Source organism: Podarcis vaucheri, assembly GCF_965113315.1.
Source record: "Podarcis vaucheri genome assembly, chromosome: 11".
Classification (NCBI taxonomy): domain Eukaryota; kingdom Metazoa; phylum Chordata; class Lepidosauria; order Squamata; family Lacertidae; genus Podarcis; species Podarcis vaucheri.
In genome coordinates this window covers 53074-168269 of record NC_138749.1, presented here as the reverse complement: position 1 = coordinate 168269, position 115196 = coordinate 53074, and the positions used below count along the sequence as shown (strand labels likewise).

The 115196-nt window shown below is 53.0% G+C and overlaps 5 protein-coding genes, 1 long non-coding RNA gene and 1 pseudogene across 24 annotated transcripts; 5 read left to right on the top strand and 2 right to left on the bottom strand.

Annotated features, from left to right (window-relative positions):
• The first annotated feature begins 11169 nt into the window (after positions 1 to 11169).
• Positions 11170 to 36656, top strand: TPM2 (tropomyosin 2). Of its 8 annotated transcripts, none has more exons than XM_082242229.1 (9): positions 11170 to 11405; positions 11779 to 11904; positions 28641 to 28774; positions 29732 to 29849; positions 29946 to 30016; positions 30743 to 30818; positions 32950 to 33012; positions 34171 to 34240; positions 36388 to 36656. In XM_082242229.1, exons 1-9 carry the CDS (start codon positions 11292 to 11294, stop codon positions 36468 to 36470), a joined length of 855 nt encoding a protein of 284 aa, XP_082098355.1. In that variant the 5' UTR covers positions 11170 to 11291; the 3' UTR covers positions 36471 to 36656. The 8 variants fall into 8 exon arrangements, with proteins under 8 accessions (XP_082098355.1, XP_082098354.1, XP_082098353.1 ...); XM_082242228.1 differs by lacking the exon at positions 36388 to 36656 and adding an exon at positions 34524 to 35035 and having other exon boundaries at positions 11173 to 11405; XM_082242227.1 differs by lacking the exon at positions 30743 to 30818 and adding an exon at positions 32742 to 32817 and having other exon boundaries at positions 11176 to 11405.
• Positions 36657 to 39694: 3038 nt separating this feature from the next.
• On the top strand, positions 39695 to 48429 carry LOC309543050 (gamma-secretase subunit Aph-1b-like). The gene is made up of 7 exons (XM_082242268.1): positions 39695 to 39872; positions 40242 to 40412; positions 42068 to 42141; positions 42442 to 42564; positions 42645 to 42772; positions 47794 to 47917; positions 48084 to 48429. Exons 1-7 carry the CDS (start codon positions 39760 to 39762, stop codon positions 48119 to 48121), a joined length of 771 nt encoding a protein of 256 aa, XP_082098394.1. The 5' UTR covers positions 39695 to 39759; the 3' UTR covers positions 48122 to 48429.
• A 3565-nt stretch (positions 48430 to 51994) lies between these two features.
• On the bottom strand, positions 51995 to 79198 carry CA9 (carbonic anhydrase 9). Of its 2 annotated transcripts, XM_082242089.1 has the most exons (14): positions 79038 to 79198; positions 72200 to 72241; positions 71261 to 71431; positions 59491 to 59636; positions 58115 to 58207; positions 57872 to 57938; positions 57237 to 57394; positions 56811 to 56952; positions 54825 to 54905; positions 54511 to 54576; positions 53639 to 53662; positions 53502 to 53519; positions 53104 to 53215; positions 51995 to 52752 (listed from the first exon to the last, which is right to left on the bottom strand). In XM_082242089.1, exons 1-14 carry the CDS (start codon positions 79156 to 79158, stop codon positions 52683 to 52685), a joined length of 1311 nt encoding a protein of 436 aa, XP_082098215.1. In that variant the 5' UTR covers positions 79159 to 79198; the 3' UTR covers positions 51995 to 52682. The 2 variants fall into 2 exon arrangements, with proteins under 2 accessions (XP_082098215.1, XP_082098216.1); XM_082242090.1 differs by lacking the exon at positions 53639 to 53662.
• Positions 65359 to 74574, top strand: LOC309514286. Of its 4 annotated transcripts, XR_014211884.1 has the most exons (4): positions 70198 to 70876; positions 70921 to 71247; positions 72233 to 72330; positions 74449 to 74574. It is a non-coding gene; the product is annotated as an uncharacterized lncRNA (long non-coding RNA). The 4 variants fall into 4 exon arrangements; XR_014211882.1 differs by lacking the exons at positions 70198 to 70876; positions 70921 to 71247 and adding an exon at positions 65359 to 65524; XR_014211883.1 differs by lacking the exons at positions 70198 to 70876; positions 70921 to 71247 and adding an exon at positions 69703 to 70173.
• Positions 79199 to 82482: 3284 nt separating the features above from the next.
• On the top strand, positions 82483 to 95294 carry ARHGEF39 (Rho guanine nucleotide exchange factor 39). Of its 7 annotated transcripts, none has more exons than XM_082242145.1 (11): positions 82490 to 82549; positions 84477 to 84568; positions 84860 to 85008; positions 86602 to 86696; positions 90233 to 90353; positions 90637 to 90755; positions 90952 to 91022; positions 91187 to 91315; positions 93225 to 93454; positions 93908 to 93996; positions 94093 to 95294. In XM_082242145.1, exons 3-11 carry the CDS (start codon positions 84871 to 84873, stop codon positions 94124 to 94126), a joined length of 1026 nt encoding a protein of 341 aa, XP_082098271.1. In that variant the 5' UTR covers positions 82490 to 82549; positions 84477 to 84568; positions 84860 to 84870; the 3' UTR covers positions 94127 to 95294. The 7 variants fall into 7 exon arrangements, with proteins under 7 accessions (XP_082098274.1, XP_082098271.1, XP_082098273.1 ...); XM_082242147.1 differs by lacking the exon at positions 82490 to 82549 and adding an exon at positions 82620 to 82892; XM_082242146.1 differs by lacking the exon at positions 82490 to 82549 and adding an exon at positions 82984 to 83288.
• A 280-nt stretch (positions 95295 to 95574) lies between these two features.
• Positions 95575 to 97573, bottom strand: MRPL17 (mitochondrial ribosomal protein L17). Its single transcript, XM_082242302.1, has 3 exons — positions 97366 to 97573; positions 96629 to 96697; positions 95575 to 96544 (listed from the first exon to the last, which is right to left on the bottom strand). The coding sequence occupies exons 1-3, from the start codon at positions 97537 to 97539 to the stop codon at positions 96260 to 96262; spliced, it is 528 nt and encodes a 175-aa protein (XP_082098428.1). The 5' UTR covers positions 97540 to 97573; the 3' UTR covers positions 95575 to 96259.
• Positions 97574 to 111852: 14279 nt separating this feature from the next.
• Positions 111853 to 112829, top strand: LOC309543075 (FANCD2 opposite strand protein pseudogene; annotated as a pseudogene). Its single transcript has one exon. The product of its transcript is annotated as an FANCD2 opposite strand protein pseudogene (transcript).
• The last annotated feature ends 2367 nt before the right edge of the window (positions 112830 to 115196 follow it).

The window sequence follows — 115196 nt, the reverse complement described above, 5'->3', positions numbered from 1 at the left end:
GGGGGGGGCTGGTTCTCTTTGCAGAACATGCACAATTGCTGGACACCCAATCTCAACTGGTCCTCCCTTGACCCTTGGCACATGTCCTTGAACCCCCAATAAGTGTGTGGGTTTACTTCGTATTACAGATCTCCCTATCTCCCCTCAATATGCACACGCATGTTCTCTGGGGGCAAAGTTGCGTGCCCACCCCAATCACAGGCAGTATATACAGAAGAAGGACATAGAAGAACAAGCCTTGCTGAAGCAGAGCCAGCCTGGCTTCTGCAGGTCAAGGTCTGTCTCATGAACCTCTCGAGAGTGTCAAGAGAGGTGATCCAGTTGACATTGTGTGCTTGAGCCTTTCAAAAAGCTTTTGACAAAGTACCTCGCTAAAGACTCTTGAGTAAGCTTAGTAGTTGAGGAATAAGAAGAGAAGTTCTCTCAGGGATCAGGAACTGGTTAAGTAGCAGGAAGCAGCGAGCAGGAATAAATGGATAGTTCTTTCAAGGACCGGGGCTGGGACCTGTGCTTGTAAACTTCATAAGCAATAGAGTTAGGAGGGAGCGGTGAGGCAGCCATTCTCCATCGTTCTTGGAAAGTTGTGGGCCTGTGCCTGAGAGGAAGAGACTGAATGCTTATTATGGCTAAACAGCCTGCAAGGAGGAGACGGCCAGGCTTTGCACTTGGGCAGGAAGAACCAGTTGCACATAGATATGGGGGGGGGCACCTGGCTTGACAGCAGTACATGAGGACTCGGGGGTCTTAGTAGGCCATAAGCTTGGCATGAGTCAGTAGCAAGATGCAACAGCAAACAATGTTAATGCTCTTCTAGGCTGCACCAACATAAATCTTGTGTCCAGATGGAAGTCCTAGCCCTGCCCTCTTCTGCCTTGGTCAGAGCACACTTTGAGTCCTGGGTCCAGTTCTGGGCACCCCAGTTTAAGAAAGATATTGACATACCATAATAGCAAAGACATTGCAACACACACAGTTTAAAAGGCCTGAGAGGAGAAGGCAGCAGGAGTCCCTTGGTTCCCACTGGCAATAATTGAGTCTCTCCTACCTCCTCGGAGGAAGCGCTGCGCAGGGAGGCCAGCCAAGCTCCCCCAAGAAGCGAGAGGAGGAAGGCGTCCCCAGAGCCTCTCTGCCCAGGACTCTCAGTGCAGCGCAGCCTCTATCTGCTGCTGCAGGAAGGAAGGAAGACACGAGTCTGTGTGGCTTTGCTTCCTCTCTGCAGGTGGTGCGGAGCGACCTTAGGGGACCAGACACAGGTCTGGCATGGGGGGGGAGTCCCCATTTGGGAAATTGGGCTGAGGGGGTGGAGATGCCCCTTGGCCGCCCTTCTCTTGCACAGCCCAGAGTTGCCTCTAAGGGCACCTAAGTGGTGGAGGGGGTGCCTTCCTGCAGACGAGGGGAGGGTTCATCCCCCTTGGCTGCCACTGTGCCAGCCAGGCCTCCAGGGAGCTTTGCCCCAAGGGAGGGCATCCAGCAGTCCTTCCTCCGGCCCCAGCAGCAAAGCTCCCACCGGGGGGGGGGAGTGGAGACGTCCAGGGTGCTGGGTCAGTGGTGGTTGTCATCATCTTTTCTAGCGCAGTGCGTCATGCAAAGTACAATTCTTTCCGTTTCAAATTGTCAGAACAAATCTGTCAAGAAAGGCGGGCTGGGAGGGAGGCCCTGGAGGGCCATGAGAAGTTGGGCTTGCATGGCCCAAAGTCTCTACTGATAAGATCCAGGCATAGTTATCCCTTGGAACTCCCTCCCACAGGAGGCAGGGATGGCCACCAACTTGGATGGCTTTAAAAGAGGATTAGACAAATTCATGGAGGAGGAGAGGCTCTCGTGGCTCTGCTCTGCCTTCTGAATGCCAGTGGCTGGAAGCCACAGGAGAGGCCTCTTGGGCTCAGATCCAGCCTGTCTGCTAGTTTCCCATGGGGAAACTCTCTGTCCGCTGTGAGAGCAGGATGTTGGGCTAGAAGGCCCATTGGCCTCATCCAGCAGGCTCTTGTTGTGTTCTTAATGTAAAGGACCCCTGGACGGTGAAGTCCAGTCAAAGGCAACTGGGGTTGCGGCGCTCATCTTGCTTTCAGGCCGAGGGAGCTGGTGTTTGTCCACAGACAGCTTTCCAGGTCGTGAGGCCAGCAGGACTAAGCCACTTCTGGCGTAGCAGAACACGGTGACGGAAGTCAGAACGCACAGAAATGTTGTTTACCTTCTCTCCGCAGTGGTACCTATTTATCGACTTGCTTTCTAGCTGCTAGGTGGGCAGGAGCTGGGACCGAGCAACGGGAGCTCACCCTGTTGCAGGGATTCGAACCGCCAACCTTCTGATTGGCAAGCCCAAGAGGCTCAGTGGTTTAGACCAGAACGCCACCTTCATCCCTGTTCTTTATGTGCCCCCTGCCCAGCTGGCGACCCCACTGGCTTGGCACCTCCCTGCCTCTCTTGCAAGGAAGGCCTTCTGGCCCCACAAGACCTCGCCCACTGCACTTCCTGAGCCCCACACGCAGGGCTCTCCCTCTTCTCCCTCATCTGCTGCAGTCCTGAGGCATTTATTATGGGAGCGTCTCCTTAGCAGTTGCAGACTCCTGTAGCCTGGAAAGAATGCCAGGTATGGCATGGCGCTGCAAACACGGGCAGCAGGAGCAGCCAGGGCCAAATCCGGCCTCCTCCCAGAGGGGGAGGGGAGCCCCGCTGTCTGTTGGGCACCTCAGTGCTGGCTCTTCTCCAGGGGTGCTGCCAGGCTTGTCTTGGCAGTGAAACAGCCTGGCCAACCACAGCTGGCAAAGGCTCCTCTCACCTGACTGGGCTGCCTAGTTTGGGAGGCTGAAAGGGTATTTTCTAGGCTTCCAATGGGAACCAAACTGAGGGGCTCTTGGCCACCCACCCCCATCCCCACTTTGGATGCAGAAGTAACAGAGATCCCCATGGATGGCAGTTCATGCCTCTTCCACTGGGAAGTGCAGCTTCTTACAAGCCAGGGAAGCCGCCCCAGCCTCTGCTGAGCCATGCAGAAGATTCCTGGGGGCTTGGCCCCCAACCAGGGTCTGTGTCTCTTCCTGCTTCTCGCCACCACAGCAGCCCACAGAGTCCTGCCCACTCCTTCCCAGCACAAAAAGGACAGATTTTCCTGTGACATCACATCCCCATGCCCTTGGCAACCTGCCAGTTCTCCTGTCTGTCCACTCCTGGGGGGCACAGTTCTTTTGCATTGCCAAGGCCCCCAATGACTCCATACTGGTCCCCCACTGTTGCTCAGTGGCTCTACAAGAAGAACCCATGGATTCTGGCGCAGTTCTGCAGCTTGTCTTTTCCCTTCATATCCCAAATATTATCTAAATACTACCGTTTATTACTTTCTAATATTCACTCACAGACTCTGGTCCCTCAGCCATAACACTACATATTTTACAGTACTTTCATATTGTGAGTCATCTCATATAAATTAAAGTCGTCTTCATTGCAGTTCCTGAGGCCCACTGAGGCTGAGGGGTCTTGTGTCTTTTGCAGAGCCCTTCCTGGGTCTCCTTGGCTGCTGCACTCAATCCTCCATGCAAGGAAGCCACAGCCTGGCCCTCCCTTTGCTGTATGGGCTTTGAGCAAGCAAGGAGGGAGGTGGTGTCCTTTCTCACGCTTCTCTCTGTCATCCAGCCCTCCCAGGTTTGGGGCCTGGGTGTGAACCTCAGGCTGCTTGGGCAGTTGAACCCTCCCTCCCTCCTCTGCCAAGGCTGTTGCTCTATCGCCCCCGCCCTAACGTCCTAACATCCCCTCTCCAGGATCAAGCACAGACCAGCCTGCCTGTGCCCCAGGAACAGCCAGTATATTTGTAGGCGGCCACTGAGCTGCCAGCAGCTTCTTTTGAGCTCCCCACAGGTGTGCAGAAACAGCAGCGGAGACTGTGGAGGGAAAGGGCCATAGGGGCTCGGGGGCAGAGCCCCACCTTCCCATGAGGAAGCCCCCACGGCATTTCCAGCCTTTGCCTTAAAGCCTAAGGCTCCTCCGCAGCAGAGACAACCCTGAGTGTGATGCCTGCCTCAAGGCCTGCGAGGCTAACAGGCTGATATCTGCTAAGTGCTCTAACTTAATGGGACCAGTACCCAGACTGGTTTCCCTTGCCCCCACCCCCAGTCCGCTTCTGGGTGGTCCTCTCTGTAATCCCAGCAGCAATAGCATCCTGGGGCAGAGGATGCAAGGGAGCTCTCCTCCCCCCACATCTGAGCGGGCCCTGTTCTTCTTCCTTCCTCTGAAACCCCCATCTCTTGGGGGGCTTTTGCTGCTCCTGCCACCAGGTCCCCAGAGAGCTGTCCCCAGGAGATGGGGAGAAGCCCCCAGAGCAGGCCCTGCTCCCAAGGCAGCCGGAGCTGTGCCAGAGGTGACGTTATTGGCATGGGGAGGTGGTCCTAATCCTCAGCTGCCTGCGCTGAGCCCAGAGCCAGAAATAGCCCCCTGGGGCTGATCTGACAGACAGGTGGGCCGGTGGACAGGCAAGCAAGCGGGTGCCCCAGGAGGAAGGCACCCCTTCCTCAGCCCCACACCTGTTCCTGGCTCATCACTCCGAGGGGAATTAGGGAGAGCAGGAGGCAGAGGAGCACCTTTGCTGCCCACGTCGTCCTGGAGCTGCCAGCAGTCATTGTGGGACACACTCTGCCCTCGGTCGCTGAACACACATGCAGCACCTGCTGTAATTAGACATTCATTAGCAGAGAAGATGGAACAGTTTGGAGGCGATGACAGAGTTTATGCCATTTAAACAGGGAGCTGCAAATGGAGATGCTCCCATGGTAGGAAAGGGGTTTCCAGTAGACTTTGGAAGGAGTTTGCACAGCCTACAGAAAGGGAGGTTTCATAGAGGGCAGAATAAATATTCGCAAGCAGCTCTTAGCAGAGGGAGCTGGGCAGGAAAGGGCCCTGCAGCCCCACCCGGCAGGCAGCAAAAGGCACTGCATGCAGGACCATGTAGGAAGGGGCTGGGCTTGTCTTCGCCCTTGTGGGCCAGAAGGCCCCATAAGGGGTGGAGGGGCAGGAGCTGCAGCAAGGTGTTCCCTGGGGGTCCAGATTGCCAGCAGGCACACACACCAGCAGTGGGACTGTTGAGGACATGAGAAGAGTCTGCTGGGAGCCCACCTAGGACAGCATCCTGTCCTCACAGTGGTCAACCAGGTGCCCGTTATGGAAGCCCACAAGCAAGACCTGAGCACAAGAGAACTATCTGGACTCCCCCCCACCCCCACCCCTGGTGGCTTCCAGCAACTGGGACTCTGAAGGCTCCTGCCTCTGACAGTGAAGGGAGAAGATGTCTCAGAGCATGGGGGGTGTGGCTTTTCCATGCTTAGCAAGGAGATGCTGCCACTCCTGGGCCCAGCTGGGCCTTCCTCCTTGTCTGAGCTCAGATGGAGAGGGTGGGGGCCCAGCAGGCCACAGAGCTGCCTCTCTCCCTGCATTGTGGAAGGGAGCCACTGTGTTCTGCTCCATAGAGATTTCGACAGAGGTGGCAGACTGCGTGTGTCAATCGGCTGCCTTTTGTTCTTCTTGCTGCCTGGTGTCATATAAAAAGTGTAGAGTTGGAAGGGACACCCGAGGGTCATCTAATCCAACCACTTGTGATCCAGGAATCACAACTACAGCATCCTTCGGCTTCTGGTTCCTGTCTGCCTTAATGGAGGCAGCTCCTACAATAGCGGGAGATTGTTAGCAAAGAAAAAACAAGGGCGATTGAGGGTAATTATCCTTGCAAGTTCTCCCCAGGGATAGGGGGGGGGTAGGGGCAGAACAGCCTTCACTCACAGTTGGTCTCGATTCCTGGCTCTCACTCCGGCATGGAATATGGGTTTCTTCCCTTCCCACAAGAATTTGGAAATCTCTTTTTGCCATATCTTGAGGCAGCCCACTTCACCCAGTATTGGAATCATTTGAAATAAAAAGATTAATTTTGGAAGCACGTTAATCTTTATAATGGAAATCCTGCCCAGAAATGTTAACTTTAGTTTACTCCAGGTTTCAAGGTTTTTTCTAATCTCTAACCAAATTTTTGTGTAGTTATCCTGAAATAAATTTATATTTTTGGGGGTGATCCAAAAATACTTCGCTTTTTGAGAAATTTTCAGGCCAGATGTTTTTTCTATATCATCCTTTTCCTTTGTTGTTTTTAAGAAGCAATTTTGTTTTTGTTATATTCTGCTTAAAGCCTGCCACTTCTCCAAAATGTTTAATCTGTTCCAGCATTCTTTTCAAACTTTCTTTAGGGTTTTCAGTCATAACAAGTAGATTGTCAGTGGGAGGGGTCCAGATTGAGGATCTTGAAGAAGTGTAAGTGTGTGTGTGTGTTTTCTAGGCTAAGGAGGATTTGGGATGAGCCGCAAGGAGCCATAAGGCCCCTTCTTCTCCCGTCCACAGAAGCCTGGTTGTGGCTGTCAAACGGGATGATTCACTGGCTTCTTGGTGCATGACTCTGCTTCTAAAAAGCTCTGCTATTGCCTGCAGAAGATGGTGCTGATGAGGGCCAGCCAGGGAGCAGCTCCTCCATCTGTTACCAGAGAAACTCCTCAGGCCACAAAACCATCACACACACACACACACACACACAGAGAGAGAGAGAGAGAGAGAGAGAGAGAGAGAGAGAGAGAGCGCACTGGGGGCCACTTGTCTCCTGCCTCCTGCAGCAAGGCAGCCAAAGGGACAAATCACAGCATAGGAAAAAGCAGTACTAGGGAGTGAGGAGAAATTAAATTCAGTTCACATTTAAAGGAGGATCAATCAAATTTGCACTTTCCAAAACAATAGGAGAAAGGAAAAAACATAACTTTTTTCTTTTTAATAGCTACAGGCTTGGTGGATCAGGGGAATGCTTTGGACGAAGTTTATCTTGATTTCAATAAGACTTTCAACAAAGTCCCGTATGCTATTCCTGTGGTTAAGCTGGTAAAATGTGGGCTACATCCTTTGTGGATTTGTAGCTGGTTGACTGAACCCAGAGATTCTTTGTCTCAGCATCCATTGGTTTGGAGAAGTCCCCTTGGAGCTTTTCACAACAGTCTGGTTCCATCCCAGTCCAACCCTAACCCTTTTGTACAGTCCCAACCTGCCTAGTCCAAACCCCTCTTCCTGACACCATAATCTCATCCATGCATTGAGACCCCCAAGCTGTGCCTGTCCTTCTGGCCTGCGCATGGAGCAGGTAGCATTTCAGAGAATGCTACCTTGAAGATCTTGGCTTTCAGCATCCTACGTTGGGCTTCCAGGACCTCATGTCTTTGGTGCCAGCAGGCCACCAACTCTTCCCCAGCCCTAGGCTACCTATGCAAGAGACAAGGGCTGCTGAAGACGTCCAGCTGGATCCGTTTGTCTTGCGATGTTCTTTCAGGCCAGGCCGTGATAATCCCACAGCCCCTCTGCCACCAAGCCAAATGCCAGACTGGCAGGGCCTTTCATCAGGGAAGCAAGGACTCTCCTCATCTCCCCTCACCCACCCCTTGGCCACAGTGCTGGGTCAGCCCCCAAGGGGGCAGTCAGAAACTCTGGCAGAGGCCCAGGAGCCCAGCCCTCCCCCTCCTCTCCAGCTGTCCTCTGAGCATCTGACATGGGGTCTCATCCAGGTAGTGATGATTACTCAGAAGGCCAAACTCAGTACAGGAACTAGTTCTCTGCATGCCTTGACACTTGGGAGTGGGTGTTTGGCTCCTTGTCTCTGGCTGTGCCCCCACCCCACAGCCCCTTGCCCTTCAGGCAGAGGGCTTGGAGGAGCAAAGGACACCCAGCACAAAATCAGGGGCAGAAAAGAATCGGGACTCTCTCCCACGGGGTTCCTCCTCCAGGTACCCCTCAAGCCTCTTGTGCAGCAAACCAGCAAGGCCAGGTGGGGAGGGGTCTTTGCTCTATGGAGGCGATCCTCTTGTGATCCACCAGCCAAGATGCCCCACAGCCACACTGCCCAGAGCCAAGGGCCCACCGGGGCCCCATTCAGGCAGCAGAGCTGGGGCTGAGCACCGTCACACTGAGGGCCCATCAGTGGAAGGTGTGGGATGGGTGATTGATGGCTAGGAGGGGATATATTAATTACAATTTATCCCTCCAGTCTCCCATGTATGGCAGCAAAACATAGATGCTTGAAACTAGGCTGCCAAGCCTTATATTTTCTGAGCAATCCCAGCTAATGAAGGTTAGCTGGATTCCCCCTCCTAACAAAGAACCAGGCAGATCACAGTAAAACTATGCAGGTAAAACACTTCTAGGCTACAAAATACATCGTTGATTACAAACCTGGAGTCTGTGCTCAGGGAGGCCACCAACAGACACCTGTCTGCCTCGAAGACACGGGGAAGCAGAGAAGTGTGAGAGTGACCAGAAGCAGAAGGGCTCTCTTGTTTCTTCCCGCTGCTGCAAACAAGGGAGATGGCAGAGCTCTCTCCCCAGCAACCACATTCCTGTGGCCTGAGTCTGTCTCGCAAGGCGGCTCTGTGATCCTTTGCCCCTCAACTTACTGTTGAGAATATGCGTTTGTCTCCCACAGAAGGAACCCCCATTGCCTGCTGGGATGGGGGGTCCCAGTACTGCCTCCACAGCCGCTTTCTCTTGGGCTGGCAGGTAATTCACCCCACAGTGCCTGGGCTTTATACCCCCTTAGAAGAGTTTCCATAACGCCAGGCTCAGCCCCTGACAAGACCCCCTTTCTGGCCTCCCACATTGTCAGCCTCCCTCTGTAAGCTGCCCAGGCAGACCTTTGCACACTGTCTTCCTGGCCCTTCTGCTCCTCTTGCCTCAGCACTGTGCCCCCCCTTTCTGTGGGGCATTTGTCAGTCCTGGCACCTGTTTGCTCCCCTCCTCTTACAGGGAATGGGTTGGGTGGCAGGAGGCTGGCATTACACACAACCTCAGCACCTGGCGAGGAAGAGCTGAGCACCAAGGCCCAGCCGCCTTTGCAGCTCACAGGATGTGTTGGCACAGGCAGGGTTTTGAGTGTAGGGGGCAGCTGCTGCTGCTGCTGCTGCTGCTGCTGCTTCCAGGGTCCAGTCTTGCATCATCCGGCTCCTGTCCTGGCCACCCCATTGGGCCACCTGCAAGAGGTGTCTCAGGATTGCTGCTGATCCTAAGGATGAGCCGCCTTCCAGCCTCATGCATGGTGCTTCTGGCTCGACTGCTTGGTGCCAGTCCTGTCCCATTGCGTGGCTTCTGGTGCTCAGCTAGGACTGTGCTGTTGTGACACAGAAGTAATGGCAAAGCATGATTCATCTGTAGAAAACCCACAACTACAGGAGAAGGCTAGCAGGAGCTACTAGCCCCAATGGCAATGCTTCTGAATGCCAGTTACTCAGGGTGGGGAGAGGGCTACTCTTGTGCTCAGGCCCTGCTTGGGGACTCCCACAGGCAACTGGCTGGCCGCTGTGAGAACAGGAGGCTGGACTGGATGGGCCTTTGACCTGGTCTAGCAGGTTCTTTCCCCCCCAATTCCCAACCCTCACAGTACCTGGCACTTGGGAAGATGCTTTCACCCTTAGATAACAGGACTAGGAGACCTGGGAGGAAGCAACACTGATGTTTTGGATGCACACACATCCTAATGAAAATGAGGGCTAATTTGGAGCAGCAGAACCTCAGAAGCAAGATGATTTGGAGAGGTGGTGGTGACACAGACTGGAAATCTCTAGCTTAGAGAAAGATCCCGAGCGATTCAAATATATAAAAGGATGTCACATAGAGGAGGGAGAAAGGTTGTTTTCTGCTGCTCCAGAGAAGCGGACACGGAGCAATGGGTCCAAACTACAAGAAAGAAGATTCCACCTAAACATTAGGAAGAACCTCCTGACAGTAAGAGCTGTTCGACAGTGGAATTTGCTGCCCAGGAGTGTGGTGGAGTCTCCTACTTTGGAGGTCTTTAAGCAGAGGCTTGACAACCATATGTCAGGAGTGCTCTGATGGTGTTTCCTGCTTGGCAGGGGGTTGGACTCGATGGCCCTTGTGGTCTCTTCCAACTCTATGATTCTATGATTCTATGATGCACGTCCCTGCCCAGTGCCTCGTGACCAAGTTGGGGGATGAGGAGCAAAGCAAGAGGCTTCGTGTCCGGGCGGGGGTGGGGCAAGTGTGCTGCAGATCCAGCCGGAGCAGGAGGACTTGCCTCACCTGGTGCGAGGAGCGCCTTTGCATCTCGACTCCTGCACAGCGCAAGCCCGGGAAGGCCCGGCTGAAGCCCCGCCAAGAGGCCCACCTGCTCCTGTCTGCTAGGGGCCGGCCAGTGTCTGCTGCTGGAGGTCACCGCTGCTCAGAAGGGAAGACACGGAGTGGGGCAGGAATGGGGAGATTTCAAGAGGCAGCGGCCATTCCAGGCCCGCTGGGCGCTTGCAGAGCCTCCTGCCTTGGAGACTGCAAGGCTCCGGCCACAGGGAGGCTTGCGGCTGACTTGGGACTCCAGCGCAGCCCAAGCAAAAGCCCCACAGCTTCGGACCCTCGCCCGCCCTATAGCCCTCCAGCATCTGCCTGACTCTGGGGAGCGCTGCGCAAAGGGAACACCCTCTGTTCCCAGAGCAAGTCTGTGAGAGAGAAAGCCCAAAATAGTCCCTGAAAGGGAGGAAATATGTGGCGCCGCTTCCCAACTTGGGAGCGTCCTCCAGCTCCCCTTGTCCCGCGGCCTCCTGGGAGACTCCGGGGTGGGGGAAGCGGCTGGCCGGGCGGCAGCTGTCTTTGGCCTGGCGACCCCCGCCTCGCCTGCCCAAGCGGAAGGGGGGCCACTCGGGGCCTGCCTTCGCCTGGGGGGCCTCCTGGCCGTGGGGCGACCCTGCAGAAGGGTCGAAGGCCCTGCCCGGTGCCTCAGTGGCCCTGGCGGGGCGCGGGCGGGCTAGGCGGGCAGCCTCCGGGATGGGGCGGTTACTATAGCAACAGATCCAAGGCTGGAGGGATGGATAGCTGGACGGAGCGAGCTGAAAGGGGTAGCGGGGAGGCTCCTGCTCGAGGGGGGGGGGAGAGGTGCCGGGGCGCGTGCCGTCAGGCTGGCTGGCTGGCTAGCGGCGATGGGCTGGGGGCGTCCCGTCTCCGCGCCTGCCTGCCTGCCTGCTTGGCCGGCTGCCCGCGTCCCCGCCTCCCGCTCCCCGCTCCCGCCCGTCGAGGCTCGTCGGCCGGTCCCGTCCCTGCCAGCTTGTCCCTAAAAGGTGCTGCTCGGCCTGTGGGGGAGGGCCCGGCCCCTCCCCGGCTTTTAGGCAGTGCGAGCCGCTCGGGGCGCGCAGCCAGTATCCACCGCTCGCGGCTCCGCTCGCCTTTCCTTCTCGCTCTCGCGCCTCCGACCGTCCTTCCCGTCGGGTCCCGACGCCTCTCCAGCCGCAGCCATGGAAGCCATCAAGAAGAAGATGCAGATGCTCAAGCTCGACAAGGAGAACGCCATCGACCGAGCGGAGCAAGCGGAGGCCGACAAGAAGCAGGCCGAGGACCGCTGCAAACAGGTGCCCGCCCGCCCGCCCGCCCCACAGGCCTCTTGGCGCCCACTCCCCAGAAGGGCAGACCCCCCAGGAGGAACCACACCTCGCTAGCCCCCTCCATCCCCGACAGTTGATCTGGGGGGACACTTTGCCAGGCAAGACCCCCACCCACTAGCTGTGAATCCGCTTCCAGCTGGCAGATGCCCTCCCAACTCCCACCGCTGGGCTCCCATCTCTGGAGGCTCCCCACCCCAGATAATCCTGAGTGCAGGAATGCCCTCCTGCCCCCCCGCTCCTTCCTTACCCCGGGCACCCCCTTTCCCGCCGGGTAGGAGCGAGCAGCAGCGCATCGGCCTCCCGCTGACGCTCCCCCCTCTCTCTCCCCGACCCCCCGCAGCTGGAGGAGGAGCAGCAGGGGCTGCAGAAGAAGCTGAAGGGGACGGAGGATGAAGTGGACAAGTACTCGGAGGCCGTCAAGGAGGCCCAGGAGAAGCTGGAGCTGGCCGAGAAGAAGGCCGGCGACGTAAGTCCGGCTCGCGGGGCGGAGGGGCGGCAAGGGAAGGCGCAGGCATGCCCTCGGAGGGCCAATCCTGCCCGGGCCAGGGTGGGTGGCGCCGAGGAGCAAGGACATAGGGGACGGGGCCCCTCCAGGTATTCCGGGCTCGTTAAGCCCCGAGCAGCTGCCCGCCAGTGGGGCCTCCCCCCTCCCCCCCCTCCCCGAGGATGAATTGAGCCGTCACTGGGCCATTAAGACGGGGCGGGCGGGCAGAGGAGGCTCCGGGCGCGGGCCTTGGCACCCGCGCCGCCCATCAAGTTGTCAAGGCATTCCTGGGCGCTCGTTAGCTGAGGGTCTCCCCGGGGCCAGGAAGGGGCTCTTGGCGCGGGAGGTGGTGACACGGCGTGCTCCTCCGGCCCGGCCGAGCTCCAGGGAGCGACAGCTGCGAGGGCTTTAAAGAGGAGCCCGCTCGGGGGACCCGCCACTGGCTCGGCCTCCTTCGAGGGCATTTGACACCCTATAAATAAATGCTCCTTGCCCGAGCCAGGCTCGAGGCCCGGGTGAAAGGCGATCAGGGGGTCTTAAGGAGCGCCTAAAAGGGACCCGCCGCCTGGAGCGCCGCCAGCCCGGACCCGCCGCCAACAGCGGGCGGGAGAGGAGGCGGCGCAACCTGCGCGGCTGGAGCGAAGCGGGGAGCGCGGGGCGGGGTCTCTAGTGCTCGGACCCGGCTTCTCCCGGCGGTCTACTGGCTGCTTGCTCGGCTTGGTCCGCGCACAGCTCGGGCACTGTGCCAGCACCTGCCCGGTGTTTCCGGAAAAGCCCCTTCTTGGCCGGGACTGAGCGGGTCCACACGCGCAGCCTGCCTGGCGGTTGTCTTTGCGCCCATCATGCCGGGCAGTCCAGGAGCAGAGGCCGCCCTGGCTGCTCCTCGAGTGCCAGTGGGCACTGCCAGCAGATATGACCCCTCCAGGCAGAGCCCGTCTGCAGACTCCGCCTCGCGGAGGGCTCGAGCCAGACAGATGCCAGGCGAGGCGGTGCTAATCGGGGTGCTAATAGGCTCTCGCCTGCTCCTTCCTCCAGAGGCTTAACCCAGAGGCGGGAGGCTGGCGACGCAGCCTGGTCCAGAGCCTTGCTACTCTTAGCCCCGGGAGGCCTTGGGGGGGGGACATGGTCTACCTGTTACCCGCCCCCCCCCAGGCCACAGTGCACAGGGGCCCATGGCTGGATGATGCCCCTTAGTTCCCGCAGGCTGGCACGAGGGCCGCTCTCCTAGCTTGCTGCAGGGCGCAGATGAGCCTCGAAGCCAGTCCCTTGGGCGCAGGACCGGGAGGCTGCGGGCGACTCCCCCAAGGGGCACCCCGCCTCCACCAGGGATCCTCCTTGGCCGCGATTCCTGCATTGCAGGGGGATGGACTAGATGGCCCTTTGGGTGCCTTCCAGCTTCTCCATCCTTTGAACCTACGATTCCTCAGCCTCCGCCCTCGGTCTTGCGCAGCATCCCGCCCGTCCCAGCCTCCGCCGCCTTTGCTCATATTTGGCCATTCCCCGAGCCAGAGGAGGAGACTGGCTAGAGGGCGGGGCGGGGGGGCTGACTGGCGCAGAGCAACTGCCGGGATGTAGGAGCGCAGCCGCCCTGGCTCTGCCCCACTCGGAGGCAGGTCCCCCTTTTCCTCTTGCGGCCCGTCCAGAACAAGGCAGATGCAGGTTTTCTCCCCAGTGCAGCTGGGCTCTGGCAGGCAGGCCGGGGCTGCCCCAGGTTTCGTCTGTTCTGCCAATGGAGGACATTTTTCGCAACCCTGTGTGGGAAATAAATGCCTCCCCCCATCCCGGAAGCGTGTGTGGCTTCTTATGAGTCCTTACGTAAAGGTGACTTTGCCTTGAGAAGTCTCTCCCCCCCCCTTTCCTGCGCTTGGAAGGGAACCCCGGACTGCTTTGCAATGGCTCCAGGCCCCTTGGGGGGCACCAAGACCAAGGCAGAAATTCTGGCTTGGAAACCGGCTAGCTGGCCTGGCACCATTCCTCAGCCTCGCCTTTCAGGTCCCCCCATTTCCAGGAGTCCAGCACACAGTCCATGCTGACTGATGCCACTTCAAAGGGCTGGTCATGGGGGGGGGCAGAGCCCAGGTGGTCATCTGGCCTCCCCCAGGCCAGCCGCTGGGGAAGCCGCCACTGGATGCAGGGGGAGGCCAGGCTGAGCAAGAGGGGAGGCAGCTCAGGCCCTGGGGAAGGAGAAAGGGGGGGCACCACAGGTGGCTGCTCAGGGGCCTGAGTGGGCTGGAGGAGACAAGGCAAGTGCCTGAGAGGTGGAGGTCCTTGAATGGAAGCATGTAGGTGCGCATGTGTAGCATCAGAGCAGGAAATGATGGGAATGGGGACAAACCATGGGTGTTCTTTCCTCCTGAATGGAAAGAGAGGAACTGAAGCCTGGGAATGTACCAGGGTGAAAGCACAGTGCAGACGTGATCAGAGGAGGCAAAAGGGGAGGTGGCCCCAAATTCACTGGTCCAGGGGGCTCAACTTGCCCCATTCAGAAGGGACTATGATCATAAATGTCACAGGCCAGTTGCATCTTTCCCTGGCCCTGTGAGACAGATACTTTTGGCCTCACAGCCTCCCCAGGAGGAAACTTGGCAAGCGTGGTTGCGTGGGGAGGGACATCCTAGACCTAGAGGGACAGGAAGAAAGCCTGACCTCTGAGTTCCGGCCTCAGAGCGGGTGGCGGTGCCTAGCCAAAGAAGAGCCACGCGGTGTCCCTGGGAGAGGATGTGGACCTGAGGGTGTTTCCAAGTGTCAGCAAAGGCTGGGCTTCAGGTTTGCTCTCCTGAGAGCAGGATTGGCTCAGCCCACCCCTGGACCCCAAGACTCTTCCCAACATGCATTTCTGCCTTAGGGGACTGGTGTTTCTCTTTGTGCACCAGGAGGCTGCCATGTCACACAATGGCTATAGCACAGGCACAGCCTGAAGGGAGTTGCTTCTGGCACCCTCACAGCTGAAGGCAGGAGAGGGGCTCCCTAGGCTGGCCGGGGGGGGGGGGTGGCAGTGCTTCTGCAACTCTGCCAGGCACCAGCCCTGGACTAGGGAGTCTTTCAGGTGCAAGCCTCCTTGGTCCTCCGGAAGAGAAAGTAAACCAGTGGCCACAGATGGCTACTGGCACCCTGGAGCCCTGCAATGAAGGAATCTCAACATAATTAATTCAATTAAAACATTAGACATTCAAGAACTATCAGACTCTGGGAGCTGTGCAAGGAAATAGCAAAAGAAGGTAAAACCTGAAAACCCAACACTATTCAAGCAGCTTTGATGATATAAAACAGAGACAGACAGGACACAGCGGAGTGGTGGAGCACCTGCCTTGCACACAGAGGTCCCACGTTCAGCTCCAGGCAGGGCTGGGAGACATTCTGTTTCTGAAATCTGGAACAGCCGCTGCCTGCCTGTGCAGACACTACTGACCTAGATGGCCCCAGTGGTCTGACTCAGCAGAAGGCAGAGAGAAGGAATTGTGCTCCAATGCAGCAAGCAGCAACCTAGTATTTCAAGAGACCAGGAAGTGGAAACACATGGGAGATGTATGAGCACATCCAGCTTGCCATAGAGTGTTGTGACACCCCCTCCCCAGCACGCACGCACTCACACGCTGGGACTTGCTTTGGAGGAGCCCTATCTTGCCGAAAGGTGGCAGGTGCTTAGCTACCAGCCACAATGGCTGTGCTCTCCCTTCTCCGCCAGCTGTTTCACCCAAGAAGGGGCTGGAAGGAGTCTCGGTGGCCATCTAGTCCAGCCCCCTGCTCAGTGGAGGAAACCCAGAGCTAGAGCCCCTACCTCAAAAAGAAAACAGATGGATGTCTGGGTCCTGCTTGAAGACGACTACGTGGGACGGAGAGGCTCACCCTCCAAGGAGCAGGAAGTGCTCCCACCACCCTCAAACTGCTCCTACCATCAATAAAGAGGCCTTCCTGTAATGTAAGCCAGGTGGATCTCATCCTGCCACCTGGGACAGCAGCAGAAAAGAACTCCCTGCCTTTTTCTGTCTAATGACAGCCCTTCAGCAAAGACGATGAGGAAGAGGAAGAAGGCTCTCAGGTCTCCTCTTCTCCAGGGAAAGCAGGCTCAGTTCCTCCAGCCTGGCCTCGCAGGACTAGTTTTCCACACTCCTTGAGCATCTTTCCCACCTTCCTCTGAAACCATTCCAGTTTATCTATGGCAAAGCGGAGGAGCCCAGAACTGGGCAAAGGACTTCAGATCTGTTCTGAAAAGGACAACTGAAATGATCGTGGGGATGGAGGAAAGTGGCAGCGTTTGGGCCTTTTAGTATCCAAAAAAGGCAAAGAAGAGGCGACATGATAGAAGTCATTGAGAAAGTGGCAAGAGAAAAACTTGTCTCCCTCTCCACACTAGACCACCTGGACATCCAATGATACTTAATGTTGGCAGATTCAGGCTAGATCAAAGAAAGGACTTTTTCACACAGTGCACAGTTAACCTATGGAACTCACTCCCGCAAGACGTCAGAGGCGGATTTAGGGAAGTGCAACCAGTTGGGCGTGGAGCCTTGGGATGGAAAGAGGCAAGGACACCAAATTTCGGTGTTGCACAGGATGCTGCTGAAATGTGAGACCCCAAAGTCGGCCACTGCAAGTAGTAGTGATGGTCACCAACTTGGATGGTTTTAGATGGGGCTTGGACAAATTCATGGAGGGCAAGGCTATAAAGGGCTCCAGGCCAAGATGGCTCTGCTCTGCGTCTACAGCAATGTTTCTGAATGTGAATCGCTGGAAACCAGAAGAGGGGAAAGTGCTACTGGGCTTCCCATTAGGGCATCTGGTTGGCTACTGTGAGAAGAGGATGCTGGACTAGACAGGCCACTGGCCTGATCCAGTAAGCCCTTCTCAGGTTCTTAAGCAGAATTTTATTCCCCCTTGCTGTGCAGTGCTGTCATCTAAACACTCTGTGGTTAATGGGATAAAGGCAGCTTAAAAAGGAGCAGAGAAATCCCAGTGGCCCTGACTGGGGACGCTCTTCTTCCATCAGCCCTCTGCCCATTTGTGAGTCACAGGTCTGGTCCACGGGCTTCTGAGCATACACAGGGTGCCAGGTATGCCCAGGAGGCAACCACCTTACTGAAGCCAAGGAGGCCTGGCCAGCGCCTGGACTGGTGAGTCCCTGGAGCAGCCACGTGGGGGCTGCTTCCGCTGCTTTGAGTGCCATGTTGCAAGAAAGTAAGACCAGAACCGAATATTCTGCAGCTCCAAGGACGAAATGCCCCAAAGCATATGCAGAGTGTCCCTCGAAGAATCTCTTTTAACACAGATCCCTACTGATGGCTCAGCCTTGGAGCAGCAGAGGTGGCCTTCATTCTTGTGCCTTTGCAGCAACCAGCAGCTGACCAAATCTGATGAGGAGACTCCGTTCAGTTCGGCGGAGTCACAGCAGCAGGGAGATCCTAAAGTCCCCGCTTGGCTGGGTGCTCTTCTCAGTCCTCCAGCCAAGTAGCCACCGGATCAGCCCTGTGGGGCAAAGCGAGCCCAGAAGGGGGCGCAGCGGAGTCTTCCCCGAGGCCACCGCATGAAGCCGCCGGGCGGGCGAGCGAGCGAGGCTCTTCCCGGGGCCCCGACACCTGGCACGCTGCCCCGGAGGAAGCGTCGGGGAGTCCGGGGCCCCCGCTTGCCAGGAGGCTGCAATGGCCGGGCCTGCGCGTGGCCGCCTTTTGCGCCTGAGTCCGGCCCGCCTAGCGCGCGCTGCCTCGCTTTGGCCGGCGCCGCGACCCCCGACGGACCGCGCCAGCCCCCTCTCTCCCTGCCTCCCTCCCTGCCTCCGCGGCGGGCTCTTTAAGAGCGAGGCCGGGCCAGCGCGCTGGAGGAGGCGCGCGAGGGGCAGAGCCAGCGGCAGCAGCAGGAGGAGGCGGCGGCGGCGGAGGCGGGGCGCGGAAGGCCGCCTCGCCCCGCATCCTGAGCGCTTCTTCCTGCTGGGCGGGTAGGCGAGCAGACGGAGCGACCGAGCGCCAGCCAGAGCCCGGGCCAGGAGCCCCGCCAGCCCGCCGCCGCCCCCGATCCAGCCCCCCGACGGGCTCCAGCCTCCGCCCGGGAAGATGGCCGGGAGCAGCTCCATCGAGGCGGTCAAGAAGAAGATCCAGACGCTGCAGCAAGTGGCCGACGAGGCCGAGGAGCGCGCCGAGCACCTCCAGCGGGAAGTGGACGCCGAGCGCCAGGCCCGCGAGCGGGTGAGAGAGCGGCGGCGGCGGCGGCCGGGAGGGTCCGCTTCGCCCCCCGGAAGGGCTCGGCCGGAGCGCCGACGGCCTCGCCAGCCCCGGGGCGACCTTTTCCCTGAAGGCTTGTGGTGGGCTGGCGGGGCACCCGGCGCTGGGCTCTCCCCGGGGCGACCCAAGGAAGCGGCGCCTCGGAAGGGCGGGGTTGCCGAGCATGTGCAGAGGGCCGGCTCCACCGGGCGGGGCTTCCCGTCGGGGGACTCGCCAGGCATCCGCCTGCATCCTGCCTGCCTCGCTCGCTCGCTCGCGCTCCGCCCAGCGCAGAGCCGCCCGGCCCACCTGGATCCGGGGAGGCGCCGCTTCCTCCGCGCTCCTTTCCCGGCCGAAGGCGGCAGGGGCGTGGCCTCGTCGCCCGCGGGCCACATGGGTACCCTCGGGAGAGGGGTCCTTCTGGAGGGTGCTGGGGGTCCCAGAGGACGGGGTCTCCGCCAAGGGCTCTGCTCTCTAGCGAAGCAGCATGTGCGAGGCGCGCGAAGCTCTTCCAGCTCCCCTCTCGGGCACTCCTGGCAGGGGACGCCCTTGTGCCCGTTTCCCAGATGGGGGAGCGGAGGGTGCGAGGCTGGCACGCTGCCCACGGACCTCTTTGCAGCGCCTCCTCCTCCAGGGGTTCCTGCCCCTGAATCCTCACTCTGGTACTCGCGCCCCTTCCCAGGAGCATCTCTCTAGTAGTGGAAAGAGGGCAAGGTGGGATCCTGGTGCCATTTCAGCTGTGCGTGAGAAGGCGGTTCCTGCTGAGCCAGGTGCGGACCTACCTGAGAGAAGAGAGTGCGCTGCGCATTGCAGGGAGAGCTCTGGCTGTGCAAGAGCTGGGGGTGGGGAGCTGCTAGGCAGCCAGGATGGGTTGGGGGACAGGATTTGGGTCAGCTTGACACCCCCCTTTGGCCAGGGCCTGCTACTGCCTGTGACATCATTCCATGGGGGGCTCCGACGGTTGGGGTGTGGGACATGCCTGGCCTGGCGGGGAGGGGGGGGCTTGAAAGTGGTCTTGCCTCCAAGAGGAAGACAATCATGAGGGTGCGGTACTGAGGCGGTGTGTGTCTGTCCCTGTATTCCTGACCCCTCCTCTTTGCAGGCTCTTGGAACTGAAGCAGCCCGGTAAATAATTGACAGGAGGCTGGCAGGAGTCCTGCGGGTGGCTTCCTGGCCAGCCCCAGCTGGTGGCCCCCTCCAGTCCCTTGGCTGTTCCCTGAGCCCAGGTGGAATCAGATTATCGACTGCACCGTACACCTGGGGGAAGGGCACAAATATGAGGAGGGGACCGTCTGGTTTTTGCAGAGCTGTGAGAGCGTTTCTGCAGTGCAGGGAATGAGCAGGCGCCTCCTTCCCTGTGGCTGGGACTCCCAAGCCAGAGAGGTCCTTCTGGAGGGCTTCCTTCCCTCCAGTTTCTGGCCCCAGGGGGGGAGTGAGAGGGCCTTCCTTGGGCACCCCTCCCCCAAGGATCTTGAGTAATCCCACCGGTGGGCTGTTCCCAAGGCAAAGCTGGTTGTGTGGCGGGAAGAGAAGTGGGCTGCTGGTTGGGGTGGGGGACTTAGCCCCAGGGCCAGGCTTCCCCCCCCCCGTGTCTCCATTGGGCGAGGCGTGGAGTGGGAAGGCTGCCTGGCTTAGTTGGGCTGCAAAGGCCCAACAGCCTTGACCCCGCAAACAGCTTTGGGTCCCCATAGGAAGCTCACCTGGCTCGCCTGGTTTGGGGGTGTCTGCACTGAGCAACAGCAGCTGGCCAGAGTTTCAGGCTGGAATCTTGGTCAGCTATCAGAGACGGGGCCCTTAGCTCTACCAACAGCCAAACAATTTGTTCTAATTTAAATTCTGTTTAGTTTATGAAATTTATATACGACTTGACTGTAACAAAACATCTAATTGGTTTGTAAGACGTATTGTTCTCATTTGTCGTGTCCGCCTCTTTGTGACCCCCTGGACCAGAGCACGCCAGGCCCTCCTCTCTTCCACTGCCTCCTGCAGTTTGGTCAAACTCATGTTGTAGCTTTGAGAACACTGTCCAACCATAAGACATATTAAGACTATCAACAAAAACCAGCAATTAAACATTGAAAAATGGTTAGAATCAGCAGTGAATGAATAGGACTAGGCTAGCAAAAATATTTTAAGAAGGCATCAAAAATAATACGGGGAAGGTGCGTGCCGGATGTCACTAGGCAGGGAGTTCCACAGTGCTGGGGCACTTTATGGGGCACCTGTAAAAGGGCCAGTTCTGCAGGTCGAAGCAGCCAACAAGTTGTTCAGGAAAGTGCAGGTCTTGCCTTGCGGCTGTTCTGGTACTCGGAAGCCTCCTGCTGCTTCTTGTGTGCAGCCTCCTGTCTTAAGAGCCCTGTGGTTAGTGCCAGGGCCGGCCCTCCCTTGAGGCAAGGTGAGGTGACCATCTCAGGCAGCGGATCGTTCTCCCCCTCCCCTTGTTTCTAATGTAGATCTTCATGCCACCTCCTTCCCGACACCACAATGTTTTGGTTAGTGCAGAAGGTCCTGGCTTGAATTCCCAGCAGCATCTCCAGGTAGGGCTGAAAATGTCCCCTGCCTGAAACCCTGGAGAGCTGCTGCCAGTCAGTGTAGACAATACAGAGGCAGATGGACCAGTGGCCATAGAAGGCAGCTTCCTATGCTCCTTTCAATCTGGCCGTTCCTGGCTCCATTCGTTGCCTAATTCCTTTGTGGCTGGTGGTGTGTCTTGTGGCAGTGAGTTCTGCAGCTAACTGTGCACTGCTGTGTGGACTCTGGGCGGCAGGTGGAGGGGCAAGCCTGTCTCTGCTGGAACCTTTAGTCTGGCCCATAAAGACAATCATTGCAGATTCAGGATGGCTGACCCTGCTAGCTCAGACTAGAGCCTCCCTATCCAGAGGCAGTATACCTTGCCCTACCAGTACAAGAATGCAATCACAGAACTGGAGAGTTGAAAGGGACCACAAGGGTCATCTAGTCCAACCACCTGATGCAGAGCATTAGCCAGGCATTTTTATATTGCCATGGGGGGGGGGCGTGGAGACTTCCTTTTCTGATCTCAGGAGTCCTCCTCCAGATGAGCATCCCAGAAGCTGGGCTTCCCCCTCCTCCTTGGTCCTGTGCCCCCCAAAGCCCTTCCGGCCTCCTCTGCTGCCGGCTGCCTCTTTGCCTCTTCCTTCCCTGGGCCCAGCTCTCCAAGGGTCTTGGGGGAAGGCTGCTTCCTGGCCCTCTGCCGCTCTGTGGTCCTCCGCCTTCCCTGGGCCTGAACCAGCAGCAGAAAGCACCTCCCTTGGCTGGAATGTGGGGGGAGGGAGGGGCTGAGGGAGTGGGGGGGAGGTGGGGGAGGAGCCCTGCCTCTGCTGGCTCCTCCCTTCCCTTCAGCCAGAGCATGGATGGGGAGTGAGGGGGAATCCCACCCCCATGCTTTGCAGCTGCAATAAACAGGAAATCCACCCCCCACCCCTGAGCAGCTCCCGTCCATCTCCTTTTTGGGAGCGAATCTGCTCTGGAGGCATTCCTGCCGCTTTAGTCACTCCAGCGCAGGCAGGCAAAGCACCCATCCTGCTCCTGCTCCTCCCCCCTCCCTGCTGGGCTGCCTCCCTTTCCCACCACCCCACATGCTGCTCCTGCTGCTGCTGCCCTGGACCCCCAGCTGGGCTCCTGCGGCCCAACAGCCATCCTGTCTGGGTGGGGCAGCTTCCCAGGAGCTGCCTGCGCTGCTCTTTGCCCTGTGCTGGGCGGCACAGAGGTGGCACCAGCCCCTGGGCCAAAGGCTTTCACCACACAAAAGTTGGGCTGTGACATCACCTTGCAGGTGGCCTGGCACTCCTCTTGTGTAGGCTGGGGACCTGGGCGGGGTGTGTGTCTCAGGAGCGTCACCTAGGCAGAGCCGGCTGAATCAGGCCAAGGCCTCATGCAGACCCTCTTCTCACAGAGGCCAAATAGCTGCCCATTATGGGAAGCTCTCCAGCAGGATTTGGGGGCAAGAGCCCTCTCCCCTCCTGGGGGGTCCAGCAACGGGGATTCGGGGACATTGCTGCCCCTGACCGTGCAGGCAGAGCAGAGCCATCCTGGCTAGGAGACGCTGAGAGCGGCTTCCTCCTCCTCCATGGATTGGTCTAATTCTCTCTTCAAACCATCCAAGTTGGGGTGGGGAGTTCCACAGTTTGCAGAAGGAGGTTGTTCTTTTCTCTTTTCTGTGCTGCTGAGAGGGAGAGCGCCCCCCCTGCCCTGCCCACCCCCAGTCGTGCTTAAAGTGCCCAATGCATGATGAAGTTAAAAGCCTACAAGTCTCGGCCTGCAGATGTTCAGTCTTAAGTGCAGGAGATGGAAGGAGGGGGGAGTTGGGGAAGGGAGGGGGCGATGTTGCACCAGTTGCGCCAGCGCTAGGGAGAGGAAGCAGAAGGGAAAGCGCCTGGGCAGCGGGGAGCCTGGGGGAGCTGCTGCCGGCCAGAGCTGGGAAGGAACCTTCTTGGGAAGTGACAGGAGACCTTCTGCAGGCAGAGCCCCTGTCTTGCCCCTTGAACAGCCCAAGCAGGAAGGGACTAAAGAGCACAAACAGGATCACCAGGGAGAATCATGGAATCAGAGAGATAGAAGGGACCCCAAGGGTCATCTAGTCCAACCCCTGCCATGCAGGAAACTCAGCTCAAGAATCCATGTCAGATGGCCGTCTAACTTCCCGAGGGAGACCGTTCTACAGTCTTACTGTCGGAATGTTATTCCTGGTGTTTAGTTGGAATCTCCTTTCTTGTAACTTGAAGCCATGGGTTTGAGTCCTACCTCTTGGAGCAGAAGAAAACAAACCTGCTCCATCTTTCATGTGTCAGCTCTTCAGATATTGGAAGATGGCTCTCTGTCTCCTCTCAGTCTCCTCTTTCCAGGCTAAGCACAACCAGTTCCTTCAACGGTTCCCCACAAGGTTTCCAGACCCCTGATCATCTTAGTCACCCTCCTCTGCACATGTTCCAGCTCATCAATATCCTTCTTACATTATGATGCCCAGAACTGGACACAGTATTCCAGGTGTGGTCTGACCAAGGCAGAATGGAATGGGACTTCTCCCACCCTTGATTGGGATGCTATGCTTCTGTTGATGCAGCCTGGAACAGTATTAGTCATTTTGCTGCTGCATCACACTGTTGACTCATGTTAAGCTTGTGGTCCTAAGACCCCTAGATCTTTTTCTCATGTCCTACTAATAAGCCAGATGCTCCTCATCTTATATGTGTGCATCTGGTTCTTCCTGCTTAAGTGCAGAACCTTACACTTGTCCCTGTTGAAATTCACTTTCTTAGCTTGTGCCAAATTCTCCAAGCTGTTGTGCTCATTTTGAATCTTGCTTCTGTCTTCTGTGGCATTGGCCACCCCTCCGTTTGGTGTCATCTGCAAATTGGATGAGCATCCCTCAACCCCTTCATCTAAGTCATTTATAGATGGTGGACGCCAGCGGGCCCAGGACAGAACCCTGTGACACCCCCCTTGTCACTTTTTTCCAGGATGACGAAGATCCATTCAGGAGTCCTCTTTGGGCTCAGTCAGTCAACCAGCTACAAATCCACCTAACAGTTACCTTGTTCAACCCATATTTTACAAGCTTCCTTTCAAAAATATCATCCGAGACTTTGTTGAAAGCCTTACTGAAATCAAGATACACTAAGTCTACAGCCTTCCCCTGATCCACCAAGCTTGCAACTCCATTAAAAAAAGAAAAGAAATGGGATTCATCAGGCATTACTTACTTTTGAGAAACCCATGCTGGGTCTTAGAAAAGAATGTGTAATTGCTAAGTGCTCACAGACCGACTATTGAATTATCTGTTCTCGGAATTTCCCTGGTCTTGATGTCAAATTCACCAGTCGGTAGTTACCTGGTTCTTATCTTTCACCATTTTTGAAGATGGGGACAACATTTGCCCAGATCAAGTCTGCAGGGACCTCACCTGTCCTCTAAGAATTCTCAAAGATCATAGACATAGTCTCTGAGATTACGCCCGCAAGCTCCTTATCAGGCCCTGGAGATTTGAATTCATTTAAAGTAGCTAGGTGTTCCCTTACTTACTACCTCATTTCCTATCTTGGGCTGCAGCTCCCTCCTTACATCATTTATTCTGTTATCGCCAGGTTGGGCATCAGTTTCCTTTTGGGTGAAGACAGTGGCAAAATAGGTGTTAGAATCATAGAATCATAGAGTTGGAAGAGACCACAAGGGCCATCGAGTCCAACCCCCTGTTGAGTAGCTCCGCCTTTTCTCTGTCACCCAATAGCGTTTCTCCATCTTCTCCACACAGAGGACATACCACTTGCTTGTTCTTCCTCTTGCTTCAAACATAGCTGAATAAATCTTTTTAATATTTTTAACCTCTCTTGTAAGCATGAGCTCATTCTGAGCTTTAGCCTGCCTGACCTTCACCCTGCAACTGTTGGCTACTCATGTATACTCTTCCTTTGTGATTTCCTCTTTCTTCCATTTCTTATACATGTCCTTAAATCTCAGCTCATCTGTGAGCTCCTTATGCAGCCACACCGGTTTCCTTAAATGCCTCCCAGTTTTCTTTCTTGCTGGAATCGTCTGCATTTTTGTCTTCAGTGTTTCACTTTTAAGAAACTCCCACCCATCTTGGACTCTTTGGGATCTCACCCAGTAGCTCTTCAAGCTTTTTGAAAGTGGCCTTCTTAAAGTGTCAGGAGTGCTCTGATGGGGCTTCCTGCTTGGCAGGGGGTTGGACTCGGTGGCCCTTGTGGTCTCTTCCAACTCTAGGATTCTATGATTCTAAGATTCTAAGTCCAGAGTGCATGTCTGACTACAGGCAGCTTTCCCTTGTATCACGAAACCCAGGTGGACACGATCACTTCCTCCCAAGTTTCCAAGTACTTCCACTTCATTGCTCAGTTCCTCCCTAGTGGTGAGGACCAGGTCCAAGATAGATGATCCCCTTTTTGCTTCTTCCACCTTCTGAGAAATGAAATTGTCATTGAGACAATGGAGGAATTTGTTGGACCTTACATTTTTGGCAGAGTCTGAGTTCCAACAGATATGGGGAAGTTGAAGTCCCCCATGTTTATATCTCTCCTTTTTGAATGGTTGGTAATCTGCTCTAGTAAGGCATCACCCAAGTCTTCAGTGTGGCTTGGCGGTCTATAGCAGACCCCCACAGTAAGGTCCCTCTTGCGTTTCTCTCCTACAATTTTTATCCATATACTCTCAATCTGCTTTCCATGCTCCAGGTCATGGTTTTCTTCACAAGTGTACACATTCTTTACATATGATGGTCCTCCTCCTCCCTTCCTGTTTAGTCTATTCCTTTTGAACAGGTTATACCCCTCAATTCCTACAGTCTAGTATGAGTCGTATCCCACCCGGTTTCAGTAATGCCTACCAGGTCATATTTGCCATCCTGTATAAAAGGTCCAATTCGTCTTGCTTGTTTCCCATACTCTGTGCGTTTGTGTAGAGACAACTGAAACCACCAGTCGTTCCTCCAGCTGCTTCTTTCTTGTGATTTCTTGCCCTTTAGCCACTCTGAGCCCGGCTTCGGCTGGGGAGGGCGGGATATAAATAAAAATTATTATTATTATTATTATTATTATTATTATTTAGCGAGTTTCTGGAGTACCACCTCAGTTTTCTGTGCATCACTGAAGCTATTATCTCCAGTACCATGTGTTCTTCTGTTGTCTGTCATGTTGTCTCCCTCCTGCTCAAGATCTAGTTTAAAGCTCTCCTGATCAGGTTCACGAGACTCATAGCAAAGGCATTCTTGCCAACCGCTGTGAGGTGCAGCCCATCTCTCGCCAGAAGTCATTCCTCAATGAAGTGAAGATCATGATCCAAGAAGCCAAACCCTTCCTGACGACACCACCTGTGCAGCCAGTGGTTTATCTCCAGTATTTTCCTCTCTTCCTGGGCAGTGGCCTTCAACTCCTGTTGAAGGAGTGATGAAAAGACCACCTGTGCTCCAAGGTTCTTCAGCTTCCTGCCCAGAGTCTCATAGTCCCTTGCTATATGTCGCAGGCTGTGTGTGGCAGTATTATTTGTACCCACATGAATCAGAAGGAAGGGGTAGCGGTCGGTGGGCTTCATAAGACTTGGCAACTTCTCTGTCGCAACATGAATCTTTTCATCTGGAAGACGGCACACCTCCTGGGACATCCTGTTTCCACTGCATAATTCTGCCTCTGTCCCCCTCAGTAGGGAGTCCTCTATTACCACCACTCATCTCTTTCTCTTCTTGGGAGGGGCAGCAATTGTTCTATGCACTCTGCCTTCCAAAGCCTCCTTGAAGTGTTCTAAGGTCTCCCACTGCTGCTCTTGAGTCTCACCCTCTTGTCTATTGGAGCTTATCTGGATATTATTGGGATAGATTACAAAGGCAGGAACCTTATGGTTTGAGTATTTCCTACTCCTTCCTCTCAACTTGCCTTCTCCAGACAGCAGTTCCCTTTGTCTGAGATCATTTCCTTGGAAGGTAGCAAGTGGGTTATCAGCATACTCATCCACAATTCGCAGCCTTGGATCTGGAGGGGTTAGGGCTGGATCCAGACACATCAAAGAAGCGTTTCAGTTAAATGTGTTGTAAACTCATCCAAGGAAATCCGGTTGGGAAAGACTTGACTCCACAGCGCCATCTGGTGTCACATTGCTATATCACATATAAAACACATTTCTTTACCAATCTAGCTGAGTCCCAGGTCAAGAACGGAAAATGTTTTCTCCAAACCCATCTCCTCCTATCTCTTCCTCCTTTGGGGGGTAGCAGGAATCATTCTTTGTTCTGTACCTTTCACAGTCATCTTGGTGTATTCTGAGGTCAGCCGTTGCTGTCCCAGCTCTTCTGGCCCAGAATTGGTGTCTGGGCTGAAAGCGATTTTGCAGCCCCAATGACCCAGCACGGCTCCTGACAGTCCCACTTCTGTGTGCCACATTCCTCCAGGGGTTCATCTCTTGCAATGGGCGATCTGCCTCCTCTGTAGGGGCATCCCACCAGTCTTGTTGTTCTATCACATCCGCTCAGCTCTGTCGAGAAACCTGCGTGTGTTCCTGTACCTCGAAGTGTGCTTAGCCAGGCCTCAAGTTGCTGGACCTTCTCATCCAGTAAGGCAACCAGTTTGCACTTTTGCACGTTCTCCGGTAGGAAGACCGACATGGCGCAGGCGTTGCAGGTCATGGCAGGAGCTCCCTCACCCTCCATGCCCCTTGGTCCTATGCACACCGTGAGACAGGACTTGGGGCCTCCCCCACTCAGTGTCCTGGCCAGGGATTCTGTGCAAAAACTCCCAGAAGTGGCAACCAGTGAAACTGTGATTGCTGCTGGCTGCTATCTCCTTCCCAACTCACTTCCTCCTTCAGCCCAGCTTCCTCTCAGCAGTAGCGCCTCCCACTCAGGATCATGTGCTCAGCAGAGCACTCTGCCGCACCCTCAAGCCAGCAAGCAGCTCAGACAAGCAAGCAGCCTTCATGCCAAAGACACAAGATCACTCTCACAGAAGATCACTCTCTTCCATCACCTCCTGCAATCCTTGCAAACACCCCACTTGCAAGCTCCCAGAACCTGCAATCAGCTAAATTTAAGACAGTGGAAACTTTTCCTGATTCCTGGAAGTGAGGCCAAGCAAGAGGAGACCAGTGGGAGTTTCAAAAGGGAAACTGCGCCCCATGCCTCGGGTGGGGGGGACACATGTGCAAGAGCAGGGCGAGGAGAAGTGAGGCATGGGGGCTGAGTTGAGGGGCATTGGGCTTGGTGAGCCGGGGGGGGGGAGAGCAGAGGAGCTGAGATTTGGGGAAAGATGCTGGGGCTCCCCAAAGGGCCAGCAATGGGGAAGGGGGTGAGGCTCTTGCATGCCCAAGACTGGGATGGGAAAGGGGTCTAAGGCTGTGTGTGTGATCTGTGGGGCCAGGTGGGGGGCTGGTGGCGGCTCAAGGCCCCTTTTGGCTTCTGAGTTGGCTGGGCCTTGACTGGGGTCAAGCAGGGAGAGGGGAGGGGCTGGAGCTCAGGGGCAGAGTGTCACCCCCAGGGACAGACTCCTGCCTGGCACCGACCCTGCCTGGCACCCTGCGAGTCATGGCTGCCCACCAGTGACTGGCTAGATCCACCAAATGGGCACAGCTTCTCATGTGCCTGGAATGGCCTTGGCTTTCCTGGGGTCGTGTTTTGGCATCTGTGGGGTGGGAAGCATAGCTGTCAACCTTCCCTTTTTTTGCGGGAAATTCCCTTATTCCAGTGCCATTTCCCGCTGCTTCCCGCTGCTATCCCGGATTGTTAGATATCCTGTAGACTGTCCCTGGGACAGGTGAGGCTGATCCCTTATTTTTGAGGCTGCTGTTCCCTTCTTTTCAAATCTGAAAGCTGACAGCTATGGTGGGAAGGGCTGTGAGGTGGGAGTGGGCAGCCCTATGGGGCTGTGGTTGGGCGGCATGGTGAGGGCAGCGCTTGCCTGGAAGGGGGGCGGCTGGGCTGTGGAGCAGGGCTAAGCCTGTGCTTGACCTCTGCACCCTCTTCTTTCCTTCCTTCCTTCCTTCCTTCCTTCCTTCCTTCCTTCCTTCCAGGCTGAGTCCGATGTGGCCTCTCTCAACCGCCGCATCCAGCTGGTGGAGGAGGAGTTGGACCGAGCCCAAGAGCGCCTGGCCACCGCCCTGCAAAAGCTGGAGGAGACGGAGAAGATGGCTGACGAGAGCGAGAGGTGGGTGAGGGGCCTGCTTGAGCTCTCCATAGCTGCCTTGGGGCCACTTTGGGTGGGCTTGAAAGGCCCCGGGGCAAAGAAGGTCCTCTGATGAAGATCTGAATATGGGAATGTGAAATGAGACAGAGAACAGCCAAAGTGTCGAGTCGGGAGGCACCTCAGAGGTCATCCAGACCTACCTCCTTCTGATGCAGGAAGTGCTGTTCTCGACTCATCCCTTATCTGGTTTCAAAGGCAGGAAGGCCTCAAGTGCTTCATGCTCCTCCTCTCAACTCTCCTGCTGCCATTCTGGATCTGTCAGGAGGAGATCCACTGGGAGACCCTCCCATTGGCAGGGGGGTCTCTGTGTCAGAGTCCACAGGAGAGAGGTTCCGTCAGCTCTGGCCAGAGGGAGAGGGGAGCCAGGCTGCTGAGGGGCTGCAGTCTTTTTGGCCTCTTGGCCCTGGCTTTGGGTTTTCCAAGGCAGGGAGGGCAGCCGGGAGAGAAGCCCATTCCCAGCTCCCTTTCCAAGGGAGATGCTGCCTTGTGCCACGATGGAGACCCTTGAGGTGCCTTTGTGTGGCCTGGCCCCCCCTGCGAGGTTGGCCACTGCTCTGGGCAGGGAGGGCTGCCCCTCAGAGCCTTTAAGAGGAGCCTTCAGTGGGGTCACTCAGAGGACCCTTCCCATGCAGGCTGCCCCTTTGCTTACCTCTGTGTGGGGGGTGTTGGGCAGGGAGGGTGAGGCGAGAGCCTATCTTGGATGAGCTTCTGGGGTAGTTTCTGCCTTGGGTGTGCAAGCGAAGCCAGCAGGGCCAAGAGGAGCCAGGATGTGGCCTTCCTGGGGCTGCTCTAGATGACCCTTGGGGTCCCTTCCGACTCTAGGGCTTCTCTTTGGGGCTCCTGAGGCTCTCTGGGACTCTGGGGGGGGGGCAGTCCTGGGCCCTGTGGCTGACGGGGCTTGTGGCTTCTCCCCACCAGAGGCATGAAGGTCATTGAGAACAGAGCCATGAAGGACGAGGAGAAGATGGAGCTCCAGGAGATGCAGCTGAAGGAGGCCAAGCACATTGCAGAGGATGCCGACCGCAAATACGAGGAGGTGAGGGGGCCCCAGGGGGGGAGGGGGCCTGGGGAGGGAAGCAGCTGCCCCCCTCTCCCGGACTGCCCTCCTGACGTCCCTCTGCTTGGCTCCTAGGTGGCCCGTAAGCTGGTGATTCTGGAGGGGGACCTGGAGCGCTCAGAGGAGAGGGCCGAGGTGGCCGAGAGGTGAGTGTGGCCACAGGCAGACGGGGGGCTCCCTCGCTGGCCTCCCTTGAGGGGGGCACCAGGGCTGGACACCAGAGGGCCGGAGGCTGTGCTGCGTTGGGACTGGAGCTCCCAGCATGGTCCTTCTCTCCCCCCACCCCTATGGGGGTGGGAGTCGGGGAGGAAGGGAACCTACCTTGGCTTTGTTGCAGGCCCAGTGCTGGAGAGGGGGTCCCTGGCCTTCGGGGGGGGCTTCATCCTCTGCCCCCCGTCCTTGAGCCACGTGGCCTGAGGCAGAGGACCTGCGGCAGAGGGGCTTCCAAGGCCCAAATAGGGCTAGAAAGGCCAGCCGTCCCTCCCCTCCCTTGGCTCTTGCGAGGAGGGGTCTGCTGATGCTGCACAGCCCCCCGTGTGTGGTTGGTGTTCCTTTGTAAAGGGGGGGGTGTTTCATCCAACCCCTCTTTGTTGTGGAGCTGACCCCCTTGGCTCCTTCCCATCATTTTTTACTCCCTCCCCACCGCAAGAGCCTCTCAGGGTGACGTAAGGAAAAGAGTGCAGGCAGGATTGAACCCCAGGCAGAGCCAGCTCCCTTTTGCCTTCCAAGGTTAACATACGTCAGACTGCCTTGAGTGGGGCCCCCCTTGCAGGGCACCTGTCCTGCTCTCTGGGGGCAGCCAGGCCCAGGGCGCTGCAGGGGGGCTGCATCCTCCCCGCTGCTAAACCTTGCTTGCCCCCTTGCCCCCCCAGCCGCATGAGGCAGCTCGAAGAGGAGCTCCGTACCATGGATCAGGCCCTCAAATCCCTGATGGCTGCAGAGGAAGAGGTACTGAGCAGGGGACCCCCTCCTCCGTCTCTCTCTCTCTCCTTCTCTGAGCTGTGCACACTTCCTGCTCCTGCTTCCTCTGGTCATTGTCCTTCTGAGCACTTCTTCCTCTCCTCTCCCATCCAGCCTCTCCGCTCTGTGCTCAGATGCCACCCCCATGCAGGACCCTCAAGGGGAGGCGTGAAAGGCGGCCAAATGCCGGACAGAGAGGTGGCTTTGGCCCCACTCTGCGTCTGGCCATCTTGCAGAGGCTCACCCTGGGCAAGGGTGGCACGGCTGTCTGGCTAGGAATGGAGGGCAGCTGGCGCCTTCCAGAGGCACGCTGGGGAAGGGGTCTGCCTTGGAGCCCATGGCCTCTCGAGTGCAGCAAAAGCCACCAAGCAAGAGATTTCATTTATATGTGTTATATTTATGTATTTTTGGGGGTCGGATTATCTTGCTCAAGGCAACCTAAAGTGACTTAGTACCAAGCAAACAAAACCCCACATATATGCACACACCCTATGCCCTTTTAAAATGTGGGTTTTTTGGGGGGGGTGTTATTGGTTTGATGTTTTTATTTTGATTACATATTCAGTGGACACTGTGGGTTGCGAATGTGATCCGTGTGGGATTCACATTCGCAATCCACAGCGTTCACAACCCACAGCGGCGCATCTGCACACGCGCAGGTTGCGATTCAGTGCTTCTGCGCATGCACGACCGCCAAAACCCGGAAGTAACCCATTCTGGTACTTTCGGTTTCGGCGCTCTGTAACCTGAAAAAACGCAACCTGAAGCGTCTGTAACCCGAGGCTGACTGTATTGTGGTTTTTATGTTGATCTTTTCTGTGAACCGCCCTGAGACCTTTGGGTATAGGGTGGCGTATAAATTCAATTAATAATAATAATAATAATAATAAACAATTAAAACCAGGATGGAAGGAATACAGTGGTACCTCTAGATATGAACGGGAGCCGTTCCAGAGCCCTGTTCGCATCTAGAAGCAAATGTAACTAGTGACGGCATGTCTGCGCATGCGTGCATTGCTTTTCGCCGCTTCTGTGCATGACATCATTTTGAGCGTCTGCGCATGCACAAGTGGCGAAGCCCGGAAGTAACGCGCTCCGTTACTTCCGGGTTGCCGCGGAGCGCAACTCGAACGTGCTCAACCTGAAGCGCATTCAACCCGAGGTATGACTGTACAGAAAAACCATGCCCCAACTTCTGAAAAGGCACAGATAGTTCGAAGCCAAAGGCCTGGTTATACAGGAAAATGTCCGCTCGGCATCTAAAGATATAGAACGAAGGCACCAGGCAAGCCTCCCTGGGGAGAGCACCCCACAAGCGGGGAATGGGCAGTAATGGGGCAGGAATCAGGCTGCCAGCCTGGCCCTGGCGACAGTGGAATGGTGACGTGGTTTGCTGGCAGCCCAGAAGGAGACGGGGATCTCCCAGCCACCTTAACCAGGGCAAAGAGCTTGAGTCGCAAGGGGTCTGAGGGAGGTTCCTGGCCTTGCAGAGACAGAGCTGGCCCTCAGCCTGACGCACACCCACACACCTGTCCGTCAGTGCTGTAATGCGGGTTGTGGCCTGCCCCTGCCCCTAAGGCGGCTTTTTGTCTCAGCTCAGCCCAGGGAAGTGTGCTGTGCCAAGACAGAGGCCTTGAGATGCCTGCAGGACACATGGGCCTTGCTTTGCTGCTGGAGACCCACGGCTTGTGCCTCTCCCCACACAGAGAAGGGGGATTCTCAGGGCCTTGGCGATGCCTCTTGTGGCACCAGAGGAACCTCCCGCTGCTGCTTTCTCTCTGCTGCTGCTGCTTCTTCCTCTTCAGATTCTTCTCTGCTGTCTCAACTGGTTCTCCCTCTCTCCTTCTCCCCCTCTCTCCCTTTTCCTCCTCCTGTCCTTCGCCTGCCTCTGTCTTTCTGGACATGACACAGTAAATGTGGGGATCTTGAGGAAGAGCTGAAAATTGTCACCAACAACCTCAAGTCCCTGGAGGCCCAGGCAGACAAGGTAGGAGGGGCGGGGTACGGAGCTTCCTGGTGGGATGAGGGTGGGTGGGCTTCCTTCAGGGAGGGACCTGCTTGGAGTGGGACAGGGGCTGCCCTCCCCCTCCCCCCTCACACTTGCTCTCCCCATCTCCAGTATTCCACCAAGGAGGACAAATACGAGGAAGAGATCAAGCTGCTGACGGACAAACTCAAGGAGGTGAGCAGCACCTGGGACCGGTCTCCCCTCTCCATCCAAAGCTGAAGCTGAGGGGCAGAAAGTTCAGTCCCAGTAGCAGATTGGGCTGGGGAAAAGATCCTGAGTCAGAAACCCTGAATCTTCAACGTTCAGCGTCATGGGAGAGAGGAGGAAACTTCTCTCTTTCCACTTTCTCCATGCAAGCAAGATGGACCCAGGCTCTGCTGCGTTTGGAGAGGCATTCAGAAGCAAAACAAGCGCAGAGTCTGGGGGTGGTCAGGGCCAGACCCTCCCGGCGGGCAGGGGGAGTGAGGAACCCTTTCAGTCTGCAGCAGCCTGAGCAGAAATCTCTCCTGCTCCCCACCCAGCTGCCCAGTGGCTCTCTGCATTGGGAGCCTCCCCTCAGCCCCATGCCAAATAGCTCCTTTGGGGTTCAGGCACCCCTCACACCACCATCCTGACTCCAGAGCTGGATTGGCAGCCTTGGCTGCTCCTGCTGGTTAGACCCAAGAGGCAGGTCTGGCTGGGGAGCAGCCCTGGATGTGTGGAAGGAACGGAGAGGAGTCGCTACGGCCGACTTAATGCCTGGAGCTGTGATCCCTATGCAGAGCTGCAGAGCCTAATCCCAATGAACTCTTATCCCTGCACAGGGACTGGATGACCCTTGGGGTTCCTTTCAGCTCTACAATTCTGTGCATGCATCTTTGGAAGCCAGAGCTGCCACTTAACTGAGGGGACCATGAAGTTTCTTTATTTGTGCAAGGCTTTGTAGAAAGAACCCCCAAAGGAGGGAACTGCTTCTTAACATACTGTAAAAAAATTAAAGAAGACAGAATAAAATGACCATAAATGAACAATAGATCAGTCATCAGTAAAGGGGATGTAAGACAACAAGATCGGGGTGAGAATAAAATATGTTCCCCAAACTGAAGGACTGAGGAATATTCTCCCCATCTGCTCATGATGGGGGGGGGGAGAAGAGGGAGCCTTTTGTGTTCTGCTCTGGAGGGTGTTGCAAGGCTTGGAGAATGGAGATCGGCTGCGGAGCTGCTCCTGCCTTCTAGGGGGTGGGGGTTGCAGCTCTGGACCCAACAGCAACCTGGGAGGATGCCCCCCCCTTGAGTCTCCCACCCAATGGGCTCTTCATCTCTTTCCTTCCTCTCTGTCCCCCCCCCCCAGGCTGAGACCCGAGCAGAGTTTGCTGAGAGGTCTGTTGCAAAGTTGGAGAAAACCATTGATGACTTGGAAGGTAAGAAGGTGCTCCCCCCGCCTGCCCCCTCCGCTGGGCTGGGAAGGGGTGGGGCTGGGAGCCAGAGCAGGGGATGGGCTCCGAGAGGGTTGGGTCCTTGTGAAGGTGGTGAGGGTGTCCTCCTCCTCTTTTCCTCCTCCACCTCGTCTCTCTCCCAGCCACCCGCCTTCCTCTTCCTCTCTCTTCCCTCCCTCTCACGTTCACTCTTTTCTTTCCACCCCCCTGCACTGCTCTGCTCTGCCTCACTGCCTCCACCTTCTTCACCTTCCATGCACACCTGCAGACGAGGTCTATGCCCAGAAGATGAAGTTCAAAGCCATCAGTGAGGAGCTGGACAATGCCCTGAACGACATCACCTCCCTCTGAGCTCCGTCTCTGTCTGCTCCCACCCTCCCCCTCGCTTGCCCAGGATACACCCCCAAGTGCTCCCCTGTGTGTGTGCTGGGGGGGGGGGTTAGGAGGGGAGGCCAAGTTACCTCAGGTGGGGATAGGGGGTGGGGAGCTCTGTGCCAGCGCCAGAAGTGCCTTTCCTGGCAGAGGAGGTGGTGTTTGGGGGCTCTGCCAGGCACACAGCTTGGGCTGGGGGGTAAGGGGATCTGGGCCTCTTCCCTGGTGGGTGGGAGCGAGACCCCACTGTGGAAAGCAGCCTTGCACCCCCCTGGCAGGTCCCTCTGAGGCCCTGCTGTGCCCCTCTCGGCTCTGCCTGTCTGTCCGTCCCACTGTCTGTCCTCCATGCTCCCTTTCATGACTCTGTTCTCCTCTCCAGTCTCGGGTTCAATAAACAGTTTCAGCAAACGCCTCTTTTTCTCTCATTCTCTCGCCTCCATTTCTGTCTCCTCCTCTGTGGGGCTCTGGACTCACCGGTTGCCCAACATGCCTGGTTAGTTCATCTGCTGTCTCAACCTCTCCCTCCCTCCTTGAACCCTGGCATCTGAGTGGGCAAGGGCTGCCCCTGCGGGGGGGGGGCGTCAAAGGGCTTCCCCCCTCCCTGTGAGCCCCATGGAGGCAGGGGGCTTGGAGGGTCCTGCCTCTTTGCCCTTGGCCAGCCTTCTGGGGGCACTGAGGGATGTGACCCCTTGGGAGCCTCTGCCCCCTGCCTGTCTGCTGCCCTCCATCCTGCAGCCGGCCTCCTCCCCTGGCTCCAGATTGGGGAAGATGGCAGATGGCAGGAGATAACTGGGGTGTCCTTGCTTGGGTTGCCTGGCAGCTGTCCCATGGAAACGCTCCTGGCTCCTGGAGGGGGGCTTGGGGGTCTCAACCAGCTGCTCCCTCCAAGAGGCTATGGGGACGGGGCATGGATGTCCAGGGCTTCCCTTTTTCCTCTGGTGCTGACGGGCCTCTCCTGCCCTCTCTCTCTCTCTCTCTCTCTCTCTCATTCTGTCTCTCTCTCTTTCTCCTTTCTGGCTGCTGGACACGGATCTTTCCCCCCCCCAGAGCGCTCCCGGCAGGAGGAGGAGAAAAACAGTCTCCTGGCTACTGAGCTGCGGCTGGTCCTCCACAGCCTCCACAACTGAGCCCCCCAGCTCCCCTGCCCTTGCCTGCTTCATGGGGGGGGGCAGCCCCTCCCCTGCCCCTCCCTTCTCCCCCCTGAGAAGCCCTTTTCTTGGAGCAAGAGGATTTGGGAAGGGGGTCTCCTCTCTTGCACGCCTTCCTGGAGGAGAGAGGCGTGGTTCCCAGTCTGAGCTGGAGAAGAGCTCAGCAGGTGCTGGGCAGGGTGGGAGCCCCTTTTGACAAGGGGTGGGGTGAATGGGACAGGATCCTGGCAAGCAGCGTCTCTCCTCTCTGCTTCTCCATCTCTCCTGAACTGCTCCTCTTGCTGCTGCTGCTGCCGCCTTGCTCCTCTTCACGGATCGACACCCTCTTCCAAGGTGTTTGGGGACCGGAGCGGACTGTTCTCCTTAGGAGCAGGTGGTGGTGAAGAGGGCAGGCCTCTGGGCAGCCAGGACGGAGGGGCCACCTCAGCTGCCCTCCAGGGACTGGGGTGGGGGGTGGGATCTTGCTATTGGATGGAGCCGCTGAACTGACTGGGCCCTCGCTCTCTCTGTGTGTGTGTCTCTCTTTATCTCCTGCCTCTTTCTCTCCCGGGCTGGGGTGGGGGGTGGGCTTCCTTCTGGCGGTGGTGGGGTGTGCCTGCCTTGTGTTTGCAGAGAGCTTGGCCAGCGCCAAGGAGGAGAACGTCGGCATCCACCAGGTCCTGGACCAGACACTGCTGGAACTGAACAACCTCTGAGGAACAACCTCTGGAGGAGCAGCAGCAGCAGCGGCCCCCTCCCCCCGCCCCCCACTCTTGCCCGGCCAGCACCTCCTGCTGAAGGGAAGCCCCCTTGCCCCCCAGGCCTGTGCTGGCCCCTGTGGGGCTCTGCCTCTGCACTGCCCCTCACCTGCCTGTCCAGTTATTAAAGCAAGTTGAACAGAGGAGGGCTGTGTCTCCCGAGGTCTCTTTTGGGTGGGGCAGCGGGGAGGGAGGGGCAGGGGGTGGGGGTCTCTGGACATAGGCCTCATTGTTGTCCTCAGGGGGGAGGCTAAGGTACTTGTGGATACTCCCTTGAGGGGTGGGGGAGTGCTAGGGAAGAGCTGTGGCCCCTCTTATTGTTGGGGTGGTCTGGGCTGACACCTGAGGTGAGCCACAACCCCCCTGGGATTAAGGGGTGAGTGCAGCGCCCAGGAGACCTGCCATTTGCTCCCTAGGGGAGGAGAGCAGCAGCGCCTTCGATTTGTGGGGCCCCTGGAGGCAATGCTTTTCTTTGATCTGCTGCCCTGTGGCTCTGCCACCCTTGCCTCCCTGGTGGTTGACTCCAAGGAGAAGGCAAGGGGTCTCTGCGAAGTCCTTGGAAGAATGTAGCCATGTAGCTCAGTGTTGTCTGCACTGGCTGGCAGCTGCTCTCTAGGTGGGATGGAGCCTGGACTCTTCTGCACCCCAAGCCAAGTGCTCCCCAAACAGCTGCAGCCCACAATGGGGCCTGAGGGGAGGCCGGCTGGCTGGCCAGGCAGGGAGGAGGAGGAGGAGCTGGCTGGGCAAGCCGCCAGCCAGAGGAGATCCCTGTTGGGGGGCCAAGAGCCCTACAGGACTGGGCACAGTCACTGTGGGGGAAATGGAACCAGCACCTGGCCCTCAGTGGGACACAGAGACACTTCTTAGCCCGCCTAATTGTAGGAAGGATGGAGGCTTCCAGGTCTGGCTGCAATGCCTGCTGGGTGCCGGAGACCCTGGGGCAACCATCCTGCGCCCCTTGGGGTGGGGCTCCTCGTGTGCCGGATGAGGCTGCCTTGTCCTTCTGCAGAGCTCTGGCGCCCATGCCCTTGTCTCGTGGCCCCAGGTGTGGGGGTGGCAGGGATGCATTTCTGCCTAGCAGAGCTCGCCAGGTGCTTTGGACAGGAGGGGAGAACTAATGTAAGCTTGGGATCATCCAGCTTCCCAACCTGAGGGTGTGAAAGTGGTCAGTCCAAAAGGGATGAAGCTGGAGGCGAGAAGAGCGGGGGAAAGGTGTTATGTTGACGCCCAATGAGGCGCCACCCCAAAAGGCATTGTGAGGATTCCTCAGGCGGCTGAATAAGCAGTAAAAGGGAAATTGCAGCTCAGTGAAAATAAGTGTACAGTGATGCACATCGCTGCAAAATAAATACACCTTAAATTTCATAGCATTGTAGAGTTGGAAGGGACCTCAAGGGTCATCTAGCCCAACCCCTTGCAGTGCAGAATAAAACAGCTAAAGAATTCCTCAGAGTGTCCATTTCATTGTGTTAACAGCTCTTGCTCTCAGATGGTTCCTTCTGGTGTACTGTCAGTCTATAGACCTATAGACGGTTGAATTCTGCCCTGCAGAGCAGGAAAACAAGCTTGCTTCATCTTCCTTTTGACAACCTTTAGAGATTTGAAATGTCACTCATATCTCCTCTCAGTCTCCTCTTTTCCAAGCTAAACATACCCAGCTCCTTCAACTGTTCCTCATCAGGCTTGGTTCCCAGACCCTCTGCACACGTTCCAGCTTGTCAACATCCTCCTTAAATTCTGGTGGCCAGAACTGGACACTGTATTCCAGGTGTGGCCTGACCAAGGCAGAGGAGAGCCGGACTATGACTTCCCTTGATCTGGACATGAGACTTCTGTTGAGGCAGCCTAGAGTAGCATTTGCTTTTTCTGCTGCTGCATCACACTGTTGACTCATGTTAAGCTTGTGGTCCTAAGACCCCTGGATCTTTTTCACATGTCCTACTGGCAGTGGCGTAGCGTGCGTTGTCAGCACAGGCAAGTAATTTGCGCCCCCTAACCCGTGGATTTGCACACCCTAACCCTAACCCCCAGATGTTGCACCCGGTGTGGCCGGCCCCCCTGCACCCCCCACGCTACGCCACTGCCTACTGGTAAGCCAGATGTTCCTTATATGTGTGCATCTGGTTCTTCCTGCTTAAGTGCAGAACCTTACACTTGTCCCTGTTGAAATTCACTTTGTTAGCTTGTGCCAAATTCTCCAAGCTGTTGTGCTCATTTTGAATCTTGCTTCTGTCTTCTGTGGCATTGGCCATCCCTCCGTTTGGTTTCATCTGCAAATTGGATGAGCATCCCTCAACCCCTTCATCTAAGTCATTTATAGATGTTGGACGCCAGCGGGCCCAGGACAGACCCCTGCAGCACCCCCCCTTGTCACTTTTTTCCAGGATGACGAAGATCCATTCAGGAGTCCTCTTTGGGCTCCAGCCAGCTACAAATCCACCTAACGGTTACCTCCTTCAACCCACATTTTACCAGCTTCCTTCCAAGAATATCATGGGGGACTTTGTCAAAAGCCTTAGTGCGCTCTCTCTCTCTATATATATATATATAGGGCATCTCTCTCTCTCTCTCTCTATATATATATAGAAAAAGATGCCCGTAGTCACCATGAAGTTGTTACGGGAAGTGTCAGGCTTTTAACATTTGAAAAAAGGTGCCGGTACTGTGTACCCTTGAGCCCCCCTCCATCCACCCCCCCAGCTCCGCCCTCCGTGTTCCTAGATGGCGCCCCCCGTTTGCCAAGGGGGCGGGAGGGGGCGCGCGCTCTCCCCACGGCAAGAGTTCGGCAGCTGCAACTCCCAGCCCCCCCGGCCGAGGGCCTTCGCCCTCCCCGCCCCGCCGCTGGTGGGCACTGCCCTTCCCCTGGGCTCTGCCGCCGCGGGGCTCCCCGGAGGCCGCCCCCCAGGCGACTCCCGCTGCCCCGCCCCGCCCGGCCTGCGGGTCCCGGAGCGAAGCCGCGCGCTCGCAACGGACGGGGCGCCCGCCAGCCGCGCCCGGGGACGGCACTGGGGGGGGGGGGAGATCGGAAGGCGCCCGGGAGCCCCTGAGCCGCCGCCGCCGCCGCCGCGCCCCCCGGGCCCGGGGAGGAGGAGGAGCCGCCTGGGCGCCGGCCGGGACGTGACGTCAGGAGGGCGGAAGCGGCGGGGCGGAGGCCGCGCGTCTTCCTGGGACCGGCTGGGCTGGCATCGCGGCGGCGGGGGCGGGGGCGACGCCCCGTCGGGGCTCCGTGCGCGGCCTGAGCGCGGCCATGACTCTGGCCGTCTTCTTCGGCTGCGCCTTCATCGCCTTCGGGCCGGCGCTGGCGCTCTTCCTGCTGACGGTGGTGGCCGAGCCGCTGCGCATCATCATCCTCATCGCAGGGTCAGTGCCGGGGGGGGGCAGAGGGAGACAGGGAAGACCCCCCCCCGCAGACCGCGCCCCCTCCCCGCCAGGGCCCCGCCTCTCTCGGGGGGCTGCCGGCACCGGCGGAGGAAGAGGGTGCAGTGGGTGCGGCCCGGCCCGGGTGTCATCCCTGGGGGGGAGGGGGACATCGGCGCGCCGCCCCCCGGGACTCGCCCCCCCCCCTGCCCAGTATGTGCTGGAGCAGCTAGCTGCGCCTCTGGCTGCCGGACCCCCAACTGCGGGGGGGGGGCGATGCCTGGGCCCTGGGGCTCCTGGGCCAGCCCGGGGGGGGGTGCCTGTCTGGGGGGCGCCGGTGACCTTGGCCCTCCTCTCCTCCCCCGGCTGCAGGGCCTTCTTCTGGCTGGCCTCGCTGCTCTTCTCCTCGCTGGTCTGGTTCATCGCGGCCAAGGCCAGCGACCCCTCCAACGAGGCGCTCCAGAGGGGCCTCCTCATCTTCGGCGTCATCTTCTCGGTGCTGCTGCAGGAGGCCTTCCGCTTCCTCTACTACAAGCTGCTCAGGTAGGGGGGGGCACACGGGGGAGGGCTACAGCCTTGGGCCAGGAAAGGTCCCTTTAAAGCCACGCCCTGCGCTGCCAAGGGGACCCTCCCTCCCAGCAACCCAGCGACAGTCCGGGGGGGGGGGAGAAGCAGTGGTGGAAGCTGCAGGTGGCAAGGGAGGCCCCCCGGGAGTCACCGCCCAACCAGCCTGATGCCAGTCCTGGGCAAAATGATGCTGCCCATGACCCATTATGCCAGTTGATACCACAGATTGTTGTCCAGGTGCCCATTTTTGACCCCCAGAAAAGAAGGAGGCCTGGCAGCACTGGGAGAAGCCTCTGCCTGAATGCCTGGACTGCCGTGGCTGCTGCCGGTCAGGGCAGGCAGTGCAGGGCCAGGTGGGTGGAGGGATGTGGGGGCACCAGGCAGCTCCCCCTCTTCCTGTCCGTGGTGGGTTGAGCAGCCACAGACAAGGGGGGCTGGTTAGGGGTTCATCCTGGAGGGAGGCTGGGGGGGCAGGGCTCTCCCTTGCCTCTTCATAATTCCTGGGACCTGTGGCAATGTTATAGATGTCAGTAATCTGAAGGAAACAAAGCTGCATAAAGCAATGTAGCGCCATGAGAAAATACAGATTAAACTGGTACATGAAGAGGCTTATCAGAGCAGATTCTTAGGCTGGTTGAATATTGGGCCTCCCTGAGTCTCTCTGCTTGTGCATCGGAACATCTTCCCTTCCCCGGGCATTTTGGACTGATGCTCAGGGATTCCCACCCAGGCCTGAGGGTCACGATCCCACAGCCTCCAGCTGGGCAAGAGCAGGGGAAGCCAAACAGGGAGGCAGCAAGCAGAGGAAGCAAGACTGTTCTTTGCCCTCCTCTTACGCTGAGGAGGAGCTGCAGTGGCAGCCTGCACCTTGGCCGTCTTCACGCGGATCTCTTTGGGCTCCGACGCGTCTCCTCATGCGGAAGGCTGCCTTTCCCCCATAGTCTTGCCTTCCAAGGTTGCCGTCAGCGCAATGATCCTTCCTCTTTCCAGCACTAACTTGTGCACCCTCCCCCGACCCGCATGAGGACTGTGGGGTGGAGGAGACTCCAGGGCAAAGTGAGATCCCTGGGGCAGAGACGGTGTGGGTTGCCCCACAGTCCACCACAGGGGCTTGGCAGACGCAGCAATGGCTGCTGCGGGGGCAGAGGAGATACTGGTCTGCCTGTAGCAAGGGGTCCCATTGAGGCCAGTGTGCCTGTCTTGTCTGCAGGACACCCCCCTCCCACCCACCTCTGGAGCTCAGAGATTCCCCTTGAAGGCTAATCCTGATGAGCGCCACCCGTGAGGAGCCCCATCGGGAGAGATGGGGGGCTGCCCCAGGACTGTGAAGGCCAGCAGGGGGGGCTTGCCTTGCGTGGACTCCAGTCATCAGCTTGGCTGGGGGTTTCTTCTGTGCAGACGCTATTCTCCTGAAACCAAGTTGAAAACAGAGGCAGAGAGGAAAAGGGTGACCCTCACTTTGCACCAAGACTGCAGGCTCTAGTTGTGATTCCTGCCTTGCTGAGGGGGTCCCTTGGGGGTCCCTTCCAGCTCTACAGCTCTCGGGTTCTAAGACAGGCCAAAGTGCTTAAGGTGAGATATGCTGAAGATTTCCAGTACAAAACTCAGGATTCCTTCTCTCCCCTGACCAGGAAGGCGATTGAGGGGCTGTTGGCCCTGAGTGAAGATGGCTGCTCTCCCATCTCCATCCAGCAGATGGCGTACGGTGCGTTTCGGGGGCTCTCAGCCCAGGCTCCCTTGGGGATTGGGAGGGAGGGAGGGAGAAAGGAGGCCCGAAGGCGGGGGTGGGGGTGGGGTCCGACTTCTATATCCATGGGAGGGGCTGCTTGAGTGCACACACACCCCGGTCCAGACAATCTGGGGCTGAGCCATCTCCCTTCTGGGAGGGAAAAGAGCAGTCCAGGAAGGGGGGGGACGTGGGGGGGGGCTCTGGGAGCATGGGTCTGAGGCGGGGGTGGGAGGGTCCCGCGGTCTGACTCTGCGCCCCACGGCTTCTTCCCCGCAGTGGCCGGCCTGGGCTTTGGCCTCATGAGTGGGGCCTTCTCCATGATCAACCTTCTGGCGGACGCTCTGGGGCCAGGCACGGTGGGCATCCACGGGGACTCCCAGCTCTACTTCCTGACGTCAGGTAAGGGTCTCCAGAGGCTCCCCCCCCGACCCCCCTGGCCTGCCTCCTCCCTGCCTGACGGATGCTCTCTCCCGCCACAGCCTTCATGACGCTGGTGCTGGTCCTTCTGCACACCTTCTGGGGAGTCATCTTCTTCCACGGTTGTGAGACCAAGCAGTGGTGGGAGGTGGGCGCTGTGGTGCTCACCCACCTGATCGTCTCTGGCCTGGTGAGTAGCTGGAGGGCAGAGAGGGGCTCACGTCTCACGCTGGTTCGTTTATTTATTTATTTGCTATAAAGGTGCAGCATAAAACAAGCAGTATATTGCATAATAAACAAATCGGGGCAACATTTATTCTTTTATTATAAAGGAAGGATAAAAGAATAAATGGAATATAAAATAATGGCATCAATGAAGTCAAGCTACCAAAAACAAATCCTGGGGGATAAGGGGCAGGGAAGGGAGCAGCTGCCACAGGGGGGGGGCAGGGGCTTGGGGTCGAGTGGTGCAGTCTTGACACTGCGGCTGCTCTGTGCTGAGCTCCCTGCCGCCCCCCCCCTCCGCTGCCAGTGACTGGCAGTGATGTGGGGCTGGGAAGGGGAGAGGGAAAGCACTGCCACCCCCTCCGGCCACCCCACGGGCTGCTATGGGGTGTCTCTTCCACACTCTCCATTCCAACTCCCTTAAGAAGTAAGAAAATGCATTAATCTAAATCCTAAAGGAATAAGTGAAATAATACTGACTTCGGTCTTCCAAATTCCCAACTGTTCTTAACTTGCTAGTATTTGGTATTTTAATAGTGGTTTTTTTTAAATGAATCTCCAGAGAAATTGCATTGAATTTGCTGTTATTTAGCTACACTTAATTGCCAGCATAAAACAGTCTGTATCTGCCTCTCAAATAGAAAATTCAGCACTGCAAAGTCATGTCCCAGGTAAAAAGAAGAAGAGTCCCCAAAGTGTTTGTAGTCTTTATGCAAAAGTTAGAAGAACTTCTGGTATAAAATTAGTATTACCAGACAGGAGAAGCAAGTTTTACAGGGGAGGGAGACGTGGGATGGAGAAATCTAACTGGAGCTTTGAATGGAATCTGTGAAGCTGCTCCATGGAGGGAATCAGTCCATGTCCACAGAAAAGGAAATGCTTCGGGGGGGAAAGGGAACGGCATGAAAGGATGGGGAAGACCATGCTAGTCTCTTCATGTTCAGAGGACGCAGCCCAGCAAGGTCCAAGGAGAATGGGAAAGCCAGCTGAGGAGAAGCAGCTCTCCAAAAGCTCCCTGAGGAATAGATCCTTGAATGTCCCTGAAAACAGGACAAACAGAGCCAGTTTTACCTTGTACCCAAATGCTTCTCATGCGGGGGCCAGTTGAAAATGCCCTGGGAGGGAGTTGCGTCAAGGGGGCACCACCACCGAGAAGGCCCTGCTGCTTGCCCCTGGGCTGCCGCCGCAAGTCAGGCCAGCCCTGCAGGAGCCCCACAGAAGGAGCTCTTGTCCCAAGCCCTGGGGTCCCAAGGCGCTCCGGGCTCTGGGTGCAACCAGCCAGGCCCAGTTGCCCACTGGCAGCCAGTGCATGCTTAGGGATCGGGGTGGATGGTGATACACCTCCCCCCCCCATGATGCTCCTCTAGGATCAGGGCTTCCCACGCTGCCAGAGAGGTGCCCCTTGCCGCACTCCGGCGTCCGCCATGGTGCATTCATGGAGAAACCGGTTCAGGAAGCAGCAGCCAGCTCCCAGGTGCGCTGGGTGGGGGGGAGAGAACGGGCTGGCCCCAGACTTGGGGACCCCCCCCCCCGTTCTGCTCTCCCACCCTTCCCTGCCTCTCCTGTCGCATCTTCCGAAGACCCAGCATAGGCGCTCCTGGGCACCTTCTGCCCTCACCTGTGCCGAGAGAGCTCCGAGGCGGCTTCCTGAACCCAGCACTTTGGTCATGGGGAGCTCAGGCGCTGTGTTGGAGAGGTGTGTGTGTGTGGACACCCACCCCCCTTTGATCTAGGCCAGCACACCTGAAACAAGGTGGATGGAGTGTCTGGGTCACCATGAAAGGGGGCCGTGATGGTCCCTGAGAGGCCTCACCCCCCCCCCCAACACACTGCTGGCAGCCAAAGGGTGAGGCAGATCTGAGATACTTCTTCCATTCAGTTGTCAGACCAGCAGAAATCTGAACAGGCCAATTCTTAGATGACGGGTAGGAGCAAGTTCTCAAGGACATGCTAAAAATCCTAAAAAGACAAGAAAAGCAGCAGCACATTTGAGAACTATCCTGCAAAGGAGAGAATGGAAAAGTTTCATTAAGAATGAAACTCAATTCCTGCCCTTCTTCACCTTACATTTAGCATAAAGTGATGCAAAATCCTAGGTTAGAATCAGAGTTGTTGCTGAAAGGGGACCCCAAAGGTCATCTAGCCCAGCCCCCTGCAGTGCAGGAACCAGAGCTAAAGAATCCCTCACAGATGACCACCCAATCTCTGCTGAAAAACTTCCAAGGCAGGAGATTCCACCACCACCCAAGGGAGCCTTTTGACTACAGTCATAGCTCAGGCTATGTTTGCTTCATGATACGTTTTTTCTTTTTCTTTTTTAAAAAAATAATATTTATTAAAAGTTTAAGAATTAAAGAAAAAAGTAAAAAAGAGAGAATTCTAGTTATTAATTATTTCAGCAAATCCTTTCCATCTTTCACTGTTTTCTGTCATTTAATTATCTTAATTTATTTTAACCTTATCTTACCATTAAAACCCTAAAACTTATTTATACTTAACTCCTTATAACATTTCTACTAAAGCCATATAATTTCATTCCAACATTTTTCTAACACTCATTAATTTCGCAACATTTCTCTAATTTTTTTTTAAAATCCCCCCCCCCCAATCTTCTTCCACCGTCTTTTCACCCTGGTCTCGGTTTCTGTCAGTCCTTTCTATCAGTACCATATGGCCCATCAACCTGGTGACCTTCTGTCCGAGGCTCTTAACTCTCTTCCATGTCCCTTCTGCAGATCTTCTTCATATTTATACATGCACTTTACTTTATCTTCTGCTGATCTTGTTCTTAATTTCCTTCCTTTGGCACTGAGGAGTAGATCTCAGGGAAACTCCAGCCTAACAATGTCTATTCCTTCTCGACAGGTCAGCCCATTCTCCATAGTCAGAACTAAAGTCCAAAAGATATTTCAGAGCGCCACTCTCCCCTTGACCCAAATCCAGATCCCAAAGGCCAGAACATCCCTGCATAAGGAGATCTATCCAACTTTCCTTCTCCAATCCAAGCAGGGCTCCATCCCACCAAATCTGGCTTTCTCTAGATTTGATCATAAAGGGCAACGGCTTATGATCATCAAATTGCTTCTGTGAGGCCGGGGCTCTCTCCACTTGAATTACTTGAGGTTCAGCAACAACTTTCTCCTTCGTCTTCTCCACAGCTTGCCATGTCAAAACGGATTCCTGGGTTAATTCCTGAGTAATTTCTGTATAGATATTCCCTTTTTGTCCCAACTCAGTCATTTTTTGTCCCAAATTGTCAATTTTATTAATCCACACATCCGTCTTCTCATGAAGCTGCTCTGATAAAGCACTTGTCTTGCAAAATGCAATCACTAAGGCTTCTTCTGTCAACATTCTTGTCCAAGGTCAGACTCTTGATTCTCACGCTCTTTAATCTTTGCAGCTGGAAAATTCCCCAGCTCCACTCCTGCAACAGTTTCAAAAGCTCCCTCTAGGGGAAACAATTTCTATTTGTATCCATCAAACGCCGATCCAGCGACAGAATTAGTTTCGATTTTCAGTTAATTTTTTTGCTCCTTTTTAAGTGCAAAAGGAAACAATGGAAACAATATATATCTCTTATTTAACTATCTGTCAACTTACGTTTTATTCACAATGAACTTTCCCAAAACGTCAATCTTACTGGCAGCCCGTTCCCAGGTTCGAAACGGTGGTGATTTATCTTTCTTCACTCTCTCTCTCCTGCAGGCTTAAACGATCTAGAATTTCCCCCCTCTTCTCCTGCTTCCAAGGGGGGTTTGGTAATTTTAACAGATGGAGATTTAATCCTTTACAAAAGACTTTCCAGGCTTTAGCTTGCGACGTCTTTGCTTCAATCTATTTACAAAAGAGGAAGGCGGACTTCCTGTTTGAAACCTTCCCGTTTCGATGCCAAATTAAGAAGTTTAGAGATCCAATTTTCCATTCTACTCACGGGTAGTTGTTTAGAGTCCAATTGTCCACAGGAAAAAGCGCTCTCCGGCAACAGCAATGCGGCTTCACTCCGTGAAAGAAGCAGTCGATTCGAAGCACCGCACAGCCCACCCCACGTTGCTCTGGATCCCCGAAACCGGGTTTCCCCGCGAGTAGTGGAGGCGCAAAAGGTGCCAGCCGAATCCCACGTCCACAGGCTTCTCCCACCTGTGGTTTTTAATGGGTTTCCGCCTCGCCGTGGCGGTCCAGACCCTGATTTCCACGGAACAGATTCCTCCCGATCAGAGGAAATCCGCCATTGCCGGAGGCGCTAACCCGGAAGTCCCCATGATACGTTTTTTCAGGTTGCATCCTGTAGCGACCCGGAAGTACCGGCAAGGGTTACTTCCAGGTTTCGCCGCTCACACATGCGCAGACACAGCGAATTGCAACCCGCATGTGTGCAGACGTGCTGCTGTTGGTTGCGTTCTATTCATGTTGCGAACGGGCCTCTGGAACGGATCCTGTTCGCAACCAGAGGTACCACTGTACATCTGTTGATGCAGCCTAGAATAGCATTAATCCTTTTTGCTGCTGCATCACACAGTGGACTCATGTTAAGAAGAGTTTGGATTTGATATCCCGCCTTTCACTCCCCTTCAGGAGTCTCAAAGCGGCTAACATTCTCCTTTCCCTTCCTCCCCCACAACAAACACTCTGTGAGGTGAGTGGGGCTGAGAGACTTCAGAGAAGTGTGACTGGCCCAAGGTCACCCAGCAGCTGCAGGTGGAGGAGCGGGGAAGCGAACCCGGTTTCCCAGATTACGTGACTACCGCTCTTAACCACTACACCACACTGGCTCTCGGATCCAGACCCCTGGATCCTTTTCACATGTTTTGCTGGCAAGCCATGTGTCCCTCATTGTGTCCACTTGTGCACTTGGTTCTTCCCGTCTAATTGCAAAACCTGACATTTGTCCCTATGGAGATGCCTTTTGTTAGTTCTTCCTCCAGAAGCATTCACTTCCCCTCCCTGTTTGTGTACTGCAATGTGATGTTGTCTCCCTTCCTGTAGACATTCTGGAACCCAATCTACCTGGGGAGCCTCCTCCCTGCCTACCTGCTCATGGCAGGTGCTGCCGTCTGGGCCTTCCTCATCTCTGGCGGCTCCAAAGAGAACCTGCGCCACTTCCTCCTGTGTAAGTATGGCCAGAGGTTGCCCCAGGGCCAGCAACGCCCATCACCCTGGCTCCAAGCAGCAACCCACCCAGAGGCCTTTGGCTCTCCCTGGAGTTGGCCCCTCCATCTCCTGGGGCTTGAGGTCTCAGGCTCTTTGCCTCTGACCCCCTCTGTCTGTTTCCACAGGCCTGCGGAGTGGGACAGCGCCACCACCCGGATCCTGAGGCCCCGCTGGGCTCCCCCGCCCTGTCCTTTGGAGCCATTTGCTGAGGCAAGGAGGACGCAGCTGCTGTGCCTTTGGGAGTGCTTCTGGGCCCGAGGAGGGGGCCGCTGGACTTGCCCCCCGAAGCCCCTCTTGGGGCGAGTTGCCGTAGAAGGTCTGGGCACAAGGGGCGCTGCAGCAGAGCTCCTGGACCCTGTGAATCTGCAGCAAAAGCCTCCTCCCTCCAGAGAGGGGTTTCTGGCCAGCTGGCGTTGTTTAAATAGGGGGTGGGCTTTGGGGGTGCTGGGCGAATGACATGTGCCGGCATAGGGGGTTTGGTGGGGTGAGCATCTGTCTCTGTGGGGTGGGGGTGCAGCGGGAGAGCCAGCTGTGTGGTCTGCTTAGAGGAGAGAGGGGATCGGGGTGGGGGTTACTGGGGAAGGGGGAGTGCCCCACATGGCCTCTTTCTTTCATGGGGGCACATCTCTGCACATTTGTACTAATAAAAAGGCTGGATGAGGCCCACAGTGTGTACCTGTCTGGGCAGTGGTGGGGTTGATGGTGGTACACTGAGGAAGGGGGGCTTCAGAGAGAGGGCTGCATCCTCTGAGAAATAGGACTGGGTTGGCTGCTGGTTACTTCAGGGGCTCCTCCTGTTCGGGTTGTGTTTCTGGGGGCGGCAAGATGTCCTTTGGTGTCCTTCCAGTCTGATGAGAAATGGTTGAGGGGGCTGGTTTTGTTTAGCCTGGAAAAGAGGAGGCTGAGAGGAGATAGGAAAGCCGTCCTCAAATATCCCAAGGGCTGCCACATGGAAGAGGGAACAAGCTTGTTTTCTCCTGCTCTGGAGGGTAAGCTTCAAACCAATGGCTTCAAGTTACAAGAAAGGAGATTCCAGTTAAACCTCAGGAGGAACTACAACTCCCATCTTCCATGGCCACTGGTCTTGCTAGCTAGGGATGATGGGAGTTGTAGTCCAAAAGCAGCTTGAGACCCAAAGTTGGATGTGGATTCCCCTTCCTTGGGGGTTTTTAAGCACAGCTTGGATGGCCACTGCCATGGATGCTTTAGTTGAAATTCCTTCATTGCAGAGGGTTGGGCTAGATGCCTCTCAGGGCCCCTTCCAACTCTACAGTTCTATTAAATGAATAAATACTTTTGGGTAATTGGACCTCAATTAATCCAGGGTTTTCAACACTAGTACTAATTGGGCCCTAAAATGCCTCCTGTTTCGTTGTGAAGAGCACCCAAATATAGAAAGAAACACAGTTTCTTTGATAAACGACACAGGTAAGGCCACATGAGCCGCCTCCTCCAACCGTCCCCAAACCTTTCCTTTATGGAAAAAGTTAATATAGCTCCAAAGAACTGCCATGAAGCTGCATCCTGAGAGCATTAAGCCTGAGCTCTTTGCCTCTCCCTTTGCTGGGCTTATCCTGCTTCTGACATCGTGGTTTGTTTGAGTTTTATACCACCCTTCACTGATGCCCTAAGGATACGCCTGCATTCAACCTCAGCCATATCCACAGAAACCCCCGTGGCCAGTCAACCTCTGCAACCAGCTTCCCATCAGCCTGACACTCTAACCATGTTGGCCATTAAAGAAAACAGAAATAAATAGAAGAAAAGAGGAGCACTGCTAGTGAAGGGGTCTTCACCTGGTCCATCTCTGTCCTGCTGATCGTTATCCATTCTTGCTTCAACTTGGGAATCAGGAAGTCTGGCCTTTAAAGCCATGCCCAGAACAGGATTGTGGTGCCTTCACATCAAGCCAGCGTGAAGAGGGCAATCCTGGTGGTGCCAGGCCGATTCCAGTGCCAGGAGGGCCCTTGCCAGCCTCTGCCAGCTGGTGCGAAGGGAGGCCAATCCTGCTTGGCTGACTCCTTGTTTCTCCTTCCCATGTCAAGTGGCGAGAAGGACAAAACAGTAGCCTAAGTGGAGCCTGGCTGCTGGATCAGGCCAAGGGCCAGAGTGTTCTGCATCCTTTTCTCACAGAGGCCAACCAGATGCCCATTATGGGAAACCTGCCAGCAGAACAGGCAGAAAGCACCCTTTTGCGGGCAAAGCCAAAATGTCCTGCTTGCAGCTGCCTTTGAGCCACCACACCAGGAACCTCTTGACAGGCGGCAAGGACATCTCACCTGTCAATCAGGTGACAGCATGAGGTCATGTGATTCACAGTCGGCCAGCTTCACCCACCTGCCAGCTTTAGCAGAGGCTGGTCTTGACAAGGAGCCAAAAATGTCCCCTGGCCCTGCTTTACAGAACTGGCCTGTTGGGCCTCAGGGCCATGCCAGCAGGCAGCTGCCCCCTAGGCTACAGGGACGTCTCTTGCCACAGGCCCTCCCCCCTGCTATAAAGGTGCCCACCACCCACTGCCATTGGGCCTGGCACTGCAGCCGAGTCCAGAAGCCACTGGGTCTTTGAGCGCCACTCTTTCTCCAGAGACGGTGGCTCTCCGGGGCTCAGGCTGGGATTCTTTCCCAACTCTGTCTTGAAATGCTGGGGGCTCACCTGGAGAACTACTACCTGCACAGCAGGTGCTCTGCCACTGAGCTACAGCCCTTCCCTTCTCCCACCCCAGCTGGCTTATTGGCCATGGCAGTTCAGTCACCACACTTGTCTATGTGCTCTTGGGCTTCTGATTTCTCTTGAACGACTGACATGGCAGCGCCAGTCTGGCAAAGGTGTCTTGATCCATTCACCCACGGCATCCTGACATTTCCCTCTCCTGTATAGTCCTAGAATTGAGGAGTTGGAAGGACCCAAAGAGTCATCTAGTCCACCCCTCTGCAACCCGCAGTTTCCAGGGAGGCCTCATTTCTTGTATGCGCACAGCAGGGGTGAGGCGTGCTGTGCTGCCCAAGGCCCTTTTGCCCATCCATGCCTTGTGTCGTGGGGCATCATCTTCATGCCTGGATCCAGGGCCACGCTTCATTTCCCAGCCGAAGGGCACCCCACAGAAGCAGCAGGGCTTGAGCCTCTGGGGGCAGAAGCAGGCCAGGCTGGCTCTGAGGCCCCCCTTCCCCTCTCCCCATCCTCAGGGCCCTTTGGGGTCTCCCTGAAGCCCTGCTCTTTCAGGCGGGGTGGGGAGGCTTCCCTCAGAACTGAAGAAGGAAGGGGGCTCCCCAGGAAGAGGGTGGGCTGCCCTTCACATCAGGGATGCTTGAGCTTTGGTTCCTGCACTGCAGGGGGTTGGACTGGATGACCTCAGGGGTCCCTTCCAACCCAGCACATCTCTTTTAAAAGGTGGGCAGAGATGGGAGCATGTGCTTGAAACCCTTTTGTAATGCAAAAAAGAACGGACACAAGAAGGGCCTGGTTCCATTGTGGGTTCTTGTCAAAAGGGGGTGGGGTGCAAGAGGGTCTCAGTTCACAACAAATGCTCTGTCCACGCCCAGCCGGGCTTCCATCCCATCCCGGCAGACCAGAGTGCTGGTGGGCAAGGCAACCACAGGAAAGGAACAGAAACGGGAAACAAAATATACCGCGTCACATACAAAGGGGAAGGGGAAGAGGAGACCAAAGGAAAATGCAGAAATGCTACATTTCTCTTCCATCTCCTCCCCGTACATATTTCTCCTGGTTGTAACAGTGCCAGTAAAACCCAGTAAAAACCTTTTCGGGATGAAAAAAGGAAGGTGCCTCAATCAACAGTAATGAAGCCGTGAATCAGATTGTGAGTGTGAGAGCAAGAGAGGGAGCTGCTCTTGTTGCTCTTTCAGCTGAACTACTCCAGGGGCGCTTCGTGTGCACAGCAGAATCTTTAGCGCCTGCCTCCTCCTGACGCCTGTCTCTGCGCCGCTCACTTCTACTGTGTGTCGGCCGGAGAACGTCTCCCAGGCTGGGCATCCCTTCATCAGCCAAGATGCCCACCTGGCACTGCCCTGCAATGCCTCCCTAGCAAGGTGGGAATGGAGAGATGGGTTTCATCCGGCGCTCGGTCCCAGGCTTCCTCCCATTCAGAACCAACCAGAACGAAGACATATTCAGGATGGACAGCAGGAAGGGCTCCTTCTCCAAGGCTAGACATCGCTCCCACTAGACGCAGTGTCAGCAAGCCACCTGGGTGCCTTGAAAGGCGGACTGGACCAAGGCAGGGAGGAGGAGGAGGGGGCCCTCTGTGGCCACAGGGCATGCTGGCTGTGGGCTCCCCATGGAAGGAGAGCAGCTGCAGGGAGGGTCTCCCACTCCAGGGACGTCCTGCACAAGGCCCTTGGTAGCCACAGGGGGCAGCAGGAGGCTGGGCTCAAGAAGCCTTGGGCCTGACCCAGCAGAGCAGCGCCCCCTCTGGTGGGCCAGATCCAGCCGCTGCTGCCCAGGACTGTGGGAAAAGGGAGAGGGGGCTTGCCACTGCTTCACCCAGGAGCCCTTGCCCTTGCCGAGGTCCCTGTGCTGGTGTCCGAAGCGCCTTCCTGCAGGCTTCTGCTCAGTCAAGGGGGCAAGTGCCAGGGCCTAGGCTGTGGGGACACCGTGGGGCTGGGTGCCTGGGTGTCTCCTCCTTGTGGGGTGGGGGCAGGGAGGTCTTCAGACGTGGCAGAGGGAGTCGTGAGAGGCAGGGGGAGAGACACTGCCAGGGCTTCCTTCTAGGCTGCGTTCTCCTCCGTGGTGGCTGCTGTGTAGATGATGCTGGACTTGATGGGCTGAGAATCCCGTCTGCAGGGGGGGAGTGGGAGGCAAGTAGAGGCACATTTAGGACAGAGTTCTTCCCCCTCTCCCCAGCAGCCAGGTCTCCACTGGACCCCTTTGTGCCTCAGACTGCCCTTCCATTGGGGCAGGTCACAGACAGAAGTGGGAAAGGGGAGCAGCTCTTGGGACCCTCCCTGAGAAGTGGGAGAGGGGAGAAAGGCTGAGAAAGAGCACCTGGGAGGCACAGGGGGTCCCCTCAGCCACGTGGGCTCTTGTGGCACCCCTCCCAGAAGGGGGTCCTAGGCAGAAGCCCCAGATCCAGGAGCTGCCCTGAAGGAGCCTCTGCTCCAGGGGCTTGCAATGCCCCTCCCCTCTTACCTGCGGTTCTGGGCCTGGTGCTTGCGGACATAGAGGAAGAAGGCCAGAGCAGTGATGCCAAAGAGAGCTGCAAATATGGCGGCCAACACGTCCCCTGTGGAAAGAGAGCCACCTGTTGGTTCTGTCCTGGGGAAGGTAGCCAAGGGAGGCCTTGAGTGGTGTGAGGGGAGTGAGGGAGGTCCTGCCCTGTCTGGCTGGTGGGGGGGGGGGAGCCCTTCTGAGGCACCTTCCAGGCTTGCATGAGGGGAGCCATGACCCACACATAAAGGATGGCAGTGTGAACCACACAGCCTGCAGGGAAACTGGTGGAGAAGAGCTCTGGCCCCAGACCCCCCAGCAAGAAGGCAGTGAGGTCACAAGCCATAGTGCCCAGGTGGAGCAAGGGATGGGGCACATACCTGTCTGCTGGTCAGCACCTGGAAGCAAAGCAGAAAAATGGGAGTCAGACGCCAGGGAGGGGCAGCTGGGGGGCTCAGGTTGCGGGGGGGGGTGAAGATGGAGGAGGGGAGACACAAGCCCCTAGTTCTGCTCTTACCTGAACTTGAGGCTGGACTCTGACCTAAAACACACAAGACAGTGAATTGTAGGAGGAGCTGTGGTTGTTTTCTTTTATATTTATTAGGCGCTTTGCTCACAAAAGTGTCTCAAAAAAGCTTACGGCAGAGTCTACACACCAAAACCAACAAGAACAAGCCTGCAGAACAGTAAAAACCCCAAAAGCGCCAGTGAAAGGCGTCACCTGCCACACGAAATGGCATAACAGCACTTTAAAAACCCTTAAGTTTCAGAGCCAAATGCCCAGGTAAAAAGGGAGGGAGGAGCCTGGTGCCAAAAAATAGGTAGAGCTTTGATTGATTGATTGATTGATTGATTGATTGATTGATTGATTGCGGGGGGAGAGAGAAGATGTGAATTCCTCCCCTCCCAATTTTCACATGTGCCCACCATGGAGGATTTCCCAGAAGCAACCACACAAAAGCCACAGCAACTGCGTAGCCACAGAGGGAGCTTCACAAGGACCCCATTGCCCCCCCCCCAAACTGTGGGTGGTGCTGAGGCAGTGGCAGAACTTTTGAGGGGTTCATTCACATCTTCTTTGGCAGGAAGAGGAATGGTTTGACTGTTCCCCAAAGAATAGGAGCAAGAGAAAGAAGGGAGGCAGCAGGGGAGGGGCTTATGTAACACACCACCCTGCCCCACATCAGGCCCACATCCTATAGGTTGCAGCTCAGCCCAGATTTTAGCTCCCTGGGCGCCACAGCCAAAGGAGAGCCCAGACAAGCATCAGGGAGGCGGTGGCGGTGGCCAACCCGGCATGAAGAGCAGGGATTTGGGGAGGGAGCAGAGAAGGAAAGGAGCCTGTAGAGAGAGGAAGGGGCAGCACAGCCACCAGCCAGAGAGCCATACCTTCTCCAGAGGCGGGTTCAGGGTCTCTCCCTGAGGCACCATCTGGGGTGTGGGGCTGCCCTCTGCCTGCAAGGAGACCAAGAGCGTCAGACCTGCCCCTCCAGGGCAAGCTGCCCTTCCTCACCCACAGCTGCTTCTGCCCTCCAAAGAGGCAGCCCAAGGGGAAATGCCTGCTGAGCCTGCCAACTGGAGTATCAAGGCAGAGGCATGTCTCCCCTCTGGCCTCCACCCCAGAGGAAGCCCAGAAGCAGAGCTGCCAGCCAGACCTCCCCGCCAGCCCCCGCCCTCATTTTGGGGGCAGCCCAAGGCCTTACCTGCTGCAGATCCTGCACTGTCGCCCCCACCTTCCTCTGCAGGACCATAAGGATCCGGGGCCCTTGGAGACCCCCCCTCACCTGCGGGATTGAGCACAAGGAGCTGGTCAGTGTTGTTTTGTGCTTTTGGTCCTTGTGCTCACTGAAGGCAAGCAGGCAAAGACGGAGCCCCATAGCGAGACCTCTTGGGCCAGGGGAGCCCAGGTTCAATCTCGATTGGTCGCATTTACAGAAAGGGCTGGCAGAGAGTCATTCCTGAAACCTGGAGAGCCACTGCTGCTCTCGGAGCATGGGTCCAGGGGTCTGACCCTGTGACCCTCTGCTTCCTATGTCCCTGGGGCAACCACCTCATCCCAGGGAATCTGCAGCCCTGTGGCCCAACTTCACAGCCTCCAAGAGGAGTGCAAGGGAGTTGCCACAGCTGCGCCTCCAGGGAGCGTGGCTGGATTTGTCATTTGGTGGGGAAAGTAGGGGAGGGTACTGCTCTCCCTGAGCAGAACTTGCAACAGCAACACACATCCCATTACAGACACTTTGGTTTCCCCATAACGGTTTGAATCATAGATGCATAGAATTGTAGAGTTGGACGGGACCGCAAGGGTCATCTAGTCCAACCCTCTGCAAGGAGGAATCAAAGAACTTGCAACCTTGATTTTACTAGCGCCAGGCTCTCACCAACTGAGCTAACCATCAGCCAACCATTCAGGTTGCCTGAAACTGCCCCCCATAGGTGCCAAGTGCCATGCATATCAATGGTTGTCTTTGGAAGGGGGCCATTGTTCTGCACAGCTTTCCTGGGATTGGCGGCTCTGGATGGGCAGGCAGGCAAAGGAATGGTCCTGGGCTTCGCTCAGCTCCATCAAAGGTTTCCTACCCAAGCTTGGTGCTGCTGTCTAATATTAAGAGCCCTTTCACCTGTTCAGTGGCAGTGAGGTCCTCCCTGGCACCGAAGATTCAGGCTTCGTCTGGTATCTCCCCAGCAAAGCCACAGATGCCCTCAAGTGACGTCCAAGCCAGGTGGAGACGGCGGAGCCTGAAACCCTCCTGTGGCTGCTGAGCAACTGCCTGGCAAACAATCCTATCTCTTCCTCCAAAGGACTCCACCTGCCCCCCCCCCCGGCCAGGCCCAGCTGCCAGGTGAGGCACACCTTGGCTTGGGAGGGGAAACCTTCCTGTGACACAACAGCCCATTCAGGGAGACCAGGAAGGAGGGCAAGTGGCGGCCCTGGGAGGGAGGCCAGATCAACAGCCTTGCCTGATAACAAGATTGTCCCACGGCCCGAGGAATCAGGGTCAGACTGTGTGTGTTTTTGTGGGTGGGACGGAGGAGGCTAGGAAGTAGCCAAGGACCAAGGGAGAGAGAAGAGAGGAGAAGAAAGGGCTGTATCTGCCCCAGAGTCATGGACCTCAGTACACAAGAGACAAGGCTGCTCAAGATCACCTTGAATGGAGGGACTGCTCCTCTAATCCAGAACGAGACCAAGGCAGAAATCAGTGGGCGAGAGGAGCTGCTCAAAACTCTGAGAATCATAGAACGGTAGAGTTGGAAGGAACCCCAAGGGTCAATTAGTCCAACCCCCTGCAATACAGCTGCTCCCGGTACAGGGAAGACAAAGTAGCAGAACAAGGAGGAGAAGGAAAGAGGTCAGGGCAGGGAGCTACTAGAAACAAAGACTAAAGGAGAGATAGAAATACTGGTGAGCATCAGGGGATGAAACATCCAAAGAGAGAAGTGGCCGGACTCTGCGGTGGCAGAGGTGTTTCTGGGGAGGCTCTCCACCTGCCCTGCTCCCTGGCCCTCCTTCAGAGGGGATGGAGAACCAGTGGCCATCCAGATGTTGCTGGACTCCAGCCCATAAATCATGAGAGTTGTGCCCCAAGACCATCTAGGGAGCCACAGGCTGCCTTGTTGCTGTTCTACAGAGTTGGAGGTGTGACCGTCCTGAGGCAGAGCTCTCAGCTAAGCCCAGCAACAGGCTCCCTTACCAGGTGGTTGAGCCCCTTCTGGGCTGTGGAGCATCGGGAAGCTGGCCAGGACACTCCGGCCCTGCAGACTCTGAGGCAAGCGGAAGTTGTCTTGGATCAGCTCGTCCTCATCTCCATGAAGGGTGTCCTCCAGCAGAGAGATCTGAAATGAGAAGGCACAGGTCATCGAGATGGAACATCCGACAGAAAACAACACTCCCAAGGATCCAAAGACAGACCTACTGTAGAGGAGAGTCCAGCAAATCACAGAATCATAGAATTGTAGGGTTGGAAGCTCTCCCCAGGGTCATCTAGTCCAACTTCCTGCAATGCAGGAATCACAGCTGGATCACCAGACCACACCCAGTGATAGAGAAGCAAGGCAACATGCAGGGAACCGCCTTCCTACAAGACAACCCCTCTGCATGTTCCTCCACCCAGACAGACCTGATCTGGGGACAGCTGAATTGTCTGGTTAAAGATCGTCCAGTTCACCGTCTGGTAACAAGGTGGAGTGGTCAGTGAGCCATTATAGCGGAAGTAGCGACTGAGGTCGTCAGGAAGGAGCTTGGCTACATCAAAGGCAGGAATCCAGGTTTCTTCTCCTGGGAAAGGAAAGGAGGGGAGGGTGGTCCATAGCAAAGGGACCCAGAACATCCGCTTTGTTAGACGGCCCCAGAGAGTTCCAGTAACAAGTGTGTGTGAGAGAAAACACAATGCACAATCTAACACACCTCACGGGCCTTTTTCCTAAATGGACAAACCCTAAACATTGTGGCCTCTCCTCCTAGGGGAGCTGCTCCAGCCCCAAAATATCTCAGGTCCCAAAACATCACGAGGTGTGCCCCCCCCAAAAAAAGTGCAAATGCAAAGCTGTGTTGCAGAGCCCCTGCCCAAAGGGGCTGGAGCCCAGGGAGAGGCAGCCCTGACTCCCCATGGACCAGCACCCACTCTGCACCCACAGAGCCTGGCAGGAATCTTGATTTCCCTAGACGAGGCAAAGCAAAAGCAGCCCAGCAAGAGCTGACAGGCTGGATGAGCACCTTCTGCCCGTGGCTCCTTGCAGCACCCCTTGCTCTTACCTTCCTCATGGACATCATTCAGATGTTCAAGGATGTGCTGATATGGCTCGTTTTCCTCTGACCCAACCTGGAATGGCAGTGGAAAGGGCTCTTGAGAGCTCTGAGTGGGGGCGTTTGCACCTCTCATGAGCTGGTGCTGGTGGATGTCTCCAACGCAGCCCCCTCCCACTGCCCCAGAGCGCAGGAGGAGCTGCTCAGACCCCTTGCACGGCTTCATTTGCCCCCTCTTTCTGCCACCGTCACCTGCAGAAATGCAGCCAGCACAGCCAAGCCTCCGGGCTCGACCAGCGCCTCCTGGATGGTGTCAAAGTGGGAGCTGTAATAAACCACATGAATCTGGAAGCAGAAAGAGAGAAGAGCCATGAGTCCCTCAAAAGTCCCATCTGGACCTTCTCCAGCAGCTCAAGAAGTCAGGCAGTGTTTCACTTCATACAGTATGTTTATAGAATGGTATTATGATATTGGTAGATTTATTTTCCTATATTCCTCCAGGGATGGCCATCCTACTTTCAGGATTTCTTCCTGAGGTGCAGAGGCATCTAGCTGGCAGCTTTGGGGCAAAGAATGCCGGATTCAATGGACCATTAGCTGAATTCAGCAAGTTTTCAGCTGGAAAGTCTATGCAAAACCATCTATGGCTCCGACCGGGTGGAATGCTCTGTCCCAGGAGACTAGGGCCCTGCAGGATTTAACCTTCTTCCATCGGGCCTGTAAGACAGAGCTATTCCGCCTGGCCTTTAATTTGAATTCAGCCCAATCTTTTATTTCCCTCCCCCCCCCCTTTAATGAAGATTACCTGCTTTGGGACCCCACAGCTAATTCTCCCCTGGCCTCCTTGCTGGCCCAAGTAGGACTAATTCACCCAGCTAGCCCTGGTGACTATCTAATGCTTATTGGATGGATTTCCCCCAAATTGATTTTTGAACTTTGAATTTTATTGTTATTTGTGTTTTTATACTGTTATTTTATGATGCTTCTATGTTGTATTACAATTAAGTGCTTTAAATTTGTTGTTAGCTGCCCTGAGCCCGGTTTCTGAACAAGGAAGGGCGGGGTATAAATATATTATTATTATTATTATTATTATTATTATTATTATTATTATTATTATTATTATCTATAAACCCAAAAGGTGAAATTAATGGCTGCTATTTTAAAAATATAAATACCTGTGCTTACCTGATATTATTATTTGTACTGTCATCGTGGTCATTATTATATGACATCATACAATATTTTTATACTATTCGATTGCAATACTGCCCTCATTGTTATGGATTAGACTGGACTGGGGAGCTTCCCTCCGAGGCATTTTTTTGGGGGGGGGCTGTAAATGTCATAAATCCAGCTGTGCTGCCCCCTCCACCGCCAAGCCCTTCCCTGACCCTGCTGATGCAACCTTTGGGCCCCCAGATCAGCCAGGGGCCTGGGGGGGTCACCAGCACCCCCTCCTGTCAGGTCTGTGGATCAGGAGGACTGGGGATTCTTTTGGGGGGGCTGTCATAGTTTTTATTTATTCAAACTACTCACAAGCCACCTGTCTGCATGAGACCCCCTCAAAGCAGCCAAGCAAGAGGCCAGAAGCAGGCGGGAGCCGCGCAAGGCGCAGTGGGACTTACCTCCCCAGCATAGCGGTGCCCATCCACTGTGTGCTCAGAGCCGGGCTTCAGGGCAGACCCCCAGTGCAGGTGCAGCTGGGCAGCCTGGTATGGCTGTGGGAATCCCCCGCCGGTGAGGGTCAAATTCCTGGGCAGGTCGAGGACCACTGTGGGGGGGGGGTAAAGTGGAGAGACACTCAGGATGAGAGGCTGCTGCTTCCTTCTCCTTCTTTGCACGCTGGAGACAGAGCTTCCCTCCTTGGCATCCTTTGCACCAAGGGCACCGCTCAGGCAAAACTCACAAGGCGCCTGAGGGCAGAAGGCTCTGCTGCTCAGCTCCTGCTTCTGGTTGGCGAAGGGGAGAGCAGGATGCTGGAATGGATGGGTCCTACTGGGCCTGATCTAGCAGGGCTCTTCTTATGTTCTGAAGTGCCTGCTGGGCACCTCATCCACATCGTCTTCTCACCAAAGGGAAGCCTAGAAACAAGGAGGACCTGAGTGCAAGTTCAGCCACTCTCCCCCCAGCCATTGGCATTCAGAGGCACTGACTGCCATTACTCTGGGCAAAAGTTGTAAGGAAAATGGGCGGGGGGGGGGGCACACAGTGAGTTCCGTCAGCTTTTCTGTCTTCTCTGCAGGCCGCTGCTTGCACTGCACAGGGAAGTCAGTCAGAGGAGGAGACCCACTTCCGACAGACGGCACAGTTTGGGCAGAAGTGCTGGCACTCGCACGCTGGAACAAATCTGAGGCATCCAGGAATAGGTGTCTGCAGGTGGCATTGCAATGGCAAATAATAGTAATAGTGCCACTGTATTCTGCTCTGGTCAGACCTCACCTGGAGTACTGTGTCCAGTTCTGGGCACCACAGTTCAAGAAGGACACTGACAAACTGGAACGTGTCCAGAGGAGGGCAACCAAAATGGTCAAAGGCCTGGAAACGATGCCTTATGAGGAACGGCTAAGGGAGCTGGGCATGTTTAGCCTGGAGAAGAGGAGGTTAAGGGGTGATATGATAGCCATGTTCAAATATATAAAAGGATGTCACATAGAGGAGGGAGAAAGGTTGTTTTCTGCTGCTCCAGAGAAGCGGACACGGAGCAATGGATCCAAACTACAAGAAAGAAGATTCCACCGAAACATTAGGAAGAACTTCCTGACAGTAAGAGCTGTTTGACAGTGGGATTTGCTGCCAAGGAGTGTGGTGGAGTCTCCTACTTTGGAGGTCTTTAAGCAGAGGCTTGACAACCATATGTCAGGAGTGCTCTGATGGTGTTTCCTGCTTGGCAGGGGGTTGGACTCGATGGCCCTTGTGGTCTATTCCAACTCTATGATTCTATGAAATGTATTCCCAGGTGCCTCCCACCCGCCACTGGGTGAGGGTCTGCAGCCGGCCTAATTCCACACCCCTGACCCCACACAGACCTTTGCATCCAAGGGATGGGGTGAGATTAAAAATTCCCCATCTCATTTGGATACTTTGACTTCTTTGCCAAATTGATAGAAAGAGGCACCGGTTTCTGGGGTGGGAAACTTGGCGGGTGGCCCCTTCTCCTGCCTCTTTTTGAGAGCTACAGCTGCTGCTTTTGTGGCAGAGGCAAGACCTTCCGGCAAAGACTCTCTGGGCTGCGCAGCAGAGCTCCTTGCACTGCCTCTCTCTCCAGGAAGAGGAGCAGGAGGCTGGGACTGTGGCAGAAGGGGCTGTTGGTTCTGATTTATTCATTGATGTATGTAAATCTGTGGTAATTTAAACTTCCTTGTACAGTGGTACCTCGGGTTAAGAACTTAATTCGTTCTGGAGGTCCGTTCTTAACCTGAAACTGTTCTTAACCTCAGGTACCACTTTAGCTAATGGGGCCTCCCACTGTCGCTGCGCGATTTCTGTTCTCATCCTGAAGCAAAGTTCTTAACCCAAGGTACTATTTCTGGGTTAGCAGAGTCTGTAACCTGAAGTGTCTGTAACCTGAAGCGTCTGTAATCTGAGGTACCACTGTATTGCTTTTTATCAGAATGAGGGTATGTACTTGCAAGTAGCAGCTATTATTCAGAGTATGCAGAAATGGACTCTCCAGCTGTCTTCTAACTTAAGATATTTCTCTCTCTCTGTGTCCCTCTGATTTTGGGGTTTTACATCTCCAGGAGAAAATTCTGTAGCCTCAAAGAGCTCCCATGGAATTGGGCAGCCACAAGGAGGAGGAACACTCCCCCCCCCCGCCCTCCTGGTCCCTAGGCATCCATCCCTGCCCCCCCTCAGTCCATGGAAGCCCAGCTGAAGGGAGGAGAAGATCAAGAGGCTTCTCAGAATAGAAATAAGTGAAGGAGGGCCTGAGGGCAAAGGCACAGCTTCAGCAATGAAGGAAGGAAACTCGACTACTGGCCAAGAGCAAGAAGATGTGGGCCCTTTTCACTTGCCTGAACAATCATGGCCCTTCCTTCCTTCTTTCCTTCCTTCCTTCCTTCCTTCCTTCCTTCCTTCCTTCCTTCCTTCCTTCCTTCCTTCCTTTTTCTTTCTTTTACAACAGGCTCTTGTCACTACAGAGCCCTGCTCAGTCTGCAGCCCACAGGAGTTTCCAGATTCGCCTCTGCTTCCTGCCTATGCAATCGCTTTGCAAGGGCACCTGTGCATTTGTTCAGCTTTGCTCAACTTTCTATTCTTTTCCACTCCTGTCACCAACAATGTTTGCAATCTGCCTCATATTTGCATCAGTCAAACATGTTGAAGGCAAATACTTTGCATTCCTCCATCCAAACCAAACTGACCCAGAGTAGACTTTTTTCAGACTTTGCTGGACTCCAATCCACTCAAAAAATAGGCAGAGAGGAAACCTGCTTTGCTGCACAGCACATTGTGAAAGGAGATCATGAGCAGAAAGATGACATAGCTCAGCAGTAGAGCCATCTACAGTATAGTACAGTGGTACCTCGAGTTACAAATGCTTCAGGTTACAAACTCCACTAACCTGGAAGAGTTACCTCGAGTTGAGAACTTTGCCCCAGGATGAGAACGGAAACCATGTGCCAGCTGCACAGCAGCAGCAGAGGCCCCATTAGTGAAAGCACACCTCTAGTTAAGAACAGTTTCAGGTTAAGAACATACCTCCAGAACGAATTATTTTCGTAACTAGAGGTACCACTGTACTGTGGATCTGCCCCCCCCCCCGTTACAATTCAGAGGGTCTCCCCTCAGAAGGAGCCTCTGTCTCCAGTGACTTCATGTGACGGTGGCAGTGACCCTGGTCCCATCCCTGGAGATGGCTGAGAGCAAATGCCAGGGAGAGTGGGCAGGGTTTTCTGAGCAGACGGGCCAAGCTCAGCACGTGGTCTTTCTAAGGCCAGAGCAACCTGGCAATGGAAAACTTGTCCAATTTGTCCAGGGATCAAATTGCTTTGGCTGCCACATCTGCTGGAGAGAGTCCCAGCTCCTTATCAGTTTGTTTCCCCCACCCCACCCCCTGCCAAGAAAGGAGGTGCCCACATCTTCCCAAACGCAAGACTAGCCAACAAGCAGGGAGCTCAGCTGGCAGCAGGTGTTTGTCCTTAGCAGATCACACCCAGAAGAGCAGGGATCCACTTCCTGCGCCACCGCTGGCTTCAGTGAGCCAGAGTGAAAAGGTTTGGCAAAGAAAAGAGGCTGCTCTTATCCTGCCCCCGCCCAACAACCAGCACAATAGGCTTGAAGGGACTTTGACTCTTGCCTGACCAGAACACAGGCTGGCTAGGGGAGCAGGCAGAGCCCGGCACCCCCTATCCCCAGGAGGCACGCGAGAGGCATTTGCCCATTCACAGAGGAAGCACCTTGGTTGCTAAGGGCGTGTCCACATTTGAGCATTACTGAGCTGCTCCTCCGCTCTCTCTCTGGCCACAGCCCCACAGATTTGAATCTGCCTACGAGGAGCAACTTTGATCTTCTGAACCCAAGCAGCCAGCAGACACTCGATACCATCTCATTGGTTGACTTCATTAAGTACCACAGGGCAGGGAGGTGGAGAGCAGTGCCTTATCTGGTGCATTCCTTGCCCCACCATTTAGACCCCTCAGATCTGCCTGTAGAATCACCAGGAAACTGCACAGGCAAATTGTGTGAATGTATTACCGGTAATTGACACAGTAAACTCTGGTCTGAACAAGGCCTCTTTTTCTGAGCCAGGCTAAACAGTCCTTCCAACACCCTCACTGGAAAAACTCCTGCTTTGAGAGAACAAATGGATCCAAGACAGGCATCCCCAACCTTTGGCCCTCCAGATGTTTGGGACTACAATTCCCATCATCCCTGCCCACTGGTCCTGTTAGCTAGGGATCATGGGAGCTGTAGGCCAAAACATCTTGAGGGCCGCAGGTTGGGGGTGCCTAGTCTAGGACAAAAGCTTTGCTGAGGTTACAACACAGTGATGCTGTACACAATATCTCCAATATGCAGTATCTCCAAATCTGGGAGAGTTGTGTACAAGTGTTAACCAAATGAAAAACAACAAAGACAGAAGATAACTGTCAAAGTCTTCAAATTATTGTGACCTCTCTATTAGCTGCGGTAGGCAAAATTCTTGCAAGAATCTTAGCAAACCATCTCCTAACTATATCTGAGGCTTCCCTTCCTGAATCCCAAAAAGGTTTTCAACCTTCTAGGGGGACAGTGGATATGATTTTCACTGCTCAACAGCTTCAAGAAAAATGCAGAGAGCAAAACCAACCCCTGTATATGGCGTTTATTGACCTGACTAAGGCCTTCGACACTGTAAATCGTACTGCCCTGTGGACTTTCCTTCTGAAAATCAGCTAACCATATAAATTGTGAACATCCTTTGGCTCTTCCAAGATAATATGATGGCAACAATCACGGATAACAATGCCTCTCAAAGTCAACCATTCACAGTGGGATCAGGCGTTAAACAAGGATGTTGTAGATAGGTAGCCGTGTTGGTCTGCCATAGTCAAAATAAAAAAATTCCTTCCAGTAGCACCTTAAAGACCAACTAAGTTAGTTCTTGGTATGAGCTTTCGTGTGCATGCACACTTCTTCAGATACGGTTCAGATAAACAAGGATGTGTTATCACCCCAACTCTATTATTCCCATTGCCATGATCCTACACATCGTTGAAGGGAAACTCCCCTCTGGTGTAGAAATCATATATCTAACAGATGCAAAGCTCTTTAATCTGAGCAGGCTGAGTAAGGTTACTGTAAGGTTACTGTAATTTCCGCCATAGAGCTTCAGTATACTGATGACAATGTAGTGTGCACGCTCAGAGGATGACCTCCAAGCAATGCCAGAAGATGTTTTCTGCTATGGGGAACTGGGGCACTGCCTCCCCCCAGCCCACACCTTGAGCCTAGTCTTCCTCACCAATCCCCCCCAACCATAACAACTGACTTTCTGCTCTCTCTCATGTCTTTCTTGGGGTCTGCACTGCCGTGCCCAGACTCCATTCCAAGCATGTCTCTGTTGCAGGAACCCCCCACCCAGTCATTCAGTTTGTAGAAACACCACACACACACACACACACTCACAAAGAATGCTTCTGTTATAAATCCATAGAAAATCAGCCATACATCAGATCTGTACCGTTCCACTTTTATTTTACACCATGAAGGAAGGACTATGAATGGGGGGAGACTGGACACAAGGCAGCCATAATCCCCCGAGCCCACAGTGAGCCCTACCCAGTTGGCATGCCAACCTTGATGGTCCTAGACAGAAGATCATTACAATCACAAAGGACCTGCATATGGGACTGAAACAAAGGACAGTGACCAGCCCTTCCCTCAGGGCAGGAAACAGTGAACTCCTCTTCATCCTCTGGAAAGTACTCATGGGGAAAGGAGGAACCGGCCAGGTGACAAGACACTCAGGTTACCACCACAACTCCTCCCTCAACCCCTCCTCTTTGTGATGTATCAATGATGTAGTCTTATGGGTGTAGCAAGAGGGATTAGTAGCTAATAAAAGTTGGGGTTCTCTCTTGTTTGGGGCTTCCATCTAGTTCCACCTTGTGGCAGGTGGGAGTCCTGTTGCGACAGTCTTCAATAAAGACCAAGCCTACTGGCTGCTGTTTTGCTCTGGTCTTCCTGGCTGGTGTCCTTGTTTGTTTGTTTTTGTCCAAGGGAGCCCTCAGATTTCTCCGTTAACATCGTTATGTGTGTATATAATAGAGCAAAGCAGCCCTGTGGGCCTACCCCCATCTCCACCTGCCTGGGCTAAGACCAGGGGGTGATCCCTATTTGAGGTGAAAGATGTGGTGTGAGGGCCCTCAAAAGGGCCTTTCCAGTGGTGGCTCCTTGTGTGCAACTCTCTCCCTACTGGGGGGGGATCTGGCCTCATCTCTTTGTAACTTCAGGAAGCTGGTCAAGGTGCATCTTTTTGAGAGGGGAATTGGGCAACCATGGGCAGGAGTTTCAGGGTCACTGCTTCTGGCAAGAATTGTGAACCAGTGACTTGTTGCTGTGTGTCTTACAATGTTTTGTGTGGCCTTATTTAGTTGCTTTATTGTAAATGACACTCTGGTCTGTGCAAGGGGGCCTAAATACAGTGGTACCTTGGGTTACAGACGCTTCAGGTTACAGACTCCGCTAACCCAGAAATAGTACCTCGGGTTAAGAACTTTACTTCAGGATGAGAACAGAAATCGCGCGGCAGCAGCAGGAGGCCCCATTGGCTAAAGTGGTGCTTCAGCTTAAGAACAGTTTCAGGTTAAGAATGGACCTCCAGAACGAATTACCATATTTTTCGCTCTATAACACGCACCCAACCATAACACGCACGTAGTTTTTAGAGGAGGAAAATCCGTAGGCATGTCACCCGTAGGCATTCCCTCCATAACACGCACAGACATTTCCCCTTACTTTCTAGGAGGAAAAAAGTGAGTGTTATGGTGCAAAAAATACAGCAAGTTCTTAAGCCAAGTTACCACTGTACATGAATTAGACATCAATCCCATTGAGCTCAATGGCGCTTCCTCCTGCCACGTAAAGGATTGCAGCTCAGCGGTCTTTGCGATGGGGAGGATGAGGAGACCACACTAGGAGTCAGCTCTGCCCACTGGGACCTTCAGCTCCACCCCCCACTGTTGCCCTTCCTGGCACTCCACCGGGACCCACAGACAGTTTCTGCCTGGGTTCCAGCAGACGTCCCCTCGTGATCTGACGAAACAGACTTGCTCCAGGCCCCCCCCCGACTTGCATAAACACTTTTGCTCACTCTTCCTGAGGCATTTGTGCCTCCCCCCCCCGCTTTCTGCACATGCTCAGCCCCCCTTTCTCCCACAATGCCCCTTGAGTCATCAAAAGGCCCTTTGTGCGGTTGCTGCATCCACCGTAATCATTTTGCCTCTCTTTATTTTCGGTGACCTTTTTGGGTGTGGAAAAGCGGCCACCGCCCCCTGACTGGCTTTCCACCTGCAGCCGATTCCTCTCACTGAGCTTCCTTTACACTTTCGTGTTATAAAAGAAGAGAAATGATTCATGAGCTCAGGTATCCTGCCCTCCCCACTTCCTGGAGCATGGGCTGTTTTATGTTTCTCCTCAAATGGCAGCTATTCCAGCCCTACAGTCATCCCACATCCGAGAAGCGCCTTGCAGAAAGTGCCCAGCCAGCCCTCTCTTCCTTGTCTTCACAACAGCCTGGCGAGGCAGGAGAGTCTGCGTTCAGGGCATGGCCAGGACGGCCAGAGCACTGGGGGGAGGCCTTTGGGGCAATTCAGCCCCAGTGAGACCTGCGTGCCCCCTCCTTGGGCTCACTTTCTCTATTGCCTCCTGGACGAGCATTAAAGACCCTTTGCTGGCACTGAGTCTTTAGGCTCCTCAGGTAAACAGATACACAACAGAAGAAGCTTTTGAAGGTTGGAGTCTGTCAGGTGCAGCTAGAGGCTTGATTCCCAAAAATGTATTCCTGCTTCTATGCATTCACTAGTTTCTAAGGAGCCTCAACCTCCCTCCCCCCACTGCTGCTTTTGCAAAAAGGTATTATCAGTCATCTGAGTATCTGCAGTAAAACACGAGAGCCCCATTCAGAGCTGGGTTTGCCCTGGAGATATTAATCACGCAGAGGAGGAAGGTGGGGATGAACCTGCTTGCCCAACACCCTCCCTCGCCTTCCTGGTTGTCCTCCAAGAGGCAGAGGGTCAAGCCACTTTGAGCAGAGAGACTCCGTGGATCCTGTTGGCTCCTCACGCATTTTAGAGCTCGGGGGGGGGGGGGGCCAGGGCTCCAGAGTGCACAGGCAGCCCCCGGGAGTTCAAGAGGCTCCCTGCTGCCTATGGGAGAGTAATGAGGGGGGGGAGCCCTCATCCTCCCTCCCCCATATGACTCACTTTGAACAGAGGAAGACTTTGCAAATGGGTGGAGCTGATCCTTAAAGAGCCCCAAAAGTCCTTTCTTCTGTGTGGAGGTTACAAGAATAATTCTGCTTGGCCCAGCAAAAAAGAGGAGGAGGAGAAGAGGGTAGAAGGGTAGAAGGGTGAAAGCACAAGACAGCCAGAGGGATTTCCCTACATTGGGAGCACCATACTGCTCACAGCATCTGCTCCTTCTTCTGCCTGCCGACCAGTCAGCCAGACACCCTTGAAACTAGCAGCACAAGAAGGGGCAAGATGGCAGGAGACACCAAGGCCACTTAGCCTCTGGGATGCTGTTGAATCCAAGCTGCAAGCCTGCTCCTTCCCTGTCTAGGGCAGGCTGCCTCCCCACCTCTCAGATGTGAGAACCCAGGACACATAACACCGGTCATTTCTGGATTCAGCTTAAGTTTATTAGCCCTTCTCTGCCTCCAGGCCCTGCTCTAAAACCTCAGCTGCCTCTCCTGATTCAGATGGAGCAGAGAGATAGAGCTGGGTGTCATCTCCACTCTGACACTCCCAGAAGCTTAATATAGATGTTAAAGTCCACAGGGAACAAGATGGAACCCTTTGGGACACCACAGGGCAACTCAAATGACACTGAACTGTAGCCTCCCATGACTACCCTGGAAACGGACCCGGGAGTAAGAGTGGAATCACTGAAGCAGTGTCCCACCTCCCTGAGACGCACCAGAAGTATCAAAAGCCACCATCTGCTCTCAAATGTGTCATTTTGGCGCAAGGGGCTGAAGGTCTCTCAGTTCCAGGTGGCCTCGCATGATGCTGATTATTTGGATCCATTCCATCTCAGGCCTCGTTATGCTATGAAAACCACTTTGCTGGTCCTGATGGACGACTTATGGCAAAGGATGAAGGGGGGGACAAGGGGCACTCCTGTTGTCTCTCCTTCACCTCTTAGTGGTTTCGATACCCTCAATCACAGCAACTTTCTGGTCAGCTGTCTGGACTGGGCTTTGGCTTCACAAGGTCCCAGCCCTTTCAGGACGAGCCTTTTCAGAATGATGGAGCCTGGGGAGGAGGCATTTGCTCTGCCCCATGCCCCCTAGCTTAGGGGTCCACATCTATGCTTTTCAACCTCTACATGAACTGCTGGGAGGCTGTCATCCCAAGGTTTGTGGTGCAGCATCCCACATGCAGCTTGGCTGACAGGTGAAGAAGCACTGTGCATCAGCTTCAGCCCACCTGGAAAGGTCTGACCTAGAAACTGTGACCTACACCGGAGTCACATCCAGGCTTAACTACTGCAATGTGCTCTGCATGGAGTTGCTCTGAAAGGCAGTTTGGAAACTTCAGCTGGTTCCAAATGTAGCCACTAGAGCAGAGGTGGTTTTAGGGCAGTGCCACCAATTTTCCCGCACTGGGTGCCAAACTAAGGGGGTGTCACATGTTGCAGGAACCCCCCCCCCAATCATTCAGTTTGTAGAAACACCACACACACACAAATCAGCCATACATCAGATCTGTACCGTTCCACTTTTATTTTACACCATGAAGGAAGGACTATGAATGGGGGGAGACTGGACACAAGGCAGCCATAATTCCCCAAGCCCACAGCGAGCCCTACCCAGTTGGCATGCCAACCTTGATGGTCCTAGACAGAAGATCATTACACTCACAAAGGACCTGCATATGGAAGTGGATTCAGGACAGACTGAAACAAAGGACAGTGACCGACGGCCTCGGTCCAGTATACCTGAAGGAGCGTCTCCACTTCCATCGTTCTGCCCGGACACTGAGGTCCAGCACCGAGGGCCTTTGGGTGGTTTTCTCGCTACGAGAATCCAAGTTACAGGGAACCAGGCAGAGGGCCTTCTCGGTAGTGGCGCCTGCCCTGTGGAATGCCCTCCCACCAGATGTCAGGGAGATAAAAAACTACCAAACTTTTAGAAGACATCTGAAGGCAGCCCTGTTTAGGGAAACTTTTAATGTTTAATAGGTTATTGTATTTTAGTGTTTTTTTGGAAGCCACCCAGAGTGGCTGGGGAAACCCAGCCAGATGGGCAGGGTATAAATAATAAATTATTATTATTATTATTATTATTCCCTCAGGGCAGGAAACAGTGAACTCCTCTTTGTCCTCAGGAATGTAATCATGGGGAGGGGGAAAGGAGGAACTGGACAGGTGACAAGACACTCAGGTTACCACCACAACTCCTCCCTCAACCCCTCCTCTTTGTGATGTATCAATGATGTAGTCATGATGTAGTCTAGGGGTGTGGCATGGGGGATTAGTAGCTAATAAAAGTTGAGGTCTCCTTTTGTTCAGGGCTTCCATCTTGTTCTACCTTGTGGCAGGTGGGAGTCCTGTTGCAACAGTCTTCAATAAAGACCAAGCCTCCTGGCTGCTGTTTTGCTCTGGTATTCCTGGCTGGTATCCTTGTTTGTTTTTGTCCAAGGGAGCCCTCAGATTTCTCTGTTAACACACAGCTATGACAAAGTGAATTAAGCAGAATGGCTGGTGAAAGATGGGGGCTCCCCAAATTTTGGCCTTGCATTGGGGGCTGCTGAAATTTGAAAGACCACCTCTGACTAGATCTTTGCGAGGAAGAGAAGTGGTCAGCTACTGTAACCCCTTCTGCTGTCCTGGCTCTGTCCTGCCTTCTGGTGCATTTCTGAGCCCAATTTAAAGTGATGGCTTTAGCTTTTAAAGCTGTAAACCGTTTGGGCCCAAATTATCTAATGGCCTGCCTGCAGCACACACTATCAGCCTTCCCATGGGCTGAAGCCCTCTCTCTGCATGCGCCCAACTCCTAGCTCAGTGCTGTTGGTGTCCATGAGAGAGAGGACTTTCCCTGTGGTGGCCCCCATGCCTTTGGAACTCCCTGCTGGTGGTTCTGAAGCAGACTTGGCCGCCCGTTCACCGTTGGGGAGGCGCTGAAGTTTCTCTTATGACCAGCCTGTCCTTGAGAAATGCCCTCTGGCTCAGACTGTGGGTTGCTGAGCTGTGGAAAATGTTATAATTGCTTGGCTGAATATCTTTATTGGTTTTTTTATCTTGGGAAAGTGGGGGATGGGGAGGAAATGGAAGTTTTTTCTTTTTGTGTGTGCTGTTGATCCTTTTGTAAATGTTGACTGTTGCAAGCCCCCTTGGACAGGCGCTTTAAGGAAAGGGCTGAGAAACATTTTAAGTGAATAAACCATTGAATAATAAGAAGGGTTGGAGTGGAGCATGACAGCCACAGGTTGGAATCTAGGTTCAGCTATGAAGTCCCCTGGGGGGGCTTCCCCCTGGCCGGGGGGAGGGGAGACATAACTGGAACATCAACAGAGAAGCCGCTCCACCTGCCAAAGGCTGCCTGGACTTCGCCATAGTTGGAAGCTGTGCCAACCTGTGGGGGTGCCCCTTGCCAGCCTCATGAAAATCCCAAACGGTTGAGGTGCCAATGCCTCCCTGCCCACTGGTGTTTCCTGGGTGTGGCTGGGCATGGGCAGGTAGGGGTCTCACCTGTGTGTCCATTGTTCTGGAGGCGGAGCATCTCCCTGGGAGGCAGGCTGTAGTCAGGCAGCAGGATGGGCCCCAGCTGGGGACTGAAGAGGGCGGCCCCCGTCTCAATGTTGATGGGGGACTGCATGTGGCCCCCGCAGTGGGGGAAATCAGAGGCCCACTCTGCCTTGTCTGAAAGAGGAGGGCAGGCATCAGGGGAGGGGAGGGGTTTTCCTTCTAGCTGCTTGTGGCCCATCTTGGGGGTTGATGAGGTCGACCTTGAAGAAGCCCTTCACTCTCATCCTGATGTTGTTGGGGGATAAACTAAGAGGCCATCAAGGACCCCAGAGATGAGGGGCAAGAGGGTCAGCTTCTCCTGTCTTGCCCTTGTTGCAAAGTGGCTTCCTGGCGCCTGCTTCCCTGCTATCACTCCCCCCCCCCAGCTGGGCCCCACACACCTCCGCGCTGAGCCAGGCCTTCAAGGGCACGTGCCAAGGTTGCTCTCCTCCCCAAGGCAAACCGGCTGAATCTCAGAAGCAGCCGGTTCCCACAGGGCAAAGTGCCAGCAGAGGCACCTGAGCTTCCTGCTGGGGGAGGAGGGGGCCAAGGAGTGCCAGAGCCACGGAAGGAGGCCCTGGGGGCCCAGCCTCACGGGAGATGGTGGCACCTGTTCTGCGGCTGCAGAGGACTCCAGGTCCACCGCTGTGCCCGACTGAGCTGGGGGACCAACAGGACTGACTGGCAAGAGGTCTTTGCCCCCACTCTCATTTAGCCAGACCCAGACCCACCCATGCAGGCCTTGGGGTGGTGCTGATCAGGCCCATGGAGAGCAGGGCAGCTGGCTCTGCGTGAGAGGGAGGGAGCAGGGAGCTGGCTAATCATTAAACCCCACAGCGTCTGTTTTCTGGCCAGAAGCCTAGAGGAGAGAGGGAGGGGGCAGCCTTCACGGCCAGCCTTTACCTGCGTAGCTCCAGTGACTGTGTCCATGGCCAGGAGGAAGACCTGGAAAGAGAAAGGAAAGCTAGGGATCAGGAAGTCTGAAGGTTCTCCAGCAAGGCTCAACAGCTGCTTTACCGGCTCCCATCCTCCTGGTGAGCCTCTGGTGGAGGAAGGGGATATTACTGGGTCAGGCATTATCCTGGGAAAGGGTCCTCTACTCCCATCCCATGCAACCCCACTGCATGGCAGAGGGGGGAGAGTGCCAGGAGCCTACCAGCCCCTACCTGGTAAGGCAGCTTGGCTACCAACCAAGTTACCTACCTACCTAGGCCAGGTATAATCCTGCTTGCCTCCAAAGGGAGGCCAGGTGGTCCAGAGAAGAGAGGTGAGTGGCTGCTCCTCCCTCCCCGCCCTTCCCCCTCCCCTGCTCAGGTGCACTCCACACCTGGCTCCGTTTCTATGGTGATGGGGAGGCCAGGTCCCCATAGCCAGCCAGGCAGCCTCATGAGGGTGGCAGAACTTGGTGTCAATGTATTGCAGGAGAGGCAAGTGGAAGAATATATGGGAGCCTTTTATGGCTCTTTTCTCATGCCGAAAGTTTTTCACACACATCCTCTCAGTAACTCTTACAACCCTGTAAAGTAGCCCAACAGGATTATTCTTGTCCTGCTGAAGGAACAATGGGAGGGAGAGATTCTTGCGAAAATTCCCCTCTTGGGTCCACGACTGAGCTGAGATTTCCCCTGGAGGGCTTCTGGGCAAGCACTCAGGCACTGCGGCCCCCTCCCATGAGGCTGTTGGGGCACTTTCAGTTCTTAGTTCAGGGCCCTCTGTTTAGATGGCGGTTCCTTCCTAATCTCCTGCATGACTGCAAAGAAAACTCTGGGCTGTGCCCACTCCCAGATCAAGCAGGGAAGACCCCCCGCTCTTGGCTCTGCACTATCTGCAACCCCATCTTTTGCCCTTTGGAAATCTGCTGCTCCTGGAGCTCCACATACACCCTACTCGCCCTTGACCCACATGTTCCCTACATGCCAAACCCTTAGAAACCAAGAGGAAGGCCAGGTACAAGACTTGAACACAGTTGCCCAGTTTTGAGAGTCTGTTCTGATCAACAGGTGTGCCCTCTGTTGCAGAGAAAACTGCCTTCTATTCCCTGCACCCCCCAGCTCAGCATTGCCTCCACTGACTAGCAGGTGGCTCTTTCCCATTCCTACCTGGAGATGACATGGGGGACTGGACCTGGGGCAGAGGCTACCCTTAGGCAGATGGATGCAGCTGCCCCTGGAAGCAAAACAGCCTGGACTGTCCCTATTGAAACCTCCTGCACACAGCACAGGAGGCTGCCTGATACTGAGTCACATCCTTGGGTCCATCTAGGCCAGTGTTGTCCACATTGACTGGCAGCACTGGGTCTCTGGGGTCTCAAGTAGAGAGTCCCTCCAAGCCCTATTCATTGGACTCCTAACCACCCTACCCTGGCCTTTCCCCCACCTGCATTCAGACTTGGGGATGTAAGAAGGAACAATAACATCATCTGGGAGGTGGCACTGAAACCACCTGAGGCATTTCCTCTAGAAGGAGTGAGGATTAAGCAAAGCTGAGCACTAGAATGTGCCAAGGACTCCAAAGCAGAAATGAAAATATTATTGCAAAAAGATGATGGGGTTGGGGGATGAGTGGAGGCTCCAGTGGCAGAAGGGACTGAACCATTTTACTGTGAAAAGATGAAAGCTCTAATAAAATCGACACCTAAAAAGGATGGGGGGGGGCAGGTGGCCTTCAGCCCCCCTCCTTGGCAGCTACTTTGCTGAGTGCTTCCTCTGCAACCTCCTGCTCAAAATAAAAAAAAATCCTTCCAGTAGCACCTTAAAGCTACTGGAAGGAATTTTTTTATTTTGACTATGGCAGACCAACACAGCTACCTATCTGTAACTGGAACCTCCTGCTCAGAACAACTTCCCCCACCAAATCGTTTTGAATGAATTTCAAAACAGTAACCAATACAAAAAGGGGGAAAGCAAGTTTCTCAGGCATACAAAAGCTAAATAAATAAAAGTCATTAGGATCGAAGAGCTTGTCCTCTCTCTCTCTCATGGTGTAGCCGTACTGTAGTAGTAATAATTTCCCCAGCCACTCTGGGCAGCTTCCAACACATATAAAAATATAATAAACATCAAACATTAAAGACATCCCGATACAGGGCTGCCATAATACCAAACAAATTATAATACACTATATCATTTACTTCTTTACTTCCTTTGTTACAGGATATGGCTGGTGGGCAACAAACACACACCTCTGGTCTATACAAGCCAACTGCACCCGGAACTGGAGGTTCTTCCCAGACCCTTGCTTCATTATTTGTATATACAATAAAATAATGCCAGATTTCATGGAAATTGTCAAGTGCTTTTTGTTTTGTCCACATGACACTTAATTTGTGTGATAGTGCTTCCCCAGTAAGGCTGTTTGCCAAACTATGTTATCTCACTGGTTCATATCTGGAGAATTTAAGTTTTCCAGTTTCTGGCTATGGCTGTATGTGCTGCTGGTAAAAGACATGTTACAAGCTCTTTGCTTTTTAACTGTTCAATTTCTTCCATTTATAAATTAAGCATAGCTAATGCGGAAGAAAATGGAACACCCTGAGATGTAATTAGTGAAATTTTCTGAAAAACATTTTTCCGTTCAGAACAACTTGTGCCACACATAATAATCCCCTCCTGGCAACCTGGGCCAGGAGTTCATGTGCCTGATGGATAGAGCAGTGCCTGAGGGCTGGGAGTGGGCCAGATTCCTGCAAGTCCCCCCCCCCTGCTGGTGGCACAGACTGTAATGTGCTTCCTCCCTGCTCACCCACCCCAAGGGTGTACACACATGCCAGGCCCCTCAGGGGGCCAGTGTCTCTCTTCCCACAAGCCCCACACGGACATGGCTGAGCCTGCTAAAGAGACGGGTGCTGGTGTCTTTCAGTGGTTCCAAGAGTGGACTGCAGGTGCCTCTTTAAGCCTTGCTCAGCAGGCCTTAAGCCGCCACGAGGCCCACCGCAGGTTCTAGGGTGAAGCTGCCAGTGCACCCCAAGGTCTCCTGGAACTGCCCCAAGAAATGCCAGAGATGTCTTGGTTGTGTGGCAGAAGTGACTGGCAGAATCCGAGACCAGGGAGAAGAGTCGGTGAAAGAAGACTGGAAGAAATTCAAAGACTACTTACAGAAACATTGTAAAATTAATGAATGTTAGAAGGATGTTGGATAGAAACTAAGCGGTTTCCAGCTGTAATGCTTTAAGAGATATGAAAAAAAGAGAGGTTTTATAAATGGGTAAAAGTTTAATGGTAAGGATTTGCTGAACTAACAAATCAAACTGGAATACAAAGAAGGGAGGTATGAGGAGGTCCGAGGAAATAAGTGTATGGAAGTTATGTTATTGAAAATTAATGTGTGTTTTTAACTGTTTTTTATTTTGTATGCTTATTTTTCTTTTTTCCTGTTATATCTTAAAAACTCTTAATAAATATCTTTAAAAAAAAAAAAAAAGATGTCTTGGTTGTGACCAGTCTGCTTCCTCTCACACCAACCAGAGAGGCCATTTACTGCTCACATGAGTAAGTAGGTACAAGGTGGATTGTGGGAGGTCTGGGATATCTTGGGCTAAATGCAAAAGCCTTTGAATGTGTTGACCACAGCAAACTATGGCAAGTTCTTAAAGAAATGGGAGTGCCTGATCACCTCATCTGTCTCCTGCGAAATCTCTATGTGGGACAAGAAGCTACAGTTAGAACTGGATATGGAACAACTGATTGGTTCCAAATTGGGAAAGGAGTACGGCAAGGCTGTATATTGTCTCCCTGCTTATTTAACTTATATGCAGAATTCATCATGCGAAAGGCTGGGCTGGATGAATCCCAAGCCGGAATTAAGATTGCCGGAAGAAATATCAACAACCTCAGATATGCAGATGACACAACCTTGATGGCAGAAAGTGAAGAGGAATTAAAGAACCTTTTAATGAGGGTGAAAGAGGAGAGCGCAAAATATGGTCTGAAGCTCAACATCAAAAAAACGAAGATCATGGCCACTGGGCCCATCACCTCCTGGCAAATAGATGGGGAAGAAATGGAGGCAGTGAGAGATTTTACTTTCTTGGGCTCCATGATCAGTGCAGATGGTGACAGCAGTCACGAAATTCAAAGACGCCTGCTTCTTGGGAGAAAAGCAATGACAAACCTAGACAGCATCTTAAAAGCAGAGATATCACCTTGCCAACAAAGGTCCATATAGTTAAAGCTCTGGTTTTCCCAGTAGTGATGTATGGAAGTGAGAGCTGGACCATCAAGAAGGCTGATCGCCGAAGAATGGATGCCTTTGAATTATGGTGCTGGAGGAGACTCTTGAGAGTCCCATGGACTGCAAGAAGAACAAACCTCTCCATTCTGAAGGAAATCAGCCCTGAGTGCTCACTGGAAGGACAGATCGTGAAGCTGAGGCTCCAATACTTTGGCCACCTCATGAGAAGAGAAGACTCCCTGGAAAAGACCCTGATGTTGGGAAAGATGGAGGGCACAAGGAGAAGGGGACGACAGAGAATGAGATGGTTGGATGGTGTTCTTGAAGCTACTAGCATGAATTTGATCAAACTGCGGGAGGCAGTGGAGGACAGAAGTGCCTGGCGTGCTCTGGTCCATGGGGTCACGAAGAGTCGGACACGACTAAACGACTAAACAACAACAACAAATGCAGGAAACAAAAGCAAAAGGTTTGTGCAGAAACGGTAGCATAATGTAGTTCCAACTCTTTGCTGCTTCGTTAAAAAAGACGATTCAGTGGGGAAAGCAGTGGCCTCACCTGGAATGGAATGGCCTTTGAGCTAGGCAAGAGCAACAGCGTCAAGGATGCTGCTCAGCTCCTCACAAGACAAGCAGCTGCGGTCCGCCCCCTTAGCACCAGGGTCCCACCATAAGGAGCAGGCTGGAGGGGAGGACAGAGGAACTCCCAGTGTTGAGGCTTAGAAAAGGGGGTTGGGAGTATCATAATCAGACCAAGTGACTGAAGCAGGAGCTGGGGAGGGGCAGAAGCAGCACCCCCAGGAGCTCCAGTGTTTCACCTCCCAGAGCTCTGCCTGAGAGGAAGCCTATGGATTTCGTCCTATTTGTGGACCTCGGGTAGGAGCCCATCCCGCCTTCTTGAGAGCTTTCTCCTGAACACGTGTAGCAACACTTACTTAACCAAGCCCCACCAGCTCCAGTTGCTGGAAGAAAATGCCTCTGCGGTTTCCCCCTGAAACCCACAGGATCAGGCTTCCTGATCCCTGGGGTGGAGATGGGAAAGAAAAGCCGGCTTTAAGCCTCTCCCTCCCCTCGAGGTTGACTCACTGTACGTCGGTGGACCCGTCAGTCGCTGCCGCGCCAATGAAGTGGGATGGGGAGAACGTTTCAGTCGGCAATTAAACCTTTAGTTGATTAACCAACTTAATAAATTGACTGAACCTGAAGCTCTCTTGTATTTTGCATTACCTGAAGGCTCTGCATGCCGCCCCCCCGTCCAGGGAGCTCAAATCGACCCAATTTTTATTTAAAAGCAGCGGGAGCCCCCCTCGCCCCAGCCCCCAGGCATTCAGGCGAGGTCCCTGACGGAGCCCGCCTGCTCCCCTCCCCGGCTCCCCGCACGCGGCTGGAGGTGGAACAACCAGACCTGGGCAGAGTATTCAGGTTCTGCGTTCAGATCTTCCTTCAAGGTCAATTTCCTGATACAGGATTATCCCAAAACGGCCATCAAAATGTAGCAGCTAACCCATACCTAAAGCAGCTTTAGCCTCCGCGAAAAAAGAAGCCGAGAACTTTTCAGCCGACCTCCTCGGGAGCCTCGGCACAGCCCGGCTGCCTCTTGTCCGGGGCTCCTCGAGAGAAAGAAGCCTCGGGGGCAGCAGCGCCGGGCGGGGAGGGGGCGCCGCGCCGCCCAAGGGCCCCTCCCCGTGGCCCGACTAACTTTGTTCCTTAACTTGGGGATGGCACAAGCAGAAAGCCCAGAAAGCCCCGCGGGAAAGGGAGGGGGCTGCCGGGGGACGCGGGCCAGTCTTTGCCTCTCCGGCTCCCCAAACTAGACCACCTCCCCCCTCTCTCCCCCAGCCATTGTTCACAGAGGCCTCAGGCCGGGGGGGGGAATGGGGGGAGATGCCTCGGGAGGGAGGGAGGCGAGGAGGCTTCCCGGCGGAGAGGCGCGTCGGGGCCCCTCCACAGCTGGAGCGGGACTCCCAGGACCCCGGGGGGGGGGGACGACGCCCACCTAGATTCCCTCCCGATCAGGATCCTCCGGACCCCGCAAGCCAAGCCAGCTAAACAGACCAGCATCCGCGCCTCCCCTCGCCCCCCTTTGTTCACTCCTGGCCGGCCGCGTTGCTGCGCTGCTCTGGGCGCGGCGTGGGGGCCGCTGGTACCCAGGTGATAAAGCGAGAGCAGGATGGAGTCCCGGGAGGCACTTTCCTTTCCCGCCGAGAAGTCGAACCGACTGGGAGGGAGCAGAGAGCGAAGGGCCCTCTGAGCATGTTCAGAGGCATCCTCTTCCGCCGGCGCCTGGAGGTCGCGTCGGCATTCTCGGCCCCTCCCGGGGCGACCTCCGGCTCCGGCCCCGGGAGTAAAGGCGAGGTTGGAGCCGGAGGTCGGCACCAGAGCAGCAGCGGCACGCCGGGCGGTCCCTGGCGGAGCGGCTCTCCCTTCTCCACGCGCCCTCCATCCCGGGGGGAGATGCACTTGCCCCCGGGGCGGGGCCTCCCTTGGGGGTCCCTCGGAAGAGCGGCGGCTCTACCACGTCTACACGGGGATGGGGGGCGGACCTGGGGGCTTCAGCCGCAGTGTTGACCCACCTGCCTCCGAGTGGGGCCCCTCCGCGTCCTCTTCGTGGGCATGGGCGGCGGCCCAGGCGAGCAGGGCGGCCAGCAGGAGGAGGCGGCTGCGGGGCAGCCCTCGCCAGTCCCGGGGGCGCATCGTCCTCGCTGCACGCGGCTCCCTCCACGCCTGGCCGAGTGGGACCGGCAGGCGCTCAGGACGGCCGACGGGGCGGGCGCGCCCTTTTATAGCCAGGACCTGTTGCTGCTACCGCCGCCTCCTCCGGGGAGCCCCGCGGGCTGAAAGCGCCCCCTCCTGGCTCTGGGGGACTATCTCCCGGCTGAGCCTGGGAGCTCTGCCCTGCCCTGCCCTGGTGCCGTTCTTCCCAGGGCTCGCCAGGACACCCTCCGCCATGGTCGCCCCTGAGACGCACCAGCCGGCTTACTCCTCTCAGCTGCTCCTACAGAGCCTCTCTTTGTCTTAAAGGCCCCTTCGGAGCTTGGTAGCCACCAGTCTAAATAACCCACAATGACCCAGAGTCTCCAATAGAACATTGCTCTGCTGCATTGTGGGGCACCAAAGAACCTTAGCTCAGTTGCAGAGCATTTGCCTGCTTTGCATAGGGAGCTAAGCAAGCAATGATGCAGTTACTGGGACACTGAGCTTGTTTGGCAATGCAAGAGGTGGTTGCCTGCAGTTCCAGGACATGCTGCAGACAGAAGAGTGACCAAAGTGGTTCTTGGTCAGAAGGAACCACATCAGAAAGCAAAGGTCTAGCCCTGGCTGGGTAGGGGAACGGAGCCCCCTCCTCATATTCCATGGCTTACTCGGGAGTCTTTGGTGAGGTACCCAGGAGCACATGTGATTGGCATAACCCATCCATCCACATGCTTGCCATTTTCACACTAACTGCAGAAGCATGGGTGTAGCGGGGTGGGGGTGGGTGGGAGCAGAGCCCTGGGCGCATGATTTTTACAGGATGGAAGCCAGACCCCCCCCCCAAGGATCACTCCCCTGCCCTGCCTGCTGCCGGGGGTCTCTGAGCACTGGAGCCCAGCTTGGCCTTGCCACCACATCCCCAGCCACTCTGCATGGGTGGCTAGGACCCCCGCTTGGCTCCAGTGCCCAGGGCTGAGCTGGTGCATGGGCTCCGTGAACCCTCCACACCTGTTTGCACATGCCTAGCAGCATGGGCAGCGAGGGCTGGCCTAGTGGCTTCTGTTGGCCTGGCGCTCCCTGGGTGCCAAATAAGGATACAATGCCCAGAAGGGTCGCACATTTTAGAAAACTACCATTCCACTGATCCCAGTGGTAAAAGATGCTTTTGAGCAAGGGAATTTAGTATTTTCTGAAATGGTTCAAATAAAATGACACAAAATGTCAAAGGCTGTCACATTGAAAATATTTTCATTAGGCTAATAGGCTATTTTGAAAAATTACTTAATTTTGTTCATCCTCAGCATTGCCATGCAGTTAAAAGCCTCTGAGGTCAGTTGATGGTTAAGAAAAGCTACTGATCAAAGGAAGAAAGCAGAGGAGGAAGAGACCCAACAGTTGCTGCTGCCTCTGACCCCACAGGGACAAATAGCAAAATGATCCTGAATGCCTGAAGTGACCTTAATGATTTCTTGTACACCACTTAAAGGTTTTGTTACAATTAAACAGCATATACATTTTGTAAAATAGATAAAAATAAATCAAAGGTTACTCCATATTTTATTGGATCCATGTGTCTGTATTATGCAATGCTTGTTTGTCACTCCCCCCCCTTAATGACATTTCGTTATCTGTTCAGTACCTGTACCTGCCATAGGTATATCTGGGTGAGGGCCAATAAACGGTGACTGAATCCTGACAAGGCAGAGGTGTTGTGGACTGGCGGCTCTCAGGCCCTGGAACTGGGTGCAAAGCGTGTCCTGGAAAGGGCTGCGCTCCCTTTGAAAGAGCAGGTGGGGAGCCTGGGGCTTCTCTTTGACCCACATTTATCATTGGAGGCCTGGGTGGCATCAGTGATACATGGCTCTCCAGCTGCAACCATCCCTGTGCAGACAGAAATTGGAATGCTAAATAAGTATATATTTATTTTTAATCATGCTTTTTTTTCCTTCAAAAAATGAATCTTATTTGGATGCAGCCTTGATCCTATGAAGAGGGAAGGGCTGGCCAATAAGGCAGGACGAAGATCAATACAAAGCAAAGGTGAGATGGGCTGGAAACCAGGAAGGAGGGCAGGAAAGCATTCTGCTCCTTGGGAAGGAATGTCCATCAAATTTGTGGGGGCCCAGCCCCCTCAAACATTTTATTGTGGGGCCCAAAGCCCTCACAGCCCATAGGAGTTGGCTCCTATGAGATGAACAAATATAGGATGGGGGACACCAGGCTTACTAGTAGTGAGAAGGATCAAGAAGTCTAGACCAGAAGCTGAAGAAGAGTCAGCAGTGTGATGCAGCAGCAAATAAAGTTAATGCTGTTCTAGGCTGCATCAACAGAAGTATAGTATTATGTTCAAGAGAAGTCATAGTACCACTCCATTCTGCTTTGCTCAGACCACATTCTGAGTCCTGTGTCCTGTTCTGGGAGCCACAATTTAAGGAGGATATTGACAAGCTGGAACATGTACAGAGGAGGGCAAGCAAGATGATCAAGGGTCTGAAAACCAAGCCTTATGAGGAGTGGTTGAGGGAGCTGGAGAAGAGGAGACTGAGGAGATATGATAGACATCTCCAAATATCTCAAGGGCAGTCACATGGAAGACGGAGCAAGCTTTCTTTCTTCTGCTCTGCAGTGTAGGACTGTGTATCTGAAGAAGTGTGCATGCACACGAAAGCTTATACCAAGAACTACTTAGTTGGTCTTTAAGGTACTACAGGAAGGAATTTTTTTTATTTGGAGTGTAGGACTTGTTCAGCTAGAGCCTGATGAAACATCAGGAAGAACTTTCTGACAGAAAGAGCTATCTCAGTCAACCTAGCAGTTCGAAAGCATGCCAGGTGCTGCTGCGGCAGTCAGGGTGTCCCGTTGGCCAGAAGCGGTTTAGTCCTGCTGGCCACATGACCCGGAAAGCTGCCTGTGGACAAACGCCATCGTCACAACTCCAGTCGCCTTTGCCTGGACTTAACTGTCCAGGGGTCCTTTACCTTTTACCTATTAGACAGTGGACCAGTCTCCCTCAGGAGGTGATGGACTCTCCTTCACTGGAGGTTTTTAAGCAGAGATGGCCATCTGAAAGAAATCCTTCAGCTGAGATTCCTGCATTGCAGGCTGTTAGACTAGGCGACCCTCGGGTCCCATCAAACTCTACAGTGCTATGATTCTATGAACACATTGATGATTAAAAAAGAAAGAAAGAAGAACAATTGCCGGGCAATTCTGTGGGGCCGGAGAAGGGGAGGCCTCTACGGGGTGCCGAGAGCCGCTCTCCCCTTCGGGCGACCCCCGAGTCCGCCCCCCGAGTCCAGCCCCGCCCGCCCGCCCGGCCGAGGAGGCGCCCGGAAGGGGCCGGACCAGCTGGCCGTTTGAACGCTTGGCGGGCGCCGCCGGACGGAGCAAGGTAGGGAGGGGAGCGGCGAGGCAGGCCGGCAGGCAGGGGGCTTCCTCGGACCCCCTTGGCTCCGCCGCTGCCTCGGGGGCTTCCCACCCCACGCCCCCCGCCACGCGCGGCGACTCTTCTGCCTTACAGGGAGCCGCCATGCGGACTCCGCTTACAGTCGGACTTGCTTCCGAGTAGACCTGAGTCGGCTGGACTCTCGGGGAGCCTCTGCTTTCGGGGTCCCCGGAAGGCGAAGCGGCCCCATTTCCGAAGGGCTGCGGGGGACCCCGGGGAAGCCTGCCCGGCCCGGGCAAGAGCGGGGTTCGCTCGCCTCTGCCCCCCACCTTCCTCCAAGGAGCTCGAGGTCCTGTCCTCGCCCTGCCCCCCTCCTCCCCATTTTAGCAGCGAGGTTCGTGGCTGGCTGGATTTGGAGCAAGGCCCTCCCGGCTCCTCCAGAGAAAGGCTTTCTGGGCTGCTTGGTGCCTTCTGACCTGGTGGGGGAAGCTGCTGCCGGGGCCTCGTGCAAGGCTGGTGCGCTTCCTCTGAACTCAAGGCAGGGACCCTCACAGCCCGGCATTTCTCCCAAGCCCATGTTCTTTCCCCTGTTATTCTGTATTATGCCATGTTCATTGGTAGCGCTTTGAATAATAATGGACTGTGATTCCATTGGCTGTGTGCTTGCGTCTGACCTGTGTGCCAAAGGGCTGCACACTGGCTTGTGTTGATTCTGGATAGTGCCTGGTGAAGAACCAAAGATCAGGTACCTGCACTGCTCAGGGGCCCCCTAAGAGTTCTGCTGAACTAAGCTAAATAATAATAATAATAATAATAATAATAATAATAATAATAATAATTTATTATTTATACCCCGCCCATCTGGCTGGGCCTCCCCAGCCACTCTGGGCGGCTTCCATAGATACCAGAAATACAGTAAAATATCACACGTTAAAAACTTCCCTGAACAGGGCTGCCTTAAGATGTCTTCTGAATGTCAGGTAGTTGTTTATCGCTTTGACATCTGCTGGAAGGGCGTTCCACAGGGAGGGCGCCACTACCGAGAAGGCCCTCTGCCTGGCTCCCTGTAGCTTGCTTCTCACAATGAGGGAACCACCAGAAGGCCCTCGGCACTGGACCTCAGCGTCCGGGCAGAATGATGGGGGTGGAGATGCTCCTTCAGGTATACTGGACCGAGGCCGTTTAGGGCTTTAAAGGTCAGCACCAACACTTTGAATTGTGCTCGGAAACATACTGGGAGCCAATGTAGGTCTTTCAAGACCGGTGTTATATGGTCCCGGCGGCCGCCCCCAGTCACCAGTCTAGCTGCCGCATTCTGGATTAATTGCAGTTTCCGAGTCACCTTCAAAGGTAGCCCCACGTAGAGTGCATTGCAGTAGTCCAAGCGGGAGATAACCAGAGCATGCACCACTCTGGCCAGACAGTCCACAGGCAGATAGGGTCTCAGCCTGCGTACCAGATGGAGCTGGTAAACAGCTGCCCTGGACACAGATTTGACCTGCGCCTCCATGGACAGCTGTGAGTCCAAAATGACTCCCAGGCTGCGCACCTGGTCCTTCAGGGGCACAGTTACCCCATTCAGGACCAGGGAATCCCCCACACCTGCCCGCAGGGGCTGCCAGGTGCCTCATGAGAAGCCTGCAAGCAAGGCAGCAACTGTGCCTCTGACCATGGAGGGGCAACACAGTCATCAAGGATAGTATCCACAGAAAGTCCAGCTCTCCTCCAGGAATTTGTCTAATCCTCTTTTGAATCTCTTAAAGTTGCTGGCCATCACTGCCTCCTGTGAGAGCCAGTTCCATAGTGTAACTATGTGCCATGTGACGAAGTTCTTTTTGTGTGTCCTGAGGCTTCCAGCAGTCTGCTTCAATGGACGGCTCCAAATTATAATACGGGAGCTTTGTCCCTGACTCCTACTCTCGACCTTGTGCAGGCTTAAGGTCAGGGAAGGAGGAAGAGCTGGGGAGCAAGCTGGAAGGCAGCAGGTGGTAGGGCTCTGACAGTACCAGGTGCTGAGAATAGCAGGTGAGGAGAGGACTGCTGTTGTGCTCATGTCCTGCTTGTGGCTTTTGCAGATTCTTATGTTCTCCATCCCTTGCATTATCTTTTAACTTCTATCATGCCCCACCCACTATAACTTACCTTTTCTCTAAACTAGAAAGTCCCTAATGTTGCAGCATTTCCTCTTAGGAGAGAGTTCATACACAGACATCGTCATCATATCTGAAGTTTTATTCCCAGTCCTTTTCCTAATGATCCTTAGTATGGGCTGGCTGGAGCAACTTTCTTTTCAAGGCTTCTCTTTTTCTCCCCAAGAAAAACACACAATGACCAGCACCGTTGGGAGCAGCTGCCACCCGGTGGAAGAGCAGAGAGCCCGGTGGGAGAGGAAGCGCTGTCGGACGGCTAAGGAACTGGTGGAAACAGAGCAGCAGTACCTGGAGCAGCTGGGCTTGGTAGCCACGGTGAGAAGCTGGGCTGCAGGGCCCTGGACCTTTCTCTGAGCTCAGATACTGTGCAGGACTAAGGGTGCCATTCTGCTCCCAGCTCTTTCTTGAAGGAGCAAGCTGACCCGGCTTCCTGGCTCACTTTTTTCAGTGATGTGCTGCTTTTTCTTTGTTGCTGTTGGCAGCCAAATGGTGCAGGGAGAGAGACCAGAGGAAGGAGGAGCAGAAAGGAGATGGCAGATTCTCACCACCCTCAAGCCCTGAGCACTGCAGCCTTCTCTTGGTGCTGGCAGGGCTCCTAAGAACATAAGCAGAGCACTGCAGCTGCAGCTGGATCAGGCCCAAGTGGGCCCACCTAGTCCAGCCCCTTCTCAACCAAATGGGAAATCCGTTAGCAGGATCAGAGTGCAACAGCCATGCTCTCCCAACTTTAGAGTCCCAGCAACTGATATTGTTCAGAGACAAACTGCCCACGACAGTGGAGGTGGAACGTAGCCACTGCAGTTAGTCACCATCAATGGGGCTGGGTGATATATATTATCCAAAACCAGTTTAATGTCCATATCATGATAATGGTTTCATAATTTTTGACTTGGCGATATATTGTGAACCATAATGCAAAAATCACAATGTGGGGAAAACTGTGAAGGCAGCCAATGCCTCTACAAAGCTCCATCTTTATTTCAGACATGGGGATATTGCTTTGTTTAGCTGGTGATATATCACAGTGTTGAAAACCAGATATCTCCCAACCCTACTGTTCACCTCTACAAAGCTCCATCTTTATTTCAGACATGGGGATATTGCTTTGTTTAGCTGGTGATATATCACAGTGTTGAAAACCAGATATCTCCCAACCCTACTGTTCACCTCTACATAGTTCCATCCTTATTTCAGACATTGTGATATAGCAGTATGAAGAAGGGTTTCCTTTTTTCTAGCTTTGAGTCTTCCAACACTCCGCTTCATTGGTTGGCCGTACAATAATGTATTGAAATGGTTTTGTGGGCCTTTGTTTCTAGCAGTTGGCTCTTCAAATTCTCTTTCTTTCGTATTTCCCCCCCTTGCATCCCTGATTGTCTGCTTGCATTTCTTTGGCCCAAGTTGACTTACTTTTTGTTGCCCTTGTTTGGACAGGCCTTCCATTTTCTGAAGGAGGCCTTTCTGCCCTCTACTGTGTTCTAACTGAACTGCTATTGCTGTGGCTTTGAACGACCCACAAGCATTCTGGGTAAATCTGGCCACCATCATTTTCTTGTTCAGCTTCCTTCTTACCAGACTCCTCGCTTTTGGTTAGTTATCTCTTTTGAAGTCCAATGTAAAGGTGGCATACTTTCTTGACAATTGCCCACTTAACGTTGGGCTGCACTCTGGCTGATGTCACTGGTTGGTTCAACAGCACATGTCACACCAAGCTATGGGCCCCACTTTAAGATGAAGTCCAGCATGGTCACCCCTCTGGTCAGTCACATCACCAACTGCTGTAGGATGCCGTCATTGTGTTCCCCCTTGATTGTGACCTGAACATGCATATATCCAGTCAAGGGTTAGGTTAGTTAGAAAAGTCTTTGTATCTGGGGAGGAGTAACTGCTTTGCATGTCTCTTGTTAGTACTTTGTGGCCATCCTGAAGGCCAAAGGGACCTTGAAGCCAGCGGATCAGGAGGCTATCTTCGGGTGCCTGGAGTCCATCTGCTCTGCCAGCCGGTAAGGGACCCACTGCGGGAGCCTTTGTCGATGGGTGGGGTAGCATGGGTCTGTTGGGTGGTGGCAGTGGGCTCTGAGAGTTTTCCTCTAACTTCCTGCTCTGTATCCTGTCTGGTTCTGTAGCCCACATTTTCCAAACCTCAGTACACTGAGACAACTCCTGACTAATATGGGTGGGGTAAATGGGAGCTGGGTTTAGGGGTTAGCTTTATGAAGGAGGCGATTGCACCCTCTTAAATTTTCAGATTACATTTCAATCAGACTAAACAGACACTTGGAAGTCCTCTTTGCAAGAACCACAATGCTGCCTCTCAACCTGATATGTGTGGACTAGAGTAGGCTCTCAAATGACAGACATGGATCTGTAAAGGAAATTGGGGGAGTCAGCTGTCTCCTCAGATATTTAGGACAACCGCTGCCCCTGGCTGGATTTTGGCCTTTGGGACAACATCTTAGCTAGGCCTGTGCGATGTACCAATACATAGTTCAAATCCGGTTTAAGCTCACATTGCAATATTTGACCCAGCAGTTCGCTGTGAACAGCCTTCAAAATTCCAGGGGGCAATATAATTGTGAAAAATTTGAGAAGTCAGCCTTGAGAAGTGAGCCAGTGTGGTGTAGTGGTTAAGAGCGGTAGTCACATAATCTGGGGAACCGGGTTTGATTCCCTGCTCCTCCACATGCAGCTGCTGGGTGACCTTGGGCCAGTCACACTTCTTTGAAGTCTCTCAGCCCCACTCACCTCACAGAGTGTTTGTTGTGGGGGAGGAAGGGAAAGGAGAATGTTAGCCGCTTTGAGACTCCTTAAAGGGAGTGAAAGGCGGGATATCAAATCCAAACTCTTCTTCTTCTTCTTCTCCTCAGCACCTCCCCTTAACTGCAGTGTTGGTACTTTAAGAAACAGCACTGCCTGCTTTCCTTCCTTCCTTCCTTCCTTCCTTCCTTCCTTCCTTCCTGCCTTCCTGCCTTCCTGCCTTCCTGCCTTCCTGCCTTCCTGCCTTCCTTCCAGCCGAGGCACCACAGTTGTGCTGGGAAGGACAGCTAAGCGCTGCCAGCCCAGCATCCTCAGCCTAGGTGATGTGATCCTGCATGTGGCTGGGAAGGATGGCAAAGAACTCTGCCAGCCCAGGGGGTGTGATCCTTCCTTCCTTCCTTCCTTCCTTCCTTCCTTCCTTCCTTCCTTCTTTCTCCTGGTCACTTCTTCTGCTCCCTCCCATCCTACCCAGCCCAGGCGCCTCGATTGTGCACATTGTTGGGAAGGACAACCTGGTGCTCTAAGAAAGAGCATGGAGATCATGCAGCAAAAAGCTTCCCTCCCGCCACAGCCCAGCCACCCCTCCTTATTTCAGACATCATGAGATACCAGTATATCAGATGGTTAGCTGCTGATATAGCCTGATGTTGAAAACCAGATATCGCCCAGCCCTAATTTTAGCACTGTGCAAAACTCACATGTGAACAATGTGCTGAAAATATTCCATATGAACAAACCCAGATCCTGAGATCATCCACTGAGTGTACCTCCTTGTGCGCCTCCTCCATGAGAGGTCCAGAAGGTGGCAACACAAAAACGGGTCTTTTCTGTAGTGGCTCCCCATTTGTGGAATGCTCTCCCCAGGGAGGTTCGGCTGGCACCTTCATTATACACCTTTAGGCGCCATATCTGGTTTTAAAATATGATGCTGTTAAGGTGCTACACTCAATATGCCAGCAAATTTGGAAAACTCAGCAGTGGCCAGAGGATTGGAGAAGATCAGTCTACATCCCAATCCCAAAGAAGGGCAGTGCCAAAGAATGCTCCAACTACCGCACAATTGCACTCATTTCACACGCTAGCAAGGTTATGCTTAAAATTCTACAAGGCAGGCTTAATCAGTATGTGGACCAAGAACTCCCAGAAGTGCAAGCTGGATTTCGAAGGGGCAGAGGAACCAGAGACCAAATTGCAAACATGTGCTGGATTATGGAGAAAGCTAGAGAGTTCCAGAGAGACATCTACTTCTGCTTCATTGACTATGCAAAAGCCTTTGACTGTGTCGACCACAGCAAACTATGGCAAGTTCTTAAAGAAATGGGACTGCCTGATCACCTCATCTGTCTCCTGAGAAATCTCTATGTGGGACAAGAAGCTACAGTTAGAACTGGATATGGAACAACTGATTGGTTCCAAATTGGGAAAGGAGTACGGCAAGGCTGTATATTGTCTCCCTGCTTATTTAACTTATATGCAGAATTCATCATGCGAAAGGCTGGGCTGGATGAATCCCAAGCCGGAATTAAGATCACCGGAAGAAAAATCAACAACCTCAGATATGCAGATGACACAACCTTGATGGCAGAAAGTGAGGAGGAATTAAAGAACCCTTTAATGAGGGTGAAAGAGGAGAGCGCAAAATATGGTCTGAAGCTCAACATCAAAAAAACGAAGATCATGGCCACTGGTCCCATCACCTCCTGGCAAATAGAAGGGGAAGAAATGGAGGCAGTGAGAGATTTTACTTTCTTGGGCTCCATGATCACTGCAGATGGTGACAGCAGTCACGAAATTAAAAGATGCCTGCTCCTTGGGAGAAAGGCGATGGCAAACCTAGACAGCATCTTAAAAAGCAGAGACATCACCTTACCAACTAAGGTCCATATAGTTAAAGCCATGGTTTTCCTAGTAGTGATGTATGGAAGTGAGAGCTGGACCATAAAGAAGGCTGATGGCCAAAGAATTGATGCTTTTGAATTCTGGTGCTGGAGGAGACTCTTGAGAGTCCCATGGACTGCAAGAAGATCAAACCTCTCCATTCTTAAGGAAATCAGCCCTGGGTGCTCACTGGAAGGACAGATCGTGAAGCTGAGGCTCCAATACTTTGGCCACCTCATGAGAAGAGAAGACTCCCTGGAAAAGACCCTGATGCTGGGAAAGATGGAGGGCACAAGGAGAAGGGGACGACAGAGGACGAGATGGTTGGACAGTGTTCTCGAAGCTACCAGCATGAGTTTGACCAAACTGCGGGAGGCAGTGGAAGACAGGAGTGCCTGGCGTGCTCTGGTCCATGGGGTCACGAAGAGTCGGGCACGACTAAACAACAACAAAAAGGTGCCAGGTGAAAATGTCCCTCTTCAACCAGGCCTTTGACTGATTGCTCTTTTAAATGTGGAAACAGGGATTGTTGGTTTGGTTTTGCTCATATTTTTATTATGTATTTGTTTTTTTATGTTGTGAATTGCCCTGACACCTCCAGCTGAATAGTATTCCTTTGGGCAGGAGGAAGCTTTGTCCTGTGTTGAGATATCAAACCCGACCCCCCCTTGGTGCAGAAAAGAGCCTACCTCTGAATCCCTGTGAGCTCCCCTCCCTCCAAGGCAGGATATGCCACTAACCACAAGTGTCGTGGATAGTCCCGCACCCACCTCTCATATAGCCCCTCATATAGCTGGGGAGGGGGGAGCAAGGGGGAGCGCCAGTGTGAGGCAATACTGGTAAAGCGGCATTGCCCCCCCCCAAACTTCTTGATTCAAGGAGCCCTCTCCCGCTTTGCACCCAGGACTCTGCTTTTCCATCTGGAGGGAGGCCGCTTGGGGCTTGGCCTGGAGGGTTTCTGCCACCAGCTGGTTCTCTACGTCTGCTATGCTGAAAACCTGGGAAAGGCCCAGAGCACCTTGGAGGTACCTGTTTCCTTTTTCTGTCCCTGTCACACCCTTTGAGCAGGAATCTTGCAGGGAGCTGCTCTGGGCACACAGCCCCCCCCCCCCAGGCCTGGAGCCTTTTCCTGCCCTTTGCTGATCAAGCCGTTTCAGTGATGTCTTAGCTGTGATTCCTGCCTTGCAGGGGGCGGGGCTAGATGCCTCTTGGAGCCCCTCCCATCTCTACAATTCTGTGATGACCTGGGGTGGGGAGTGGGTGGCAGGTCAGCTAGTGACTCCTGCTTCTCCTCTCTTGCTCTTCCAGAGGCAGGTGCGGAAGAACAAACCCTTTTCCCGCTTCAAGAAGCTCCAGGAGTCCCGGCCAGAGTTTGGGGGCCTTGGCCTGGAACAGCTGCTCCCGCTGCCCCTCCAGAGGCTCTCTCGGTAGGTGGCCGCCTCTGCAGGAGGATGCTGTGCTCATCGCATCTGGGAGGGGCTGCTCAGCTGGCCCCACTGGGGCTCCACAGCCTGGCTGCACCCCCTCAGCCCCAGGGAGGAGGCTGCTGGAGGGCTGAGCCGGAAGGCGTGCACCTGCCCCTCCTTCCCCACCCCATCTGACAGTGCCCCCTCTCTTTGGCAGGTACAGGCACTTGCTGAAGGATTTGGTAGGAAATACCCACCCAGAAAGCTCTGACTTTAAGCAGCTGACAGGTAGGATATTAACTTTTCTGTGAGCAGCCTGGGGGACTTGCTGGAGGACGGGGGGAGGGGAATCAAGTAAATAATATTAACTCCCTTGAGCCACAGAGGCTCCAACCTACTTCCCCTGGGGGTGGGTGGGTGCCTTGTCTCAGGTGATCTTGTGGTCCTTGCAGGAGTTCTGAAGTCTGTCTCTGAGGCATATCACCGAGTCCAGGAAATATCTCGTTGCCGTGACAATGCCAACCAGATGCGCCGGGTTCAGAAGCTGCTTAAGGGACAGAAGACCCGGATTCTGGCTCCAGGTGGGTCCTCTGTTTTGGTAACAGGAGACAAAGAGGCAGGGCAGGCAGCAAAGAAGCCACCCTTCAGCTGGGTAAACCACCTATCTTTGCTCCTCAAACGTGGCCCTGCAGGACGCTTTGGGTTCATGCTTGTGTTGCTCTGGGATGCAGCTGACGGGCGGCTCCTGGGGCTGGACATTTCTGGCAACTGGAGCAGAGATCATTTGCTAGAGCCAGAGTGGTCTCTGGGGATTCCACCCCAAAGACTCCCACCTCCCATTTCTCGTCCTTGCTCAGCCCCCATTTCCTCTGCCTGGACTCCATCATTCCACCTCCTCCTCCTGCACTGATTAAGGCAATTCTCCCAATGCTTTGCTGCTTAGTTTAAAAGGATAATCATAGAATAGAATCATAGAGTTGGAAGAGACCACAAGGGCCATCGAGTCCAACCCCCTGCCAAGCAGGAAACACCATCAGAGCACTCCTGACATATGGTTGTCAAGCCTCTGCTTAAAGACCTCCAAAGGAGGAGACTCCACCACACTCCTTGGCAGCAAATTCCACTGTCAAACAGCTCTTACTGTCAGGAAGTTCTTCCTAATGTTTAGGTGGAATCTTCTTTCTTGTAGTTTGGATCCATTGCTCCGTGATAATTCAGTGGGGAGAGCAGTGGCCTCACCTGAAATGGAATGGCCTTTGAGCTAGGCAAGAGCAACAGCGTCAAGGATGCTGCTCAGCTCCTCACAAGACAAGCAGCCATGGAGCAGCCCTTAGCAACAGAGTCCCACCATCAGCACAAGGAGGGGGGCAGTGCATTGGGCATAAAGCGCAGGTTGCATTGGGTGGACCACAGGGCGTCATGGGGGGCGCTGAAGGGCAGCATTGGAGCTGCAGGGTGGCGCAGGAGTTGGTTCCTGGTACTGGCGCTGCAAGGCAGCACAGCCAATGTCCAGTTGCTATGCCGCTGAGGACAGAGGAGCTCCCCGTGGATTTGCAGGTTTGGGATGCTCCTCAATCCAGCATTGCTTGGGAAGCTTCAGGCAGCTGTGACTCCTGCATTTCAGGGGCTGGACTAGATGACCCCCTGGTCGCCTTCCAACTCTACAGTCCTAGGATTCAATGTTAGGGATGCTGGCAAATCACATGCCAGCCTCAGAACGCAAGATTCTTTTGGGCGTTTATTAGTTGTGACTTACAAACCTTCACTTTGGTTCTCTTATCATGAAAGGGCTTTCCAGGCTGGCAGTGAGGCATCTGCGGCAACATCCTGCATGCACAGGGCTGCTCTGCACCCTTGTTGCTCCCACCTCCAGGCTTTATCCACCCCAGTGCATAGGGGTGGGTGGGCTTGCCCCTTTCCCTTGTCCTTCCTCTCCCTGTTCTCTGTGGCTAAGGACCTCCTAGTCAGTTTTGTCACAGATGAAAAGCTGGAGGGAAACCCAAGAGACAGGGAAAGATACTCAGGCGAAGGGTCACCAGGTCTCTGCAAGGGAGTCGGGAGTGAGAAGCCCTTATGCCGCCCTGGAAGGGCTGGTGTGCAAGTCAACCTGTGCTCTGGCTATTGCTGGTTTTGCCTTTGTGTTCCACCTTTTCTCCAAGGAATACAAGGCGACATACGTGGTTCTCCCTGTCCCCCTTTTATCCTCACAACCACCCTGTGAAGTAGGGGAGCCTGGTAATCTCAGCAGATTCCTCCGGTGTGACAGTAGCAAACCTCCTCCATGCTGGGAAGAAAGAGGGCAGCGTCTCATCAAGACAGAGCCATGCATTGATGGCTGAAAAGGCCATGAGAGCAGCTTACAGGCCCAACAGGGTCCCGGCCTGTCAGGGAGCCTTTTGTCTGATGGGTCTCAGTGGGTCTGGGGAGGTTGCCTGACTCCAGCAGTCCCAACACCCCAATTGGCCTCTGCGGCCTCACATTTTGTCACAGGGCGCTGGTTTCTCCGGGAAGGCTGGCTATCGGTGGTGCCCCCCAAGGGGGAGGAGCTGCAGCGCCGGATGTTCTTCCTCTTCTCCGACATCTTGCTGGTGACCAAGCCCTGCCACCCACTCCACCCCTGGAACGCACACAAGTTTGCCTGCCAGGCCGTCCTCCCTCTCAGGCAAGGCACGGTGCAGAAAGTCTTCGGTCACACGCAGAGCCAAGGGGGGCTGCTCAGTGTAAGTTCTTCCCAAACCCAGCAAATTCTGCCTTGGTGTAGGAAGCCCTTGTCCCGACCACCTCACCTGGGGGGTCCACATCTGGCCTGCTGGGTAAATCCTGTGGCAGCAGCATCAGGGCAGGTGCAAGGGGCAGAGAGGCAACAAGCTGGCTGAAGCAAGTCTGCTGTAACAACAAAGGGGAGCTGCTGGGGTGTGTGTTTGCGTGCGCACACAGGAACAAACCCCCAAAGGTCCAAGAAATGGGTGGGGATGGGGGGCTGCTGCTCTGCCACAAAGGGCCAGGCAGTGCTTTTCTGGGCTTCTGGCAGGCCTCCAAGTACCCCCCCCCCCGTCATGGGCTGCCTTGAGAAGGAAGTCCTGGACCACCTTTACCTGGGCCATTTCTGTGGCCCAACCTCCTGCCTTAGCCCAAGAGCCTGCCATCTCCCAGCAATGCTTCCCTTCTTCCAGGTCTCCTTCCCCCACAGGACGTTGCTGCTGATGTCGTGTAATCAGGAGGACTTTCATGAATGGCACCAGACCCTGTTGACTGCTGTCAGGTAGGCTACACCCTGCCCCTCTGCTGGCTGTGGAGACATTGCTAGGCTTGTGTTTTTTGAGATCCAGAACTCACCTCCTTCCCTTTCCACCTACAGGCAGCTGCAGATGGACTCCCCTCCTGCTGAATAGAGGACCTGCACAGGGCCCCCTCCTGCTGGGGCCAGACAAGCCAGGACCAGGCCAGTGGGTGCCAACGGCTGTGCGGGCTACATAGAAACCACTGGTTACCAAAGCCACCATTGCCCTTCTTTGGAAGCCGCAGCCCGAGGCCCAATCTGACCTAGCACTGGCCCATCCTTGCTTTTGCTTCCCCTGGACTCTACCTGGAGACCCGCAAGATGTCCAGAATTGGCCTGTTCATTGGAGCTGCTACCTGCAAGGCCACTCTGCCTATTCAGGCTGCAGAGGCAGCCGAGCCTTAAGCATAGTCAGGCGAAGGAGCAATATGTCCATCTGGCTGGAGCTGCATCCGCAGTCTCACTCCAAGATGGCTGGGAACAAAAGGTGCAAGTTTCCCTTGGCTTGAACAAGCTTTGACCTTTTAAAATCTGCATTTTACCTTCATGACTGTATAAAAAATGGCAATCCTTTTAGAATTCTTAACACTAGACTGCTTCTGGGGCCAAAAGCCCCGTGGGTCCGTTTGGCATGATGAAGATGGTGAAGGCATGATGCCTCTGAGTGGTGTATCCTGTGCAGCTGCTGCTCCCTGTTTATTCTCTACTACTAAGAAACAAAATCCCTTGAAGAATCTGATGTACACTGTGGTCTCCGCAAAGTGATTAAAGTCTGTGATGTCAGCAAGCACAGTGATGTCTTAAGCCAGGAGTGAGGAGCCTGCGTCCCTCAGCCAGGCAGAAAAGGGGAGACCCCAAGAGAAAAAGGTTCTTCACGCTGGCCTTAAGCAACTTTAGTAAGTTCCTGTTCTTAAGGATGCCCTCCGCTTCTCTGCCAAGGGATAGCTGTGTGGGCCTGGGATTGGGCACAATGCAGCCCAAGGTTTCTTAGGAGATGGGAAGCTGCCCCTCCTCTCTCTGCTTGCCCTCTGTGTGACCACCCAAGTAAAATGCATCTCCATAATGCAACAGCTTCCGCAAAGAATTGGCTTGTCAAGTTTAACTGAAGTATGTTCTACTCACTCCTGACACTTATAATTGCAATTATAACCATTTTTACATTGCCATCACAAAATATATTTTGAGATTATGGTTTTTGTGTTACCAGTGTTCAAGTTTTGTGTAGCTTTAATATACTTTCTTTGAGATTTTGGTGTATTAAAACCTATCTTTTTAACTCAGCTGGAAATGTAGCAATGTGAGTTGTTTAAAATGTCACAGAATCATATAACTGTAGATTTGGAAGGGACCCCAAAAGTCATCTAGTCCAACCCCCTGCAATGTAGGAATCAGAGTTACCGAGTCCCTGGCAGATGGTCACCCAATCTCTGCTTTAAAACCTCCAAGGAAGGACAGACCCTGACCTCACGAGGGAATCTGTACCACTGTCGTACAGCTCTTACTGTCAGCAAGCTCTTTCTGATGTTGGGGCAAAATAAATGAAAAAGCAAAGCGATGTACTTCTTTTAATAAAATACTTTTAATGAGAGGGGAGATCTGGGATTTACAGAAATGATCCAGTAGAAGTTACTAGTGAAATGCAAAGGTTGGCTTTCAAACAGTGGCTCCAGTTGCTAGGCGGCGCTTTTGTGTTCCTAAAGCAGCCTTTCTCAAGCTTGTGTCCCCAGATGTTGCACTATAACTCCCAGCATCCCTGACCACTGATTCTGCTAAATAGTGATTATGGCAGCTGTGGTTCAACAACATCTGGGGACACAAGTTTGAGAATGGCTGCCTTAAATTGCAAGAGCACTCCAGCATGAGGCTTTCTCCCTCCCCAACTTCACCACCTAGTCCTAGTAAGTCACCTGCTCCTGGCTCCGCTGCTGCCACTGCAGGCCAGATATGTCACCAAGCACCATGACTTGGCTGCAAGCAGCACAAAGAGAATTCAGAGAAACCAAGGCATTTGCCCCACGGCTGCTGTCGTTTATTTCGGTGTGCATGAAGGTAAGAGAGCTTCTCTTTTTTCAAGTTTCCAGTCCCAAGAGAAAACTAGTAACCTGCATAGCAAAGTAGATGAAAGCAGGGAGGTGGTCTCAAAAAACCCAAAGAAATGCAGCTCCTCTCCCCAACATCAAGGTGAGGTGGTAGGCAGGCTTCCAAGGGACAGGAGAAGGGGAGGAAGTGGTGTCTGTCCTTCTGTCTACACTGCTGTGCCCTCAGATGGGCTCCCCTGGAGCGGAGCTTCCGCCGCCCTCAGGGCATCCTCCCGGAAGCCCTTCAGCAGCTGATTCACCAGCGTCTTCTCGCTGTCGCGCTTTGGGGGCAGGAGGGGCGGGAAGGGGTTCCCCTTGTACTCAATGACGGCCATCTCAGCACGGTCCAGGTTCTCCCGGTTGGGGATCCGCAGCAGGCGTGTGTAGTTGCTGGCGTGTGCCTGGAAGCGAGGAGCCAGCACCTTGAAGAGCTTGTGCAGGAGGTCCTTCTCCTGGGGTGGGGGAGGCAAAAGAGGGGGCTCAGTGGGGGCAGAGTTGGCAGGAGACCCTCCCCCCCAGAAGGGATGCAGCCTCACCGTCAACCAAAAGTCGGCCATGCGCATTGCTTGGGGGTCCGTGTCCCCACGCTTGGCATAGTTGATCAGCTGAAGGGAGGAGAGAGAGGAGAGGATGTCAAGGTAAGAACAGCCTACTGGATCCGGCCCAAGGGGGTTCATGTAGTCCAGCCTCCTGTTCTCACAGTGGCAAACCAGGCGCCCCCAGTGGGAAACCTGCAAGCAGGAGTCGACCACAACAGCAACGCTCCCCTCACGTGGTTCCCAGCAGCATTGCTGCCCCCAGCTGTGGAGGAGCAGCAGAGCCATCCCGGCTAGCAGCTATTGGGGACTTTGTCCAGTCCTTTTAAAGCCATCCAGGCCATCACTGCCTCCCGTGGCAGGGAGTTCCAAGGTTGAACGATGTCCACCTGCCCTGAATCTCCCAACATGCAGCTTCACTGGACGCCCACAAGTTGGACTGTTATGAGAAAGGGAGGGACGCTGCCCCCCTTCCTCATAGGCAAGTCCCTCCACCCCCTTGATCCCTTAGCCCTTTCCTAACTCGGCAATAACCCTTTTGAGGATGCGGCCGCGCCAGAGGTTTGCCTCATGGCAGTTTCATTTTGCTAGCGGTCCCCAGGAAGGGCTTTGCTTTTTCACGGCCGCGCGCACGCGGAGGGCATTTCACGGGCATTTCTCTGCTCCGCGTCTGCCCGGACGCGTGTCTATGAGGCTCTCGCGTTCCGACGTGCACCGCTCCCGCCCGCCCCTCTCACGTGTTCGGCGTAGAAGCGCATCTCGTCGGCGCGCCCGCGAGGGGCCTCGATCCGCTCGTGGCGCACCAGGGCCGTGACGAGGTTCCGCAGCAGGTCGAGGCGCGAGCGGGGCCCGAGGCCGAGGCGCCGGTAGACGCGGCCATGCTTGAACCACGCCGACGCCGAGAGACGCATCGCGGAGCCGCCGAGCGCGCCCTCGCCGGAAGCGCCCTCGGTCACGTGGCCCGCGGGCGAGAGGGAGGCGGACCCCGCCCGGCCTCGCTGTCATTGGCCGCTGTTCCCGGCGGCGGAAGACCCGCCCCGTGACGTCAGGGCTCGAGGCCGCCGGTCCAGCCGGGTCAGCGGGGCGGGGCGGCCAGAGGAAGAGGCGGGGCGGCCAGAGGAAGAGGCGGGGCGGCCAGAGGAAGAGGCGGGGCGGCCTCCTGCTCGGCCTCGCCCGGGCGCCGGCCGCCTCCTTCGCCCCGACGGGGAAAGGGCGCCGCCGGCAAATGCATGAGAAGACCCGACCAGTTGCGATGCAGGAACTCGGTTCTGGAGCCCCCAGTGCAATGCCTGTTCCACTCCAGAATAAATCCTGGCTATGCCCATCAAGAAGGCTGATCGCCGAAGAATGGATGCTTTTGAATTCTGGTGCTGGAGGAGACTCTTGAGAGTCCCATGGACTGCAAGAAGATCCAACCTCTCCATTCTGAAGGAAATCAGCCCTGAGTGCTCACTGGAAGGACAGATCCTGAAGCTGAGGCTCCAAGACTTTGGCCACCTCATGAGAGGAGAAGACCCTGGAAAAGACCCTGATGTTGGGACAGATGGAGGGCAGAAGGAGAAGGGGACGGCAGAGGACGAGATGGTGGGACAGTGTTCTCGAAGCTCCCAGCATGAGTCTGACCAAACTGTGGGAGGCAGTGGAAGACAGGAGGGCCTGGTGTGCTCTGGTCCAGGGGGGTCACAAAGAGTCGGGCACGACTCAACGACTCAACAACAATGCCTATGTCAGCGGCACACATTTCTGCTGTGGTTTTGGACAATTATCAAAGCATTTTCGAGAGATTTGACTCTGTTCACTTATGCTGCCTACCATCCTATTTTGACTCTTAATACTGTTACGGAAGGGGGGGGCATGTCTTCTTCACTACAATATATTTGCTCTAGGACTCCATCACCCCTCCCCTGTCCTCCATAATCTCTCAAGTAATCCAGTCAAAATCACTCTGCCAAACCCTTCCTCCAGGCGATGCCAGGTGACAGACTATGCAAACATGGACCATTGCCTTCTCAGGATGTGCTTATCTGCGCATATCTCCAGCTCTCTGCATATTCACCCCTCCCTCCTCCATATGTTAATCTGTGTAACCCAACCTCTTCTTAATGTATTCATGATGTAACTGGGATGTATTTTGCACTGTCTTCTGGGATATGGAGGGAAATTTCAAAAGTTCATGTCACCCCTTTCTCTGGGTTCAATCTCGCCTTGAACCTGTTGCGCAATAAACTTGGACCTTCTGCAGTTTGCTCCTGTGTCCGGCTTAGCTCATTTTCTTCTGCAGGGACCCACGGACTTAGTCCGATGAGCTGGGTGGCAGAGTAACCCCGCACCCAGATTTTAGCCGTAACAGTTGGCTGCCCAACGTGGGGCTTGCGGTTCTCCCGAGCTGCTGACTGGGGCCCCCGAAATCTTCAGCCGGCTCCAGGCCATTTTGCCTGGGAAGATCCTTTTGGACCCCCAGCCATCTTCTGGGCGGTAATCGAAAGCCCTAGGAGTTCAGCCGGGGAGCAAAAGAGGGATCCAGCTGGCTTATTCATCGATCCCGGGATCATCATAGAAGACGCGTGAGTATAAGGAAAAAGGAAAATCCAGTGCACTGGTGGGAAGGGGGTGGAAGTCTCCTGGCAACTGAATTCTCTGCCCTCCTCTCTATCGCTCCTTCTTGCCTTTCTCTTGGTCCGGTTAGTGAGAGAGACCGTGGACCGCTGCTCAACCCGAAAAGGGGGTTCTGAGCTCTATCCCTTTCCCTTAAAATCTCCAGCCAGCCGCACCAATTGGGAGCCCGAAAGTAAGACGGAGAGACCCGACTTGAAAGATAGCCGACTCTCTGCAACGGGCATCCCAGTTGAAAGCAAGGGGTTGGAGCTCTCTTTCCGAACTTCCCGAGCGTCCTTGCTAGGGGGCAGGAAGTGGTCTTGCTTTCTATCCTAATCCCAGCCGCACCGGTCGAGCTACATACCACGTGTACTGTAAGCTCGCTTCCGAAAGCAAGGGGGATTTTCGACCCGAAATTCTATCCAGGGACCACCCGATCTGGCACCGCATGGCGCGGGCGTCCAGTAGGGCCCCTTTTCCTGAGATGTGACGATAGGTAGGAGGTTGCCAGGAGGGATAGCCCATGAGGAATTGGGCAGGACCGGCAGAGTGGAAAGAGACCCCAGGTTATAGGAAATAAGGAAATAGGAAATGGAACGCAAGGAACCGGATAGCTAGAGCTCTCTAAAACCCACTAAGGAAGTTGCCAGGCAACTAGAAGCCCCTTCTCCTCTTTACTATACGTCCCTGTACTAAGCATACCAAACCCCTAGACATACCAATCCTAATCAGCCCCTCTCCCCCCTCTCTATCCCAGACCCCCCCCCCAAAAAAAGGAAAAAGCAAAAAAAAAAGCAACAACAGCAACGCATGCATCTATAAAGGGGTACCCAGTCAACCAAGCGTTGTGAGCCCTACCAGTTTGATTAACTGGTGGTGTGTTTGAAGAGGCAAGGAGGCTCATAAAACCATGTGGGACCTTCCTACTAATTTCACTTAATGAAGCCAAAGGTAGTGGCCCAACTCCTTGCAATAACCAACTAAAGGATGAGAATATATATGTTTACATGTTTACATGTTGTCTGTTATGTGTGTTGTCTGTTAATACATATATGAGAATATGTATGTTTACATGTTGTCTGTTATGTGTGTTGTCTGTTCCTTCTGTCTCTGGCAGACTGCCTTTCTTAAGTGTGCATAGTTTAAACTGCAAGCTTGCTTCAAAATTTAAATCTAAGGAAGTCATGCTGGATCTTAGCAGTCCTAAATAAGAGAAGATGAGAATGAAGTGTGCAAATGTTTACCCCACCTCTTGCTTTGCCCCAACTTTTGAGATTGTGAGTCTACAGTCTTATTTTAGAAGGTGCTTTTAACCTAATGTTTCTGCTGCAAAAGCCTAGTTGAGCACAACTGCTCTCTCAAGCTAAAATGCAGTGTATGTATTTCATTAAGCGTATGCCTATAAAAGTATGGTGTTCATTCTAAGAAAAATATTTGAGTCCAGTTTTAACTTTGATTTGGTTGGACAGAAGAGTTATTGTAAGGCTCCTGATATCAGTCTCTATAAGACTTCATGGCCTCTTTTGTTAGAAAATGCCCCCCTCCCCCTTGTTTCACTCTGCCTCTTTCAGTTGTTTTCTCCCTTCTTACTTCTGTGCCAGGTAAATTTACTCCCGAGTAAGCTTCCTTTAAAGGAAACTGCAAAGAGGGGAGGGGGCAACACTTGTGTATTCCCTTTAAAAATCAAATCTAGGGCTGCTTTAACTGTGCTTTATAAGAGATCCTCTCCCTATCTTACGAAAACTGTTCACTTCTTCCTTAAATATCATTTCAAACTCACTCAAACTAGGCCTTTCGTATTCAGAAACTGCAGAGCCACTCCGTTCCTTTTGAGAAATCCAGCCTGCAGGAAGACCCTGCGGCGCATCTCTGTTTGTTTTTTAAGGTGAATTGCTTGGTTGAGGTGATTTCCAAGATGGCGTCGTTAGCGGTAGCTCAATTTTGTGCTCCGCGTTGATATATAGATTTATTAGTACTCTTCAGCTCTTTTAAAGTTTTTTTTTTTCTTCTTCTCCTCTCTTTTAACCGAGCTTAGCAGCTTTAAACTATCACTCTTTTTTATTAACTGCCAAAGGCCTATTTTTATCCGAAGGAGGCTCAGCAAGCCGCCCTATCTTCTCGAAGCTGGTAATTAGCAGACGGGGGAGGCCAACTACTCCTTCGGAAGACGCCGAGCTTTTTATCTATAAAAAAAAAAGGGAAGGAATTGAAGCTGCTATAACCCCAAGAAACACAAGGCAAGTTCAACCCGATAATTATTACAAGGGACTTTTGTTTTCTTTTTTCTGCTTCGTTATACTGCCTAGCTACCTTATTGGTTACGTCGTGAGGTTGTTGAATGAGGGAGAAAGACCTAGCTGAACTTTAAACGAAACAAGGCACAATATAGAAGCTTAAGACCAGTAATATTCTCTAACATTTCAAATGATTGATACCTCACAAGTCCCGTTGTAAATAGCTGGAGAACTAAACAGGTTGGAGAGGTTGGAGAGGTTCAGGAGGCAACTTCCATAAACTTCCATAAATCGGCACCTCTGCTACTGTTTACTCCAGCTTAGAACAAAAGATAAGCCGCCGGTAAGCAAGCACCCCCCTACTATACATCCATATATACCCATATACCCACTATGGTCCTCACCAGGAAAAATTACAAGGACCAAGGAATTCTGCCTAATTCACCACAGAGGCCGATGGAACGACGAAGGAGACAAAGTAAAATTACCAGCTACTTTCCCCAAAAAGACTCGAGCAAGAGAACTCTGAATGAGAGTATCCTAGATGTAGCTATGCCTTTGCCACTTACAGTGCTGGATTGGTCAACACAGTTAAAGGACTTGCAAACAAACAACAAGTGGACAAACCATCCAACAAATCTGGCTCAAGAACTTGCCATAGCAGAGAATGCTACAAAGGCTAACACAGCCAACACATCCGATGCCAAGCCTCATTTGTCACCGCTGGAACTTGGAGGTAATCTTTCATCCCACTGGGTGAAAGCCAATGACTGTGGAACAGAAATGTGGGGTGATCATCTTCAGGAGCAGATATACCAGATCTCTAAGGATCTCCTTAACGTTAAAAAATTTCTAGCGATAACAAACGGGCTGCTCCTGACCCTAGTGGATAACTTCAAACAACATGTGAGCGCTTCAGACCAAAATACAAATCCCCTAGCTAGCCTGGATCCACCACTCCCCAGTAAACCCCGGAGGAAAAAAGCTGAGCCTAAGAGGAAGAAAAGCAAAAACATGAAAAACCTAAGGCGGCTTAAGACAACTCATCGTACCTGTAAAAAATATTGGCAGAAGCTCTTTAACCTTCTTCCATCCCTTTCTACAAGTGGAAAAAACAAATCCAAGTCGAGTGCCATCAAAGAGACACGTAAAGTAGATACTCCCATAAAAGAATCCAAATCAAGTTCTGAAGAATCAACACCGAGCTGGGACAAAGGAACTGATCCATCTGCAGTCATATCGCCCCAGAGTCCTCTCATGGCCAGCACAGAATCAGTAGACAGAGGTGAGCAGGCGACCCAAACTATCGAGGGGAACCACTCCTCTCAAGTTCGACAGATGTTGTGTCCCAAAAGAGAATGGAGTTTAGTCCTAATCCCACAAAAGCTTGTCTTTGCTAATTACCCTAAACCGCCTAGATTTTACGCAGGGTTGGACCGTACAGACCACTTTTTGTCTATTATAAGTGGCATTTTACCGGGGGTAGTAAAAGCAACTGACATAGCCGCTATAGAGTATCTACATCAAGATGATTGCTCGGTACGAGCACTGATTACTTTTTTAGATCATAATCTGGCCAGTTTCATTTTTAGAGCCAAAAACCTATTCAAAAAAGAAAGAATAGTCCTGTTAAGAATATTTGAAAATAGAGCACCGGCAACCCCTCTGATAGGGCCCAAGAGCATAGGAGTGGAAGTTCACAAAAGGGAAAAAACCAACCACCAAAACCATCGAAATAGAAAGCATAAGTTCCAGCAGGATCATCCCCACCAAACAGCACCAAATGAAAAAAAGGAAGCCTCACATCCAACTGGCGTCGAGCCTCCCACGTGGGACAGTGAGGACTCCGTTTGGGAGGAAGAACTCTCGCTGATAAAGCGATTCTGGTCACTGCATTCTCCAGCTCAAACTGAGATCCTGAAAAGATTTGATTTACTTCGAAGCAGACTAGAAAAAAAGGATGATCAAGGTGAGACAATGAAGGACCCTTATGTGCAGCCTATATCTCCCAAATGTCTGGTGGATAAGAAGACAGTGGGAGGCACCTTTAAATGTGTGGACGTGGAATTACAATCAGAGCCCCCTGTGATGTACAATAAAGTAAGACCAAAGCAAGGTGTGAAACCTCAAAGCTCCTGGCACAGCTATCTTAAATTGTCTCCGAATGAATTAGCTTCCCCCCCAACTCCAAAATCTAGCCCCAAATCACCAAGAAAAGAGGATCACTACACTCTCTCCAAGCAGCCAGCCTCGAAAAGAACCAACGGGTGTGTTTTTTTAGACACCAAAGAATTGCTGGACATGGTGGTGACATAGATCCAGCCCCCCGAAGGGCCCGGGGCCTAAAAGTGCTGTCCTGGAATATCGCGGGCTGGCACGCCAAGAAAAATAATCAACAATTTTTGTGTTACCTTAAGCAATTTGACATCATCTTCTTTCAGGAGACATGGCAGAATGACCCTATATTTCTTAATGGGTATAACTGCCACTACCTGCCTGCCTCTCCATCTCAAAGGGGCGGCAGATCTAGTGGTGGCCTAGCTTGCTTCATTTCCACGGAGCTAGCGCACTCCCTAACAGCCCTACCCAGCTGCAACTCTTTAGCAACAGCCGCCCTACTTAGCTTCAAGAGAACTATTCTCTTGCTGGTCAATGTCTATATCCCCCCAGGCCAAAAAAAACCCGTTGTTAAGGCTACATGGGCTGAGCTAGAGGCGTTTTTAGAGCCACTCGAATCTATTTACCCGTCTGCCCTGACCATTGTGTGTGGAGATTTCAACGCTCGTATAGGAACAGATGACAACAGTCTACACACTCATTTCAACCAATTTTTGGACACTGAAGAACAGACGGATATTGGCGCGACACGTCTGTCCAAAGATAGTAGAAGTAATTTCCCAGGTCTCTGCTTAGTGCAGGCTGCTAGACGGAGGGAACTGCTGATATTAAACGGCAATGTAGAGGGGGACCGCCCCGGGGAATATACCCATTTCTCCAAGGCTGGGGGAAGTGTTATAGACTATATCTTAATCTCAAGATTTGCTCACAGCTTTATAAGGAAGTTTCAAGTGGGCCATAATACTCTGAGTGATCACCTACCTCTAATTTTAGAGCTTGCAGGCGGGCCTTTTGACTATTCTATTGCCGAGCCACAATATATACCTTCTGTAAATTTGGATATACCAGCCCCCAAAAGACTCAAATGGTCCCCAATATTGAATGAAAACCTAACCCTCCTTCTTCAGTCAGTGGAGTTAAAGCTTATTCGCTCCGCTATTGTATCAGGAAATTCAGCAGCTGCGATTATGGAACGCTTTAAATTACTCTTGGAAAGATTGAAACCCCATTTAACAACAGTGATACATAGCTCCGCTACAAAGAGGGCAAAGGACGGAGCTAGCTGGTTTGACCTGGAGTGCAGGCAAACAAGGAGACAAATGAGAACAGCCTACCGGAGATACAGGAAATCAGGGACTGCTCTCCTACTTAATGCTTATATTTATCTGAGACGGTCGTATAAACAATTATTAAGGAGAAAGAAACTGGAAGCTGAAAGAGCCGCATGGCACAGGTTGGTTAAGGCATCGCACGAGAAAGATACTACTTGCTTTTGGCGAACCATATCTGGTCTACTGGACCAGGAGCGCACTAATTCCATCTGTACAGTGGAACCAATGGAGTGGTTGCGCCATTTTCAATCTTTGTTCTATGACCAGGAAGCCCAACATTACAAACTATGCATTCAACTGGAGGACCTACCTCATTGGCCAGCAGTAACTCCGAAGGAAGTTGAGAACTTAATCGTACAATTAAAGAACAACAAGGCCCCAGGGAATGATTACATCCCTGCCGAACTTCTGAAGTCCAACATTGGCTGGTGGGCCCCCCTGCTGGCGTCTTTATTTTCTTGGATCGACTCAACGGGTTTACTCCCAGATGGTTGGACTGAGGCAATAATTATCCCAATCTACAAAAAAGGTCCCATGACAGATCCGGCGAGTTATAGACCAATCAGCCTTCTGCCTATACTCAGCAAACTATATGCCAAACATCTTTATACCAAGCTAACTAGCTGGCTGGAAACTGAAGCTATTCTAGCGGAAGAGCAAGCGGGTTTCAGGCAAGGCAGATCCACCATAGACCATTGCTTCACCCTAGCCTATTTAATTGACAAATATGCCAAAAAATCCCGTGGGGTGTTATATGCAGCCTTTATTGATCTAAAGGCTGCTTTCGATTCAATTCCACGTGTAAGACTCTGGGACAAATTGAGCACCTCTAGCATAGACAAAAGACTATTATTTCTGATCAGCTGTTTATACAAAGACACGGTGCTGCATGTAAGAACTTCGTTAAATGGCCATCTTATAGGACCAGTTCCTGTCAGTAAGGGGGTCAAGCAAGGCTGTATCCTGGCTCCAGTTCTATTCAACATCTACATCAATGATATGGTTAACTGTTTGTCATCTCTGGACTTCCACGCCCCCAAACTGGCTGACAAAGCAATATCAGTGCTTTTGTACGCTGACGATGCGATACTCCTATCCCGAACAAGAATAGGTTTAAATAGGCTTATAGATGAATTCTCAGCATACTGTAGAAGAGAGCAACTTGCAATAAACTATCAGAAAACCAAAATCATGGTTTTTGCAAGGAAACACAGACAGTACAGCTGGAGGATGGATAACCAGACAATTGAACAAGTCAAAGCCTTCAAATATCTGGGTATCGTTTTCCAGTCGACCGGGTCCTGGGATGTCCACCAAAAATGTGCCAAAGAAAAAGCTGCTCAAAGCATCAAGATGCTGTCCCGCTTCTTCTATACGAAGGGGGGCAGATACATCCCAGCAGCCCTTGAAGTTTATCAAGCAAAACCTCTGGCGCAGTTATTGTACGGGGCGCAAATCTGGACGGGGACCCATTGCTCCAGTCTTGAAACTGTCCAGTCCAAATTTCTAAGGCAAATACTCGGTGTCCCCCCCTGTGTTCCAAACGCAGCATTGCGACTCGAGGCCTGCCTTCCATCTGTGGAAACTCGGACCTGGCAGAGAACATTTAATTATTGGCTTCGTCTTAATCTGAATCCTCCTGGTCTACTGCCGCTAGTAATGCAAGACCCTCACGAAAGCAAGTGGTTTAAAACTGTGCATAAAAAACTCCTTACATGCGGTCTGCACTCACAGTCCCTACTATCAATGGGCCTCATCAAAGCAAAGAGTCTAATAGGCCAGCGCCTGAAAGACATCGAACGACAAAACAACCTGACTATCTTAAAGAAACTGTGCCCATGGTATACCTACTTTCCCCCTTCTCATTTTGACTCTCCAGCCTCATATTTGTCTAAACTAACCATCCCAAAATACAGACGTGCCTTTACATTGGCTAGATGGGATGTTCTTCCCTCTGCTGTACTCGAAGGTCGTTACCAAAAGACCCCATTTGAAAAACGACTCTGCCCATGTGGAGATGGTAACACGGAAACAGTGTCCCACGTCCTTTTTTCTTGCCCTCTTTACAAAGACCTAAGGAATGAGATTATTACTCCACTCATTCTCTCCAACCCCGGCCGTTCAACAGACATTACACTGCATTTTCTATTATCTGATACGAACAGTCAGATAACAGAGAAGGTCGCGAGGTACATCGAGAGAGCTGTGAAATTGAGGGCCACCATCTGAGTGACAGACCTGTTCACCCGACGGACCTCTTTTTGTCTGTTCTTTTCTTCCTTTTATCCCTATTCTCATTTTTAACTTTTGTACAGCTGTGGCCTGTTGGCTTTGCTAATAAAGTTTTGATTTGATTTGATTTGATTCACTCAAACTATCTCAAGATCTGCAAAAAGGGTTCTGTGTAAAGTTATGTACTTTTATTTTCCTCTTCCTTAGTACATGATATGAGCATAGATGTTTCCTTTCCCAGCTGTAAATCTGTACTTAAATGTGTATGCCTCTCTGGTAGTACAAATCTTGCTATGAACCCTGTATTTTAGGGTTGGACTAGATGACCCCAGGGTCCCTTTCAACTCTCCCAATTTGTGGCTGTGAGGTGATGTGTTGTAATTCAGCCCAGATTTGCTCTTTGTTTTTTAAAGGTATGAGGTGAAGCCATGATGTTTGAAGCAGAACTGGTGATATCAGGCATTTAAGTGATTACAGTGTTTATCTTTTTGTCTATTATTTACAAAAAATCAGACGTAAAAGTCTACTCAAAGTTTAAGCACATAAAAAATTCATATAATCAAGTAGAATTAGCCTTGACCAATGACTGGCCATTTTTACTCATAAATAAGAGAGCGGTTGATTGTTCCGCGAATGACCAGATAAAATGACCAATAATGATAGTCCTTTCCTGTACATAAAGGAAGGTGAATACTGTACTTGAATTACTGAGTTTCTCTTTTTTGTGTTTTAAAATCTAACTCTACTTTTAAAATCTACCCCTTACCTTTCCCTTCCTTATTCAAATTGAGCCAAAAGATGCAACATTTTCAATGGTATAAAAGGTTTGCTGAGACATGAACTCTGCACATGCACAGAGGCTAGATCAGCTTAAAAAGAGAGAGAGAGAGAGAGAGAGAAAGGAGGGGGGAGAGAGAAGGTTTGGAGAGCAGTGTGCTGCAGGGAGAAAACTTTCCAAATTTCCTTATGTAAAACTTGGAACCATTGAGGGAAATCATCCTTAATGTGTTTTGCTCCAAGGGCTACTTAAGACAAGAGTTAAGTACTGGACATGCCAAATTTTTTTTCACAGGTAAATATCAAAGCACTCCCACTGTGAGTTCCTCTCTTGAGTAGTTTCTCCCCCCCCCCCATGGGATTTAAATTTTATAACAGTTTTTTTTTTTTTGGTGTGTGTGTATATGCCTATACATTGCCTATACATTTTAGGAACAGCATTTCCTGACGGACCTCTCACATGAAATAATTTTCCTTTTTAACAGTGTCCTTTCTTTTTTCCCACAGCACAAATGATAATGAGGGGATGCAAACAGTGATTTAAATACTCTATAAGAAGTAATTGCATTTGTATTTCTTTTCTTCCTTCTTCCCTTAAAGCCAAACAGCAACTTTCTTTCTGTTCTGTGAAACAAGTCTGAATCCCTGCTGTATTAGTGACCTCTATCTCTTTGTGCCTTTGACATTTTTTTAAGTTACAAATAATCTGTTTTCATTTATTTAATCAGTTTCTCCATGATGTCTATGAAGTTAATCGAAGCACAACCAAACATTGTTTGTGGAATGGTACTTGTTTACCTTTGGCCTGAGCATTTCTTACTAATTCTGTCATTTTGGCTAGTGCAAGGTACCTGCACAACTTTAAATTGCCATTCATTTTATTGGTATTAACTCATTTCCCAGTATTCCGCTATTAACATTACAGCTGATGTCACATCAAGAAACACTTTTATTTTCATTTGGGATGTTAGAATGCCAAAACAGATTACTTCAGGTTACTTATTAATTGTGTGTCTTAGCATTTATTTATTTTTGGTTCCTCATAGCTCATTTTTGTGTGTTTGTGTTTTACTTTGGGGGACATATTCATCACATGTTGAAAGTCAGTCTCATGAAGTTCTTTTATTGAATAGCACATGGTGAATTTTAAGTTTTCCCCATTGTTTTTCCATTTTTTTTTCAGTCCAGTAGTAATATGTGTGGTTTTGATAATATCTTTGTACTATTTAATAATAGTTATTTTCTGAATCTGATGTCTTTGTGTCAAGTCCATTTTCATCTAACTGGTAATCTAATTTTTTGCTTTCTTTTTATTTTTTAACCTTTGTATTTTTTACAGTTCTCTTTCTATACATGTGGAGTAATTTTTTATTTTATAATATGAAAAGAACAACAACAACAAAAATTAAGTGAAGGAAAGCAAACAAACTTAGCAGATAATAACAGTAATTATATGGAAATGTGATAATGAATAAAATGTTTAATCCACTAAGATTGTTATTATTTGCAGCTTCCCATGGAAACTGGAGGACATCCTTTTTGCCTTTTGCCCCTTTCTTGTCTAACTGTTTTAAGTCGCCCCAAAACCCTGCCCCTTACAGGATATCACTTCTACAGATGTGCAATGATGAAAAGCAGCAACAACCCCTCAACTCAGTCAACCCATCACAAGACCAGCAACAACAGAGTTTTCAAAGTGCCCACAGCTATCTCTTTCAAAGGATATAGACTGCCGGGGGGGGGGAGTGGACCTGACAAAGGGGGGAGGAGTTGAATTGCAAGGACATTTTCCCACTTTTGAACCTCAAGCCTCTGTGCTCCAGGATTCAAAAGATACATACGTAAAAGATCACAATTGTGTCAAGATATGCAACAGATATTTAATTATTTTGTTTTGTATTATGTGTTATTATGTAAGAATGTTGAAATGTGTCTGACAGTGTGATTTCCACAATGGGGGGCAATTTATTGTGTGTAACTGTTTTTATGTTTAATGTCTTATTGCTTACACACCAATGGAGAATTCTCATGCATTTTATACTTTCTAATAGCTCACACTATTGTGTAGTCCAATGTTTAGATCAATTTATAACCACATTGTTCCACCTGGCACTCTGCCAACTTTCCCTATCCATTTTAATATGTGTTAAACCTCGTTTTGCCAATGACAAACTTCTGGATCCATAAAACACCAGGTACATGAAGGTGGATATGCTTTGGTTTAGCAGGAATGATCCCTTATAGAGTTAAATTGACTTATTTGGACAAAGTGCCCTTTTTAAGAATGGTTTTCTTTTAACAGATTGGTTTGAAAAGTTGAGAACCATGGGCACATAAATTCAAATTGGACTCAGTTTGAATTGGGCAAGTGTATCCAGGACTACAAGACCAGAGCCTGTAATAATAATAAGAAATCCCATGGATTTTGGCCAAGGCAAAGACATTTCTCTCAGGACGTGTCCGAAACCTGTGCCAGCTGTGGTGGGTGCCAGGCTACATGATAAATATGAAAGCCCTAAGTGGATTCACCAGGGATTGCCACTACTGCGACACCATGCCGATGTGAGACCACAGAAGAGCTGCCTTGACACCTGAGAACACACAAATGGCGGGGGGGGGGAGCAAACTGCACTTTGCAGTCATTAGTGGACCTTCCTGCCTAAATGTAAAGCATAGATCACTATTGAGAAAATATTTCTTCCAAGGTGCTAGAATACCACAAGTAACTGAGCAACAAAATATTAATTTACGTGATATCCTATGTCTAACTATGTGCACTGTTACACCATTATATTTCTGTGCAAATATCCTTAAAGCAGCATGATATTTAAGTCCCTTTCAGGTGTCATAAAGCCACACATCCCATTCACCGAGATTTAGGGTGCGGAGAAAAGATTTGCAAGTTCTTACAGAACTTTAATGCAAATCTATCTCCGAATGGGGGACTGTTACGGAAGGGGGGGGCATGTCTTCTTCACTACAATATATTTGCTCTAGGACTCCATCACCCCTCCCATAACTGGGATGTATTTTGCACTGTATTCTGGGATATGGAGGGAAATTTCAAAAGTTCATGTCACCCCTTTCTCTGGGTTCAATCTCGCCTTGAACCTGTTGCGCAATAAACTTGGACCTTCTGCAGTTTGCTCCTGTGTCCGGCTGAGCTCATTTTCTTCCGCAGGGACCCACGGACTTAGTCCGATGAGCTGGGTGGCAGAGTAACCCCGCACCCAGATTTTAGCCGTAACAATACCTTTGAGGTTTTAAGCAGAGGTCAGTCGGCCCCCTGTCAGGGAGGGTGGACTAGGTGATCCCGGGGGTCCCTTCCAACTCTACAATTGATGCAGTGTTTATGTGAATGTGTGAGAGAAGACTATAGACGCGTTGTAAGAAAAAAATCACCTCATTTTTGGGGACCCGTATAGAGCCCCTTGGGAAGGTCTCTGTCGGTTTGAGAGAAGAAGCAGAGGCCAACCAGAGTATATGGAAGCAAAGCTATATAGAATGTATAGACTTAAATTATCATCTTATTTCTTGTGTAAATAATAAACTTTATTGTTTTACCTGTACCCGGTTCTTTGACTTATATACGTACTATGTAGATCACGGAAGGGCATCATTCAATGTGTGTGGGGGAAACACCATTTGACAGCTTTTATGAATGAGCCCTCATTCACTGAATGGAGTGGATTGACATTGTGAATTGGTTATTCATTGTAGATACAGTAGATGGTGCTGTGTAGCCATCAGAGCTCTTTCGCTGCTGGGAAAGGATAAAGTAACTTTATACATAAGTATCATTTATTATACCTATTTTCATTCGGCTGAAGATAATTTCTTATAACGGACACACAGCTCCTGCAGGAAACACCGTCCTGGGGAATGAGGAGGTTCTGGAACGTTGCCTTGGTTGCAGAGTTCTAGGTTGGCTGTGCTCACAATGGGTTACCAAGGGCGCTGGGTAGAGGAAAGATGCGCCTGGAACCTGGGCAGTACAGAGGGATGGACGCCTGCTGGCACTGACCATGGCTGGTGGGTACCAGCTTTGGGCACCCTGGTCTCCTCTTGATGAGTCCCTGCAATGGCTGAGGGGTGCCCGGTCTGTGGGAACCATGCACCCCTTCCGAAGTGGGCAGAGCCCAGCAGCAGCTGACCTGGAAGTGCAGCTTTGCTTCCAGGGACTTAGCCTGGTGTTAGAGCCTGGTGCAAAGACGGGGGCAGGGCAGCCGCAACCTCCTGGAGCCGCAGGAGAGACAAGGGGGCGCTCCAGCAGTGTGCACAGGCCACAGGTCGTGCGCCTCTCAGGGCTTGACTCTGTCTTTGGACACCTCGTGACAGCACAGCCCCCACGCTGGACTGGCTCTCTCAGGGTTTCTGAGCCCTCGGCCTTCAGTCAAGTCATAAGTCCCCGCCAGCGCTGGCCCCGTGGACTCCAGGAGCCACAAGTGCGTGTGGCTATGGCCATGTGCCGACAGATGCTGCGAGCCATCCTTCTTCTCTATGCTGTCTACAAGAAATGTGCTTTTGCCCTGCAACATTCCCGCTGAGAAACTTTCCTGACTAAGAAGGGTCATGGCTACATGGCACCTTAGCAGATCCCTGTACATGTGCCCCAGTAGGCTGGCCTATTTCCTTGCTCCCCAAAGAACCAGCAGCCTCTATTTCTCAGTCATGTTCCTCCCATTGAGAGACAAAACTTAGTTACCAGTGTCAGACTATAAGGTGTCAGTCCATGGAGGGACACACTTCTCAGTTTGCAGAGTCCACCATATGGTATTTGATCCCCTACAAAGAAGAACGGACAAAGGGTTCTATAGAAACTCTGAAGCTATTGCCCTTGCAATATGAGTGGCTCTTCAATGGAAGGAGCAGGTCAGATACCAGAAGAGTATAAAAATAAATAGTTCGAGAGCAGTAGAACTTGGATCTAACTTGATTTTTCCCTCTTCCTCATTGATTTATGATATTCAGAGACATGTAGGTTAAATATAATTTGTACATCCTTAGGAGTAAAGGAGATTATTTCCCCAAAAGCTGCCAACCTCCTGTTTTCAACGTGCTAAATGGAGCCTGTAGGGAAAATATTTTAAAATGGAAGCGGAAACCTATTTGTGAAGCAGAGAGACTTTAAATTTTCAGCACTGGAGAAACATTCTGCTCTACTGAATGAAAATGAAAAACAATTGTAAAATTAGTTCAAATATTCATTAGCCAACAAAGGATAATATGTGGAACTGAAGACCACACAGACATGTTTGTGGATTGTCAGGTGGAGGAGTTTTTAGAGCATATATAGATAGATATAACCTTTGGCTACGAAAACTCATCTGCCAACCTTCCTCAGCTAATCAAGTGCAGAAATATTTTGATGGTGAATTATCCCCTGTGTCATTTGCCAGTTTTGCCAACTTGGTCTCCCTCTAGATAATTTATGTATAACTAGAAGCACTAGACCGTCCCCCAGTCACCCCCACACAACACAGCAAGGATGGAATAACAAAAGCCCCACAAATGGAGGTCTAAGGTTGTGGCTCAGGGGGGCCTTGATTGACCAGTGGCACTTAACCAGCTACTCACAAGCCCCTTCAATCAGTCAGAGAGAGGTGCTTGAGCCCTTTTGAAAGTTGGCAGGGGGGTACCACCTGGAGCTATTCCCCCCCTTCCCTGCAGTTAGAGTACTCAGGGGATTGGTGCTGGTTTATTTAGGACAAAAGTTTGGACTGTGGTTGGGTTCTTGTTTCAGCATCTGGGGCTACATTAGCCCCCTTCAATTCCTAAAGCTGCTTGTCCAAATTCAGTGATGCCCCCTGCCAGATCTACGCTTTGGACTTGGAACTCTTTAAGCACTCAGAGTGGGTGACTGAGATGCAGTTAGAGGAATGAGCTGTTCTGGGGTTGGTTGCTATCTGGCAGCAAGAACCCCTCTGTGGAGGGTGGCGACTGGTGGGCATTAATCCTCCCTCCCTGCCATAGGCCAGCCTGCTACCTAAGACTGCCAAAGACCCCCAGGCCTCCATCCTGCTGGATAAGCAGCATACCATTATGGATATGCCAGGATGCTTGCCCATTTGGAATGGGGAAATGGGATGTTAATGCCACATGTCTAACGGGAATGGGGTTTTTGAATTCTGAATTACAGCTAATGTAGTTATTGCTCACTTTTGTAGGATTCTAATCCACATGGGAATTGCAATTATTCAGTTGCTGAGGAGAAAGCCATTGGCTCTATGTGCTTGGAAGTTAAAAGTTGAGTTATGCTGGGAAACTGGTGGGTGAATGTAGGGGAAGGGCACGTGAGGTGGAGGGAGAGTAGAACGCTCCATTGCAGAAGTGGAAATCTTTGCATCGGGCTTCCACTGACAGGACTCGTCAGTTGAATCCCACCCTATACGTCCAGATAGAACAACACTAGAGAATCTGATATTGCAGAACACGCCCTTACAGCCACCTCTGCCATGGAGATCCACTGGGGTTAGAAGTGAGGGACAATGTTTGTAGGTATGTGCCTTGCTTCATGCTTTTGAAAACCAGGGCAATCATGATTGACAGCTAGATGATAACTTACCAAGGAGGATGGCAGAGGACTGTTGGTTGGAGGTGGTTTCTGGACAGTGCTGTGGAGTCAGAGGGATGCTGGTTTGGTGCGTGATGTGCTGGGCATCATACAGTGGAGTCTGCTGTTTGAGCCAGCTCTTCTAGATGATTTAAAATGTGCAGCTCTGATGATTTAAAATGTCCAGGGAGAGAGGCGGAGGAAGACGGAGAGGAGGTGGAGACAGAGGAGGGGGAGGGGGAGGAAGACGAAGAAGTCACTGGAAATAGAAGCAACAGAATATAAATCAGGAAAAAGGGTAAAGTGAATACTAATAAAACATAGCAATGACTCTTAAGTTTTTGTCTTGGAATGTGAACGGTTTGAATGAAAAGTCTAAGAGAAATAAATTTGAGAAGGTTCTAAAGAAAAAGAACATTGATGTGATTTGTTGCCAAGAAACACATGTAGCCAAAAAACACAAACACATTTTAATAAATAAAAAGTTGGGAACAGAGTTTATTAATTCAGATACTAAAAAAAAGAGAGGGTAGTGATTTATGTGAAGGAGAAATTGGAACCTAAATTAATATGCAAGGATGAGGAAGGAAGGATTTATGTGAAGGAGAAATTGGAACCTAAATTAATATGCAAGGATGAGGAAGGAAGAATTTTAGGAGTACAAATTAATCATCAGGGAGAAAAACTCAACGTGGTAACGGTTTATGCGCCAAATACAAATAAAATGG

What these genes read in the sequence shown, in the direction of transcription:
- TPM2 (XM_082242229.1), top strand. Translation starts at nt 11,292, where the DNA reads ATGGAAGCCATCAAGAAGAAGATGCAGATGCTCAAGCTCGACAAGGAG. An exon ending in CCGAGGACCGCTGCAAACAG is followed by an intron (nt 11,406 to 11,778) that starts GTGCCCGCCCGC and finishes GACCCCCCGCAG; the next exon opens with CTGGAGGAGGAGCAGCAGGG. An exon ending in ATGGCTGACGAGAGCGAGAG is followed by an intron (nt 28,775 to 29,731) that starts GTGGGTGAGGGG and finishes TCTCCCCACCAG; the next exon opens with AGGCATGAAGGTCATTGAGA.
- LOC309543050 (XM_082242268.1), top strand. Translation starts at nt 39,760, where the DNA reads ATGACTCTGGCCGTCTTCTTCGGCTGCGCCTTCATCGCCTTCGGGCCG. An exon ending in CTCTACTACAAGCTGCTCAG is followed by an intron (nt 40,413 to 42,067) that starts GTAGGGGGGGGC and finishes TCCCCTGACCAG; the next exon opens with GAAGGCGATTGAGGGGCTGT. An exon ending in ACCTGATCGTCTCTGGCCTG is followed by an intron (nt 42,773 to 47,793) that starts GTGAGTAGCTGG and finishes CCCTTCCTGTAG; the next exon opens with ACATTCTGGAACCCAATCTA.
- CA9 (XM_082242089.1), bottom strand. Translation starts at nt 79,158, where the DNA reads ATGCGCCCCCGGGACTGGCGAGGGCTGCCCCGCAGCCGCCTCCTCCTG. An exon ending in GAATGATGTCCATGAGGAAG is followed by an intron (nt 57,395 to 57,871) that starts GTAAGAGCAAGG and finishes TTCCTTTCCCAG; the next exon opens with GAGAAGAAACCTGGATTCCT. An exon ending in AGAAGGGGCTCAACCACCTG is followed by an intron (nt 54,906 to 56,810) that starts GTAAGGGAGCCT and finishes TCAATCCCGCAG; the next exon opens with GTGAGGGGGGGTCTCCAAGG.
- ARHGEF39 (XM_082242144.1), top strand. Translation starts at nt 84,712, where the DNA reads ATGTTGCAGCATTTCCTCTTAGGAGAGAGTTCATACACAGACATCGTC. An exon ending in CCCCTCCAGAGGCTCTCTCG is followed by an intron (nt 90,756 to 90,951) that starts GTAGGTGGCCGC and finishes TCTCTTTGGCAG; the next exon opens with GTACAGGCACTTGCTGAAGG. An exon ending in GACCCGGATTCTGGCTCCAG is followed by an intron (nt 91,316 to 93,224) that starts GTGGGTCCTCTG and finishes ATTTTGTCACAG; the next exon opens with GGCGCTGGTTTCTCCGGGAA.
- MRPL17 (XM_082242302.1), bottom strand. Translation starts at nt 97,539, where the DNA reads ATGCGTCTCTCGGCGTCGGCGTGGTTCAAGCATGGCCGCGTCTACCGG. An exon ending in TGCGCTTCTACGCCGAACAC is followed by an intron (nt 96,698 to 97,365) that starts GTGAGAGGGGCG and finishes TCCTCCCTTCAG; the next exon opens with CTGATCAACTATGCCAAGCG. An exon ending in TGGCCGACTTTTGGTTGACG is followed by an intron (nt 96,545 to 96,628) that starts GTGAGGCTGCAT and finishes CCCCCACCCCAG; the next exon opens with GAGAAGGACCTCCTGCACAA.